This window comes from Ambystoma mexicanum, chromosome 7q (genome assembly GCF_040938575.1).
Source record: "Ambystoma mexicanum isolate Mex_15411 chromosome 7q, UKY_AmexF1_1, whole genome shotgun sequence".
Lineage (NCBI taxonomy): Eukaryota > Metazoa > Chordata > Amphibia > Caudata > Ambystomatidae > Ambystoma > Ambystoma mexicanum.
This window is the reverse complement of record NC_090941.1, coordinates 1,008,476,895-1,008,621,073: the sequence shown is the minus strand read 5'-3', so window position 1 is coordinate 1,008,621,073 and position 144,179 is coordinate 1,008,476,895.

The window sequence follows — 144,179 nt, the reverse complement described above, 5'->3', positions numbered from 1 at the left end:
GTATATGGAACTAGTAACCAGGGGAAGGAAACAGTGGGGATCAGATCAACCAGTCTCAGGTAAGGCGGGAAGTGGACGGTATATGGAACTAGTAAGCAGGGAAGGAAACAGTGGGGATCAGATCTCCCAGTCTCAGGTAAGGCGGGAATTGGACGGTATATGGAACTAGTAACCAGGGGAAGGAAACAGTGGGGATCAGATCAACCAGTCTCAGGTAAGGCGGGAAATGGACGGTATATGGAACTAGTAACCAGGGGAAGGAAACAGTGGGGATCAGATCAACCAGTCTCAGTTAAGGCGGGAATTGGACGGTATATGGAACTAGTAAGCAGGGAAGGAAACAGTGGGTATCAGATCTCACAGTCTCAGGTAAGGCGGGAATTGGACGGTATATGGAACTAGTAAGCAGGGAAGGAAAGAGTGGGGATCAGATCTCCCAGTCTCAGGTAAGGCGGGAATTGTACGGTATATGGAACTAGTAAGCAGGGAAGGAAACAATGGGGATCAGATCACCCAGTCTCAGGTAAGGCGGGAAGTGGACGGTATATGGAACTAGTAATCAGGGGAGGAAACAGTGGGGATCAGATCACCCAGTCTCAGGTAAGGCGGGAAGTGGACGGTGTATGCAACTAGTAACCAGGGGAGTAAACAGTGGGGATCAGATCAACCAGTCTCAGTTAAGGCGGGAATTGGACGGTGTATGGAACTAGTAACCAGGGGAGCAAACAGTGGGGATCAGATCACCCAGTCTCAGGTAAGGTGGGAATTGGACGGTGTATGGAACTAGTAACCAGGGGAGGAAACAGTGGGGATCAGATCAACCAGTCTCAGGTAAGGCGGGAAGTGGACGGTATATGCAACTAGTAACCAGGGGAGGAAACATTGGGGATCAGATCACCCAGTCTCAGGTAAGGCGGGAAGTGGACGGTGTATGGAACTAGTAACCAGGGGAGGAAACAGTGGGGATCAGATCACCCAGTCTCAGGTAAGGCGGGAATTGGACGGTATATGGAACTAGTAACCAGGGGAGGAAACAGTGGGGATCAGATCACCCAGTCTCAGGTAAGGCGGGTATTGGACGGTGTATGGAACTAGTAACTAGGGAAGGAAACAGTGGGGATCAGATCAACCAGTCTCAGGTAAGGCGGGAATTGGACGGTGTATGGAACTAGTAACTAGGGAAGGAAACAGTGGGGATCAGATCAACCAGTCTCATGTAAGGCGAGAATTGGACGGTGTATGGAACTAGTAACGGGAAGGAAACAGTGGGGATCAGATCAACCAGTCTCTGGTAAGGCGGGAAGTGGACGGTATATGGAACTAGTAACCAGGGGAGTAAACAGTAGGGATCAGATCACCCAGTCTCAGGTAAGGCGGGAAGTGGACGGTGTATGCAACTAGTAACCAGGGAAGGAAACAGTGGGGATCAGATCACCCAGTCTCAGGTAAGGCGGGAATTGGACGGTATATGGAACTAGTAACCAGGGGAGGAAACAGTGGGGATCAGATCACCCAGTCTCAGGTAAGGCGGTAATTGGACGGTATATGAACTAGTAACCAGGGGAGGAAACAGTGGGGATCAGATCACCCAGTCTCAGGAAAGGCGGGAATTGGACGGTATATGGAACTAGTAAGCAGGGAAGGAAACAGTGGGGATCAGATCACCCAGTCTCAGGTAAGGCGGGAAGTGGACGGTGTATGGAACTAGTAACCAGGGGAGTAAACAGTGGGGATCAGATCACCCAGTCTCAGGTAAGGCGGGAATTGGACGGTGTATGGAACTAGTAACCAGGAGAGTAAACAGTGGGGATCAGATCACCCAGTCTCAGGTAAAGCGGGAATTGGACAGTGTATGGACCTACTAACCAGGTGAGGAAACAGTGGGGATCAGATCACCCAGTCTCAGGTAAGGCGGGAATTGGACGTTATATGGAACTAGTAAGCAGGGAAGGAAACAGTGGGGATCAGGTCACCCAGTCTCAGGTAAGGCGGGAAGTGGACGGTATATGGAACTAGTAAGCAGGGAAGGAAACAGTGGGGATCAGATCACCCAGTCTCAGGTAAGGCGGGAAGTGGACGGTGTATGGAACTAGTAACCAGGGGAGTAAACAGTGGGGATCAGATCACCCAGTCTCAGGTAAGGCGGGAATTGGACGGTGTATGGAACTAGTAACCAGGAGAGTAAACAGTGGGGATCAGATCACCCAGTCTCAGGTAAGGCGGGAATTGGACGGTATATGGAACTAGTAAGCAGGGAAGGAAACAGTGGGGATCAGATCACCCAGTCTCAGGTAAGGCGGGAAGTGGACGGTGTATGGAACTAGTAACCAGGGGAGTAAACAGTGGGGATCAGATCACCCAGTCTCAGGTAAGGCGGGAATTGGACGGTGTATGGAACTAGTAACCAGGAGAGTAAACAGTGGGGATCAGATCACCCAGTCTCAGGTAAGGCGGGAATTGGACGGTGTATGGACCTACTAACCAGGTCAGGAAACAGTGGGGATCAGATAACCCAGTCTCAGGTAAGGCGGGAATTGGACGGTATATGAACTAGTAACCAGGGGAGGAAACAGATGGGATTAGATCACCCAGTCTCAGGTAAGGCAGGAATCGGACTTTATATGGAACTAGTAACCAGGGGAGGAAACAGTGGGGATCAGATCACCCAGTCTCAGGTAAGGCGGGAAGTGGACGGTGTATGCAACTAGTAACCAGGGGAGGAAACAGTGGGGATCAGATCACCCAGTCTCAGGTAAGGCGGGAAGTGGACGGTATATGGAACTAGTAACCAGGGGAGGAAACAGTGGGGATCAGACCCAGTCTCAGGTAAGGCGGGAATTGGACAGTGTATGGAACTAGTAACCAGGGGAGTAAACAGTGGGGATCAGATCACCCAGTCTCAGGTAAGGCGGGAATTGGACGGTGTATGGAACTAGTAACCAGGGGAGTAAACAGTGGGGATCAGATCACCCAGTCTCAGGTAAGGCGGGAATTGGACGGTATACGAAACTAGTAACCAGGGGAGGAAACAGTGGGGATCAGATCACCCAGTATCAGGTAAGGCGGGAATTGGACGGTATATGGAACTAGTAACCAGGGGAGGAAACAGTGGGGATCAGATCACCCAGTTTCAGGTAAGGCGGGAATTGGACGGTGTATGGAACTAGTAACCAGGGGAGTAAACAGTGGGGATCAGATCACCCAGTCTCAGGTAAGGCGGGAATTGAACGGTGTATGGAACTAGTAACCAGGGGAGGAAACAGTGGGGATCAGATCACCCAGTCTCAGGTAAGGCGGGAATTGGACGGTATATGGAACTAGTAACCAGGGGAGGAAACAGTGGGGATCAGATCACCCAGTCTCAAGTAAGGCGGGAATTGGACGGTATATGGAACTAGTAACCAGGAGAGGAAACAGTGGGGATCAGATCACCCAGTCTCAGGTAAGGCGGGAATTGGACGGTATATGGAACTAGTAACCAGGGGAGGAAACAGTGGGGATCAGATCACCCAGTCTCAGGTAAGGCGGGAATTGGACGGTGTATGGAACTAGTAACCAGGGGATTAAACAGTGGGGATCAGATCACCCAGTCTCAGGTAAGGCGGGAATTGGACAGTGTATGGAACTAGTAACCAGGAGAGGAAACAGTGGGGATCAGATCACCCAGTCTCAGGTAAGGCGGGAATTGGACGGTGTATGGACCTACTAACCAGGTGAGGAAACAGTGGGGATCAGATCACCCAGTCTCAGGTAAGGCGGGAATTGGACGCTTTATGAACTAGTAACCAGGGGAGGAAACAGTGGGGATCAGATCACCCAGTCTCAGGAAAGGCGGGAATTGGACGGTATATGGAACTAGTAACCAGGGGAGGAAACAGTGGGGATCAGATCACCCAGTCTCAGATAAGGCGGGAATTGGACGGTATATGGAACTAGTAACCAGGGGAGGAAACAGTGGGGATCAGATCACCTAGTCTCAGGTAAGGCGGGAATTGGACGGTATATGGAACTAGTAACCAGGGGAGGAAACAGTGGGGATCAGATCACCCAGTCTCAGGTAAAACGGGAATTAAACGGTAGGTGGAACTAGTACCCAGGAGAGAAAACAGTGGGGATCTGATCCTCCAGTTTCAGGTAAGGCGGGAAGTGGACGGTGTATGGAACTAGTAACCAGGGGAGTAAACAGTGGGGATCAGATCACCCAGTCTCAGGTAAGGCGGGAATTGGACGGTGTATGGAACTAGTAACCAGGAGAGTAAACAGTGGGGATCAGATCACCCAGTCTCAGGTAAGGCGGGAATTGGACGGTATATGGAACTAGTAAGCAGGGAAGGAAACAGTGGGGATCAGATCACCCAGTCTCAGGTAAGGCGGGAAGTGGACGGTGTATGGAACTAGTAACCAGGGGAGTAAACAGTGGGGATCAGATCACCCAGTCTCAGGTAAGGCGGGACTTGGACGGTGTATGGAACTAGTAACCAGGAGAGTAAACAGTGGGGATCAGATCACCCAGTCTCAGGTAAGGCGGGAATTGGACGGTGTATCGACCTACTAACCAGGTCAGGAAACAGTGGGGATCAGATAACCCAGTCTCAGGTAAGGCGGGAATTGGACGGTATATGAACTAGTAACCAGGGGAGGAAACAGATGGGATCAGATCACCCAGTCTCAGGTAAGGCGGGAATCGGACGGTATATGGAACTAGTAACCAGGGGAGGAAACAGTGGGGATCAGATCACCCAGTCTCAGGTAAGGCGGGAAGTGGACGGTGTATGCAACTAGTAACCAGGGGAGGAAACAGTGGGGATCAGATCACCCAGTCTCAGGTAAGGCGGGAAGTGGACGGTATATGGAACTAGTAACCAGGGGAGGAAACAGTGGGGATCAGATCACCCAGTCTCAGGTAAGGCGGGAATTGGACGGTGTATGGAACTAGTAACCAGGGGAGTAAACAGTGGGGATCAGATCACCCAGTCTCAGGAAAGGCGGGAATTGGACGGTGTATGGAACTAGTAACCAGGGGAGTAAACAGTGGGGATCAGATCACCCAGTCTCAGGTAAGGCGGGAATTGGACGGTATATGGAACTAGTAACCAGGGGAGGAAACAGTGGGGATCAGATCACCCAGTCTCAGGTAAGGCGGGAATTGGACGGTATATGGAACTAGTAACCAGGGGAGGAAACAGTGGGGATCAGATCACCCAGTTTCAGGTAAGGCGGGAATTGGACGGTGTATGGAACTAGTAACCAGGGGAGTAAACAGTGGGGATCAGATCACCCAGTCTCAGGTAAGGCGGGAATTGAACGGTGTATGGAACTAGTAACCAGGGGAGGAAACAGTGGGGATCAGATCACCCAGTCTCAGGTAAGGCGGGAATTGGACGGTATATGGAACTAGTAACCAGGGGAGGAAACAGTGGGGATCAGATCACCCAGTCTCAAGTAAGGCGGGAATTGGACGGTATATGGAACTAGTAACCAGGGGAGGAAACAGTGGGGATCAGATCACCCAGTCTCAGGTAAGGCGGGAATTGGACGGTATATGGAACTAGTAACCAGGGGAGGAAACAGTGGGGATCAGATCACCCAGTCTCAGGTAAGGCGGGAATTGGACGGTGTATGGACCTACTAACCAGGGGAGTAAACAGTGGGGATCAGATCACCCAGTCTCAGGTAAGGCGGGAATTGGACAGTGTATGGAACTAGTAACCAGGAGAGGAAACAGTGGGGATCAGATCACCCAGTCTCAGGTAAGGCGGGAATTGGACGGTGTATGGACCTACTAACCAGGTGAGGAAACAGTGGGGATCAGATCACCCAGTCTCAGGTAAGGCGGGAATTGGACGGTATATGAACTAGTAACCAGGGGAGGAAACAGTGGGGATCAGATCACCCAGTCTCAGGAAAGGCGGGAATTGGACGGTATATGGAACTAGTAACCAGGGGAGGAAACAGTGGGGATCAGATCACCCAGTCTCAGATAAGGCGGGAATTGGACGGTATATGGAACTAGTAACCAGGGGAGGAAACAGTGGGGATCAGATCACCTAGTCTCAGGTAAGGCGGGAATTGGACGGTATATGGAACTAGTAACCAGGGGAGGAAACAGTGGGGATCAGATCACCCAGTCTCAGGTAAAACGGGAATTAAACGGTAGGTGGAACTAGTACCGAGGAGAGAAAACAGTGGGGATCTGATCCTCCAGTTTCAGGTAAGGCGGGAATTGGACGGTGTATGGACCTACTAACCAGGGGAGGAAGCAGTGGGGATCAGATCACCCAGTCTCATGTAAGGCGGGAATTGGACAGTATATGGAACTAGTAACCAGGGGGGGAAACAGTGGGGATCAGATCACCCAGTCTCAGGTAAGGCGGGAATTGGACAGTATATTGAACTAGTAACCAGGGGAGGAAACAGTGGGGATCAGATCACCCAGTCTCAGGTAAGGCGGGAATTGGACGGTATATGAAACTAGTAACCAGGGGAGGAAACAGTGGGGATCAGATCACCCAGTCTCAGGTAAGGCGGGAATTGGACGGTATATGGAACTAGTAACCAGGGGAGGAAACAGTGGGGATCAGATCACCCAGTCTCAGGTAAGGCGGGAATTGGACTGTATATGGAACTAGTAACCAGGGGAGGAAACAGTGGGGATCAGATCACCCAGTCTCAGGTAAGGCGGGAATTGGACGGTATATGGAACTTGTAACCAGGGGAGGAAACAGTGGGGATCAGATCACCCAGTCTCAGATAAGGCGGGAATTGGACGGTATATGGAACTGGTAACCAGGAGAGGAAACAGTGGGGATCAGATCACCCAGTCTCAGGTAAGGCGGGAAGTGGACGGTATATGGAACTAGTAACCAGCGGAGGAAACAGTGGGGATCAGATCTCCCAGTCTCAGGTAAGGCGGGAAGTGGACGGTATATGGAACTAGTAACCAGGGGAGGAAACAGTGGGGATCAGATCACCCAGTCTCAGGTAAGGCGGGAATTGGACGGTATTTGGAACTAGTAACCAGGGGAGGAAACAGTGGGGATCAGATCACCCAGTCTCAGGTGAGGCGGGAATTGGACGGTATATGGACCTACTAACCAGGGGAGGAAACATTGGGGATCAGATCACCCAGTCTCAGGTAAGGCGGGAATTGGACGGTGTATGGACCTACTAACCAGGGAAGGAAACAGTGGGGATCAGATCACCCAGTCTCAGGTAAGGCGGGAAGTGGACGGTGTATGGAACTAGTAACCAGGGGAGGAAACAGTGGGGATCAGATCACCCAGTCTCAGGTAAGGCGGGAATTGGACGGTATATGGAACTAGTAACCAGGGGAGGAAACAGTGGGGATCAGATCACCCAGTCTCAGGAAAGGCGGGAATTGGACGGTATATGGAACTAGTAACCAGGGGAGGAAACAGTGTGGATCAGATCACCCAGTCTCAGGTAAAACGGGAATTGGACGGTATGTGGAACTAGTACCCAGGAGAGAAAACAGTGGGGATCTGATCCTCCAGTCTCAGGTAAGGCGGGAATTGGACGGTGTATGGACCTACTAACCAGGGGAGGAAGCAGTGGGGATCAGATCACCCAGTCTCAGGTAAGGCGGGAATTGGACAGTATATGGAACTAGTAACCAGGGGACGAAACAGTGGGGATCAGATCACCCAGTCTCAGGTAAGGCGGGAATTGGACGGTATATGGAACTAGTAACCAGGGGAGGAAACAGTGGGGATCAGATCACCCAGTCTCAGGTAAGGCGGGAATTGGACGGTATATGAAACTACTAACCAGGGGAGGAAACAGTGGGGATCAGATCACCCAGTCTCAGGTAAGGCGGGAATCGACGGTATATGGAACTAGTAACCAGGGGAGGAAACAGTGGGGATCAGATCACCCAGTCTCAGGTAAGGCGGGAATTGGACGGTATATGGAACTAGTAACCAGGGGAGGAAACAGTGGGGATCAGATCACCCAGTCTCAGGTAAGGCGGGAATTGGACGGTATATGGAACTAGTAACCAGGGGAGGAAACAGTGGGGATCAGATCACCCAGTCTCAGGTAAGGCGGGAATCGGACGGTATATGGAACTGGTAACCAGGAGAGGAAACAGTGGGGATCAGATCACCCAGTCTCAGGTTAGGCGGGAAGTGGACGGTATATGGAACTAGTAACCAGGGGAGGAAACAGTGGGGATCAGATCACCCAGTCTCAGGTAAGGCGGGAATTGGACGGTATATGGAAGTAGTAACCAGGGGAGGAAACAGTGGGGATCCGATCACCCAGTCTCAGGTAAGGTGGGAATTGGACGGTGTATTAAACTAGTAACCAGGGGAGTAAACAAGGGGGATCATATCACCCAGTCTCAGGTAAGGCGGGAATTGGACGGTGTATGGAACTAGTAACCAGGGGAGGAAACAGTGGGGATCAGATCACCCAGTCTCAGGTAAGGCAGGAATTGGACGGTGTATGGACCTACTAACCAGGGGAGGAAACAGTGGGGATCAGAACACCCAGTCTCAGGTAAGGCGGGAATTGGACGGTGTATGGAACTAGTAACCAGGGGAGGAAACAGTGGGGATCGGATCACCCAGTCTCAGGTAAGGCTGGAATTGGACGGTGTATGGACCTACTAACCAGAGGAAGAAACAGTGGGGATCAGATCACCCAGTCTCAGGTAAAGCGGGAATTGGACGGTATATGGAACTAGTAACCAGGGGAGGAAACAGTGGGGATCAGATCACCCAGTCTAAGGTAAGGCGGGAATTGGACGGTATATGGAACTAGTAACCAGGAGAGGAAACAGTGGGGATCAGATCACCCAGTCTCAGGTAAGGCGGGAATTGGACGGTATATGGAACTAGAAACCAGGGGAGGAAACAGTGGGGATCAGATCACCCAGTCTCAGTTAAGGCGGGAATTGGACAGTATATGGAACTAGTAACCTGGGGAGGAAACAGTGGGGATCAGATCTCCCAGTCTCAGGTTGACAGTGTATTTTAACTAGGTGCTAGGGAGGAGCCAGTCCTTCCCTCAACTATCAACCAGAATAATATCACAATAGGAATTGCCAGGCCTGCCAGACAATCTATTAAATGGGAATCTTTAGAGATGGGGTAATATTGCTCTGTATCTATTGAGAGCCTATCCATCTTGGAGAAAATGTTCACTGATCAACTAAATGCCAACAAAGAAATATTGGGGGTTTAGGAGGAATTTTCTAGTAAATCCTCTTCCTTGAGAACTTAAACAAGCGATGCTGTTAATCCACTACAAAGGGTGGTATACTGAGGATTGTAAGTCAACAAAGCAACACTTCTTGAATTGTGTACAAAATCTGATCAGTTGTGATGGTGGGGAAATTCGCTTGACAAAATAGAATTTGAATTCCAGGCTGTGCAAGTGGCCTTATATGGATTGAAACTCTGAGGATATCCCGCCTGTGAAATGTTGTCTGTGACTGAGAATGCTTTTCTGAAAAACCTGTTATGCTTACCTAAGAGTACTTCATCTTTGCCATTCAATCTAGAAACTTATTTGCAAGTACTGACTGTGTAGTTTTTGATGTAGTCACGTAGCGCGACTGCAACATTCTGCTTTCGCGTGTTGGAAGAAATAAAGGGGGCAGTCCCATAACGTGCCAGTGCGCCCCGGGAGCCCATTGCATGAAGATTTGTGTTCAACTGTTCCTTCCAGGCACGGGGGGGGGCAAGGCCTACATGCAGAAGACCGGGGCAACGCAGATTGTAACATTGGCGACGAGGATGCAGCTGGGCAGGGGAAAGGTGCTCCAATACTAATTAAATCTCCGGCAACCTAATCCAACCCCTGTCAGATGCATCAACCCTCGTGGTAAGGCAATCACTGTCATTTTGTAGTCCAACGGCAGCGGCTCCACACGTGGCGTGCTCGTGTGCCGTGTGGACAATTTTTGGAACCCATAAGGGCCACTAATCAGAAGCAGGGCCACAAGGGCCCTTTCAACAAAAAAAAAGAAAAAAAGAGGGATAGACTTTTTCCTTTTTACACTACATATTCCATTTTGTCTACAAGCAACAATTTTTCAGCTACACTGAAGTGCCATCCAGGAGAGCTGACGTGCCTCGCATCAGGGCGTGGTCTCCTGGAAGGGGGAGAAAGTGAACACGACAGCGATGGAGGTCCAAGAGGAGTGCCAGTAGATGTGAATTGTGGCCTTCTTTCACAAAGAGGGTGCCTCTGCAGTTTGCAACCATACGTTTGTTTGTTTGTTTGTTTATTTATTTGTTATGCGCACCAAACCCGTAGGTAAGAGGGCGCAGCAGAATGAGAATGCAAGGCTTACATAGTTACAAACACAAGTTGCAAAATTAGCATAAATACAGAATTTTACAGAATGTCAAAATGTACACATATATACAGAAGAGAAGCCCTTTACTGATGCAAGAGAGGAGCCAAGCAGTGTGCCAGGGTGCACACATATACACATCACCTAGGTGCAGCATTCAAGGCTCTAGTTTAGGCCCTAGTAGCAGGCATAGCCTTACAGGTCACAGCTAAGGGTCTGTAGCAATCATGTTTTATAAAAAAATTACTGAAATGAAGGTAGGGTTGGGCAGCTCTCAAGTCGTGAGGCAATGAGTTCCAGCATTTGGTGGCCTTTACAGGGAAGCTATTACCACCAATGGTTGTAAGTTTGTATTTGGGTATGGTCAGACAGTTAGCATTGCCCGTTCTAGCAGGTCTATGAGTGATTATTCTCTGGAGCTTGGCAATCAGATAAGTGGTTGCCTTGTTGTTGAGAGCTTTGTGAGTCAGAGATAACAACTTCAGCTGTATTTTGTCATCTGTGGATAACCATTTATTGTGTCGTCTGGGGGGAAATGTGGGTTCATTTATTTATGCCTAGGGCTGCTCTTAAGGCATTATTTTGTAGGGTTTGGAGCTTGTGGATAGTAGTTTTATTAGCACCATTGTAGAGAGCATTGCAATAGTCAATTCTGGAGAGTATTAAGGCTCTGGCCAGGATCAAGCAGCTCGCGTCAGAGAGGAATGGCTTTCCCGCTCTAAGAAGCTTGCACTTGTAGGACGTGGAGGAGGTCAGTGATTTGATCTGTTTATCAAAAGACAGTGTAGAGTCTAAGTAAACGCCGAGGGTTTTTACCTCTTTAGAGACTTTAATGGTATTCCCATCAATGTTGAAAGAGGAGAATTCCTGCCCTAGTTTTTTGATATTGGCTTGTGAACCCAGAATTATCAACTCAGTCTTATCATCGTTCAAGCAAAGGCTGTGGGTGGCCATCCATGCTTGGATGATAAGATATACTTTGTTCACCAACCCCGTGTCTTTGCTGTGATCCCCAGAAAGCGGGAGGAGAATCTGGGTGTCATCTGCGTAGTTAGTGTAGGTGACACCCATATTGTCCAGATCATCAAACAACTGTTTGGTGAAGATGTTGTAGAGAGTTGGTGAGACGCAGGATCCTTGAGGCACCCCGCAGAGAATGGGGGTAGGGTCAGCCACTACGAGGGAGCGAAGACTCTCATTGTTCTCTCGCTAAGGAAGGATCTAATCCATTTAATAGCTTCCGAGGAGAAGTGGCCAGCAGAGTCAAGGTGTTGGCAGAGGACTTTATGGTCGACCAGATCAAACACGGCGGAAAGATCAAGCAGGAGCAGAAGTACTGACTTCCCTTTGTCCCTCAGCTCGTCAATTTGAGTCTTTAAATCAATAAGGGGTGTTTCTGTTCCGTGTAGCGGGCGGAAGCCAGATTGTCTGTTACCAAAGAGTTTAAACTGTTCAAGGTGTTTTTGGATTTGAATGTATGCAGCTTTATCTAGAATTTTAAGTAAGAATGAGACCATGGTGATGGGTCGGAAGTTGGTGGGGATAAGCGGGTCTAAGGTTTGTTTCTTGAAGAGTGGTAGCACCCAGGACTGTTTGAGGTTAGCAGGGATGGTGCCTGTGGCAAAAGAGGCATTGATCAGTTTGGTAATGAACGGGGATAGATCTCTGGCAGCATCTTTTATTAGTTGGGCTGGGCAGATGTCACCTTTGCAATTAGATGGCTTCAGTGACAGGATAGTTTTTCAACTTCCAGGGTAGACATTTTGGAGAAATTGAATGTGTTATTATGGGCCTGCAGTGGGACATTTGTTACCGGACTATTCGATGAGTGCTGTAGGTTCAGCACTTCTTTTTTTTGTTGAATTTTATTTTGCAGAGTGACAATTTTAGTGGCTAGTGCTTGTTGGATGTCTGAGCACCAAGATTTGTCCTTGGTACAAATGTCAGGTTCTACATTGGGGACTCAAGTTCTTTGAGTATGGATAAGAGTTCTTTCATATTGGAATTAGAATTGGCAATACGCTCATCGTACCATTTACCTTTGGCTTGACAGACATCTTGCTTATAGAGTGAGGACAGTGAGGATAATTTAGTCTTATTCTCACTCGAAGGGCAGAGTCTCCATTTAGTTTCAATTTTTCTCTTTAGTGTGCGAAGGTCTTTAAATTGAGGCGTAAACCATTTATGTAAGTGGGCCATAGGTTTACTAGGCCTGAGTTTGAGGGGGGTAATTCTGTCCATGGTGGAGAGCACGATATTGTTAAATTCTTGAACTAAGGTACTAGGGTCAAGATTTTCTGGCAGAGAGTCGAGGGTGGGAAGGATAGCAGGGATAATTTTCTCTATTGTTATACTTTTTTTATTTCTGGTTAGACAGGATGGTGCTGCTGGGAGCACCTGTGGGGTAAGTCTTGTAGTTGATAGGTCGAAGGACACCAGTGAATGGTCTGTCCAGGAGAGCGGAAGGATGGAGGAAACGGTGGCTGTGCAATTGCAGTCCGCTATCCAATCCAGTATTCTTCCTTTTTGATGGGTAGGTTTAATAACTTTTTGGGACAGACCTAGTGCCTTAATTGTTGTGGCTATATCTGTGGCGTGTTTATAGGTTCGATCCATGAAGCCAAGGTTGAGGTCCCCTAGTAAGAGTATTTGTGAGGATGGTTTGAGGTTATTGGTGAGTAAATTGTGCAGGTCCTCCTCAAAGGTCCCAAGTGGACCAGGTGGTCTATATATTAGGTGAATAGTCAGGGGCTAGTCATAGGCATGGAGATGTTCTAGAGATAATGGCAATGCCACCTCCTTGGGTACTGTCGCGGTCCTGTCTGGCTATGGTATAGCCATCGGGAATCACTAACATGAGAGCAGGTCCTGCTGCACTATGGAGCCATGTTTCCGAAATGGCTAGAAAGTCAAGCTTGCCCTCTGTAATTAGGCCGACAATGTCAGTGGCATGTGCGACAAGCGATCTTGCATTAAGAAGGACCCCTTTAAGGGGGGGGGGCTCTCAGTAGGTACCTTGACTGGGGTAGATTTGTCAGCGTTATTAGCACGCGACTTACACTTATGGTTTTTGTTCTGGACATTTGTGTTCCGAGTAGATAGTGGCGGAGACAATTTAATTTTAAGGTTAGTTTTAAGGTTAATATTTGGAAGCAATCTTCTTAGTGGTTTGTATAATTTAGGGAGTCTAGCACGGAGGCGTACATTTCTCTTAGTAGTGTCGCATGGTAGAGAGGCAAAGGGTGCTGTAGAGCAAGCCCTGTTATGTGGAGGTTGGCTCATAGTGACAAGGTTTGTTGGTATAGGTGGGCTAAGATTTGAGAGTGATGCTAGTAGGTAACTGATAGGCATGAAGGTGCATAACAGTAATGCTAAGGTTACCATTTTCCTGTAGCGCTAGCAGAGAGAATGATGACTAACGCCAGGGGCGCTGGGACAGAAGTGTAATTTTTGGCTGGACAATCGCCAAAAGGTAGATTCGGCTTGGCTAGAATACAATACAAAGTAGACACAGGTCGACTAGGTTAGAATGCATAAATAAACATGATCAGTTAGCACAGTATTCCTAAGGTTGGGCGAATTAGAGTTGGCTAAAATACACAGAGTAGGTACAAAATCGGCTGGGCTTAATGAACATTAGTTTGGACTAGTTCAAATGCATAGACAAAGGACACAGCTAGATTCGAATTTTGCAATGGGAGCCAGAAAGGCACTAATTCAAAATGCATAAACAAAGGACACCAAGATTCGAATTTTGCAATGGGAGCCAGTATAAGTGATGAGGACGACCACCAGGGAGCCGGTCAGAATGAGGCAAGGCCCCTTTGGGCGAGAAGTACATCAAGCCAACAAGGGACTCTTGCCCGATGCCAGAATATGACACTTCAGGCAATCCCTCATGATAAAACCTCTTTTGTCCTGGGTGCAAAGTTGGGGTACATCATCTTTAATTAAGTGCAAAGACTCTCTGTGGAATTTATTCTGTCAGGTTGGTGGTGCCTCATTACCTCGGTGTAAACATATCAAAGATGTATCGCATTATATCGGTCATGCAGTGCTGTGGTCTGATCTGTTTTCTATAGATGTATCACATTCTTAGTTAAAGCAGCATAACAGGAATGTTTGCATTGACACTTTAAATCCTACCCTTCTTTTAAAACAGTGGGATTGTAAATTAATAACCATTTACAAGTCCTACCTAGAATATATTAAACCAAAGTATACGCAATTAAAGTGGTATTTTACTACTACATATAGTACATATAGTATTAACTCTTGGAACACGTATTTAATAGACTTGTGTTCTTATTGTCTAAATGAAAAGAAACTAAAGTTCATGTTATGCTAATATGCTCATTATATAGCACCTATAGGAACCTATGTTTATCAAGGGAACTATTTGGAAGTTGAGACTATGGCCCTCATTACAAGTCAGGCGTTAAGGGTTTAACGGCGCCGTCGGCGCCGTTAACCCTTAACGCCTGATTCACACTTTAACGCCTGCTTTTTGCAGGCGTTAAAGTCCAAGGCGCTAAGCGACCTTGGTGCTGATTACGGCACCGTAATTTACGGTGCCGTAATTAGCGCCTTCCCCATCCCCATTATGCCCTATGGGGCAAAAATGGGAATGGGGAAGGGCAAATGGTGAATGGGGAATTACCGCCCCACTCACCTTGGAATGGGGCGGTAATTCCACCATCCACCATGGCGGAATCCGGCATGGACCATGGTGCTAATAGCACCATGGTCCACCGCCTGAGTTGTAATGAGGGCATGAATGTGTAAACTGATTAATAATGATGCAATGATTTATGCAGTAACCAAATATTTATAGAATGCCTGGCTCTGTAGGAAGGTATCTTTCGGAATACTCCATGTTAACTGGATGTCAACATAGGCTCATTATGAGTTTGCCTGTATTCTGGTAGTAAATCTGCCAGAATACTGGCAAATGGAATCACTGATACGATCACTTGGTCTTGTGGTATTACCACTGAAGGTATTACCTCTGGCGGTAATACCACCTGATTACAAGTGTCTTTTTGCCAGTGGTAATATCCATTTAATGGAGTCCATAGGACTCAGATGGGGATTTCTGCTGGTATTACCTCTGCCTGTATTACTCAATTGTAATACCGGTGATTGGGGGTGGTAAAGGGTCTCCTTATAAGGTTGCTGGTATGCTTGCAGTCAATCTTCCCGGATACCAGCAAATGTTATCACCATTTCCGGCACTCGGTCCAGCAGCATTACCGCTGTATTACGAGTACCAGAGGGACAGTGTTAATCCCCATTCATGGAGGCCCATAGGATTCTCTTATTGTGAGTTTGCCGGTCCGGAATTAAGGTGCCGGTAACAAAATTACCGGCACCTTTTCTGGACCGGCAAACTACAAGTCTGCCGGTAGTGGCAGTGAACTACCGAAAGGCCTGACCTGCTGGTAGTTTAAGTCCCTACCGGCAGATAAATCACTGAAGCACCGGCACCGTTAGCAATGGTGCTTTTGCTTCCGTGTTCCAACTTCCATGGAGTCTTATGGACTCCACAGTAATAGGAACTTACTGTTCGTCCACTGCCCATAATATCCCGGCATTACCGGGATATCGGGCGGCAGAATCAGTAAGGTGAGTCTGCCGGAACCAGCCAGTAGCACCAGCGGGTTAACGGCAAACTCGTAATGAGGACCCATGAGGGGCTTTGCTCTCATTACCAGCACCGACAATTCTGTTACATTTAAACAGGGATTTCTGCCGGTAGGGTGCCTGCCTTTCCTCCAGCTCTTAGCAAACCTTTAGTCAGCCGGTCTGGTAAAGTGCCGGTATACGTTCATATCGGCACTTTAATACTGGATCAGCCGACTTATAAAAAGGCCCTTTGGTCTGTAGGTAACTCCTCCACTTTAGCTCCTAAAATCACTGGTTTTACCACGCAGCAATGCCGGCAAACTTGTTTGTTGCCGGTGTAGGAAAAATTGAGGTAAACGTTATTACCTCCAGCACTACCAAACTCGTTATGAACCTCATTTTTAATGAACAGATTATCTGCATTTGTTGGTAACATTTATTAAATATTGTGTTTTTACATTGTTATTGTGACTTTATATTTATTATTCCAGTGGCCGTTTTTTGTCATGTTGTGTATACATTCTTTGATTGTATTTATGTTGATTAACTGTTTTTGTATTGCTTTCCGACATAAAGTTGAATAAAGGTAATGCAATGATTTGTTTCATAATAATGCATTGCTGGTCTCCTCTATTCCGTTTGGCTGCAATTACACTGGGGTTGAAGATGACGTTCGTGTTGCTGGTGAGTTTTTGTGAAACACAGGATTTGGCGTTCTGTTGGCCTCAGAGGAACCTGGGATGTTCACTACATGGGAGTTGCATCTCTTGAGGCGAGTACTCACACAGGTTATTCTGAATCACAACTTTTCTTTTACATTTATTTGACAACGTTCAATGTGCACAAAGCAATCAGATATTTAAAACAAAATCATTCATTATCATAGCCATGCACCAAGTTCAGGTTTCCAGGAAGGAACAGTGGCATATTCTGATCATGACAACTTTCTCACACTTAGGAGGGACAGACTTACAACAGATCCTGGAATTTTTCAACAGATCGACATCATCCCTTCCTACCCTTTTTGTTCTCCAACCACATTCATCCTTAACACAGTCCACACACGGCCGGGATATGACTGCTCCCATACTTGGTAGTGCCAAATTGCTAGAGTTTGTCCTGCGTGCAAATGTGAAGGTAATCCTTAGTGAAAAATCTGTGAAGGCTGACCACATCTCGAGCCCATCATGCAGACAAACACTTAAGCAATAAACCCGAGCTGTGGGGGCATTACCGGGGCAGCAGCGAGAGAAGAGACAAAGGGAAGGGGGTAGAATGCTACTGTGGATGACACACATTGCTCTAGCTGCGCAGGTACGAGAGGGTTATACCAGCTGGTAAAGCCTGTGTTCCGGTGAATGGGATTGGTTTTGGAAGTTCTGTTTATGACGAAACGATACTAATATGTGTTAACTACCTATTTTTTTTATTATTGTTCTTGAAACTGCCTCATCCCTACCAATGTTGTATCTGCCCCACTTGGGTATGATAGAGTAACTTCAGGCGCGTCATTTCACCAAAATGCCAGGGTAGTGGCAGTGACATCACATGACCCTTGACCTCTGATGACATCACGGGAAGCAATGGAACACAACCTTTCACCCCTTGACAAAACAGGAAGTGGCATCACATAGCATTATTCCTAAGTGCACCACGAAAAATATGGTTACGATATAACTATAATGTGACATACATTCCATACAAGAATGGATCACCATATGTATCGTTAACATCAGTGTGCATAGGCCCATATTAACAAATTACTGTGAATGCATGCATACGTCCAAGGCCAAATGATAATGATGTGTTTTTATATAGCACTTACGCTTAAGTGCTTTATATCGAACAAATATACATTCAATATCACCCAACCTGTGTTGGTACTCATTTATCGACCTCAGAAGGATGAAAGGCTGAGTTGAGGTGTTTAAGAACAGACTAACAGGGTAATTCATAGAATTTTGCACAAAAGTGGCGCACGTGGCTGGCGCACAGTGTGCGTGTGCGAATGTCTGCGCCAGCCGTGTGCGCTAAAATCGATTTCCGCGCACAGCGTATTCATGGATTTTAGCCTCCAAAACCAGCCGTGGCGCAGAGTAGCGCAGCGACCCTGCAGCAGCGCCAGTTACGCCCCCAAGAATGCCCTCGCGCAAGGAAAAGCCATCAAAATTCCCAATTCAGCGCAAAGGGCTGCGCTAACCTTGGACCATTTTACAGGGCTGCCAAACAGCAAACGCCAAGCAAGGAACGTGTATTACTTTGGTGCGCGTGAAGTTTCACACGCGAAAGGGCCTGTGCGAGTGGGGTACGTGTATTACTGGGGTTCGCTGGAATTTTCACACGCGATTTCAGCAGGGTACGTGTATTACGGGGTTCGCAGGAACTTTCACACGCGAAAGGGCCTGTGCGAGTGGGGTACGTGTATTACGGGGTGCGCAGGAAGTTTCACAAGCGATTGGGCTGGGTTCGTGTATCTCAGGGCTGAGCGAGAAGTTTCAAACGTGAATGGCCTGGGTACGTGTATTTCAGGGGTGCGCGGGAAGTTTCACACACGATTGGCCTGTGTACATGTATATCAGGGGTGCGCGGGAAGTTTCACATGCGATTGGGCCTGGGTACATGTATTTTAGGGGTGCGCGGGAGTGTCCCACTCATGTCCCCTTGCACCCCCACCCCCCAGCAGTGCAGGGCACCTGCCAGCAGGCCCCCACACATGTCCCCTTGCACCCCCACCCCCCAGCAGTGCAGGGCACCTGCCAGCAGGCCCCCACTCATGTCCCACTCATGTCCCCATGGACACCCACCCCCCAGCAGTGCAGGGCACCTGCCAGCAGGCCCCCACTCATGTCCCCCTGCCCCCAGGTCATGACGATCCTCAATCATGGCCCTTATGGCCAGCCTCCCCAGCCCAAAGACCCAACCAAGTATTGCATCCACCCACATAGAAAAGGCAATTACATGATACAACCCCAATGGCAAGTATGTAAATGAAAAAAAGTCCAAGTAGATCAGGTAAACCAACCTGACCACGTATCCGCTCTCCTTATGTTGTCCCAAATAAAGGGTAATGTAATTCATAAGGATGGTACTGTTTTCAGTATTAAATGTTCCTATTGTAGAAATATATTGTGGTAACGTAGAATGAATCACCAGTTTGAATCAAGGTTTCATTTATTTTTAAAGCAAAAAAGATTAAAGGTGGTGACTAATATAATCTTAGTCGGTATGCGGCTACCATCTCACATAGTTGTAATCAACCAATAGTGCCAATGCATTTCGGAGCATGCCGCTCCTTCATCAGGGCAGGTCTGTGTTGCATCATGTAACATAATTAAACAAAGTATTGATAAAATCACATAATTAACAAAACGGGGAACCATTGAATTTAGTAACATATATTACATTTGTGCATAAATTAATTAATTCAAAATAAGGACATAATCATAAGAATACAATCATAGAAATATAATGTGTCACATACCCGAACAGATTTGATTACAGGATGCAATAACGAGATGGTGGAAAAAGAAATGGAAAAAAGGGCAGAGTAAGTGAAATGAATGGTGGGTTAACCAAAAGATAAATATCAACTGTGAAGAGGAAAGTTTAAAGATACCTAGAGGGATCGGGGTAGCCAGTGGTAAGAAGAAGGACAATTGTCCGGTTCACGAAGGATCGACGGTCAATGAACTCGATTCGATCAGACGAGAATCTGTAAACGTAACAGTGTATCAGAAAGATGACCAAAGCGTTACATAGGAATGTCAGAGGGACGGGTAGAAATGTGCTTACCTGCACACGCGGGGCTGCGAGTGCACAGAGGATAGAAACGGGGGTGGCAGTATTGCGCCGTTTCGCATCGCCAGTTTACAGCGTTACCTAGGGAACTGAAACTTAAATAGACACGTGACAGGGGATCGTGACGTGTCAGTCTAGTGAAAAGCGCGGTGTAAATTGTGTGATGTATTGTGAGACTAAGGGGCCATTAGAAAACAAACAAACTAATGTTGAGTGTTGATGAGTGTGGATGAGCTATTGTGGAACATAGAGAAATGAACATTAGAAGTAATCAATGAACATAGAAAACATACTATGTGCACAGAAGAAAGTAATGTAGAAATAAATGGAACAAAGTTAAATGACACAATTATGTATGTACAAGAAGCTTATAAATATCTGGAGCAATTATAGTGTTGCACAGTTGTATAAAGACTATAATATTTCTATCTATGGACACTGATCCCAGTAGGTAGTGACAACATGTGCTACCTTGGGTCCCAAACCGAAGTTCGGGAGTAGGGAAGAGTATCCAGGAAATAATACATAAAATTAAATTGATAAGTATGTATAGCAAATAATATGGAACAACATGAATACCCTCAAATATATGAGGAAGCAACCCATACCCAACATGGTCAAGGTTGCAATGCACAAGAAGTCAAAAATACTTAATGTGAAGAGATAAATGGTGTTTCGCCACAAAATAATAGACCATAAGACCATAACAACTCAAATGTTACAGTGATAGTTAATCTCTTCATTAAGGCCATGCGGATAAAGGCTACCGAGTCTGTCTATCCAAAAGGTTTCCCTTTGATTGAGTCGCAGGCCCAAATCTTCATGTGGGTTGGTTTTCTTTATTACTTCCAGGATCAGGAACCTGATTTGGTTCAAATTGTGGCTTTTATCTCGCCAATGGCGTGCCACGGATGAATTAAGGTTACTGTTGCGTATACAAGACCGATGTTCATTCCACCGTGTTTTGGCAGTTCTCGTGGATTGACCGACATAATATTTCCCACAGGGGCATTTGATACCATATATAACGTTCACACTATCACAGGTTCCAAATGTTTTTAGGAGAATCTTATTGCCTGTTCTGGGATGATATATCGTGTTGCCCTTGATTACTAGATTACAATTGGTACAGTGTAAACACGGATACGTTCTTGTACGTGGAGTAATCGGTTCCTTCATGGAGGGCCGTGTGCGGACCAGTTCGTCTCGTAAATTCTTACTTCTCTGGTAGGCGAATACTGGTAGCTGTTCAAAAAGATTCTGTACCCTGACGTCATTTTTGAAAATGCTCCAGTGTTTTTTAATGGAGTTCTTTATTTTGTTACTTTGGATGGAGAACTTCGAGACATATATTGGAGTTTTGAGTTCTTTCTTGGGTTTAGACGTACTCATCAGTAGGGTATCACGATCTAGGTAATCTACACTTCGTGTCGCCAAGTCGAGTTCTTCCCTTTTGTATCCACGTGCAATGAATTTCTCTCTCATTCCGTATTGTTGTGCTTGGCAATCGTCAGGGTCACTCACAATTTTCTTGACTCTCAATAGTTGACTGTAAGGTAAATTCTTGAGTAGACTGGGCTGATGAAAGCTCAGGCGATGCAATAAATTATTGCGATCCGTGGGTTTGCGGAACAAAGAGGTGCTGTAGTTACTCTCTCTTTTCTCTATTTGGACGTCAAGAAATGTAATCTTATCTTTGGAGATCTCTCTAGTGAACTGAATGCGATGGTCAACATTGTTAAGATATATAAAAAACTCATTGAATGTGTCTTCAGTGCCAATCCATAGTCCAAAAATGTCATCGATGTAACGTAACCATAGATGTATGTTCTTATTCCATTCAAGATTGTGAAGTACATGATCCATTTCAAATTTATGCATAAAACAGTTTGCATATGATGGTACCATGGTGGCCCCCATAGATGTCCCAGAGGTTTGGAGAAAGAAACTGTTCTGAAATTGAAAATATGAATGTTCCGAGATAAACTGCAGAAGAGCCAATATAAATTCTTTCTGTGCCCTAATTTCTGGTGCTCTTAGCAAAAGCCATTCGACAGATTCAATTCCAAGATCGTGAGGTATGGACATATATAAACTCTTCACATCGATGGTGAACATCAGATGGTTTTGTTCAAAGGTTGCTGAGCTTAAACATTGTAAAAAATGTGTGGTATCTTTAATATATGTAGGAGTTTTTTGTATTAGTGGTTGGAGGAAGAAATCGATGTACACTCCCAACGGTTGATTTATGCTGTTCATACCCGCTACTATTGGTCTATCAGGCGGTTTAACAGGGTCTTTGTGGATTTTGGGTAGTGTATAAAAATTGGGAATCCTTGGGTGTGGATTGTTCAAATATTTGCGGGTGTGTTCGTCTATCCAGTCTAACTCCATAGCTTTATCAAGTAATGTTTCCAAGTTCAATTTGATGGCCATGGTGGGGTCGTGATCTAAGGGTGCATAGACTGTATGATCTTGCAGTTGTCTGATACATTCTTTATCATAATCCATAGTGTTCATGATGACTAAGGCTCCTCCTTTGTCAGCTGGTCGTATGGTAATGTCCTTGTCACAATATAGATTTCGAATAGTTCTGATCTCATGGGGTTTCATGTTTTTATACGGAGGTGGTTTGTAGCTGATCCGTTCGATGTCACGAGTGACAAGTTTTTGGAAAATGTCAATCGATGGTACCGAGATTGGTGGTATGAATCCACTCTTAGTTCTGAATTCCTGTAAGTCAGGGTTGACAATTGTGTTCTCATGTGGTTCAAGCTCTTCAAAAAATACCTTCAATTTAAGTTTTCTTATAAATTTATACAGCTCAATTTTCGTGTTGAATAGTGTTGTACTGTAAGTAGGCACAAAACTCAGCCCTTTCTGTAAGGTATTTTCTTCTGTTTTATTCAGGATTTTAGTGGATATATTAATAACTAGGTTTTCCTCAATTGGAGTCTTGTTTGTGGCTTGTTTTTGAGATTTCCTCCTCCCCCTGCGGGTTCTTTTGGGCGCGCTCCTAAAAAAGACGTAGATGCAGGTGTTCTTGTGGGAGAACTAGCTATTAAGGTGGGATCACTCGATGGTTGTTCAGTCCGAACCTCCGATTCTCTCTGTATTTCTGAATCAGAGCTTGATGTGTTGTCTGATCTCGATGCGTTATCTGATGGATATTTATAGAGTTGTTTTGGTGCTACTGGACCATATTTATCCATCCATGTGTAGACTTCCTCGTTAATGTAATCGTATGTGTCCCTTTTAATTTTTTTCACTTTCTTCAGTTCTAGCTCTGACTTATATTCTTCCAATTTCTTGTTGATGTCAGTTAGAATGATGTCGTACTCTTCTTTACCCAATGATCCAACTAGTTCCTTTTCAATGTCTTGAATTTCGGTGTTAAGGGTAATTACATTTTTGGATAGTTCTTGGATGGTTAGTAATATGAGATCCAATGAGCATTTATTCAAAATGGCTTCCCATTTTTTTACAAATTCTTTACTTTCTTTGCAGAGCGTAGGACGAAGTTGGATGCGAAGTCCTCTGGGTATACGTTGGTTCTTGAAATAGCGACCTAATGTGATCGCATGTAGTTTTCGATTTATCTCTTTGCGTATTAAGTATTCTAGTTGCTTGATGCGTTTTGCTGGGTCTTTAATTGTAGTAGCATGTGTTCCAATTGTTGTTTCACTGATAAGTTCAAGGATGGCCGCCGCCTCCTCGTTTGAAAACCCTAGGGTTTCCGCACATTTATTTGAGAGACCTTCGATATCTTCAAAGGACATTGTGTTATTGAAAAATGGTGATAAATACTGGGTACTATTAAATCAATGTGTGCCTCCACTTGCATGTGTCTCAAAAAGGAAGGGCAAAATCGTGAGGAAGAAATAAGTGGGCACCACTTTGTGTAAATTGGTATTTCTTAGAATATTTCTTCATGAACGATAAAATACGGGAGGGAAATTAGAAAAAGATTCACAGTCTTTATACAACTGTGCAACATTATAATTGCTCCAGATATTTATAAGCTTCTTGTACATACATAATTGTGTCATTTAACTTTGTTCCATTTATTTCTACATTACTTTCTTCTGTGCACATAGTATGTTTTCTATGTTCATTGATTACTTCTAATGTTCATTTCTCTATGTTCCACAATAGCTCATCCACACTCATCAACACTCAAAATTAGTTTGTTTGTTTTCTAATGGCCCCTTAGTCTCACAATACATCACACAATTTACACCGCGCTTTTCACTAGACTGACACGTCACAATCCCATTTAAGTTTCAGTTCCCTAGGTAACGCTGTAAACTGGTGATGCGAAACGGCGCAATACTGCCACCCCCGTTTCTATCCTCTGTGCACTCGCAGCCCCGCGAGCGCAGGTAAGCACATTTCTACCTGTCCCTCTGACATTCCTATGTAACGCTTTGGTCATCTTTCTGATACACTGTTACGTTTACAGATTCTCGTCTGATCGAATCGAGTTCATTGACCGTCGATCCTTCGTGAACCGGACAATTGTCCTTCTTCTTACCACTGGCTACCCCGATCCCTCTAGGTATCTTTAAACTTTCCTCTTCACAGTTGATATTTATCTTTTGGTTAACCCACCATTCATTTCACTTACTCTGCCCTTTTTTCCATTTCTTTTTCCACCATCTCGTTATTGCATCCTGTAATCAAATCTGTTCGGGTATGTGACACATTATATTTCTATGATTGTATTCTTATGATTATGTCCTTATTTTGAATTAATTAATTTATGCACAAATGTAATATATGTTACTAAATTCAATGGTTCCCCGTTTTGTTAATTATGTGATTTTATCAATACTTTGTTTAATTATGTTACATGATGCAACACAGACCTGCCCTGATGAAGGAGCGGCATGCTCCGAAATGCATTGGCACTATTGGTTGATTACAACTATGTGAGATGGTAGCCGCATACCGACTAAGATTATATTAGTCACCACCTTTAATCTTTTTTGCTTTAAAAATAAATGAAACCTTGATTCAAACTGGTGATTCATTCTACGTTACCACAATATATTTCTACAAAAGGAACTTTTAATACTGAAAACAGTACCATCCTTGTGAATTACATTACCCGTTATTTGGGACAACATACGGAGAGCGGCTACGTGGTCAGGTTGGTTTACCTGATCTACTTGGACTTTTTTGCTACACGAGTCAGGGTGTCTCCAGACTCATCGCAGCCAGCTCCTGTGAATCTTTTTCTAATTTCCCTCCCGTATTTTATCGTTCATGAAGAAATATTCTAAGAAATACCAATTTACACAAAGTGGTGCCCACTTATTTCTTCCTCACAAGTATGTAAATGAACACATGTCCGTCACACACACACAATGGTTGCAAGTGAATGTGAAAACCCATATCATGACATGCATGAAACCAATGAGATAATACCACACATCGAAGTATGAAGAAAAAAATGGAATTTAAATCAAACAAACAACCATGGGAATAAAAAAAGAAAAGCTGCATGTCCGTAAAAAATAATGAAAAACAAGAAATCATAATCCAAAGGAAAGGTGTCGAAAGTCACAGTCCAACAAAGGAAAAACAAAAGTGAAAACCATTGGTCCATGGGGAAATCCAAAAAAAAGAGATGGATCCAATAGTGAACTGTATACAGATGAACAATCCAGGGTCCATGATCCCAACTGAAGAAATCGAACCTATCAAAAATACTACCTAATGAAAAACTATATACAGAAACATGGTGCATTGTCCAAGCGCAACCAAAATAAAGAAAAAACCAAAGGAAACCTAACACTATCTAATTATTTACAAGGGCAGCGAGCTAGTCCGACTGCTCACTTTTGGATATCCTGGGCCAGGGCATCATCGAACTCCTGCTCAATGTCCCAGAGGCGGTCCTCTTCCATGGCCCCAAGGGTTCGCAGGGACGATGGCATGTTCTCCTCCAACTCGCTGCGAATTGCTTCGAGGCACTCGGCCAGCCTCAAGGCCCTCCGCATGGAGTTCTCTGCCCTGACCATCGTGAGTCGTGCCTCTTCTGCCCGCTGCCGATCCGCATCTATGGCATGGCCTAACCGCTGTCACATGGAAGACACTTCCCGTCCTGGGTACTCCTGCCCTCTGGCCGATACCTGCCCCTCCGATGACGAAGGCACCGAGCCGTCATGGCTCCCACCTTGTTGCTGCTGCTGCTGTGCCTCTGCCCGTGCCCTGGCACTTGCTGCCTGCACATCCACCTCCGGCTGGGGTGCAGTTGTTGAGGTGGCCACCCCTGCTGGACGTCTGACTCCCGACTGTGGCAGGGATGTGTCCTCCACCAGCCTGGCCGCAGGGTCAGAGGCAGCTCCACAGGGCACCCAGGTGACACATGGGTGGGAAGATGGCACAGAGTATGACTGGTGCATAGGGGGTTCAGTTGAAGAGGGGGTCGGAACAAGGCCCAGCAAACGAATGAATCCGGCCCTGGTGACCTGTCCCAGTAGGTCGACGTGGTCAACGAGCCATTCGAGACGACATGCAGTCTCCCCATGAAAAGACTGCATTTCACCTCGCATGGCCCGTTGACGCAACGCCACACCACCCAGGACAGGCTCAACCCGATCCCGGATAGCCACAGGCAGTGGAAGGCCAGTTGTCGTAAGCTCATCCCCTGCCTGAAAACGGGTCTGGACGTAGGTATCCCTGCTGGTGCAAGATGATGCAGTCACAGGATCGGGGACAGGATTACACACAGGCACCTCCGCGGTTGGCCTGTGCTGCCTCCTGTCCCTGTCCCTGCACTGCACCACTAGCACCAGTGGAATCCCCACCTCCAGACCCCGTCTCTGTCCGTTGCATGGCCTCCTCCTCCACCAAACCCCCCACCAACCTGGATGACTCCGTGCCATCTTCCTCCATCGGGCCCTGTGGGGTCTCAGCTGCCCCTTCGGCTGCCGAGGAGTCCAACTCCGATCTCCGCCTCTTGGACCTCCCCTCGGCAGCTGCGACCTGGGATGCGGCACCGGACTCCTCACTCCCCGACGAGATGACAACCTGGGAGGGGAGCCGGGCCTTGCGTCTCCGGCTGGCGGTGCGATCCCTGTCGCTGTCCTCCACAGCACCCTCTCCGCCCTCTTCATCAGTCGATGCTGCAGACAGGGAGAGATAGGACACAGGCATCAGGGCACTGTACAATGGACTCATACACACATGACAGTTGCACACGAGTGTCATTGTCAAACTTCAGACATGGCATCACAATCCCCAACACACATGTCATTTCAAATCACACACATGAGCTATTCCACAGCCATATTGCAACAGCCAGCACCATCCATACACATACAACAGCATGAGCAGGCAAAGGTGAGCCAGACATCACATAAGACACAGGGAGTGCACTAGACATGCACACACGCCACCACACTTACATGCATGTGTACACCTCCACCATGTGTTGCAGTGATGAGATCGGCATCCATGTCACATCTGGCAATCAGACTTCTACATATCAGTCTCACATGCATCCATGTTGCATGACAGTTGCACACTTGTCAGATACACATACATGCACATGTACACAGTGCAGATACATGCAGCTGGAACCAACATCCATGTGTGACACCACAACCTTGACAACTGACATACACAGTCATTCAAACATGTGTGCTCACACATCTGCATTTGGCCTGCATGCTTACGCACAAATACACCATCCATGTGTCTCACACATGAAAGGACTTGCATGTGTCAGCCTCACGGCCCTGTACATACACATCCTTACATGGCCTTACAAAACCACATGTGCAACCTGCACACTACTGGCACACCACCACACGCACAGCTTCCAATCAGTATGCAAGAGGCGCTGGGCCTTGTTGAGGGTCCTGGACCTGAAGTCCTCCCAGTGCTTCTTGACATGATGGAATTCACAGACTGTCACCCCCTCCGCGTTGATGGCAGTCACGATGTCCATCCAGATCCTGGTCCATCCTTCCTTGTCGGCGCGCGACCTTCCGAAGAGGGCATCATACTGCCCCAGGACTTGCTCCACCAGGACACCAACTTCAGTGGCAGTGAAGCTGGTGGCCCTCTGCCTCTCTGGCTGGGGGTTGCCAGTGCTGCCAGACGGTGTAGTGCTAGACATGGCAACCCCAGAGGCAGGAGTGGGTGGGCAACTGGGTCCTGGGGCTGGGCTGTGGAGCGATGGAATCACAGTTGGGAGTCTTCGGTTCCAGCAGGGGTGGTCACAGTAACAGCACCCCTGGCTGACGTGCAGGCAGTAAATGGCAGGGCACGTGGGCAGCAGGCAATCAGGCAGCAGCAGATGGCAGGTGGGAGCGTGCTCGGGGCTCTGGGGGGCAGTAATTCGGCCTTCTGGGCAGGAGCGTGGTCTTCCGTGTGTGAACGCGTGGCCAGCTTGATACGGAGTGATTTGGCACGTAAAAATCTTGCACGTCAGCATGTAAATCGAGTAAAGGCCCTTAGCGCGTAAGCACGTCAGCGCACGTACGCGATTTCATTGGACCAAAGGCCCTTAGCGTGTAAGCGCGTCTGTGACGTGATGCGCGCTGGTGTTTCCCTCATAGCACGTGATGACAGAGCACACGTGGAAAAGCTGCACGTCCGAGTGTCAGCGCGTGTAATTGGAGTAAAGGGTGCGTACACGCGTAAGTGACGTGTACGTGTGGGCCGGTTTAAAAGGTACATGTAGGACGCCATTTCCTTGTACGTGCTTTTTGTGGAGTGCTTTTTGTGGAGAGCGAGTGGGTGGATTCTGTACTTCTTGTCGGTTCACACGCGATTACTTCACACCGTTTCAAGTTCGTGCTCCCTGTTACCTTTGACAGCTTTAATTTTTCTACTTTTTTTGGGCCTGTTTCCTCAAACAGTGTTCACTTCTCCTTTTGTCCTGTCTCCTCATACAGCATACAATTCTTCTTTTGGCGGGGGTGTTGCCAACGTGCACACGCGCAAATTTTTCACATTCTTTTTCCAGGTAGGCGGTGAGTTCCGCACATAGTTAGCAACTGTGCTTGCCCCGTGTGTCGCGTTCCACTTCAGAGGTCATTGTAGGCTGCGTGTATCACGCGTACGCTTATTTTTGTGTTTCTGGGGGCCACAGCATAGTGCGGGTTCATTTTTCCACGCACGTGGTCTACGAGGGGTTGCGTGCACATTTATTTTTATATTTGGGCTGCCTGTGCGTTGTGTGACCCATCATCTTCCCCCAGGGGTCACAGACAGCCTTGTTAGAGCACTAGGGTACGAATTCCATCTAGTACCCTACCCCTTTGACCCCCAATTGCCCAGGACAATAGTTTACTGCTCCTCCCATACGCACAACAACATCAGTGCCATGGTTGGGAGGCGACCAAGCGGTAAGGGAGGCAAAGGTGGCCAACCTTCAAAAGGTGGACGTCGTGGGCGCGGTAGGGGATGTGGCCAGGATTTGCAGGGTGTCCCTAGACCCCCATGTTTGGAGGACCAATCAGGGACACCCATGCTCCCCTCCCATGGTTGAGGGAAACGTGGCTGAGACTATCCCAGCTCAGCCCTTGTTGGACCAGCCCATTGTGGCACCTGACCTGGCACAGGATGACTCCCTGGCTGACTTCCAGGTCAGCAAGTCTAAGCCACGTGTGGCGGTGCAAGTTGTCACCAAGCCACGTGGATCTGCGGCAGCTATGTCATCTGCTGCCCAAAGTATGCAGGGTGGTGAGGCTGCAGGGGCAGCTGCAGCTTCATCCGCCCCAGCTCTGACTCTCCCAGCCAGGACAGTGTCGGTCCTGGTCCATCATACTGATGTTCCCCCTGCCAACATCACACTTCAGACAATGCCTGCACCAAGTCCTATGGTCAATGTGCATTCGCACACTCCAACAACCCAGTCCACTGATTTGATTTGATTTGTGAGGCGCTCAGCTGATGATTGCTACAAGCGGTGGAACGACCTGAAACGCAGAGCAAAGGACAAGCTGGCCTCAAGTCATGCCGCTACTCTGGTGTTTGGCGGTGGGTCTCCACAAGAGGACAACAAACTCACTGAACATGAGTCTGTTGCTGGGACCTTCATCACAGAGGAACAGATCCGAGGTGTGGGAGAACTACCCGATTATGACACATTGTCCGGTGAGTGCCCATGTGTGTGTGTGTAATGCATGTGTATGTTGTTTGGGTGACGGGTTCTGATTGAGTGCCAGGTGAGGGTGTGTGTGACTGAGTAGTATGGGTCACCCATGTGCTTCATCCAAAACATTCTGCGGCCTTGGAAATGGGTGTGACACTATCCCTTCTGCCCACAGTAGTAATTTGGCGCAACATTGCAGCAGTTGCCCTTGAGGTGGCATCATGCAACAACATTGTTTGTATTTTTCATTGTTCTTTCAGGCTGATTGTTTCAATTCTCCCACTTTTGCAACACATTCCTCAGCCCTATTTTGACATATGTGACATGCTTCTGTCAGTGAAGAACCCCACATAGGCCCACATGTGTCACCTTGGTAGTTGAATGATTTGACCATTCAGGCTGAATGAGTATTGTCCTGATCACATGATGTTTTTGGGCCTGTTTGAATGTGGAACATGCTAGTTGTTTCCTGTCATGTTGAAGTGCACAACCATTCATGTGTACATGGCGCTGCAATCACTGTATTTTTGTACACTGGATGTGTTGCAGTGTGTGGCGCATGGCGTATCTTGTCACACTATGTGGCATTTTTCATCTCCTCATGTCCATCTCACATGGATGGGTGACAGTACTCATTCACTGACATATGGATGTACTTGTGGAATGTACCATGGCTATGGTACATGCCATCTGTGTGATGGCATGTGTCATTTATGTGTATAGGACATGCCACTCACAGGCCAATGTGTGATGGCAGTGCTACCCAGCATGCAGCAAATGTGTTGCTCTTCCATCTTGGTGTCATCAGTGTCAGACTTTTCCCTCCCCTTCCAACTCTGTGACAGTGCATGCATGGGAGGGTTATAGTCATGTGGGACATGTGTAAATCATGTACTGGTTCTGTAGCTTGTCAGGCCTATTTGTGTGCTATGGTGCTAATGCCTGTTTCCATTTTTTGTCTTTCATGTTTTTGCAGGGGATGACGCACTTGATGCTGGTGAGGTTGAGGAGATGGTGCAGACCCAGGAGGAACCTGAGGCACAACCGGCCACCAGTGGGTGAGAACCCACTCTTGCTGCAGACGTTTCTGTCAAGGGGTGTCTCTGGGTGCACCTCCCCAGACCTCTGTTCAGGTGTTGATTCGGATGATGAGACCTATGTGGCGTCGCAGGTAAGTGTTTCTGGAAGGGGTTCTGTTCTGTCCAACCCACCTGCATCAGGGGTAGAACCCTCTATGGGGATGTCAGTGTTGGTTAGTCAGCCTTTGGCGGTTACGGGTGCAGGGTCACACTCCACAACATCTGATCCTGTTCCTGGGCCAGCAGATCAGAGGGGGAATGCAGTCCTGCAGCCTCAGGCAGTGCCGGCACAGCAAGGCGCAGATCGCCTTGCCCCAAACAGGTGTGGTGCCCGCCGACGCGGTGGCTGTACGTCATCAGGCAATACCGCATGGGAACAATCCATTTACGGTATGGCAACCCAACAGGCAGCATCAGTTGAGATGATGGCTCAAGCAATGGAGAGGGTGGCCACTTCCATTGTCCCCCCTGAAAGGCTGATGGAGCTACTACAGCAGACAACAGACTTCATTTGCCAATCACACAGGGAGGACATGTTGGCATCCAACAGGGACAGACGGGCGGCACTGGAGACTCTACGCTAATCGATATCAATAGAGTCCCAGGGCCACAGGGAAGCCCTGAGGGTAGAACTCCATCACCTCAGGGAGACTCTTGTTGACCTTGAGACTTCCACTAACTTGAGGACAGAACAGCAGCTGGAGCGGCTCACACGTTCGCTCTCAGCTGAGATGCAGGCAACTCGGGAGGAGATCCGGGCATCACGTCAGGTGCTGCATGGGGATCTCCGCACTATAATCCTTCAGAACGAGACCTTCCACACCCGCATGCTTGCTGCCATGGAGGACCATACCAGGGCTTTGCGTGGGCTGCCTCCCATAGCACCACCACCTCCTGTGGCAGCAGCAGAGGGTAATTAGAGTGACAGCAGCAGTTCTCCCACATTGGTATAGCCGTGCAGGCCATGAGCCCATGGAGGTTTTTTTTTTCTCCAACATCCACACAGGCGGTTGTTGGTTTGCATCCTGTCCTCTGACCTCCTTGGTGGACTCCCACCCGCCCCGCCCCCCGGGCCCCACATGGCCATTTTTGATTTTTGCTTTTTGCTTTTTTGATTTTTGATTTTTGATTATTTTTTAACAGTGTGTTGCCTTGTGTGGCTCCCGTGGGCATCCACTGTATTCCGGCTGGGCACATGAAGGCTTGTCCTGAGTTTGGGTTTGATGCTTGGGTTCGTGAGACACACACCCCTCCTGCTTCCCGTTTCCATGGGCTTGCAAAGGGTGTGACCAAGTGACAGTGATGTACACAGTGATGTTGGGCTCCCATGAGCTGTGTGGGCAGTCTGTAGTCAATACTGTGTAGACATTCCTTGTGTATATTTTTGTTGTATTGTACACTGCATGAATTATGTATGCTTCTGCTTCCATCTCTCCCTCTGAATTTGCAGGTTCATTCCTCATGTCTTCACAATGCCGTCTACTTTGGAGATGGAGTTCATGTTGTATGCAGTACACAGACAAGTTTTGAAGCCTGCAAGACTACAGTTGGAAGGGGGCGATGTGGTGGCATATTCAGGTTGTAAGACTACGACTTCTTTAACTTAGTACTGTCATGTTTTAGTTATGTTTGAGCTTGTGTAGCTGCATTGTATTGTTGGTAAGTATTTGGTCATGTGTGTTGTTAGTTCAACATTAATGGGAGCATATTGTGTGTGGCCAGTTTCCATTAGGGACACTGTACTTTGTGACACTTGTGTCAGGTTTTCGGGATTGCTTTGTTTGCTCTCACATAGCATGACATGCCATGGTGTGTTGGGTGTTGGTGCTGGGGAGGGGATGGGTGACATGGCACTGTTCTAATGTATTTTGCAAGGGGGTAATGCATTTAGCAGCATATGTGTCTTTTGATGACACAGCATTGGTGGTGTTTCTGTAGGTAGGGATGCACACATTGTGACACTTCCAGGTGACCAATCTCAGGCTGGTATGGTTGTGACAGTTCACTGTCCCTTGTGTCATCATCGATTGTCAGCTGGTATGTGGCAGGGCTGTGTGCACTCCACAGGGGTGTGATTCTAAGTGAAGTAATTAGCCACCAGCTGCATTCGGGCTGCCTCACCCTGTGCCCTTTCCCCTCCCATGCGCAGCGGGCATGCATGTGGTTGGGGATGTGGGGGCACCACCATGTCCACCGGCAGGCCCTGGCGTGTTGCAACGTTGTGCAGGACACATGCTGCCACTATGATCCTGCACACTACTGGGGGAGCTTATAACAGCTGCCCGCCAGAACGGTCAAGAGAGCAAAAGCGTGACTTGAGCACTCCGAATGTGCGCTCCACTATGCCCCGGGTTGCAATATGGGCTGTGTTGTATCTTACCTTGGGTGGCGTGGTGGGGTTCCGAATTGGTGTCATCATATGGGTGCTCAGAGGGTAGGCACTGTCCTCTGGGGAGGTGGTGATGGGTATCATTAGTAGGGTTGTGACACTACTCAGTATCTAGCATGCATGCATGTGCTGTGGCATTTATACTCACCGAGCAGCCATGTATCGCCATGCCGCCCAGCTTCTAGGTCCTGGTTTAGGGTTGACATTCTGTAAATGAAACTGTCGTGGGTGGACCCTGGATAGTTGGCATATACTGAGGTGATGATTCCCTTGGCATCACATACTACCTGGACGGTGATGGAATGCCAGTGCTTGCGGTTTCTATAGATGTGCTCTGATGCCCTGGGGGGACGTAGAGCCACATGGGTGCAATCAATGGCACCTAGGACTTTGGGGAATTGTGCCACCCCGTAGAAATCCTGGACGGCAGCCTGCCTTTCTGCAGGTGTTCTGGACAGGTATATGTGCCTGCGGACTGATGGGCGTGCAGTCATGATGGCCAAGACCTGGTGTAGGCAGCGTGACTGCGTAGCCTGTGACACCCCCCCCCACTATGGCACTTGTCCGCTGAAATGATCCGGTGGCCAAAAAGTGCAGTACATTGAGGACCTTCTCCAGGGGGCTGAGTGCTTGGGAGCAGAGGGTGGGTGATGTGAGGTCATCCTCCCACTCACTGACCAGGTCGAGTATTATGTGAGGTGGAAACCTGTACCTCCCATACACCTGGTCATCAGGCATGCCAAAAAGGCTGGTTCTGGGTGTGAAAATTCTGGGCCTGACTATCCTCCTCCTCCTGCGGTATCCCACGACCACTGCTGCTAGAAACGGTATGTTCATCCTGGCGTCTGAGCTTGCTTGTTGTTTGCGCACACTTTTATGCTGCGGGGGTCCACGTACGCCTGCTTCCTGCTGGCGTACGTGTTTCTGGATTAGCGAGTCTTTTTTGGCGCGTGCGTGTGGGCGTTCCGCGCATTTGCCTCCTGCACTTCCCCGCCCACCCCAGTAATACACGTACCCCACTCGCCCAGGCCCAATCACGTGTAAAACTTCCCGCGAGCCCCTGAAGTACACGTACTCCGCTCGCCCAGGTACAATCGCGTGTGAAACTTCCCGCGCACCCCCGCAATACACGCTATTTTTGACACAGCGGGTGTCTGTGTTTGTCGCATACCCCTCTGCACGTCATTTGTCCTAGAGGGCCAGAGTATGGGACATTCATCAGAGCTGTATATACGGGCTTATTGTTAGCACAGGGATGCTACCGCCTGCCTTCGTGTGGCGGATATGTGTTGATGTACATAGTTGACTTTTGGTTTGTGTCATGAGATTGCCATTTCACTGCTGGGGGGTGAGGGTGCAAGGGGACATGAGTGGGGGCCTGCTGGCAGGTGCCCTGCACTGCTGGGGGGTGGGGGTGCAAGTGGACATGAGTGGGGGCCTGCTGGCAGGTGCCCCTCGGTGCTGGGGGGTGGGGTGCAAGGGGACATGAGTGGGGGCCTGCTGGCAGGTGCCCTGCACTGCTGGGGGGTGGGGGTGCAAGAGGACATGAGTGGGGGCCTGTTGGCAGGTGCCCCTCAGTGCTGGGGGGTGGGTGTGCAAGGGGACATGAGTGGGGGCCTGCTGGCAGGTGCCCCTCACTGCTGGGGGGTGGGGGTGCAAGGGGACATGAGTGGGACATGAGTGGAGGCCTGCTGGCAGGTGCCCTGCACTGCTGGGGGGTGGGGGTGCAAGGGGACATGAGTGGGACATGAGTGGGAGCCTGCTGGCAGGTGCCCTGCACTGGTGGGGGGTGGGGGTGCAAGGGGACATGAGTGGGGCCTGTTGGCAGGTGCCCCTCAGTGCTGGGGGGTGGTTATGCAAGGGAACATGAGTGGGGGCCTGCTGGCCGGTGCCCCTCAGTGCTGGGGGGTGAGGGTGCAAGGGGACATGAGTGGGGGCCTGCTGGCAGGTGCCCTGCACTGCTGGGGGTGGGGGTGCAAGGGGACATGAGTGGGGGCCTGCTGGCAGGTGCCCCTCAGTGCTGGGGGTGTGGGTGCAAGGGGAGATGAGTGGGGGCCTGCTGGCAGGTGCCCTGCACTGCTAGGGGGTGGGGGTGCAAGGGGACATGAGTGGAGGCCTGCGGGCAGGTGCCCCTCAGTGCTGGGGGGTGGGTGTGCAAGGGGACATGAGTGGGGGCCTGCTGGCAGGTGCCCCTCAGTGCTGGGGGGTGGGGGTGCAAGGGGACATGAGTGGGAAATGAGTGGGGGCCTGCTGGCTGGTGCCCTGCACTGGTGGGGGGTGAGGGTGCAAGGGGACATGAGTGGGGGCCTGTTGGCAGGTACCCCTCAGTGCTGGGGGGTGGTTATGCAAGGGGACATGAGTGGGGGCCTGCTGGCAGGTGCCCCTCAGTGCTGGGGGGTGTGGGTGCAAGGGGACATGAGTGGGGGCCTGCTGACAGGTACCCTGCACTGCTGGGGGGTGGGGTGCAAGGGGACATGAGTGGGACATGAGTGGGGGCCTGCTGGCAGGTGCCCCTCAGTGTTGGGGGGTGTGAGTTCAAGGGGAGATGAGTGGGGGCCTGCTGGCAGGTGCCCTGCACTGCTAGGAGGTGGGGGTGCAAGGGGACATGAGTGGGGGCCTGCTGGCAGGTGCCCCTCAGTGCTGGGGGGTGGGTGTGCAAGGGGACATGAGTGGGGGCCTGCTGGCAGGTGCCCCTCAGTGCTGGGGGTGGGGGTGCAAGGGGACATGAGTGGGAAATGAGTGGGGGCCTGCTGGCAGGTGCCCTGCACTGGTGGGGGGTGGGGGTGCAAGGGGACATGAGTGGGGGCCTGTTGGCAGGTGCCCCTCAGTGCTGGGGGTGGGGGTACAAGGGGACATGAGTGGGGGCCTGTTGGCAGGTGCCCCTCAGCGCTGGGGGGTGGGGGTGCAAGGGGACATAAGTGGGCCTGCTGGCAGGTGCCCCTCAGTGCTGGGGGGTGTGGGTGCAAGGGGAGATGAGTGGGGGCCTGCTGGCAGGTGCCCTGCACTGCTAGGGGGTGGGGGTGCAAGGGGACATGAGTGGGGGCCTGTTGGCAGGTGCCCCTCAGTGCTGGGGGGTGGGGGTGCAAGGGGACATGAGTGGGGGCCTGTTGGCAGGTGCCCCTCAGCGCTGGGGGGTGGGGGTGCAAGGGGACATAAGTGGGGGCCTGCTGGCAGGTGCCCTGCACTGCTGGGGGTGGGGGTGCAAGGGGACATGAGTGGGACATGAGTGCGGGCCTGCTGGCAGGTGTAACGCTCACCTGATTCTCGCAGAGGCGCCGGTCTTGACTGGGCGACTACCGTATCTTCAAAGGTGATGTGTAGCACCCGGTTGGCTCTTTGGGCTGGACCTCTGTGCACTGTATGCCTGACGTGTAGAGTAAGATGTCTGCAGATAGAAAATATGGGGTTAATGAACTGGGGTTATTGGGGTGTCCCTATCTCTTTCCTCTTCTCCTCTCCTGTAGACCCCCAAAGGTTAACGCTCTCACCTTAGGCAAGTGAATGCCGAGCTCTCCATCTGCCTCAGGGCAGGGTGCTGTAACCAGTTTCTTCACTGGATAGGTAGCGCAGGCCTCTTGGCTTCAGAGGACTGCTGTCCGTCGTTTACTGCACGAACGGTAAGTTTCGAGTCATTCAAATGTCTTTAAAGTCTTTAGTAATGATGTCTCTTGTTTTGCAGGGTTCCGGCGATGGCGGATGACGGGCTGAAGTGAGTTGAAGATGGAGCCCGTGTGATGAATAGAAGCGCCTGGAAGCACGTAAGTAAGCGCTTGTTGCCTGCTTCACTATGCGCTCTAACTGTCTTTTTATTTTGCAGGTACGAGTTCGGAGCGGCTGCAGGGTGCCGGAATACCCACTGGATTAGATGTGGAAAGGAGTAATGGCACGTGAGTATTAAAGTTCCCCAATGTCTTTAAACGCACCTTGTTTTGTCTTTCAGATGCCGGAATGCAGTGTGAAGACCTCCGGAGCGCACGAAGAGTAGGTAAGCCTTTGCCTTTCAGATGCCGGAATGCTAACCTGTTCTTTCTTGTCTTTATAGGTGTTGCTGAAGACTGGATTCAGGATGGTAAGCCTTTGCCTTTCAGATGCCGGAATGCTAACCTGTTCTTTCTTGTCTTTATAGGTGTTGCTGAAGACTGGATTCAGGATGGTAAGCCTTTTTCCTTAGGCCCAGGACTGGATGCAGAAGACACGATGAGCGTTCTGCTGCAGAGGTTGCAGAATAACGCAAAGCAAGATTCATCCACCGGGTGTGGTTTAAATAGCCTCCTGTAGTGCTTAGGTGTCTCCTTCCACAGCCACGCCCAAGTAAGAAAAGAGTTCCTGGTAAGAAAAGAGTTCCTGCCTTCCAGAAGAGTTCCAGTGTTCTGAATCTAGGGAGTGGCTCCAGCCCCACCCAACAGGAAAAGTAGTTCCAAACAGAAGAGGATCAGAGGCTCAACTGGCAGGCAAGTAAGCAGCATGGTCTGCTGCAGGTAAGTCCACCCAAGCATTATGAGCCCGGCGCTTCCAGCGCTGGGACTGGGCATATTTATGAGCCTGGTGCCACTGGCGCCAGGACTGGGTCCAAAAGGTCCCAATTGGGACTGGTTGGCACTCGGAACCTGGGTTATGGATCTGCTTCCAAGGGAGTTGGGAAAACCCTGACCTTTTGGAAGCAGAGATCATGACAGTACCCCCCCTCAAGGCCCCTCCCAAACCGGGCTTCTCCGGGGGTTTTGGCTTGTCAGGAAATGTTCGGTGAAATCTTTTGATTAGGCGAGGAGCGTGGACATATTCAGCAGGTTCCCAGGATCTCTCTTGGGGGCCGTAGCCTTTCCAGTCAATTAGGTAGAATAGTTTAGATTTGGAGATCTTGGAGTCCAGAATGCTTTTGACTTCAAACTCGAGTTCTCCATCCACTAGGATAGGTTTTGGAGATTTGGTTAGTCGGGTTTGAGGTTGCACGGGTTTTAATAGAGAGACGTGGAAGACCGGATGTATCTTCATGTGCGGGGGCAAGTCCAACTTGACCGCTACTGGGTTTACTATGGTAGTGATGGAATAGGGACCAAGGTATCTTGGGTTAAATGTGTGTGGCCCTTTTAGAGATAGATATTTGGTGGATAACCAGACTTGATCCCCTACTTGATAGTGAGGGGCTTCCTTCCGATGTTGATCTGCTCCTTTCTTGTATTGTTCTTTAGCCCTTTGAAGGTGAGAAACAGCTTCCTTAAAGGCTTGGGTGATTGTAGAATGCAGGTAGTCTACTGCTGGTGTTTCAAGATCTTGGAGGGGATCCAACTCCGAGGTTCGAGGGTGACTGCCGTACAAAAGAAAAAACGGGGTTTTCCCAGTTCCCGAATGGACAGAGTTATTGTAGGCATACTCGGCTATCCAAAGGATATCTTTCCAAGTTTTTTCAGTTTGTTGCAGCATGCAGCGTAAATACTGTTCCAGAGTTTGATTGGTCCTCTCGGTTTGTCCGTCGGTCTGAGGGTGGTGACTGGTCGATAGTCTCACATCAATTTAAGCCGACCGACAGCAACTTCGCCAAAAATGAGAAATAAATTGACTACCTCGATCCGAAATTAGAACCGAAGGAAAACCGTGCAGTCGGACGATGTTTTCGAGAAATTCTCGGGCCAGAGTTGCTGCTGTTGGCAAGCCTTTGAGCGGAATGAAATGCGCCATCTTGGAGAATAAGTCCACGATTACTAGAATCGTATTGTATCCGGAGCATGGAGGTAGATCGGTGATGAAGTCCATAGAAAGCGTATGCCAAGGGCGAGGTGGGATGTCAATAGGGCGTAAGAGGCCTGCTGGTCTTTCCTTTTGACTCTTGTTTTGGGCGCATACTCCACAGGACATTATAAAGTCTCTGATATCTTTTTTCCAAGACGGCCACCAGAAGTAGCGCTTGATCTTTTCTGAGGTCTTGGCTATACCGGGATGACCTTCCATTAAAGAGTCGTGATAACAAGAGATTACTTTTTTCTGTAAATCTGTGCTGGGTAGGTATAATCGTTCTTGGAAATACAATAAGTTGTCCTTTACTGCAAAGTCCTTTCCCTGCAGATGCCAATTCTGTATGTCTGCTGGAGTTACAAGTTGCCTGGCTTTATCCTTAACTTCCTCTATGGATTCTGTGGCGATTACACCCAGAATTCTTTGTTCAAGAATGATTGGTACAGGTTTAGGGTTGATCAAGTGTTCTTCCACTCCCATCCGAGAAAGGGCATCGGCTTTACCGTTCTTTGTACCAGGTCGATAGGTAATTATGAAGTCAAACTCGGCAAAGAATAATGCCCAACGGAGTTGTCTAGAGGATTGGGCTTTTGCGGTCTTCAAATATTGCAGGTTTCGGTGATCCGTAATCACAGTAACGGTGTGTCGGGCCCCCAGCAGATAATGCCGCCAAGCCTTAAAGGCAGACTTGATAGCCAGAAGTTCCTTGTCAGTAATCGTGTAATTGATTTCAGGAGGCGAGAATTTGCGGGACCAAAATGCCACGGGATGCAACTGATTGGTTACCGGGTCCTTTTGTGATAGAACTGCCCCCATGGCAAGGCTTGAAGCATCAGTTTCCACGATGTAGGGGAGTTCGGGGCGAGGGTGTTTTAAGATTGGTGCAGAGATAAATTTAGTCTTCAAATCCTGGAAAGCTTGTTCCGCCTCGGTAGACCATTCAAAACGTTTGTTTTTCTTTAACAAGGCAGTGATGGGCTGGACTATTCGAGAGAATTCGGGGATAAACCTGCGGTAAAAGTTAGCGAAGCCTAACATGCTTTGCACACCTTTTACGGAGGATGGTGATGGCCATTTGAGAACTGCATCGACCTTCTTTGAATCCATACGCACTCCGCCAGGTGATAATATGAATCCCAAGAATTCAACTTCAGTCACGTTGAAAACACATTTTTCCAACTTAGCGAAAAGTTTGTGTTGACGCAATCTTTCGAGGACCATTTTCACGTGTTTCCGATGTTCAGATTCCGATGAAGAATAAACGAGGATGTCGTCAATGTAAACAACAACACATACATCTATGAGCTCTCTGAGGACATCGTTCATAAAATATTGAAAGGCGGCCGGGGCATTGCAAAGTCCGAAGGGCATGACCTGATATTCAAATAGCCCATACTTGGTGCGGAAGGCCGTCTTCCATTCATCGCCCTCTTTTACTCGTACCAAGTGGTAAGCTCCTCTAAGATCCAGCTTTGTATATATGCATGCTTTTCTGACTTGGTCCAGGAGTTCAGGGATCAAAGGTAATGGATATCTATTCTTAACGGTGATCTGGTTCAGGGAGCGATAATCGATACAAGTTCTAAGGTCTCCTTCCTTTTTTGGAACGAAGAACAAAGCTGAAGAAGCAGGGGACTTGGAAGGACGAATAAACCCATTTGTCAGGTATTGATCCAGGTATTGTCGAAGGTGAAGGTTCTCAGGCTCGGTGAGGGCATAAATTCTACTACAAGGAGGAGTAGATCCAGGTATCAGGTCTATCTGGCAGTCATAAGACCTATGAGGAGGTAGAGAGTTAGCCTGATCCTTCCGGAAAACATCTTGGTATTCTAGGTATTCGGGAGGTAACTGGGGAGTCTCTGAAGAAATTGCGGCCAGTGCAACACCAGGTGGAGGTTGACAAGTAGAGACACATTCTGGAAACTGGACCGTTCTTGCTCGCCAATCGATCAGAGGATTGTGTTTCTCTAACCAAGGTATTCCTAGAATAATCTGAAACTGAGGGGCCTTGATCACATCGAACACGATCTTCTCTTGGTGTCCATCTTGACTTACTAGCGTCACCTCTTGAGTGGTATGCGTTACTGGCCCGGAGGCTGTCTCCGTACCATCCACCGTAGTAATGACGTCCTTTACAGCCTTGGGACAAAGAGTTAGATTCATCCTCAAAACCATTTCATGATCCACATAATTGCCGATGGCACCGCTGTCGACGTAAGCTTCAATTGCATGTAATCGATCCGGATTATCAGGGCTAATGAGGACCATAGGTATCACGAAATGCGAGGTCACGGAACTGGTTTTCACGCTCGGCAAGAGGACCTCTATTCTTGTCGGGCAAGGTCGTTTCCCTGCTCAGAGTTTGTAACTTTGGTAACTGCAGCTCCTACTGCCTTCTTGGCAGGTTTCACCGGACAGTCTCGAAGAAAGTGCCCCGAGTTTCCGCAATATAGGCATAATTGCAACTGTTTCCTCCTTTCCCGCTCCCTTTGTATTAGAGGACCTTTCAGACCCCCTATTTGCATGGGTTCCCCGGAGTCTACTCCTTTGGAAGGAGTTGGCGGTTTGGAAAATACTCGAGCATCAAACTTGGAACGATCGGCCTTCCTGTTCTGCAGCCTGTGATCTATTTGAACGACCAAGTCTATATAATCCGAACAGTCTTGTGGGGGATTCACTACTTGGGCTAAAACGTCTTTGAGCTCTCCACGTAGACCTCTATAAAACAGCGTAATCCTTTTGTCCTCAGGCCATTGAGTTTCCACTATTAGTCTATTGAAAGATGCAATATAAGCCAAAAGGTCTTGATTACCCTGTCGCAACGAAAGAAGCTCATTGTCCAAGGCCTGCCCCTGTGAATGTCTTGCGAACAGTTTTTTCATACTAAGCTGAAAGGCTTGAAAATCATGGAGAACCGGATCATCTTGATTAACTAGAGGGATCGACCAGTCTGCCGCATTGCCACTAAGGTACGAAAGTACAAAAGCTACTTTTGCTTGATCAGTTGGAAAGGCTGCTGGCCGGCATAAGAAGTGCAACCGGCACTGATTGATAAATACTGCAAACCTCTTTGGGTCACCAGAAAATCGTTCGGGCGGAGCCAGAGGTACATTCCCAGGTAGGTTGATCTGCACTGGATTCATAGAGGATGTTGAAGGAAGATTTGCCCCTGATGCGGATAACGGGGTCTGTCCGGCTTGTGACTGTAGCACTTGTCTAGCAAGATTGTCTGTTCTCTCCTTGGAAATAATTAGTTCCCTTCTTAGAGCATTCGTTTCCTGACGAGCTGCATGCACTTCTGCCCTTAGTTCCCCAAGTAACCGGGCTAGGGGGTCAGTATCCGAGGTTTCCATAGCGCCTGGGCGAGAGTTTTGCGGTAGGCTTTGCGTTCTGTAACGCTCACCTGATTCTCGCAGAGGCGCCGGTCTTGACTGGGCAACTACCGTATCTTCAAAGGTGATGTGTAGCACCCGGTTGGCTCTTTGGGCTGGACCTCTGTGCACTGTATGCCTGACGTGTAGAGTAAGATGTCTGCAGATAGAAAATATGGGGTTAATGAACTGGGGTTATTGGGGTGTCCCTATCTCTTTCCTCTTCTCCTCTCCTGTAGACCCCCAAAGGTTAACGCTCTCACCTTAGGCAAGTGAATGCCGAGCTCTCCATCTGCCTCAGGGCAGGGTGCTGTAACCAGTTTCTTCACTGGATAGGTAGCGCAGGCCTCTTGACTTCAGAGGACTGCTGTCCGTCGTTTACTGCACGAACGGTAAGTTTCGAGTCATTCAAATGTCTTTAAAGTCTTTAGTAATGATGTCTCTTGTTTTGCAGGGTTCCGGCGATGGCGGATGACGGGCTGAAGTGAGTTGAAGATGGAGCCCGTGTGATGAATAGAAGCGCCTGGAAGCACGTAAGTAAGCGCTTGTTGCCTGCTTCACTATGCGCTCTCGCTCTAACTGTCTTTTTATTTTGCAGGTACGAGTTCGGAGCGGCTGCAGGGTGCCGGAATACCCACTGGATTAGATGTGGAAAGGAGTAATGGCACGTGAGTATTAAAGTTCCCCAATGTCTTTAAACGCACCTTGTTTTGTCTTTCAGATGCCGGAATGCAGTGTGAAGACCTCCGGAGCGCACGAAGAGTAGGTAAGCCTTTGCCTTTCAGATGCCGGAATGCTAACCTGTTCTTTTTTGTCTTTATAGGTGTTGCTGAAGACTGGATTCAGGATGGTAAGCCTTTGCCTTTCAGATGCCGGAATGCTAACCTGTTCTTTCTTGTCTTTATAGGTGTTGCTGAAGACTGGATTCAGGATGGTAAGCCTTTTTCCTTAGGCCCAGGACTGGATGCAGAAGACACGATGAGCGTTCTGCTGCAGAGGTTGCAGAATAACGCAAAGCAAGATTCATCCACCGGGTGTGGTTTAAATAGCCTCCTGTAGTGCTTAGGTGTCTCCTTCCACAGCCACGCCCAAGTAAGAAAAGAGTTCCTGGTAAGAAAAGAGTTCCTGCCTTCCAGAAGAGTTCCAGTGTTCTGAATCTAGGGAGTGGCTCCAGCCCCACCCAACAGGAAAAGTAGTTCCAAACAGAAGAGGATCAGAGGCTCAACTGGCAGGCAAGTAAGCAGCATGGTCTGCTGAAGGTAAGTCCACCCAAGCATTATGAGCCCGGCGCTTCCAGCGCTGGGACTGGGCATATTTATGAGCCTGGTGCCACTGGCGCCAGGACTGGGTCCAAAAGGTCCCAATTGGGACTGGTTGGCACTCGGAACCTGGGTTATGGATCTGCTTCCAAGGGAGTTGGGAAAACCCTGACCTTTTGGAAGCAGAGATCATGACAGCAGGTGCCCTACACTGCTGGGGGTGGGGGTGCAAGGGGACATGAGTGGGGGCCTGCTGGCAGGTGCCCCTCAGTGCTGGGGGGTGGGTGTGCAAGGGGACATGAGGCGGGGCCTGCTGGCAGGTGCCCCTCAGTGCTGGGGGGTGGGTGTGCAAGGGGACATGAGTTGGGGCCTGCTGGCAGGTGCCCCTCAGTGCTGGGGGGTGGGGGTGCAAGGGGACATGAGTGGGGGCCTGCTGGCAGGTGCTCCTTAGTGCTGGGGGGTGGGGGTGCAAGGGGACATGAGTGGGACATGAGTGGGGGCCTGCTGGCAGGTGCCCTGCACTGCTGGGGGTGGGGGTGCAAGGAGACATGAGTGGGACATGAGTGGGGGCCTGCTGGCAGGTGCCCCTCAGTGTTGGGGGGTGGGGGTGCAAGGGGACATGAGTGGGGGCCTGCTGGCAGGTGCCCCTCAGTGCTGGGGGGTGGGGGTGCAAGGGGACATGAGTGGGACATGAGTGGGGGCCTACTGGCAGGTGCCCTGCACTGCTGGAGGGTGGGGGTGCAAGGGGACATGAGTGGGACATGAGTGGGGGCCTGCTGGCAGGTGCCCCTCAGTGCTGGGGGGTGGGGGTCCAAGGGGACATGAGTGGGACATGAGTGGGGGCCTGTTGGCAGGTGCCCTGCACTGCTGGGGGATGGGGGTTGAGGGGGTCATGCGTTGGTAATCAGTAGTGCAAGGTGACATGTGGCTTGGCTGGGGGGCATGCCCATGGCTGATGGGCTGCCTGCAGCACATGACCAGGGGTGCAGGGTAGTCCCCTGTGGTGTGGGCTGCCTGCAGGGGCCGTGGAGGGTGTAGAGGGAATACCTGGGAGGACCCACACTGCCAATTCACGTGTAGGACTCCCCTGCACCCCAGATATACATGTATCCCACTCGCACAGGGCCTGTCACGTGTGAAATTTCCCGTGCACCCCCGAAATACACGCACCCCGCTCGCCCAAGGCCAATCGCGTGTGAAACATTCCGCGCACCCCTGATTTACACGTATGCAGGCCAATCGCATTTGAAACTTCACGCGAACCCCAGGAATACACGCACCCCACTCGCACAGGGCCTATCGCGTGTGATACTTCCCGCAATCCCAGATTTACGCGCACCCCTCTCGCCCAAGGCCAATCGCGTGTGAAACTTCCCGCGCACCCCCGAAATACACGCACATGCTATTTTTGACACAGCGGGTGTTCGTGTTTGTCGCGTACCCCATGCACGTCATTTGTCCTAGAGGGCCACAGTATGGGACAATCATCAGAGCTGTATATACGTGCTTTTTGTTAGTGCACATTTTGGTGCACATTTTTTTCATGCGCAGGGACGCTACCGCCTGCCTTCGTGGGCGTACGTGTTTAGGCCTGTGCGCGTCTTCGCCGGGTCGCTGGTTTGCCCTATTCGATTCCATGAATACGTGTTGTAGGCGAGCGTGTGGGCGTTCCGCGCACTTGCCTCCTGTACTTCCCCCGTGACGCCCACATTTCCACCCGTTGTTCCCCATTCCGCGTGTCATGCCCCGTGTTACGCCTACTTTTGTTATGTGCGCCACGCTATGTGCGCTTTCGCTGTGGCCATAGGGAACGCCGTTAGATGACTAGTGCGCCGGCGTGCGCCACGCAGATTTTCAGCACACATCCCAGATTTTACTCGCGCACGGACTTCCATGAATCGATGTGCACGGGTTTCGCTGTGATTTTCGCACTTGCACTGCGATTCGCACGGTTCTGCACGCTTGCGCGGGAATTTTCAGCGCACATTAATACCATGAATCGGCCTGTAAATCAGTGACTCACCCCCTGAAGTGCGTCTGACATAAACCTTTAATGAGTCTAGCAATTATCATATAGAATTCAAGAAAGACAAATTATTTGTTATTTCTATTCTTTCTTATTTAGGTTCACTGCTCAAAGTGCTACACTTGTGGAACCCCTTTTAAGAGGCCTGAACAAGAATGCCTTCCACGCCACAAACAAATAGCCATATGGTGCTGGCCACAGCCCAGGAGCTTACATTTAGCTTACATCTAAAAAAAAAAAAAGGAAGAAAAAAACAAAAAAAATAAATTTTCATTTCTTTTTTTTTAGGAGTGGCAAGGGAGACTACAGGGGTAATAACGCAGTCCACATGGTTCGCACCTGCGACCCTTGGTGACCCCTAAATGACGACCCTGAGTAACTTACTGGTTGTTCTTGGTGTTAGTATACTGTGTGAATGGCTTTTACTAACATTAGTTTTAATCCTATGGTTCTCCAAAAACACAATGCGTCGATATAGCCATTGAACATTAAAGGGGAAAAATCGAGAAGTTTGTAGGAAATCCATATTTGGACAGCGCAATGTTTCCCAAAGTTCAAAAAAACATTTCAGTCAGACTAGAATATTTTGCTTGCTGAGGTTTCATTTTCAATAGTGTTTGATGACGTTTTCAACTTATTAGTACACAAGATCCTTTTTTATGTAAAAGGGTATATGTTATTTAATTGCCCATTTGAGTAGTGGAGAAGAATACTAGCATTCTGCTGTTAATTCCTAATGTGTTCCTTGTGGTGGGATGATCCTTGCGATGCTGACCTGTTTATCTAAATTGTATGATACAAAACAGAAAGACAACACTTTCCTGCCTAATAAGGTACTTTAGTTTACTTATATTTGATTAATTGGATTATGGCATTAATATGATTAAGTTGGATTGTGACATTTATTTGTTAAAGATGAACTCTATTTGATTAATGTTATTTGTCTAGGTCCCCCTTGGGATTAGAAGTTCCTTTGGTCAATAAGGTGCAGATTTGTTTAACTATCGTTTAACTTTCGTAGAGAGGTTAGTGTCATGGCTACCCTGGTGTCAGCAGGAAGCACTACACACCAGGGATCAGGAAGAGGCACATGGGTAGCGTTAGTCTGGAAATGGAGGACAGGTAAGGGTCAGGCAAGCAGGACTCCCTCTGTGGGGTCATACACAATATCTCTAAGCAAATCTCGCGAGAGCATGGGACTCTCGTGTGATTACGCATGAAAGCCTATTTAAGGCTCCCATGCCCAGCCACGCATGCCAGATGTGCCAAGAAGCCTACCTGGAGCACTCTCACAACACGTCCCATTGTGTTGCCTTGCATGTGATACCAAGGAATACCAAAGCTGATCGCACATCTGAGAGGGCGCTTCTCGCCTTTGCTGCTCCTCAGCCAGTTTGCCAGCTTCAAACAGCAACTGCCATGGGAGTGAGATCAGATCATTTCTTGGTGAGAACTGGGAACCAGCCAAAGGATTCCTGACAGAAGGGAGAGAACCCATCACACAAACAGGTACACGACACAGATAGTTCTCGTTTCAACCACCCATGTTAACTGAAGACTCAATCCTGAAGACAGAGGGGCCCTATCACACACACAAGAGGGGCAATGCCATCCTGGGGCCATAGGGAGAATCACAAGTCATCCTCCCTCCATTGGACACCCTTTGCAGGCTGTTTAACAGCAATCAGCCTAGTGGAGGGTGTGCCGTGTTGGGAGGCAGGAATTGGCATCCGACATCGGTGTCCAGACATCTCTGGAGACTGGCCACCAGGTAGGTCATTGCAGAACATCTGGCCCATGAAAGTGTGGCTTACCTGGCAGTCATGGACACGGATATGGGGGAGGACATAGCCAAATTACTCCAGGAGCTACACACACAATTGAGGACCAATAGAGCAGACATTAACGCCTTTTGCCTAGAATTGTCTACAACCTGGGATGCCACTGATGCAGTAGCCGCAAGAGTTAACATCATACATGCCAGATTAGTCCCATTACCGTCTGCTGCGTTGGTGACTGTGCCTAATCCAGGGGTGTGGGGCAGCTATTGCACCCGTTCCCATAAATGTGCTCACCCCATTCCCAGTGCCACCAGCCCTCCCTGAAAGGTTACCTGTGGGCCCTTTGAAGTATGCACAATTTGAGAACTAATGTGATTTGCACGTTATGTGCCTCCCTAAAAAATGTACAAATGACTCTACAAAAGTGGTCTTTATTTATTTATTTAAATCTGTTTATTCACATTTTAAAATAGTACCATATACATCCAATATAGGTTGTAGCAGTTGTCCAAATACAACGAGTACCGTTATCCTTCATAACAAGCAGAACTGACATACTTGGAACAAAGCCTGGATAACACTCACACAACAAATACATGACCTTTTTCATTTCCCAGGAAGGGCCTCCAGGCGCCCTCCCGACTCTGCTACCAGTGACTTCCCCCCCTTTGATCATGTCTTATCCTCTCTTACCCGGTAGACCTCTTCCTCTCCCAATTTGTTCACAGTTATACAATTCGTCCCCTCTTCTTCTGATTCAGCATCAGGGGGCTTGTCATCCGACGGGGCAAAGATTTATTTTACAAGTGCATCACAGACCATAATATTATCGCTCACCTCCCGCACACGTCTACATATTGGCATATACCACGCCGTTCCTTCTGCCATAGACCATCTTCTCAGTTCATTCCACCACACCTCTATTCCACGGCCAGTCGAGGACTTCCATGCCATCGCCATCCTGTGCTTTGCCAAAATGCAGGCCAAATCAATCATCTTAGTAATGTGCCTAGTGGTGCGTGAGCGAGGGTACACGCCCAACATACACGCCTCCTGCATCCAAACAAACTTGCTGATCCCTTCCCAAATCTATTCTCCAACCAGAATGTTGTATCACTGGGCATTTCCAAAACATGTGCATGATATATGCCCTACTATCTGCGCATCTGGGGTACCCAGGGTGCACCGCCCTCGGGAGCTTCACCATTCTATGTGGCGTCATGTATGCCCTGTGTAGCACATATACCTGAATGAGTTTGAACCGGGCTTTCCTAGAGATCCTTTTGGTATACAGCTACACATTTGCCCATTACATTTCCGTGAATTCTCTACTAAGATCTTCCTCCAATTTCTTTTTCACTTTGAGTTCCCCTATGTTTCATCTCAACAGCATTCCCTCATTCCCTCATATAACCTAGAAATTCCATGTCCCCCTCCATCAGGTCATATAACATTGCTAGTATAGCATTGTCTTCTATCAAATCTGGGAACACCTTCCATCGGGACCGCAGCTTCTTTTTAAGCCTCTTGTACATAAGGTTTTGGCCCACATGAAACCCATAACTCTGCATTAGCACAGAGAACACCAAAAGCTTCCCATCTCGGAAACAGATCTCCCAACACAATGACGCCTTTGACTTCCCAATGCTACCTGACAACTTTGAGGCCTTCCTTTCCCTGCCCATATACCGCTGCCAGAGGTATGTTGGGGGAGTAGGGATCACCAGTACCCAACATCCTTTGGGCTCTGGACCACACCCTCCTGCCTAGCTGTAGTATGTGCCGGCTATTGCGCACTTCCTTCTTATCCTCCCATAGCACTTCTTTTAATAGGTATGGCCTTACCGCTTCTTGCAATAGTGTTGTGTCTAGAATGGCTTCATCAGTCAGCCATCCTGCCACAAAATTCAGCTGCCAGCCAGATAGTACTCTTCAAAGTGAGTTAGTATGGCTTATGACCAAGTGTAGTCTCCTTAGGTTCCACGCAGTGCTACTTCCTGGGACATATCCCATCTGGGATGGGTGTATAAGCTTGCCACTCACCTGCTTCACCCATTTCACCAGCAGCGCCATTAGGATCTTACAATCCTGATTGAGAGTTGTCTATAGGATTCACAATTCTGGGGTGGTTTGTCTGTTTTAGTATTGACACTATTACTGATTCTCTCTTACTCCATGGTAGTATACCTCGCTTAAATACCCCTTCAAACGTTTCCATCGGCCTCAGGTTTATTTCAGTCATAAATTCCCTGTAAAGCTCTGGCGGTTATCGGTTCCCCCAGCGCCTTAACGGACAGCAAAGACCGAATCACTGCATGTACTTCTTCTTTCGTCAATGGGACATCTAATAAAGCTACATGTTCCTGCTGCAAGCACACTCATTTGGTCTGGGACAGCGTATACTTGGGAGTAGGGTGGTTGGGTAAGGGTAGAGAGAGTGGTTGGGTGTGAGTAGGAAGGGTGGGCGAGGCTGAAGCCAGGAGTAGGATGGGTGAGGGTAGAAAGTGGCTGTAGGGTGGAGGATGGGTGAGTGTAGAGAGTGGGTGTACTGTTTTGGAGGGAGTGGCATAGGGTGGGTGAGTGGGGAGAGTGTAGAGGTACAGATGGATATGTCATCCACACTACTCCAATACACTCTCAGGTCTATATGTTTCAAGGGATGCAGAGTGCTACTCTACACATCAAACTGTGCACCAATATATTTGTAAATAATGTATTAATTCACTCCTTAAGGTTTATAATTAACAACTATAATTAACAACAGCAACATTTCTTCTTAGCATAGTAGCAATGAGATACAAAAACATTACAATATCATCACAGTTATTCATAAAGTGCAAACATTAATATAACACGCGGTCGTCAGCTCCTTGCAACTAACTCTATACTAAAGTGCTAGTGCAATCCATATAAAGTGCAGTTCTAAAGGCTTAAATTAGCCTTTCACTCTCTACAAAACTCTATTTCATTACATCCATACTTCATACTACATTCACCCTACATGTTTCATTCCTCTCTAACATAATAAAATACATTTCTTGGAATGTCTTGCGCTTCTATTTAAATGTAATATCTGTTTTTCCTGAATGCTATATATTATTACAGCTTCATCCTTCTGTTTTTCTTATTCTTGATTGTGTGCAATAGTTCAGATATTCGTAGCAACTCTGTATCTCCTTAAACAACATAAAAATGGATTTAATTTACCTTGCTATCTCGTTTATTATTATGATTATAATAGTTTTTTCTAACACGCTTAATACCAAAGAGGTTTCAAAGCGCGGACTTGCGATTCGAACCTGTGTTGCTTTGCATCGTCTTACTTCCAAGTGTGTTGCCAATGAGCTATACTACACATATAAAAACACTGGGGGCTATTATTGCCCATTATTCAAAAAGGGAAGAAAATCTGACCATAGTGTGCACTTACAACATCAATAAAAAGAACGTTGTGGCCCTACTCAGACTCTTCTCAACCATATTACTTTGAGTGGGGTTAGAGAGAGTGGGGTAGGGAGGATGGATGTAGAGAGTGTTGAGGAACAGATGTCAACCATAATAAAAGCCTCTCCCCGGGTCCAATATCGTAAAGGTGAGAAACATTACTCCTTAAGACAGCCCTACCACCCCCCATCCCAGCCAGGTACAACAAGGGATAAACAGGATGTAAACTGAATACGGAGAGAACAACTAAAACCGATGATAGAACCATACATATGCATCCACCAGACATGAAGCGCAGATGCACTCAACATAAAGAGAACACACTAGGTCAAAAATGCATTTATACATGAAGAATATTATCAATGCAACCATAAAGACAGGAAGGATACTAACATAAGTACTATATAAACTTAATGTAACATGAGCGACACATGATGCATCAGTAATGGACAGCCATCGTTTCTAAAAATGGAAGCTGCATTACGCTTCTAAGTAAATCAGAGGCCTTAATGTTTCATGAGAATTCAAAACACTGAAATATCAAAAAGAAGACCTTTGCTGAGCTCAGACAGCAGCTCGTAGCTTGAGCAAAGGTTACTAAGAAATTAGGGATGTCCAAGCACCACAGAGAAGGGAAGAGATAAGTATTCCCAGGACGCAAATGGAATACTCCCAAATTAAAGAAAGTCTGGACAAGTTCAACCTACCACTTTGCTACGACTCTATGAAAAATAAGCTCAATAAAGTCCCTAGTGGTAGGGCAGACCATAACATTATTAATACTAACTAAAATACTCGTAAATTCCAGGGTGAAATATTTCCATATGTGGCCCTCTCATACGTGAACCATAATTGAAGAAAATTGTCTATTCATTAGCAAAGAATACAGATAGTAAAACTCCCTCACTCCTTGCGCATATTCCCAGACACAAGGTGCTGTAAAACGTTCACTACAAAGGCAATGACCCTGGCTCATGGCCGAGGAGAGGAGTGATGGTATTCTCTTGAATTGAAAACAAGCAGCCCTTGTATCTCTCTCCCCAACTCCCATTTTGCTCATGTCTTTACGACCTGTCAGTTGTCCAAGGTTGGTCAGTGGAACTCCAACCAATTAAAAACTCCTGGTGACAAGCCACCCAGTACATATTATGCTAACCGTTGAACTATTGTAAATGTGAAGTATTTTCATTGTTATCAATTTAGAGGTGCTCTCAGGACAAGCCATCAGTTAAAAGTTATACAATTGAAAATTTAACACATATAGATAGTGTACACTAAGTAACTAATCCCTCATCCCGTAGGTTTTGTATTATGATATCATCATTCCACCATTTTCTTGGTATAGAAAATTGTTGTATGAACAGGTCTGAGAGCTGCAATGTACCTGTTTATATGCTGTCCCTACTTTATTTTGGATGCTAATAAAGCTGGTTTTTTCCTTTCACTTTATTCAATTCAGGAATTCCTAGTCTCTCACCCACTGAATAAACTGGAGTTTTCCAGACCATCTTAACATATGGTAGCAGAGCTGATGGTTGGCTAGGGTAGTCAGATTGTCCAGGAATCCCTGCCATGGCCCAAAGACTACAAGGTGCCCTGTGGAGACCCTTATCACACGTAAGCATGGAGTAGTGGACAGGAGCCCCCTTCCAGTTCGGTCCACGCAGGACACTCCGAAGGGCGGACAGCGGCTGGCTGATTGGGGAGACGCGATACGGAAGATCCTCAGCTGATCCATGGATGTAAGTATAGCATGATCGGCCTGGCAAAACAAAAGGGAGGGGATTATTTGCATATCGGGTGAATAGTGATGAAGTAATAAATGAAGATGATGAGATAGCTTCTGACAATGTCAGAAAAGACTGCAGCACACATCATTATGAGGTCAAAATGATGATCGGATATCTCTTGAAAAACGGAGCATAGGTGGGCACCACGGAAGTGTGTACTGTAGATGGGTTCAACTACTGTAAATATGTATAAAACATTGTTTTATCCTGGAGCTACCAGATTGGAAAAGGTCCTTTGGCATCCGGACCTCACGATATAGAAACAAGAAAAAATAAGGTAACTGCACCTTATTTAAAACTGGTGCTCACAGTTGACCCTTGTCAGGGTTGCACAGGTAGTTAAGTTTCTTTATGAACTTATTCTCAATTATTCAAAACAAAAATCATAAAAAATCACTCAAAGTTTCGCGAGAAAAATGTTTAATTCACATTTCAATTCGTTTTTTACTCTTATTTTGTGAGGCAGCCCGTAAATACGTGGGTCTATTTGTGGGTTAGTACATATGCCAATGCATTTCAGTCTCTGACCATCTTCAGGGCTGTACTAATTTCAAATTTCGTAATACTGTACATTTGTAACAAGTAGGACAACACGTCACATTCCAATAAAAAATTTAAAATGTCAAACACATACCCCAAGTATATCCGGGATTATTTTATAGTCAAAAAAGAAAAATACAAGAAAAACAAGAACAATTATTACAATGCAGCTGTTCAAAATAGTGAACTCATGATTCTATCCTATACTCTTGAACACTCTGTACCTTGAATCTATAGGGGAGCGGTATTCTTGTTTTCGCCATGAATCCAGTAGAATCTGCATCCATGGTGATGTACAAATTATCCTCTAAATACACATTGGGGCGCGTTAGTACGATTAGAGGAAGTTACAGAAACTCATGCATGGTTTCTTCTATCTCAACCGATCAATGAGACCGGGATTGTCTCCATGATTGTCCTACGGATGGCAAGGATGTTATAGCATTGTAAAGAAATATCCTATAGTGGGAGGAAGGAGATTCCCATTTCCAAAGTCAAAATTTCAAAAATAAATAAATAAACCAAGATGGTACTGTAACAAACATCACATTAAAAATATCATGACAGAGACAATGCTTCAAGCAAGTTCTCAATGTTCTGGTTAGAGTAACCCATGCATGCTCCTCCCTGTCAAGCTCAGCAGTGGCAAGACACTGGCAAAGCAAACAGCACAACTTGGCACAAATCAAATTTATAATCTTAGAAAAGGTCCAAAGAAGAGAGAAACATGAAGATTTACAAAAGAGACTAGACCAACGTGAGACGTTCTGGATTGACAGACTGAGCGCTTTGGCACCTAATGGCATCAATGAAAAGATCAATTACATGTGCTTCCTCTGACAGGGAGGAGCACGTATGGGTTACTCTAACCAGAACATTCAGAACTTGCTTGAAGCATTGTTTCTGTCATGATATTCCTCCGAGTTTTCTCTTGTTGTATGGTTTGGGTTCCAAACAGATGTCGCTGCTGGATCTGAGTGGCATTGCAGTGTGATGTACCTTTAGTTTTCTTCTGCACCTTGGTCGTGGATTGCACTGTGGGTTATGCAAATTGATTTGAACTTGATCTGCTTTTTGATGGGTAGCCAGTGTAGCGCTTTCAGCACTGGTGTGATGTGTTCTCTTCGGGGTAGTTTAAGGAGAAGTCTGGCTGCCGCATTTTGTATGCGTTGGAGTTTATTTAGGAGTCGTTCAGGCAAGCCTGGATATAGGCTGTTGGCGTAGTCTAGTCTGGACATGATGATGGCGATGACGGCAGTTGTTTTGTTGGTGAATGAGAGGAATGGTAGAACCAATCGCGGAAGAAAGAAGGATTTCTTGATTAGGGTGTTTACTTGTGGCTCTAGAGTGAGCTTGTTGTCCATCAGGACTCCCATGTTTCTTTACCGATGATGGGGCTGGGGTTTCACCAACTTCAGTTGGCCATGGGATGTAGAGGTTGTCTTCTCCGTTTTTTGAGATGATCATTATTTCTGTTTTGCCTGGGTTGAGTTTGAGGTAGTTTAAGTTCATCCAGTTGTATATTTCACGAAGGCAGTTCTCTAGAGTTGCATTGTCTTCTTGTGAGTCTTGTATTTTGTGGATTATTCGTGTGTCGTCAGCGTAGTTGTAGCAGGTGAGGCCATATCTTTAGATGATTTTAATTAGCTGTGACAGGTAGATGTTGAATAGAAGTGGCGAAAAGGATGATCCTTGTGGAACTCTGCATGATGATTCTCAAGGGCTTGATTTGTAAGGCTTCATCTATATTGTTTCTGTTCTATTAGTTAGAAAGGATCTGACCCAAAGTAAGACGTTATCAGTGATTCTGAATTCTTCCAATCTCATGATGAGGATGTCGTGGTTAACTGTGTCGAATGCTGCAGAGAGGTCGAGAAGTATCAGAGCGGTGCTGTTGTTTGAGTCTGCGTTGGCCTTTAGATAATCCCAGATTTAAATAAGTGCTGTTTCTGTTCCTCTCATCGGTCTGAAGCCTACTTGTGCCTGGTTTAATAGGTGATGTTCTTCTATGAAGTCTTGGGTTGTTCTGTATATGTGCTTTTCCAGGAGTTTAGCCGGGTAGGGGATGTTGGAGATGGGTCTGTAATTGGAGAGGTCCTCTACGTTTCCTGTTGTGTCCTTGAGGAGTAGTTTGATGTATGCTGATTTGAAGGCTTGAGGCACTCTTCCTGTTGAGATTGATTGATTGAAGACGTTCCTGTAGTATTCCATTGGTGTTCCTTGTGCAAGGATTGATTTGTAGATGTCAGGGGGGCAGGGATCCGTGGAGGAGCCAGATTTGTTTCTTTGATTTACTAGTTTGATGAAAGTCTCCACTGATATGTGCGGGAAGTTTCGGAGTTTGTTCTGGTGTTCCTTGCATCGGTCAGATAAGAGAAGATTACTTGATCAGGAGTTCGGAAGACAGACGTAGTGTGTTTATTTGTGTAGTAATTGCTGAAGCCAGCTTCAAGTTGTAAGGTAGTTTAGAACTTGTGAAAAGTGGATTTTTGTATAGAGTGGTGTATATTGTTCAGGACATGAAGTTGTGGTTTGCACCAAAGTGTGTGGTGTGGTGCATGAGCAGCAGTTTTGGTGTCGCTTGGGTACTTTTGGTGATGCAGAAGGCATGGTCTCGGGGAGAGACATAAACGTGTGGGGAGTAAAGAAATTATTGTTGTCGGAAAAGTGTGAAGGAGAGGTAAAAGACAGTGACTTAGAATTGAAACAGAGATTTGACAAGTATTAGTTAACTTAACTGTGACGTATCATCATGGGAGACACTCCCATTATTCACCTATGTAAAGCATTACCCGGTACAAGGACACAATCCTTAAGTACCACACCCAATGGGTGGGAGACAATGTGGGAAAGATGTTTATGCCTTGACTGCCGGAGGACACTCACTTGAAATCAGTACTGCAACACATTACAACAAACAGTTGCAGAATACATTAGCCATTCTGGAACTGTGGAAAGTGTATGGAGTGGAGACGGGGGAAACATATATAAAAGAATGGATGCTCAATCAGCATGACAGAGGGGACACACCACCCACGGCTTCTCCCCCTTCTCCCCTGAGTAGCGATCTGCCCCCAAAGCTTAGGTATTAAACCCATTACGTGAATTAAAACCATCTGCAGGACACACTAACTCCACGTATGTGCCCCCCACGTATAGCATTTAAGATGTTATAAATAAGGAGAAAATAAATAAGCAGGGACCTGTGTCCACATGTGATGAGTATGACAAACACTGTGAATTGCAAGCAAAATTGACAAAGCCGGTTGAAGAACTCCAGAGACAGAGAGACAGGCAGGGCAATAGGGAGGATATGTGATTGCCTGAATGAATGGGTCTGAGGACAAATAAAGTTCAAATTAGATGGAAAAGGCATGACCAACTTTAAAGAAAAGGAAATAGAAGGTAGAGAAAGACAAGAGAAAGAATAAGAATAGGAAAGGGAAAGAAGGTATTAAGAAAAGGAGAGAGAAAGAAAATGAGAGGCAAACAAAGAAAATGAGAGAAACGAGAAGAAAAAAGGAAAAAAAAGACAGAGAGATGCAGAAAGGGAAAGAGAGAGGGAAAAGGAGGAAGAAAGGAAGAGAGAGACAATTAGAGATGGAAAGAATCAATGACAAATGAAGAAAGGAAATAGGTGAGATTATCAGGGGACGTATGGCCCCGGACATAGAAAGAGAGGAGAGACAAGAGCTGAGAGAAAGAGAAAATAGTTTAGAAAGAGACTGCAAGGAAGTGAATGAGATACTTAAAATGGATGCACTTCCAGATGAAGGAGATGGAGCAAGTAGCATAAAAGTTAGGGTCTCCCCACGATGGAAGAAGGTACATATTAGAGGAGGTGATGAGGGGAATGTATATCACAATCCCCTTTAGGAGACTAGATTTTGAGTACAGTGAGAATAATGAAGGAGATGAAAGTGATGATACAATGTTTAAAGATGAGGAGAAAGAGGAAGATGAAGAGGATGCCTGAACAAGCCCCTTCTATAAGCATGGTTATATTTGGAGGAATCAAAACTGAGAACGCCAGAAACCATTAAATATCCCAGACACCCAAGAATGGAATCAAGCAGCTTAGAAGAGAGAACCCTGTATGGGGTTCAAAAGTGTACTGGGGTGAAAGAAAATGAGCATGACAGACATGGTTACAAATACAAAGGGTGCAGCCAGCCAAGGGGCAGTGTTCACACAGTTCTCTTTATAAGAGAAAGGGTGAGGACAGCCGCAATATGTTCAATGGCCAACAATTGACAAGGATAATTTAGTTTGTAAGCTGCGATCATTGATGTCAGGAGCGGGAAAATGGATTCATGAATTAGAAAGGATGACTGTGGGAATTACTTTAACGATGGACAAAATACAAATCTTGATTGCTGCCATATTGGAAGAGTGAGCAGATGACATTTGGAAATGGGCAGGCTATCCAGGAGTGCCAGCCCAGAACACGATTCATGATGGTGCACCTTTTAACAATTGCCAAGCTGACTTTTGGGGAGCACTTAGGGTTCAGTACCCTGACTCGTCAGACATGAGTGCAATAATGACATGTAAGATGCGTGATGAGGAGGATGCGGCTGCCTACATTCAAGAGATTCAGAAAAAGAGGAGGCTAGAAACAAGAGCTCCATGGGACAAAACTAAATATTTCTTATCATATATTATGCCAGGGCTGCCGATGCAGTGCAGAGACAATTGACAAAAAGATTGTAAGATTGTGGGACGGGAAGTGAAGCCATGGGCAGAGATTTAACTGACAATTTTTCACCACTGTCGAGTAAAATAAGAGAAAGACAGAAAGAGAATTGAGGATAGGAAGGTGGAGGAAGCACAATTTGTGTAGAAAACATTTTAAAACTTCTCAGTGGAAGGGGCAGTATTGACAGGTGGAGGAGAAGGGTTTGTTACTCAAGGAGCATTGCAGGTGCAACAAGTAGCTAACAGAAATATTGCAGAAAGGAGAGAATATAACTATTTTTTGTGAGGATGAGGAGGTGTTCCCAGAGGCAGGGGTAGTTCGGATTTCAGGTTCCACAGGCAGGGGGAATTAATGAAGGGCAGCCTAGGTTAGGCGGATTGACACATCGGACATGTGGTAAGATGGGGCATATTTCACGTGTATGTCAAAATAGGGGAGAAATGCAACAGAATTGGAAAACAGCAGCTAATCCAAGAGTGGGGAACACATTGTTTCTTTATCCTTAATGGTTTTGCTAGAGCCCAGATTCCTTTTTGGCTGTGGTGTTTCGTGCTTTATAAATGATATTACATTAGATTATATTACATTGCATATCCCCCACCATATAGTGCAGAACCACCTGAGTATTAAGCCCAAGATCACACGCAGTATCAGACAAAAGCACCACAAATGCAACCTTCACAGCAAAGAAGGCCAATGCAAATGCAACAAGCATCAATCCAAACACAACATGTCCCAATACAGTCACATCAGGTACTGATGCAGATGCAAACACCTACACACCAGAATGCAATGGCACCATGAAACACAAACATATTACCACAGGCACCCACACCTAGAATAGGGGGTGTGGCAGTAGTGGGAGGGAATCCTTTCACTGGCACAGAGCTCGATTTGTACCTGCAACAGGACAGACAACAGAAGGACCTGATGTGTTCCATCCTATCAGTTACACCAGACCCACAAGAAGAACCGAGAGTCGGGGTAACCATAGGTGACAAAACATTTTCCCTCCTTGTAGATACAGAGGTGACTCGATCTTGTTTAGAGAAGGGAATTTTCTAATTTCAGGCATTGCTATGAAAGCACAAGGTTTTTATGGGGCAACAATGACAGTTCCTTTTACTGAAGAATTACCCATCACCATTGGGAAACCTGAAATGTCTATGCCATTATTGTATTCCCACAAGACACCAGTCAACATAATTGGGAGAGATTTGATGAGTAAGCTGAACATGACAATATAATTTACTGTATTATGTTCCAACCCAGAGATTCAGTATGTAAATGCACAAAAATGCATAACCGCATTCTATGGCCAGAAAGCACAGAGGGTTGTGCCATTAGACCCAGAAGTATTTCTTTATGGGGTGCACATATTATTAACAAGGCTTCCAGGAGTACAGGACACTATGTTACAATTACCTATGGAATTTGTATTCAGACCAGCAGTACCCATGGAGGAGGAGTAACGGCAAACGATTGCAATAGAGCTAGGGGCAGAAATAGTGAGAGAGGTGTGAATGATTTTGCATCAAGTCAATGAGGAATGAACAAACTGCAGGACAGTGATAGCTCTTGATGAAGCACATAGACTGACTGATTTCACAGATGAGGACTTGTTTCAGAGGATGATTTGAATGACAAAGTAATGTTTAACCCTCAAGTACCAGCAAAAGATTGGAAACAGAGAAATATTCCACAGAATGTCATTAGTAAAAAAGGATGCCCACCTTCCTCCAGGAAGATTTGGCTCAGGTACTAAGCATATTGTGGACTAGCAGTCCATACGATGTTGGCCTATTGAAAAGATTAGGAGCGGTCAACGCCAAATTAAAACAAGGAGCTATTTGACTGTTGCCGTGACAGTCCCAAATGTCAAAAGAAGCAGAAAAATGCATTTATGACACCATTGCTGCCCTAATGTGATAAGGGATATTGGTGCCATCAGAATCCCCATGCAACACAGCTGTTTACCCAGTGATAAAAAAAAGCGACAGAGGGGTCATGGAGACTTATTCAGGATTTTACACCGCCTGAACAATATTGTTGAGGCTGAGTTCCCATTGGTTCCAAACCGAGCCACAATATTGTGTAGTATCCCATCCTCAAGCTAAACATTTTACAGAAATTGATTTAAAGAATGCCTTCTTTTCGATCCCACTCCATGAGGAGTGCCAAGATTTGACATTGTTTAGCTATCGCAAGACAAAATTAAAACATACTCGTTTACCACAGGGGTACTGAAAGTCAACTTTGGTTTTTAACTGAGTGTTACAAATTGACCTAGGAAACATACATCTTGACAGTACAATGATACAATATGTAGATGACATTTTAGTATGCAGCGAGACAGAATAAGGGTGCAGGAGAGACTGAATACAGTTCATGAAAGTATTGGCAGAGAAGGGATATAAGGTTGAGAAAATGCAATATTGCGAGGAAGGAACTTTATAACCAGCTAAAATCAAAGAAAGGAAGGAAAGTTACATCTGAAAGGGCAGAATCAATCATGAAGACACCCAGACCAGACACAGTGAAAGGGTTACCACCATTTTTAGGACTATGGCCCTCATTACGACCCTGGCGGATTTTTTCCGCCATCGGCGGACTTTTCCGCCATGGCGTAAAGTCCGTTTACGCCATGGCGGATGGCGGACTTACCGCCCCATTCCGAGGTCGGCGGGGCGGTAAGTCCCCATTGACCCATTTACCCTTCCCCATTCCCATTTCGGCCCCATAGGGCTCAATGGGAGTGGGGAAGGCGTTAATTACGCCACCGTACATTACGGTGGCGTAATTAACACCAAGGTCCCATAGCGCCATGGATTTTTACGCCCGCAAAAAGCGGGCGGAAAAGTGACCATGGCGCTATGGGAACTCGTAGTTGGCGGTAAGGGGTCGGCGCAGCTAACGCTGGCGCAAACCCCTTACCGCCAGGGTCGTAATGAGGGCCTATGTAATTATTGTAGGGCATCAGCCTTTGATTACAGCACACATGTGAGGCCACTTTTAAAAGCACTCAAAGAGGCACAGAAATAAAACAATGACATTGCTGGACAGGCGAGATGATAGATGCTTTTGAAAAACTGAAATTAGCAATCAGCAAAATCTTCCCAAAAAAGTTACAAACCTACCCACAACAAAGGGCGAACTCTGGATTGGGTGGCTGACTACAATTGTACGACCAACATCACTTCTATCTCCCCGAAAATGTGGACGGACCACTTCCTCATGTCTTTCACACTGTCCACCATTAGACCACTCCAGTTGGTCCCTCCAGTTGCCCCACCTTGGGACAAAAAGGAACAAAAAGAATATCACAGTGGACAATGTGATCCCAGCCATTCTGCCAACCCTTAACTCACTGGCAGACTACTTGGATCCAAGCACATTGGTCAATGAGTATAATAAAGTTATGCTTACTACACTTGACAAAATTGCTCCACTCAAACTTAGACCTAGTAAGCCCAAACTTCACTTAAAAAAGTGGTTTACCCCCCATTTAAGGGACCTACGAATGCTAAAGAGGAACAGTGAAACCACCTGGAGACTACTCCCGTCAGAGAACAACAAGTCCAAACTAACCAAAATATCAACCCAATACAAAAAGGAAATATGCCTGGCTAAATACAATTCTTACAACTAACGTATATCTAATGCCAATTCCAGTATGAAGGAATTGTTCACCATATTAAAGGAATTAGAGTCATCTATTCCCACACCTGATATCTGCATCAAAAACAAAATATGGTGCTCAGAAATCCAACAGGCACTTTCCAATAAAGTAACCACTCTACAGAACAAAATAGCCAAAAACAAAAGCTTCCCTTAACTTATTACCAGAGCTGAATAACTCAGCCCCCTGCTCCATTGAGACACTATCTGACCAACTGTCTAGATTCTACTTTATTAAAAACAAATACACTTGTGGTAGAACAAGTTATTATGTCACTGAAGCCCTCCAATTGCCAGGGTGACCTTTGCCCAGCACAGATTATAAAAGACGCTGCAAGAGATCTTGCTCCTTTTATTTCCAAACTTGTCAATACCTCCTTCTCCTTGGGCATCATTCCCACCAACTTAAAATAGTCTTGGGTGCTCCCATTGCTAAAGAAGCAAACATTATAACCTTTAATTCCTACTAACTACTGTCCCATCACGACGATACTCTTCTTGCTCAAAATACTGGATAAGATTGCTTACACTCAGATCCAAAAATATTTGGAACTTCACAATCTCCTGGGAGAAAGATAATCAAGTTTCTGCTCCCTGCATGGAACGGAAACCGCCCTCATCGATTTGAAATACCAGATTGATGAGTACTTGTGGGTGCTGCTCTGCCCGCCGGGTCCAACCTGGCAGGCAGAAAGGCACCAGCGAGCACAACTCGTAGTTTACCGGTCGGAGAACTAGGGTACTGGCAAGCTTACCGGTAACGTCATTCCTGGACCGGCAAACTTATAATGAGGCCCAATGTGCATGATAGCACAAAGTTCACTGAATTCTATGATGAGATGCCCCATGAAAAAGATGATGCCTTAGGAGGGGTACAATTCTCTTCATTTATGTGTCATTGTCAATAGACCAGGGCACAGGGGAAAAGCATATTGGGACAGCAGTAGTGAAAGCACAACTGAATGACAACTTTGAGAGAGTGATATGTGCGAGATTGACATTTCATTCCTCAGCACAAGCAGCAGAATTGGTAGCACTTATTTTGGCACTTAAAGCACACAAAGATGAGGCAGTAACAGCGTACTCTGACTCCACCTATGTGATGTCAACAGTCTATGCTGGATTGTCATGGTAGAAAAGGCATAGCTTCTTATGAGAAGATGGCACATCAGTGCAGCATTCACCACTATTGGACAGGCTCATAGACGCACTCCAACTTCCCTCCACCATCGCCATAGTGAAGTGCACAGTTCACATTGATTTCTCGTGGCAATGAGGCTGCTGATTTAGAAGCAAAATGAGCAGTATATTTTCCAGAAATACCTGAATTTGAGACTAGACTGAATAAAAACACACACCCACGCAATATTGAAGAGAAGAAGGACTTTAACACATTGCCCACACATCAAATAACAGAACTGCAGGGAAGGGCACCAATAGAAGAACACGAATTATGGAAACAAAGCAGGTGCTCATTGTCCTCCACAGATGCAATGTGGCAGCAGGACAGTAGCGGGAAAGCAGTCATGCCACTAGGATTACTCAAAGTAGCATTAGATCAATTACACCGCCCAGTACATACATCGAGAGAGTGTCTTGCAGCAATGATTTTGGAGGATTCCTATGTCCCTAACTCGGTCAAACACGTCACCAAATTTATTATAAGCTGGGAGTGGGTATGGAATCGCCTATTGCCAATCTGGAAGATGCCCTCCGTATTGCAGCAATGAGATTTGTGAACCAAATTTTACATCATTAACGTAGGCCGGTATGAGTGAGTGAAGCATTCGTTTCAGTTGTTTCTCTCTATGTATTATTATTTTATTGAAATCAAATGTGACATAATGAGCTGCATTGGAATGTATGGTAATGAAATGAAAGATTTTACTCTGAATTTTATCATAGGCTCATGTCATGTGTCTTTAATGTAGGTTTTACATTTGTGTGAAAAGTTTGTATGAAAATGAAGCACACCATTAATAAATACATAAATAATATAAACTGTCTAATGTCCCAGCAGTTCACTCCTGGACATACCTTATGAACAGTGAGAGGGGCAATATTCTGTTTCATATCTATTAGGTAGATATGACCAGAATTTGTACTGGGTACAGATACATGTTATAGTCATATTCCTCTATTCCTGATGGATTGAAGCAGGACCACACACACATCCAGATGCCACGTGTGCAGCACATTTTCCTGTGTGTGAGGTATTTTCAAGTCGGGGAGTGTGTGAAGTGCTCTGATCTGACAATGGAGCACATTTTGGAAATGAAGTATTTGAGCACATTGCTCGCTTGTTGGGTATTAGAGATAAATTCTCCTCAACAGCATTTCCGAACGCCTCAAAAGCCTTCTATAGGAGCGCATTGTGAGCTAAAAGTGACCCTGAAAAAAGGCTGTATCCATTGCCTGCCTCTAGTCCTGTTTGCATCATGAAACCAGCCTGGCTCTGACCATCACCTGACTCCACATGAGCTGGTGATGGGATGCCGTATGCACATACCACTTGCTCCTCTCACTTGAGATCGAACTGATGCACATATTGTTGCTAATCTATTGGGAACCGAAATGCATGATTATTTGGTTGCTATGATGGAGTCTGTTAAATGTATGTCTCGACAGCTCAGAGCGAAGACTGATGAAGAAAACAAACAAGTTGATCCAGCAACAGTACCTAAACCCTTTGTTTTGTTCACTGGGGAAAAGTCCTGTGTCGAAACTTTACCTGCCGCTGGCACAGGTCACGGCTTGACAGCCCCCATATTGTAGAAGCAGTCACCCTTCAGCAGTAAAGCTACAAGGAAGGCGGGCCTGGTTGCACCTCAGAGACATCTAACTTTACAAAGAATAGACCCGCTGCCAGATCACCCTGTACCTCCAGGTGAACGGGAAGCAAGGAGAGGCCAGGCGAGGTCGATGACTAGAAATAATCCACAACAAGAAGAATGAAAAGACCTTGTTCCCACAATATATATACAAATAATTTTTGCAATTATAGTTACATGAAACAGAAGATGACATTTAAATTAATAACAAAAAGAGAATACTAACAAATGCTTCCTATAAAAATTATATATTGTATGATCTTATCGTATTTGATGAATACTTATCCTCTTTTAGGAGTTTGGAATATTAGCTTTGCTGTGCTCCGCTGTGCTGCTTTTAAACATGAAAGCCTATTTTCTTTTTGAAATAATTTTTTGGGTGATAAGAACATACTTTTTCCTGTGAACATTTATTCATTGAAGAAACTGGCATGACCAGTATACAGGAATGTAATCATAACAGAAGACATGGCAACACTATAAATGCCTGAAGTAGTGACACAATTGAAGAGATTGAAAAGGAGCGTGCCAGATGACTTTGGGCATTTAAATACATATTTTACTAACTCTGCTCAAGTAACTAATAATGTGTGGCATCAGCACATGAGCAGAGCAGACAGCTGGACAGAGCTGCTATGTGTGTTCCCTTATCCTCTATGCCATGAACAATTCCATGACATTCCTAGCTACAGAAATAACAACAAATAGAGCACACTGCCCACACATCTCAGAATTTGCACAGCTAGGGGGCAATTCCAGGGGAAATGGGCTACCCTGAGATGGAGGTAAATAAAAGACGTTCCTTTATGAAGCTAGCTATTTAAAAACTAATGCCATGATGGATGATTATTGGAGGAAAAAATAAGGTGATACAATCCATATTAGAAGGCCTGAATAAAGGAGAAGTAAGATAAGTAGACCATAAGTTATTGCAGTGTACACATGCTGTGGAAATAGAGAGGCCTGGGACACCCGGTACTGGGAAAGACCCCAACTATTCATATATAGACATGAATTTACCTCAGAATGTTGGGTTGGAGGAATGATGTGATGCAAAGCACAAGCACTCTTTACAGTACCAGTAGAGGTGGTTCAAACAACACATGAGGTATGCCTTAAAGAATGGGCTAAATATTCCAGCTTATTTGGGTGGAGGATGAAGCAGGCCCGTTACCCATAATACTCCTATAAAATGCCACACTGTGTTTCAAGAATACTGGAAGAAGAAAAGTGTCCACGGGCTGTGGAACACTCGCGTCCCCTGCACACTCAGGTTATTGCCAATGACAATCAGTAATTTAAAAAGTCTAGATCATGTTCTCTGGGATCTGTTTCAGTGTTCTATTTTTCACATAAATTGCTTAGAACGCAATGGGAAGATAAGATAAATACATACATAGCTGGCTGGTTCATCTTTATAAAGTGGTATATTCAAAAAGTCATAGTCACTTAGATGCTTAGTTAATGTGCTCGGTTAATAATCATCAAGTCGCTTAGTTGTTAATTTCAGAAAACCAAAAATGTTTTAATGCATGCCAGTCTATATTCAGCAATATTTTCTATTGTTGGTCATCATATAGTGTCATGTCTTTTAATCAACAAGTGTATACATTTAGAATACAGTAGAGGCCTAACTAATGTCTGGCTAGTGTAAAAAATGATGTCAAGACGCGCACTCTGGTTCCCAGTCAAGTTTTCCTGCTGTAGCAACAAATTGTTTTCTCCTCCAAACGTTTTCTTGACTCCATCAATCATCAGGGAGGCTGTGTTTCTTTTCTTTTTCAGGCATGCACGTAGAGTGAATGGGGATAGGGCGGGTGGGTGTAGTTGCATTTCCTTTTCAGGTGTTTCAGGTTAATTCACATTGATGTCTCTAAGGATTCTCGTACTTGTATTCTCACACTTTTTTCAATTGCAGGTGACTGGGCAACAACTCCCTCCAAAGCACAAATCTTACCCTTGATAGGGGGAGGGGGTAAACCATTTTTATGGCTCTCCATAGTAAGGCTTGATGGCCCTGGTGCTGCAGCCTCTTGATCCCGGGACTCCTGGAACATAGTGTAAAAAATGATGTCAAGACGCGCACTCTGGTTCCCAGTCAAGTTTTCCTGCTGTAGCAACAAATTGTTTTCTCCTCCAAACGTTTTCTTGACTCCATCAATCATCAGGGAGGCTGTGTTTCTTTTCTTTTTCAGGCGTGTCTAGTTGCATTTCCTTTTCAGGTGTTTCAGGTTAATTCACATTGATGTCTCTAAGGATTCTCGTACTTGTATTCTCACACTTTTTTCAATTGCAGGTGACTGGGCAACAACTCCCTCCAAAGCACAAATCTTACCCTAGATAGGGGGAGGGGGTAAACCATGTTTATGGCTCTCCATAGTAAGGCTTGATGGCCCTGGTGCTGCAGCCTCTTGAGCCCGGGACTCCTGGAACATAGTGTAAAAAATGATGTCAAGACGCGCACTCTGGTTCCCAGTCAAGTTTTCCTTCTGCAGCAACACATTGTTTTCTCCTCCAAACGTTTTCTTGACTCCATCAATCATCAGGGAGGCTGTGTTTCTTTTCTTTTTCAGGCATGTCTAGTTGCATTTCCTTTTCAGGTGTTTCAGGTTAATTCACATTGATGTCTCTAAGGATTCTCGTACTTGTATTCTCACACTTTTTTCAATTGCAGGTGACTGGGCAACAACTCCCTCCAAAGCACAAATCTTACTTACCCTTGATAGGGGGTTGGGGTAAACCATGTTTATGGCTCTCCATAGTAAGGCTTGATGGCCCTGGTGCTGCAGCCTCTTGAGCCCGGGACTCCTGGAACATAGTGTAAAAAATGATGTCAAGACGCGCACTCTGGTTCCCAGTCAAGTTTTCCTGCTGCAGCAACAAATTGTTTTCTCCTCCAAACATTTTCTTGACTCCATCAATCATCAGGGAGGCTGTGTTTCTTTTCTTTTTCAGGCATGTCTAGTTGCATTTCCTTTTCAGGTGTTTCAGGTTAATTCACATTGATGTCTCTAAGGATTCTCGTACTTGTATTCTCACACTTTTTTCAATTGCAGATGACTGGGCAACAACTCCCTCCAAAGCACAAATCTTACTTACCCTTGATAGGGGGTTGGGGTAAACCATGTTTATGGCTCTCCATAGTAAGGCTTGATGGCCCTGGTGCTGCAGCCTCTTGAGCCCGGGACTCCTGGAACATAGTGTAAAAAATGATGTCAAGACGCGCACTCTGGTTCCCAGTCAAGTTTTCCTGCTGCAGCAGTATACAGGAATGTAATCATAACAGAAGACATGGCAACACTATAAATGCCTGAAGTAGTGACACAATGAAGAGATTGAAAAGGAGCGTGCCAGATGACTTTGGGCATTTAAATACATATTTTACTAACTCTGCTCAAGTAACTAATAATGTGTGGCATCAGCACATGAGCAGAGCAGACAGCTGGACAGAGCTGCTATGTGTGTTCCCTTATCCTCTATGCCATGAACAATTCCATGACATTCATAGCTACAGAAATAACAACAAATAGAGCACACTGCCCACACATCTCAGAATTTGCACAGCTAGGGGGCAATTCCAGGGGAAATGGGCTACCCTGAGATGGAGGTAAATAAAAGACGTTCCTTTATGAAGCTAGCTATTTAAAAACTAATGCCATGATGGATGATTATTGGAGGAAAAAATAAGGTGATACAATCCATATTAGAAGGCCTGAATAAAGGAGAAGTAAGAGAAGTAGACCATAAGTTATTGCAGTGTACACATGCTGTGGAAATAGAGAGGCCTGGGACACCCGGTACTGGGAAAGACCCCAACTATTCATATATAGACATGAATTTACCTCAGAATGTTGGGTTGGAGGAATGATGTGATGCAAAGCACAAGCACTCTTTACAGTACCAGTAGAGGTGGTCCAAACAACACATGCGGTATGCCTTAAAGAATGGGCTAAATATTCCAGTTTATTTGGGTGGAGGATGAAGCAGGCCCGTTACCCATAATACTCCTATAAAATGCCACACTGTGTTTCAAGAATACTGGAAGAAGAAAAGTGTCCACGGGCTGTGGAACACTCGCGTCCCCTGCACACTCAGGTTATTGCCAATGACAATCAGTAATTTAAAAAGTCTAGATCATGTTCTCTGGGATCTGTTTCAGTGTTCTATTTTTCACATAAATTGCTTAGAACGCAATGGGAAGATAAGATAAATACATACATAGCTGGCTGGTTCATCTTTATAAAGTGGTATATTCAAAAAGTCATAGGCCCTCATTACGACCCTGGCGGATTTTTTCCGCCATCGGCGGACTTTTCCGCCATGGCGTAAAGTCCGTTTACGCCATGGCGGATGGCGGACTTACCGCCCCATTCCGAGGTCGGCGGGGCGGTAAGTCCCCATTGACCCATTTACCCTTCCCCATTCCCATTTCGGCCCCATAGGGCTCAGTGGGAGTGGGGAAGGCGTTAATTACGCCACCGTACATTACGGTGGCGTAATTAACACCAAGGTCCCATAGCGCCATGGATTTTTACGCCCGCAAAAAGCGGGCGGAAAAGTGACCATGGCGCTATGGGAACTCGTAGTTGGCGGTAAGGGGTCGGCGCAGCTAACGCTGGCGCAAACCCCTTACCGCCAGGGTCGTAATGAGGGCCATAGTCACTTAGATGCTTAGTTAATGTGCTCGGTTAATAATCATCAAGTCGCTTAGTTGTTCATTTCAGAAAACCAAAAATGTTTTAATGCATGCCAGTCTATATTCAGCAATATTATCTATTGTTGGTCATCATATAGTGTCATGTCTTTTAATCAACAAGTGTATACATTTAGAATACAGTAGAGGCCTAACTAATGTCTGGCTAGTGTAAAAAATGATGTCAAGACGCGCACTCTGGTTCCCAGTCAAGTTTTCCTGCTGTAGCAACAAATTGTTTTCTCCTCCAAACGTTTTCTTGACTCCATCAATCATCAGGGAGGCTGTGTTTCTTTTCTTTTTCAGGCGTGTCTAGTTGCATTTCCTTTTCAGGTGTTTCAGGTTAATTCACATTGATGTCTCTAAGGATTCTCGTACTTGTATTCTCACACTTTTTTCAATTGCAGATGACTGGGCAACAACTCCCTCCAAAGCACAAATCTTACCCTAGATAGGGGGAGGGGGTAAACCATGTTTATGGCTCTCCATAGTAAGGCTTGATGGCCCTGGTGCTGCAGCCTCTTGAGCCCGGGACTCCTAGAACATAGTGTAAAAAATGATGTCAAGACGCGCACTCTGGTTCCCACTCGCGTCCCCTGCACACTCAGGTTATTGCCAATGACAATCAGTAATTTAAAAAGTCTTGATCATGCTCTCTGGGATCTGTTTCAGTGTTCTATTTTTCATATAAATTGCTTACAACGCAATGGGAAGATAAGAGTACAACTAAATAAATACATACATAGCTGGCTGGTTCATCTTTATAAAGTGGTATATTCAAAAAGTCATAGTCACTTAGATGCTTAGTTAATGTGCTCGGTTAATAATCATCAAGTCGCTTAGTTGTTAATTTCAGAAAACCAAAAATGTTTTAATGCATGCCAGTCTATATTCAGCAATATTATCTATTGTTGGTCATCATATAGTGTCATGTCTTTTAATCAACAAGTGTATACATTTAGAATACAGTAGAGGCCGTAAATGACGTAAAAACTATGCCATAGTGATCCAGATTACCACTAAAACACTACACTATCTAAAAGAAATATGGAAAGATTGTGAGCAGAGGTGCCCCTTTGGTAAAACTTGCATTATGCACCATTTGGAATTTTCATCACTACGACCTTTTTACCACGTCCAGCTCAGTCTACATAATTGACACTCCCTATTCTCCATGGTGTCATGCCACTCAGCACTATGAAAGTGTGTACCCCATTTAGAGAACCTAATTCACAAACATTGCAAATAGGGTACGCCTGTACTCTTACCTGCAAGCACTTTGTGGGATTAGTGACGCGGTGCGGGATGCGCACCGCGTGAGGACGTCAGATGTTTACATCTGACGTCATCGCACTGACACACGTTGGTGCCATTTCCACACACTTAATATGAGTCTCCGACGTCCCGCATCATCTGCGGATGCCGGCCAGCATAACCTGCGAGTAACAGAGAGGTTAGAAGACCTGCTGGACCGTCTTCATTCATGATACTTCTTTTGTCCTGCGGGACTTGAGCATCAGATAGTTCTGACACAACCCCCCTCTGTCTTCACAGGGGATGATCCGAGCCTTGTAGGCTCTGCACTTACCTGTTAAAAACGGACTTTACAGGGGATGACCCCAAGCCTTGTTGGCTCTGCACTTACCTGTTAAGAACGGACTTCTCCCCATCACGGGATTTATTTACTTCAGATTGGACTCTCATACCATCCAAATTGGTAAGTGGAGAGTAGATTACCACTGCCACATTGTGATATTTACAGCTCCTGTATTTGTGAGCCTAAATTACTGAGAAAAGCAATTGAGCATTTCCTGTCTCTAAAGATCCATTTACCGGATCCCGGTGGTTCCACATTTTTGAAAACTCTAAGTACTTCTTCCAGAAATACACAAAAGGGGCACCAATGAGAGGTAGAGTCATTATTATTTTTTGTTTAAATATGCTATTAGTGCTATGAAATTTGATACACATTGTTCTAAAAAATATCCCTATCTTTTCTGCTTTAAGGGAAACTGTTTGCCCGGAAGTACTTCAATTAAGAAACTATGAAATTATGAAAAAGGAACCGTGTCTTATGATAATATAGAATACCCAGCTCCTGAAGAAGGGATATTTCCCGAAACGCGTTGAGCTAGCCAGACAGTAGTTAGGCCTCTACTGTATTCTAAATGTATACACTTGTTGATTAAAAGACATGACACTATATGATGACCAACAATAAATAACATTGCTGAATATAGACTGGCATGCATTAAAACATTTTTGGTTTTCTGAAATTAACAACTAAGCGACTTGATGATTATTAACCGAGCACATTAACTAAGCATCTAAGTGACTATGACTTTTTGAATATACCACTTTATAAAGATGAACCAGCCAGTTATGTATGTATTTATTTAGTTGTACTCTTATCTTCCCATTGCGTTGTAAGCAATTTATGTGAAAAATAGAACACTGAAACAGATCCCAGAGAACATGATCAAGACTTTTTAAATTACTGATTGTCATTGGCAATAACCTGAGTGTGCAGGGGACGCGAGTGTTCCACAGCCCGTGGACACTTTTCTTCTTCTTGTTATATACCACTACCTAGTGTCAAGGCAGTGTTTTTCTCCTCTGCACCTCACCAAATCCTGACTAACATCATAAGAATCTCTTTGTTACACTTGGGTGTGCATACTGTGTTCATTTTCCTTTGTTTCAAGAATACTGGCCCAGTGACAGATGGTGATAACAAGGGATATGAACATATAACACATCTGCCTGGTTGAAAATGGTACAGCAGTACTCATGGACCACTATTGGACTTGTGGTTCCAAAGCTTACATACAATTGTCCCTGAATTGGGGAGGTATATGTTCCATAGTGCTAATACATACACCGGCTCTGGTAATACCCCAGAGTGATGTACAAATTGGTGATTTCCCCCAAATTGATGCACACCTAAGGATCAAATGGTCCCTTGCCCTAAAATGCAGGAAAAGGGAACAATATTTTTCAGCAAAATCAATAGAGTCCTATGATGACATATCAGATGAGCATGAACTGTTCGATAGGACGCCCATTTTCTTTTTTGTCCTTCTTTACTCCTGGTTTGCAGGCATTGACAAATGCAAAATGTTTACAAATAGCCAGATGGAAGTTGTTGCAAGCAATAAATGCAACTCTGAAAGGATGTAATGCCATAAAGGCATAGGTATGTCCTTGATTTAATAACTGCCATGGAGGGTGGTGTGTTTGCAGAAATTGGCCCTTCTTTCTACATGTGCACACCTTCCCACGATGGAGAGAATGGAACACCTACAGAGGCTATAAATACCTTTAAAGAGTTACACACAAAGATGGTGGAGGTGGTGGATGAGCCTCAAAATGATGACTGGTTGAACTACCTGTTCTCCTGGATACCCACCTAGCTGGCTAATGCATTTAAGATATAATAGTCAAAGTAGTATTCATACTACGGGCCTTCTGTGTTCTAAGAATAGCAATAAATGGTTGCAAAATGGCTGCAAAGGGAGCAGTTGGAATGGAAATAGTAATAAATGTGGAAACTCATGTACATGAGCATGCCCAAACAGACAACCTACCTCATAGCTATGTAAGGGAAAGCCCTATTGCCCCTCCAGGAACAAAATGTACTTACCCCCAAGGTCCTTGTAATTACATTGGACGATGGGTGTAGTGTGATTCCAATGGGGAGTGCTGCTATATGGCCTGGAGCTTGGATGAACATAAGACGTGCAGGTACCTTGAGGCGTGTGGCTAGGCTATGGATCCCCAAAATACCTTAAGTGCGGGAGGGAAAAAAGGAGGATGTAGTCAGGGACTCGACCAGAGGGGGGAATGTTAAGGGACGGATGAATATTTCATCTATAACAATGGCCCCTCCCTCAGCCCAATATCATAAAGGTGAGAAGCGTTACTCCTTAATACAACGCTACCACCCCAATCCCAGACAGGTACAAGGGATATGATATATGATATGATATGATTTGGTATTTATAACTCACCTTTACACAAGTGTTTCTAGGTGTCACATGACAAGAAGGGGAGACAGAGGGATGACACAACAACGATCTTGCTAGGCCTTGTGGCATTCAGATCGTGCAAGTCCCCATGAACACGATGTAAATTGAAGACAGAGAGAAAAACTAAAACTGATGATAGAACCATACATATGCATCCACTAAACATGAAGCACAGATGCACTCAACACAAAGAGAACACACTAGGTCAAAAATGCATTTATACATGAAGAATGTTAACATTGCAACCATAAAGACATGAAGAATACTAACATAAGTACTATATAAGTCGAATGTAACACAAACGACAAGTGACTATAGCTTACTAACATAGAAATGCAGCAGTAATAGCCAGCCATCTTTTAAAAAATGGAAGCTCTTCTAAGTAAATAAAAGGCCTCAAGGTTTCATGAGAATTCAAAATTCTGAAATAACAAAAATGAAGATCATTGCAGAGCTCAGACAGTAGCTAGCAGCTTCAGCCAAGGTTACTAAGAAATTATGGAAATCCGAAAGACACAAGGCAAGAGATAAGTACTCCCAGGATGCAAATGGAATACTGCCAAATTAATTAAATTCTGGAAATGTACAACTGACAATTGTGGGCCAGGTTCAGGGTAATTATAAGTCCGAGGACTATATAAAGAATAAGCTGAAAAAAGTCCCTATTGATAGAGGAGACCAGAACATCTGTATTAATATTAGCTAAAATACTTGTAAATGCAGGGTGAAATATTTCCAAAGGTGGTCCTCTCTGACATGACCCATAATTGAAGAACATTGTCTATTCATTAGCAATGAACACAGGACACCTGCCTCACTCCTTGTACATTGTCTCAGACATGAGCCGCCACACACGGTTAACTACAAAGGCAATTACCATGGTTCATGGCCTTGGTGAGGAAGGATGATATTTTCTTGAATTGAAAACAAGCAGCCCATGGATCTCTCTCCTCTGCTCCCATTTGGCTCATGTCTTGATGACCTTTCCATTGCCCAAGCTTGGTCTGTGCAAAGCAAACAAATTAAAACTCCTGGTGACAAGCCACCCATTATGTATTATACTAACCAATGAACTATTGTAAAAGTTTTGTATTTTCATTGTTTTCAATTTAGAGGTGGTCTCAGGAGGAGCCATCATTTAAAGGTTATGCAAATGAAAACTTAACACATATAGAAAGTGTGTACAGATGCCTTTATTAATCAATCCCCCATACCGTAGGTTTTGTATTATGATCTCATCATTCTGACGTATTCTTGATATATAATTTGTTGTTTTGGATAAAGAGATCCCTCAAGCTGTGACGTATCTGCTTGTTTGCTGTTGATGCTTTATTATGGATGTTAATGAAGCTGTGTTTTGCCTTTCACTTTACTATTTCCGTAATTGAGTTTGGGATTTCCTGGCATCACATCCTCTGCGTAAACTGGGGTTTTCCAGACCCTCTTAACAAGAGACTGTGGGTAGAGTGGGTTGGGGTAGAGAGAGTGAGGGCAGGGTGGTTGGCGGTAGAGAGATTGAGGGTAGGGTGGGTGGGGTTAGAGAGAATGGGGTAGTGTGGGTGGAGATAGAGAGTGGAATTAGGGTGGGTTGGTGTAGAGAGATTGGGGAGAGGGTAGTTGGGTGCACGTAGAGTGAATGGGGATAGGGCGGGTGGGTGTAGAGAGTGGGGGTAGTATGAGTGTCTCGGGTTAGAGAGAGTGTGTGTATGTAGAGAGCATGTGTGTAGGGCGGGTGTGGGTTGAGAGAGTGGGTATAGGGTATGTGGTGGGGGTAGAGAGAGTGGTAGTGGCGTCCAGTAATAGGTAGAGAGAGTGGGGGTAGCATAGGTGGGTGAGAGATTGGGAGGAGGGTGGGTGGCGGTAGAGAGCAGAGTATTGTGAGTGGGCGGGCCAGAGAGAGTGAGGTTTCAGAGGGTAGGGGTAGAGATAGTGAGGGTTGGGTGGGCGGGTTAAGAGAGAATTGGGGGTTGGGTGAGTTGTGATAGCAAGAGTGAGTGTAGGGTGCATGGGGCCAGGGGTGGGGGCATAGAGAGTAGCCATAGGATGGGTATGGGGTTGGGGGTTGAGAGAATGGGGCTAGGGTTGGTGGGGGTAGAGAAGGTGGGGTGTGGGATGGCTGTGCGCATGGGGTAGAGAGAGTGGGGGGTGGGGTGGTTGAGTAGTGGTAGAGGGTTGGGGCAGGACACATGAACAACAAATCCTCAGGAGGACTTGTTAAATGTAGCCCAGACATAACCCAATGCACATGTAATGGGGGTGGGATTGGTGTGGGTGGAGAGAGTGGAAGTGGGGTGGGTGATGGTAGAGAGAGAGGGGTGGGGCAAAGAGAGTGGGCATAGGGTGGGTGTTTTTTTCAGTAGAGAGGCTGCCCCGGGAGGAATAAAAAAAGATTGCTGCTGAAAGGGACCCAAAAATAGCAAATTGTACTCAAAGTAGCACAAAATAGCCCAATAAAGCAGACCACTATGCAGCTGGGAAATGGGAATACCATCTGAATTGCTTGTTACAAAGCTTCTGATTGGAGCAAATCTTCTTGTTGGGGAGCTCCTCATTTGGGGTATCTGGTCTTTCAATCACCCCAACTTTTTGGGGTAGGTTTTTGAAGGAAAAAAATGCAGGGTTTGGGGGGTAACCCCTCCCCCCCCAAAAGAATACTAAAAATGCATGTATCCCACACACACACATACATTTGATGGAAACACATTTGTTGCAAATCTTTCGATGGAAAGGGTTTAGTTGGAAACTCTTTTGATGGAAAGACCATAAACCCTCATTGGGTAGCACTGAAGAAGAGTTTGGAAAAAAAAATGTTAGTGAGTTGGTGATTTCATGCTGTGGTGTTGTTGCTGGTTTCTATGCCAACCAGATATCCTCAGTTTAGCACACCATTTCCCTCTCTCTCTCTTTTGTAACAATGTTTTTGGCATTTGTGTGGCTTATGCAACACAAATTTGTCAAAACCAATCAGAGAACATCATCATCACAAGCAATGGACAGATGTCACACTCAAAGACAATAAATCATAAAAAGTAATTGCAAAGTTCATTGAGAACTTTCTGAATTGAACGGGTGTGGAGGAGACAGAGGAGAGGTGAGAAAATGTGGGTGGTGGGGATGTGTCTCTCCATATAGCCACAATTGCATCAGGAAGACATTGGCAATGCATGGGAATTCATGGGTGATATAATTATTTTGTGGGAGTCCTGCGTTTGTGTCAGAGATGTGATCAATATCTGTAGGACTGTCAGTTCTGATTCTGGTAGATAGTAAACAAAACACTCAAAACAGGCTATCTCGTTTATCTCATCTAGCCACACCACCACTGTTTGTGTTGATTTGCCATTCCAGCATTCAAAACTGCACAACCTGGCTATCGAAAGAAGAGTCACCATCCATCTTCTCCAATGATTCATAAGTTTTATTTTAAATTCTGAATGTAAAGTAAAAGAAAATACTCAAGGATTGTCAGTGAGTGGTCCAAACAAAGTATGCTGTATTTCAGTAAGAAATACTTTTGAGTATGTACTGTATTTAAACAGGTATATGACTGCTATAAGTGAGTGTTCACGCCTTGTGCTCTGCACCTCCAGCACCATTCACCTGAGGATTTCCGGATTTTCAAAGCTTATCATGCGTCCCACACTAGTGGTGCAGGAACTTGTATTGGGTGAGTTGAAGGTGTATTTCGTTTTGGACCCTCCTTTGGCTAGCATATGCCCTGCGCCACTGCCCTTCCATGAAGGCACACTGCAGTTCCTTTTGTCATGTGACCTTCAAACATTTATATACCATGTCATGATATAGACAGGTTTGTCCAACTCCAGGCCTCAAGGGATGGTTTCCTGACTGGTTTTCAGGATATCTCTCAGAGGTATGTGCCATGTCTATATTCTAATTGGTTGGAATGTGTGATTAGACAATGTTTCAAAAGCGATGTCACACTAAACCAACCCCTCTGTCTTCATTGGGCTTTTTAATAACACGAGATGATGGCTGGAAGGTTTAAAATTAATCAGAACATCTTGCATTGCTCTGGGCAACCCTCCAGGCCATCATTCTTCACCCCCCCTTTTTGGTAATGTTAATGTGTCTGTCTTCCACCATCACCTTCTGTTTTGGGAACAGTAGATCTTGTATGGATATTCTCTCCTTTCCATGTTCTCTCCAATTAGTTCACTATGGAGAGGTGTAGAAACGCTGGTTTAGTAACACATAGATAAACAGATTTAAAGAAAAGCGTACGTCCCTTTGTTCAGTTGCAGGTGCACCACCAGCACCATGAGTGAAAGTATTGACTGAAGAAGGTCTTCTAGCAGGTTATCAGGACCCCGGCAATTACGTAATGGCCATGTGCCACAGGGCATTAGCAGCGCTGATAATTTTTAGTTAATAACTAAGATGTGGCACAATAAAGCACATAGTAGTACATTTTGTATTTACATAACATAGGCAGGTGTTGCATTATAGCTTTGTTTTTTGCCAGCATTGCACCTCACAGACAGGACATAGTATATTATTTGTTCATGTACGCATTGCCTCATATCTGTGAACGACACCTAGAACACTGCAGGCCATCATACTTCCTACACTTTACATGCACAAAATCATTGCAGGGAATACATGGTGCATGACACCACATTCTCGCATGCATCACACTTCACAGAAAACACACAGCACATTGTATAGCATACCTGCCCACAATCAAGCTCAAGGCTCTACATTTTTGGGTCACATGGTAGCTGGATAGAAGGTGCATAGCACATACAGTTACACACTCACCATCTGCCACAAATACACTTACATTTAACAAAGGTATACAAATTTGACTTCTGCTATTTATTTTTAGAGTACATAGGGCCTCATTACATGGAAGGCGGTAGGGGTTTACCGGTAAGGGCATCGGTACCGGTAAACCCCTACCGCCTTACTACGAGTTCCCTTTACGGGACCCGACTTTAACGGCTAGTTTTACCAGCCGTTAAAGTTGGGTGCCGCAAAGGGACCTCGGAGCTAATTACAGTACCGCAATTTGCGGTACCGTAATTAGCACCTTCCCCATTCCCATTATGCCCTATGGGGGCAAAAATGGGAATGGGGAAGAGCCTTGGTGAATGAGGAATTACCGCCCCCGCTCACCTTGGAGTAGGGCGGTAATTCCGCCATCCACCAAGGCGGACACGGTAAAATACCGGCAGCAACCATGGCGCTAAAAGCGCCATGTTACCGCCTACCGTGTAATGAGGCCCATAGTGTGTAACAGATAGCACTGCATTTCTGTGCAGTGTGCCTGTAGGGATATTAGTTATAATGAGCTTTGCTGACATTTTTCAGTAGGCCTCAGGCGGAGGGGCAGAGCTGCCATTAAAGGTTATTAGGCCATAGTTGTTAGTTGGGAACACTTGATTGAATGTTGTCCTGTCCTGCATACAGGTCAAGTTCAGGGGGGGAGGAGTATGAGGCAGTTGCCAGCTTATTATTGCAAACGAAGCATTTCTTAAGGGATGAATGCTAAATCCTAGGCAGCAAATACTGCCTTATGTTAAATGTTAAATGTTAAATGTTAAATATATTTATATCGCGCACCGTCACCAACGAAGTTGGTCCCCAGGCGCTCTGGCGGATCTGTAAACAAGAAGGGTTGGGATTGGGTTAGTCGGGAGAAGAAGGAGTAGATGAGTGAGAGAGGTGGTGTGCTGTTGGCGGCTTCAGTTAGGTATACACTGTGCGCTGTGCTTTGGTGTAAGTATTGGACCGGGGAAAGACCACATGTTCAGTTGGTGCTGTTTATGTGTTGTTAGGTTGTTGTTTATGTGGTGTGGTGAAGTGTGCGTGGTTTGCGTGGTGAGAGTAGGTTGTGTGAATTTTTGGGTGAGTTAGGTATGCAGAGATTTGAAGGTGGGGTTAGTAGGGTGAGAATCCTGGTTGTGGCACATCTTCTTCGGTTTAAATATTACTAATGGCTGGATTTGTTGCTACTATCCTTTCTTGACCGTCTGACTGTTGCGGGTTTTAGCACAGCGCAGTCTCTATTGTATTCTAATGAACTAAGTATAATGTGGTAGGTGTGTCTATGCTCCTCCTTAGTTATTGGAGGAGGGGTTGGGTGGCCCCTTAACCTACTATGTATGTGAATTGGTCTGCTGGAACTACCGGTGTGGTACAGGGCCAGGATGCTATGGGTGAGTCGTCCAAGTGCTTCCGTCTTGGTCTGTTTATGTATTCAGTCTTCAGTGTCCTCCTCTTGTAGTCATTCTGTTGTATGGTATGTCATGGAGTGCATTCCTTAGATTCTGTTTGTAATCGATTGCTTGTTGGGAACCGGGATCTCTATCTTCATTGATCATTGTTTTTGCGGTGTGTGTGTTCTTGTGGGTGGTCTTCTAGTTACGTAGTGAAGAGCCAACATTTGAGTAGTTTCCTGAACAGTAGTTATCCTATGGAGAAAGAATGCATAACATTTGTGAAGGCCACAGTGAGGGGTGGGATTCGTTTTCAGGCAGACACAGTGTGAAATGGGCTGAATAATATGGAGAAAATAGCAGAAATGATGGTCCAGGAGCAGTGTTCAGCAGTGGACCTGTCACGTTTTTCTAGAAGGCCATTCATTGCAGGGAGGTTACTAGAAGATGGTGTACCCGGATTAGCAACATGTATTGAGATAGGGAGCTACGTTGTAAGCAGGTACAGACAGTGGGAATGGGAAAATAGTAGAGGAGGTGTGCGCCATGTTGGTTTGTAGCTCATTGGTCCATCTCGGTGGTACATTGTGGCACCAGTTCTCTGAGGTGGCATGCTCTAAATAGAATTAAGCCCTTTATCCCTGAGATGGGATTGGTGGATTTTTGATGACCATGGGTGGTGAGATCATGTTGGGTGGTGGTAATCTTTTTTGTGATGAGAAGGCACCTGCAAGTAGTTTTCAAACAATGTATAGGGTTGTTTAGGGGACTGTTGACGATCAGCCAATGATAATGTTACAATGACATGTTTGTTACATTCCTTTTTGCAGATGCTAATGTTCTGTTTGTGGCTTTAAAGGTTTATGCCGCGGGGGGCGTGTTCACGTTGGCAATGTTCAGTTCATCCTCTTGGCTGTGGTGTATGAATATTACTATATTGGGCACATGAAATATGCATGCTGTAAATTCTTCTTCAAATTCTCTGTGTATTCGTGACTGTTTGTGAGTTTGATAAAGCCGATGATAGGTAATACCATATTTCATCCAGTCATTAACTGAAATAGAGGCATCTTGGGGGCAGAAGAAGGTGTAGATCTAAGGTCCATAAGGTCTTTTGCAGATGTTGTGCGCAGGAAGCAGCTCACATTTTGATTTTTAAATGTCAGGTTTTGCTCTCTGTTCTGCTCTTTTCTTTTGCATAGATTTCCCTACATTTATGTAAGTTTAAAATTGACTGTGATGACTGTGAGTTCAGGGAGGTAGTTCCTGACTATGCACTTGCACGTTGACCTACTAGATGTGAGATAGTTTAAAATTATATTTTACATTAGGAACACTATTTTCATGCTAGACTATATTGAATAGGATATCCCATGGAAAACAATTGCACTTTACAGTGTTTGCACTACTTCTGAAGAAAGGCCTCTGTGGGCTATGCACTGGCACTTCACTAGGAATATTTTGTATAGTTGTTCTGATTACATCTCTTTATTAGTTTAAAAGGGAACGGGATGATTGGTTGGGATAACGTGGTTGCTCCTTATATTGTCAATACTGCAATTTGTTGTACACTTGGAGGCCTCGAACATAACTCTCAAAGGGCCTCATTACGACCCAGGCGGTAAGGGGTTTACGGCAGCGTAAACAGCGCCGACCCTTACCGCCTGAGTACGAGGTCCCTTAGCGCCATGGCGGATTTAACACCTGCTTTTAGCAGGTGTTAAAATCCATGGCGCTAAGGGACCATGGAGTTAATTACGCCACCGTAATTTACGGTGGCGTAATTAACGCCTTCCCCACTCCCGTTATGCCCTATGGGGCAAAAATGGGAATGGGGAAGGGTAAATGGGGATTGGGGACTTACCGCCCCGCCAAGGTCGGAATGGGGCGGTAAGTCCGCCAACCACCATGGCGTAAACGTAGTTTACGCCATGGTGGTAAAGTTACGGCCCAGGCGGTAACTTACCGCCTGGGTCGTAATGAGGCCCAAAGTATCCATGATTTACTGCAGGTGCGGAAACCAGGCAATGGAGAGTAGTTTACAATAACATTTACTGTAATTTATCCTTGCTCGTTGTAAAGTTTGTGGTGTAATAGAGAATCTGAGGCTGGCTGTATGTTCTCAAGTTATTTTATTCATTAAGAACAAGAACAATTATTAAGTTAAGTGCAAGAGATAACACATCCACCAGCCCTGTGGAAAGCTGGCCCCAACTGTCACCCTTCAAATCCCCAGCTGTAGAATGTAAACACCGCATTCCAAAAGATGACATCACACGAGACTGGCTCACACACTCACTCATCCAAACCAGATCACTACACTCGGCTTTTAGCCTTTGGGTCCCTGTTGCCCTATCTCTACTATTTTAACTATGGAGAGTGATTTCATTCTATAAAAGATCTTAAGGTAACTCTTTATTAAGAAATGCAATTATTTTGCCAAGGATCTCTTTGTTAATGCTTTGTACAAGGTCTATGTGTATGTATATGTACATGTTTTATGGACCAGATAGTGGAAAATAAACATTATAACAAGAAATAGCTTATGTTGTTTGATAACATGTATCTGAAGACAGTTTTGCGTTTTGAAGTACTTGCTAACGTCCTTTTCCCTTGTTAAACTCCAGCAGAGCACAGTGTACACAATAAACAGCTACCACACATAGTTGCTTATCAATTAATGTCTGCAAACTGGCACAGAAAGCTGTTTTAGAAGAAAGGAATCTTAACACTAGTCAAATGAAGTGCTCCTGTGAAAGCTGGAATTCTGCTCTCTGCTCGCTCACGCATCACTGTGACGTCACACACACTGCAGTAACTGATTACAGCGGCTAATGATGTAAATATTGATTAGCAATGCCACAACTAGCCTGCAATAAAAACATGATTTACAAGCTTTCATTCTGGTACTGCAGTCTGGCGTGTAGTATAGGGAAATAATGGAAAGGGGTTTATGCATTTGCTGGCATGTGAGGGGTTAATGCAATATTCCTCACTGGATATATTGTATCCAATATCAGGAAATAAAAACGTTTAAGTCTTTTTTTTTGGTCGCTTGCTTCGCATGCCTCGTGTAGCTAAGCTTTGCCCAGACCCATAAATACCGCAGATTGCTGGGATGTTTGATTATTTTGGCATGGGTGCAAAAGATGCATTATTTTACAAGCTGATAAAACTATTACATCCTTGGATTACAAAGCTCGTGTTCAACCGAGCAGAAGGGCTATGACTCTCCTGCCAAGAACACATTCAAATTAGAGAGTCCGAGTAATCAGTCACTTTGGAAAATAAACACAGATTAGCTCATTCTGTTGGAAATGACACTGCGCTAAATCATTAAGGATCGCCATGGAAAACGACAGAGGAATGCTAAACTAAGCAGACGCCCCCGACCACATAAAACTTTATATGCAATGCTAGCACACTAGCACATCATTTCAAATCAAATTCACACTCCTATGCGTCTGCTATTTCCTTATTACTGCTGGCCCAGACAAGAATGACCTAAGCAGTTCAGACAGAGTTTGGGTTCAGAAAGAAAGAGTGTCCTATTCTAAATACACATATTATTTCAATGCATATTTAGGCCAGGGAAATGTTTGCCCAAGTGTGTTTGTTTGTTTATTTGTTTATTTATTTATTTAATTTATTTATTTATACGTGTGTATAGCGCACTTACCCTTTGGGCATCTAGGTGCTGGTTACAGCTTAGTATGTTACAGACAATTAGCAGGATAAGTGCTGCTAATGAAATAGGAAGGTTTTAAGTTTCTTATGGAACACAGTGTTTTAAGTTTCTTTGTAGGGGGGATCCATTCTCAAGGCAGGGGGAGGGCGTTCCACAGTGTTGTCACAGAGACGGGGGAGCTAGAGCCTCCGGCTTTGGTCCACTTGAATCTTGGAGTACATCGGTGGTTTGCATAATCAGACCGCTTGGCCTGGCAGCGGCTGGTTTGTACATTCTGTCGGCGGTGTTGTCAAGGCAGCGGTGTGTGATGGTGAGGATCTTACATTTTATCAGTTCTCGGACTGGGGACCAGTGTGCTGCTCTCTTGGCTTCAGTGATGTGGTTGTGTTTAGCCACAGTGCCGCACTCACAGCGTTATTCTGGATTGTTTGTAATTTGTTCAGGTTACGTTGTGAGGTGCCTACCAGGAGGACGTTGCAATAATCCAGTTGTGCACCAATAATGGCCCTAGCAACTGCCTAGCAGGCAGTTGTCAGTTGACGGAAAGGGACGGCTCATATTAATAAGTTTGGTCTATTGCCTGGTGCAAAAAATTCACTGAAAGAATATGCTTTCTGCACTAGAGGAATGTTTGTACAAATACAACGTTTCTGTAACATCACCCAATGGTGACAAAAAGTTTATACAAATAAACTAGAAATCTAAAATATAAGTAAAAAACAAAGAGTGGTGTGTGGGCACATGCCAAGTTTCACAATGATGGGGAGGGAAATTAATTAGGCCAGGGGAGAAGTGCTCAGTTTGCAAAAAACCTGCACATATTGTAACTGTTTATTGAGAGGCCACCCTCAACCAGTGATGTATTTACATTAAGGCCAACTAGCCCAAGGCCTAGAGTGGCAGATTGTCTCTGGAAACATTTATATAGCAGCTTATTTCATTTCACTTGCCATTTAATTAAATGAAAGTACTTTTTTCGCTTAGAATCTAGCAGATCCACAACAAAGAAAAAAAAAAGAATTGTGCACCAAACCCAGCATGCATTAATCATATAACTCTCACATACATCTCTGACAGATATACACCTCTTTGGTCATTCTTATGTTCCCAGAATGCTCCTTTATATGAAAGACAGCCAGAACCTCATTGGTTTTATTGGTGCCACTCCCCTTTCTCATTGGCCTTCATGCTAATCAACACATGCATACACTGTGTTAAGCAATCACTTTCATATTCAAATGCACATGACATGCACTTTTTATACCAGTCCAAAAACGAGGGTTATCCCTCCAGAAAAGTGAAGATTAAAAATGATACATAATTTTACAATATTGAACGCATGCCTATGTTTAAGTCAAGCACAGAGATCCCACAGGTGGGCACTAAAATGAAGATCAGAAGCAAGCACTACTTTCTTCCGCTGCCCCACATTTCTGAGGATATAATGTGCAAACATGAATAGATTGTACAGAGGTTAAAATGGCAAAGGGTACATTTAAAAGTGCATGTACATCCAGAAGCCTGTCAAATGATATCAAAGCCATAGAAGAAAGAGAGAGAAAAAACAGTGTGCTAAAGGTACACGCGGTTTCACAGCTGTAAAGAAGAAAGGTCAGAGGTTTCCCGTCAAGATATTCATTCAACCATCTTTATAGAAGCTACCCAGAACTAAGCAGACAAATGCCATCCGGTTTATCATGTGTCTTTGATGACATTCAGCTGCACTCTCAGTACCACCAGTAGAACTGAAAAGTATGTCACATAATACATCACAGTTCTATTTATAAGTAACCTTTACATTGACTAGAATTTAAACAGAAGGTATGACTTCTCCTGTAAAACAGCTCCTCAAACAGTAAGTACAGTAATTACACAAAGATACAATTGTGCTTCAAAGTCTGACCCATTACTCAGTTCCTCCTGTGGGGGTGTTGGGTATTTTGGACAATGGCACAAATAGCAAAGATGTCAAAACTATCTACCACTTCATTTGTTATAAAAAGTGACTGCACCACACAGCTACGAGGAATGCTGTTTCTTCCCGCTCATGAATTTTCAGGGTCGCCTCTATCCATTACTCACACCATGAGAATGTACAGCCAAAGGTTCCAAGAAACATCTGCAACTGTCTTTACCCCACTTAGGAGTGTATGCCCACGCAGAGGTTACAAATTTCACTTGTGAATTTGCCATCTATTAATGACACTCCAGCCCAAGGGATTGTAGGTAGATGGGCTGCAGCAGGTGGTGACTTGCCTTGTCTCATGTATGCCCCTTGCTAGCACCAGAGCTGTATCCGTGAGGAGGAGGTTTAGTTATGTTTTAAAAAACATTTTAAATAAAATGTATTTTAAGATACGCTTGAACCATTTGCATATATTTCATATATAAAATGTAAAACATTTAACAAGACTGCATGTAGAAATGTAGTTGTGTTGCAAGACGTATGCACATTGCAGACGAGGAGGTACTCTACACAGGTTTACAAGAGGCAAATTGGAGAAACCACATATTAGTGTTAAAACCAAAATATCTTGTTCCAATCCTCACTCCCTTGTGTCCAGTAGGCAGACAGCTTATGTTCTGTTCTTTTTTTCTAAAAGATTGTTCTCGGATCTAATAGAAAGTAGCCAGTTGACCTCTGTAAATTCCTCTAATGCACTCAACTGACTGTAGAACACACTGCCATCTCCGGGCAGTGGAGCCATCAAAACGCTAAACTACCATAGGATGGACGATAACAGTCTCGATTTAGGATTAGAAATCCCATCAGCCTTAAAAATGTCCTTATGTGGTTATGGAGCAATATTGGAACAAGATAGTGGTGAAAGGGTGTAGATTGGCAATGGCAGACAAGGTTTGGTGAAGGGATGGAATCTGGTGAAGGTGCAGAATCTGGCAGAGGTGGAGTAAAGTTCGGGAAAGAGGGGTGCATGCGGTTAGTTGGGCCTAGGGAAGCAGAAATCCTAAATATGCCACTGCCCTCAACACAGGGAGTTCCTTCCCTCGCCAATCAAGGTGTCATACAACCAACTGTTTAATGGATTGTTTGTTCAGCCTTATTTCAGACTCATATCATCCCACTTGGATCCCTCCTCCTGTGCCACCAATGAGCAGAGCGACTTTGTATGATACGTGAAATGAGTCCACTACTTTTCACATAGGAAGCCGCCAACAGCATACTGTTCTCCTAACTATAGAAAGCCCCCAGCGCACTGTGCCAGCAAACACGAAATACCTCACAGCAGCCTCTGCACCTTTGAATTGTACGTTCATACAGCCTACAGTGTCCTCTAACATCAACGCCTGCCGCCACTAGTGTGCCCTACACTGCGCTGCACCCTCTCAAGACCCAATGCATGCTACCACAAATCTCCAGCCACCCCACTATGTCTTCGAATCAGGACATCCCTCTCTCATCACCCACACCACTCACACTCACTGTATTAGCACTAATAATAGTTATACTCCCTCACACAAGCACATCGACCACATCACATACACACCTTTCCCCTCACAACCCACACAAGCACACAAGACCAACTAACCTCACCGCCATGTGTATCTTCTCCACCCACTCTGGCCTCACAATACCAGATAAAATCAGGAACTCAAGACTCAGAGCCTGTACTGAGCCCCTGCCCCACCTTAGCCTTCCCAACTCAATGGCTAACAGAAATCTAGGAGTTGGCTCCCACACCAAAGCCTCTCACACACCCTGCCACCATTCCACTAACATCTGCCTACCACACGGCTACCAGCATCTGCACGCTATGTCACGTCTAAGCGCTCACAACCCCTCAACACACCAGGACCTCCTTGCACTAACAGTACTCACCACAATTCCCCCCCAGCATCCCACCAACCCCCCTCACTCTTCGAACCCCACAAAAACCACAGCCACACACGCCCTCAAATGACATCACACTCGCCCTCCAACAGGGCTACTCCATCCTTTGCCAGGACAGACTACTTTCCAAAGGTGGAGGTGTTGCTCTCATAACAAGGGACTCGCTCCCTGTTAGACTATGTAACCACACATGGGAAAGTAACTCTGACATCCTCTCAGCAAAACTTACCCTATCAGCAAACTGCTCTATAAATATACACGTCCTATAAAGGCCCCCCAGCACACCCCTTGACTTTCAAGGGCAGCTCCTCCATGTCCTTAGCAACAACCTAAAAAACTCAACCAAATCCATCCTACTGGGTGACCTTAATCTTGGCTTCTCTGACAACAAGGACGAAGGGCCTCAGCCCTTCACAAGGAACTCAAAGACCTCGGCTATACACAAAAAGTCACACTCCCCACCCACGCCAAAGGCCACAACCTTGACTGGGTCGCAGACCACTACTGCTCCTCTACCATAACCTCCAACATGGCATGCCCATGGACAGATCATAATTGCATCCAATTCTCTATCCCCACTAAGCCTACCACCAAACCTCTCCTCCATGCCCTTCCAGCTATGGTTAGAAGCTCTAAAAAACGTACTGCGAACAACCTCCGCCCACTCCTAGACATCAAGGAATTGAAGCCCCCCTTTGTCAATGACCCTAACACCCTCGCAGATATCTACACCCAGATTCTTACCAGTGCCATCAACAGCATAGCCCCCAAGAAACCAAAAAAGAGAAGAAATCTATGAACACCAACTCCTGGTTCGCAGATGACCTATTGATTCTCCGTTCTAACAAACGCGCAGCGCTAATGAAATGGCAGTCCAACCCCTGTGACTCTAACAGTGAAGAATTTAAAAAGATCGCAAAACAATACAAAAAAGCTATCTTCCATGCCAAATCCAACGCCATCTACACCCGTTTCTCTAAAGTCTAGGGAACTGTTCTCTATCATCTCACCTCTCCACCCACCAGCCCTGACGAAATCATTAAAGACGAAGCCTGGTGCACCAGTATACAGGCAGCACTCCTAAACAAAACCTCTCTTCTCCAAGACAGAATACAAGCACAACGTAATGCTTTACAGAAATCCAACACCGGCCCACCCAACACACCCACCACATTTACGCCCAAGCCTCCCCACCCTCCTTTACTTTCAGAGACGTCTCAGTTACCGAAGTCACAGATCTCCTCCAATCCCTCAAACCATCCACATCTAAGGGGGACATCTGCCCACCCAGCATCATCAAAGAATGTGCTGACTGCCTGGCCCCTCTCATCACCGCATTCATCAGCCCCTCATTCATATCAGGAACCATCCCACTCAGTCTAAAAGAAGCATGGGTCTGCCCCCTTCTTAAGAAACACTCCCTTGATACTTCCTCCCCTAACAACTACCGACCCATCACCACCGTCCCTTTCCTGCTAAAAATCCTTGATAAAGTCGCCCACAATCAAATCCAACACTTCCTTGAGTCCAACTCCATCTTAGGCAAGAAACAATCCGGATTCCGAAACTGCCCTCCTGGACCTAAAAAAACAAATTACTAAAATAATAGACAAAGGTAAACCAGCCCTCCTACTGCTATTAGACCTCTCAGCTGCGTTCAACCTCGTTGATCACAAAACACTCACTTCCCACTTGACCAACCCAGCCCACTTCTCTAAACAGGCCACCTGCTGGATAACCTCATTCCTAGAAGGCAGAGCCATGAAAGTCTTTTCAGACTCCGCCAACGGTGCCCCCACCTCTATCCACTGTGGCGTTCCTCAGGGATCATGCACAGCACCCACCCACTACAACCTGTTAACCAAGCCCCTTTTTGACAAACTTGATTCCCTCAGCATAGCCTAAACAAACTTTGCCAATGACACACATGTTCTCCTCCCCCTCTCCGGCGCATATGACCAGGACTCGACAGCCCTTCTGCCTTAACGGAGAAAAAAACAGAGATCATCATCCTAGGCCCAAAAGAAACACTAAACAAACTTGACCCAAAATACAGCATCTTCCTCATTGACAACACCACCATCACGGCCTCCCCATCAGTAAAGACCCTTGGGGTCTATCTTGACTCAAACTTATCCATGGATAGACAGGTCAGCGCCATCGCCTCTGACTCCACACACACCACCAAACTCATAAATGCCGTCAGACCATTCCTCTCTAGCCAAAACTGCCTCTCTATTGCTTGAGCTACCATCGGCGCCAAGTTAGACTATTGTAATGCTCTCCTTGTAGACAACGCAGCAAAAACATAAACTGGCTCCAAACAGTCCAGAACAACACACTCATATCAGCACTCAACATCCCCAAAAGAGATCACATCACACAAGCTAGAAGAGACGCCCACTGGCTCCCAGTTAAGGAAAGAATTACATTCACAACCCTCAACTTAACGCACAAATGCCTCAGTCTCTCTGCACCCCCCTACTTATCCGAAACCATCAGCAGGGACATCTCCACTCAGCCCAGAAGAACACACCACGCTAACCAATGGCACATCCCGCCCATCAAAAGAACCAAAGCAGGAGGAATAGGCTTCCCACACCTAGCTCCCAAATTGTGGAATGTCCTGCCCGACGCTCTTCGAGCGGAAACTTCCCTCACCATTTTCTGCAAAAGCCTCAAAACCACACTGTTCAACTGACACTCCTCCCACATCACTTGCACCTTTCACCGCTGCTCCTCTGGAATTAAGCATGTATAACACGCCAGACTGTATGCACCAAAGAATGCCATTGCACACATCTGTAACTGTTATGCCCCATGTAACCAGATATGTTTACTGTAACAGCGCCATGATGCCTAAGGGCTGATGTGCGCTATATAAGTGTGAATAAATAAATAAATAAAATAAATGAGCTAAGAATCAGGCCGGTGTACAGAAAATATATTTATATTTATTTGAATTATAGGTAATCGAGATCAGACTAAAACTGCACATGCCGCCTTCTCTGTGGCTCACAATGAAACTTCTTTTTACATAAATAAATCACAAAAGTTGGTTTGGAAAACACAAATCACAATACTTATGTGGATTTCAATGTAAAGAATAATTGGCACTAGTCAATGAACAAAATCAATTTACATATGCAGTGCTGTGCTATTTTGATTTTCCTGTGTGCTTCAAAAGGCTAGCAGTTTGATTTACAGATTTGTACAAATGCAAATGGCAATTATTATTTCACCCAAAGGTTTGCTTCAAAACAGACACAGGCATAGTTCACATGTTCAGTGTTGGATACATGAGACCTCACTTTTGCAAAGCACTTCTCCCTCGAGCCCCAAAAAACCAAGAATCAATTACTTGCAGCACCCTTCTATTCAAAGGCCAGGTCTAGGGTGTGGGGACCATTTAGAAGTTTGTTGTTCAGAACTCCCTCACTTACAGTGTTGGGGAAGTTGGACAGAAAAGTGGGGATGATTAGGAATTTTGTTTTTTCAGACCCCCCCCTTCACTTGAAAGCCTTAGTTGGAGGATGTAGACAGTTTCGGGATTTTAGTTTAGGGACAACCCCAACTTCCTTAAAGAAGTTGGGGTTAAAAGGAAAAATAGGATCACCCAATAAAATTACAGGCTACAGTTTTTAACGTACAGCGTACAGTGGCAATAGCCTTTGTTAATTTCGAATGTTAACAAAAATCACCCTGGGATGTTAATATTAAGTCAAATATGCTAAGGATCTACACAGTCCCCCCAAGGCACTAATGGGAAAGAACCCACAACTGATTATAGGGAAAGGGTTAATTAAACAGTTCCCCACGCTGATCTTTTGTTGGACAATCTATTTACTTTTGGAAATCTCTGGGCTTGGCAGGAAAAAAAACAGTAATCTGGCCAGCGCTTCAGTCAACTGGATCCCACAGCTGTCTCTGGCTCCAGTGAAGAATCTCAGCCTGTGCTTTCTAGTCTCCAGACCAATAGAAATCTCCAGCACTCTTCTATTATTTCCCCCAGATGAAATCTCAGATCTCTTTTGGTGATTTCTGGCAGCTCTCTCCCTCTCTCATAGTGCATCCACTTTATATACCAGCCATTACACCCACAAACAAAATAATCTGAGGCGGTGCCAATTTATTATTTCACAACCAGGATTGGACAGTTACCCTTCTCTCTCCACCCCCTGACTGCTGATCGGTTCTGAGGGCATTGGCATTTAAATTATGGAAATAAGGAAGGGAGGAGAAAACTCCACTTTCTACAGTGACATTTATTTTATATGGTAACTATCTTTATTTTACAAATAATCATTGTAATGTATATTTATTTTGCTTCTCTCATCATGACAAATCTTTATAGAAGTCTCATGCTCGCACCATGTTGCTTGAGCAATTGGTATTTTTTTCTCAAATACAAGCAAATGATAGCAGTGATTATGATCAAACTTTATCACCAGTTATGTGATACTTTTGGTCACTACTGCCCCACGTTTCAGCTTCTTCCCACTTTCTTGGGAGCTGTGGCTACCTTTTAGCTAAGTTCCAGAGTTCTAAAATTCCAACTTTTATGTGATTTACTCCAACAGGACTGCCTTGAAATTAGCTTCCGCGTGACACCTCAATGGCTTTTCTCGCCCTTAAGATGGAGAAATTCACAAAATGTTGGTCATATGTGTAATTCAAAGGCAAAAATACATGATATATGTTCTTATAATTAAATCCACTGCGAGTTTCAATTTAGCTCTGAGTTCCGATTTCCCTGATATCATGTGACTCAAAGTCTATTGGGCAGCAATGGTGGCACTATCTGCAATCAATCCATTCATCTTTCCTTGTGAAGACACAGGCAGGGCTAAAGGAGGCTGAAAAGATGTTATCTCTCCATCCAGATGGTCTTCACACCATTAAGGGCAGGCCATCACCCATTAACCAAGGCTCAGTCCACAAAGTTCCTTCAATTTGGGGTATTTTTTAGAGTTCAGCTTCCCTTGATTGCAGCCCCTATTTACACAGCCCCTCCATACATTCCAGTCAGGCACTGGCTAGGCCATTTGCTCTGCAGAGAAATTAGCCTTCAGAGAGTACAGTTCTGGCAATGGGGAAAGTATGTTGTGAACACCCATGTAGAAGTTACCCACACTGACAAGAATCCTGTACTTGTAACAATATATTTCTTTAAGCATGAAGCCTTCCTTATAAAATGTTAATTTGGTAGCTGAACACTTTTCTCCACATGTTCATTTACTGTTGCAAAATACACACACTTCAGAACATTTAAGTTTCAGCCCCTTGATTTTCACACAGCAATGTTGATTAATGTTGCAAACTTTAACGAAGGGCTTCTGTATTGGAAGGTGGGCCTTATGTTGCTTCAAATGAAAATGTTACTTGGCGGTAACTGTCACATGCAAGGCACAATTTCCCTTATTTTCCAGTGTAGAGAGCATTTCAATGTGTGGCAGTTTCAGTGAAAATGCTGCATTTAACTCTCAGCCAGCAATGTGATGTGCCTTTTCCAATCTGCACTCTGATTCAATTTATTCAGCTTTCCATAGATTTCAACTGCAGAGAGACACACATTTTCCTTAAGCCACTGTTCCTTGTCTCATCTTCAGCAAGACACCTAGGTTCATGCAGCAGGCCGTTTCATTGCAGTGCATTTCTCTTTTTTTTCTTTAGTGTGACTGGCCATTAGATGCAATGGCTCTCACAGCAGAGACCTACTTGGCCTTTCAGTTCATGTCAGGTGAGGCTGTCATTTCACCCCATAATATACCTTGACTCCTTAAGCCATTTTGGGGTCACTAGGCAGTTCGGTGCATAGTACCCACATACACAATAAAAGGTAGTGCTGCTCTAACTACATGTAAGTAATATGATATGGCATTTAAAATGCGCCTGTACACAAGTGTTTCTAGGCGCAACAAGACAAGGAGGTGGAAACAAGGGAGGACAAAAACAATCTTACTAGGCCTTGTGTCATTTAATTGTGCAAGTGCAGGGAAGAGGGAACGGGAGAAGTACCCGGGGGTAGGGGAAGAGGGAAGTGCAGTTAACTCACAAGTACAGCCAGCAGGTGTCTCATAAGTGCAGAGAGAAGGGACTGTGGGGTTGCAGATACAGATCGTTAAGTGCTGGGGATCCTGGAGGCAGTGCAAGGGCAACAGGACATGCAGGCATCTGGGTCCGATTTCAGAGGGTCACCAGAGTGCAGAGCAGTCAGTTGCATCAGCAGGGGAGAGGTTGAGAGAAAGCGGAAGCAAAAAGGAAGGACTTGTGTTGCTTCCGGAACTGGAGGTGGTTCTGCTCTATTTTGAGAGAGGCAGGGAGGCTGTTCCAAACAGAGGCCCCAGCCGAAGAGACAGATCTGCCCTCAAGTGTGCTTGGAGAAGCCCTCAAGAGAGTTGGAGGTGGATAATAATAATAATTATTATTTAGCATTTATATAGCACTACGAACCCTCAGGTATCGGAGCGCTGCTTATTATTATCATCCACGGTGTGTTGTGCTCATTTATTGACCTTGGAAGGTTGAAAGGCTCAGTTTGGCCCTTCGAACCTGCGCCAGCAGGCTCTGCACGGATGTCAAAGCGAGTGCTCTACTCGCTGTGCTATCGGACCGGCTTAGATGAGCGGAGAGCTCGAGAAGGAAGATGATTGGGAAGAGAAAGTTGGAGGTAGAGAAGTCCCATGACCCTGAAAGCCTTGTGGATGATGCAGAGGGCCTTGAACTTGATCCTTGCAGCCATCGGGAGCCAGTGAAGGGATTTCAGAGCTGGAGAAATACGATCAATGGGCTTGAGGTCATGGACAAGTCTTGCAGTACTCTTCTGGATAAGTTGTAAAGATCGAACAGTAGAGGCAGGAAGATGTAGAATGAGGCTGTTGCAATAGTCCAGCCTAGAGAGGACTAGAGCTCTGGAGACAGTGAGCTTCTGGGGGAAAGTGACGAAAGGAAGAATACCTCTGTGTAGGTGCAGCTGATAGTTTGACTTCTTAGAGAAGTCATAGATTCATAGATGTCAGGAGACAAGGAGAGGGTGGAGCCGAAGATGACACCAAGATTCTTAGCCTGACACGCAGGAGCAGGAAGAGGGCCTTGAGGGGGCGGCCAGAGAGAGAGAGAGAGAGAGAGAGCAAAGGAAGGAGCAGGTGTGCCAATGAGGAGGATCTCAGTCTTACTGGCATTAAGGCATAGATCATTGGCAGCACACCATTCCAGAACACCACAAGTAGAGCGAGAGATAGAAGAGAGGAAAGACCTCAGTTGGATCTGAGTGTGTCGGTCGGTGAGAAAGGAGGATCAATCACTCATTATTAAACATCACTGAATATCCCAAAAAAAGAGAGCATCCTTTAATTAAATTCCACAAATGTGTATCATGTAAGAAAAAAGTCTAAAAAACTGTTGAACTGTATCAGTTCAAATTGTTTTAGTCAGCAATAAACTCAACATCGCTTTGTAGGAACACCAGGACTACCACATCACCTTACTACGGATTGCGTTGCAATATTAATATTTTTGATCAAATGGCATATTGTACACTTGTAAACACACACACACACACACAAACACACACACTCACGTTAATATTTAAGGATTGCAAAAGGTTATGACTTTGTGGATAACAACACTAAGTGCAGGTTCTATAATCCATTGCTTTTCTCTCTTACTCAAACACATCTTGCTAATGCATATTATGAAAGGGCTAGGTGCATTATTGCATCGCTATCAGACTGGAAAGAATACATCAGACTTTATTTGAATGACTTCCTAAAACATCTAGGTATATGTGGGGTTCACTCTATTGCGACTTTGGAGTGTGATGAGTTGTGTGTGATGGTTTGGGGCCAGGCCAAACGGCCATCTTTTTAGTCGCTATTTATTTGGTTAACAGGTTTCTACTACGTGTGCCAAAAGAAAGAATGCCAAAGCAGACTGTGCAAGTTTGGACAAAAGTAGAGGAACGCTCGACCGACCAACTGTTCTATATTGTTGACAGCTGAGAAGGATAGAAAGGGGCAAAGTCGGGGAGTGATGGGCTTGACAGGAAACTAGCGAAGATATGTTTGCTTGTAATTTATAAATGCAGAGCAGGAAATGATTGCGGCGAGGCGAGGAGGAGGAAGAGGCAATCAGAAAGCTGGAATGCAAGTGTGCACTGTTTAAAAGAGCCGGTGTTTCAAGCTTACTGATTGGCAAAGAGGTTACATTTTGGTACTAATGCACAGAAATACAATTTATATGCATCTGCTACATGCAACATGCTATTGTGAACTGTAAAGCACAAGGTGAAGTAACATGGCCTGTGCGCTTTGGTTAAATACTAATTAAACCCAAGTGCCCTTAAAACGAAGAAGAAAAAAGCCAGTATCTAAAATACAAAGCCTGTATGTAAAATAAAAAGCCTCCATGCAACCTAATGTATTGTACAGATCAGTCAATGCGTGGTGTTGTGTATTTATTGGGTTTTATGCAGTGCAGAGCAACCTGGAAAGCAACTGAGAGCTGCAGAACAAGTGATTTTCATAATATTGTACAATGAGATGAATATAGGTAAAAGAAATCATATTTAGGGCACAGTTAGAAGGATATGGGGAAAGGAAATGTAGAGTATTAGAGGCGTGGGATACAGGTTTGGGGGGAAAAGGCAGACTTTGCGAATTAACTTACTATTTGTGGCACCATATGAATGTGAATGTTAACCCTTACATAGTCCCTTAACAAGCAAGGCAGAGCCCTGCATTTGTCCAGGGAACACTATGCCTGAATAATTCGAAAGGTCGCGCCTCTTCCCGACCTACCCTGACTTGCCGACCGCTACTATCACCTATCGGCACTGAAACTACTGTACATATGTATATAATATCCTCTTGCAAATGTATATAATGATTCTTTGCTAGACTTGCATATCGGAACCCATGTGTAATGATTCTCTGTTATACCTGCATATCTGTAACCTTGTACAAATTGCGCCCTGATGCCTCCGGGCCTGTTGGTTCGCGCGTTATAAATAAATAAAATACAAATACAAATATATATACACTCAGGACTACTAAGAGGTGGCCCATGTATTCTACATGTCCACAGGTAGGCTCTCAGGCCAGATTCTCAAAAAGCAGCACAAATAAAAGGGGCGCAGAAAATGCACTAATTTCATTTGCGCTTGTCACAAATTGGACTCTGCCTCGCAGGAGTACAAGGATGAACAGAGACAAAATGGCCGACTCAGCCCTCACGCTTCTACAAACCAAAAACACAACTCAATCATAAAGGGGAAATGGGGACAATCAAGAGATATACCTCCTTTGCCTTTTTGTGGTAACGTGGGCCGAGGGAAGTGTATACTCTCAAGAGGGGTGTGAAGGTGAACCAGAACTGACCCAAACAAAACAGTATCAAAGTCCAAAATAAAGTGGATGTCCAATCAAGGTTCTCTAAAAATAGAAACACTTTTATAAAACACAGCATCTGCAAATAGAATGAAAAGAGATTACTGTTCAAAATCTCACCCAAAGGAAAGACCAGGCAAAATGTGACAGACTGGAGAAAGTAGCATCCTCAGTATAGTTCCAGAGATGGTAGGCGAGGTACTACCATAAAAAGGATAATGGGTTGAAGAGAGGAGCGATCATGACATAACCAGTTTCTAGGGCCCAAGTTCATTGTCACAGTACCTGGATTCATTTTGTGGTGGGCTGATGCATCAGACACGGGTTCAAACGTTGATGCGAGTAGATCGGACTCAGTTGAGCACGTAGGATTGTGGAGGCCCTGCCAGCAAGCGGGCATCAAGTAGGGTTAAATGCAGGTGCTCTATGCAGTCGAATAGCAGCAGTTCAATGAGGCAGGTTGGGGTGGTCCCATGAATGCTTCACAGTTGGCCAGGCCAAGTCGGGCTTTAGCCACTGGGAGAGGACGGTAAGTGTTAAGACGGATTTCTGAACTCTGTCCTGGTGGCGCAGAAGTTCAGAAGGCCAACCTAATTACTTGGAACAGGGTAACCTCTGGACGAGCCAGACCAATCAAGGTAGCGATCGCGGCGGTCAAGACTAGGTCTCAAGAGGGGTGAGGGTGACTGAAAGCCCGCAATGAGCACACAAAGCAAGATCACTTACAAACTACTCCAAACAGTTGTTATATTAAAAATATATACACATTTATTTCAAGGCCTTTAAAACAATGACCGTAGCGAGAAAATCACAATATAACGATAGTAAACCAACACATACCATATCAACACAATATATATACAAATACAACAAATCTCAAGCGTTATATGCACGAAATGTGTAGTCCACCTAAAAGGGAGGGAAAACAGGCAGTGCGCAATAATGCTTAGACCCAGTTCGCCTTCAGAGGCACCTAACTAGATGTAAGTCCGAGCCCTGCGAAGAGTGGAGCCTTGTGCTCAAAAGTACCTGCACGCGCTGGTGCCAACGGGCAAAAGGAGAAGCTCTTCGAGGGGAATCAGGCAGTTCAGTTTAGTGCACAAAAGAAGAAGAACAAGTTCCGCGACTCAAGCGCAGCCTCCACAGTGGGCAGAAGCAGAGCGCGAGTACGGAAAAGGGTGCTGTTTGACACAGCGGGGAAAAGCAATGGGCTCCTGCAGGAGGGCGACCAGATCCTAGCTATGCTACTCACCGGTCCCCGATGCAAGCAGACCCAGGCTTCTCCGCGTCCGTTTCAGTAGCTGGCAGGTTCCGAAGAGCAGGGAACGCCTCGTCGTCGTGTTGAGTAAAAAGACGTCCCAATCGAAGAAACCCGCACAGTTTGTTACCACAGCAGGGCAACGGAGCGGCCGTGTGTTTCTGAGCCAAATGTACACTACTCACTTCAGACCTGGGAACGCCAAGTGTACGAAGCGTGTGAGAGTGACAAGGATTCGAAATACTACACAACCTGGCGGCGGTTACAGAGCAAGACTCCCGTGTAAGCTGGTCAGTCAGCTGGATGGCCCAGAGACACTTCCGAAGGCTTACTGGCAGGAGATGGTGAAGATGCCGAGAATAGCTGTTCCCGCTATTCCAAGGGTCGAAGTACCAGTACAGGCCTTCTGGTTCGATCAAAGGTGAAAAGGGTTTCACAAGGCGACAGCAGTGCAGAGGAGAAGTCCTTCAGCGGGTCACCAGCGATTCCTCGGTCCAGCCTCTTGGATGCAGGATACTTGGCTCCTGTATTCCTTCGTTCGTGAGAACTCAGGAGATCGACATGGTAGTGGTGTTTCCAGCCCCCTCTTATCCACGGTTCCCTTCGCGCCAAAACGGAGGGGACCCAATCGGAGATCCGCTCATCAACACTCACACCATTCGTGGACCAATCACGGACCATGGTGGTCCCAGGCATTCACACCACCCTAGACTCTCTGGCACCCAGGATGTGTATTGGGACCAGACATCCCAGCCCACATCCTGGAGGCACACATAAGACATGTAGAAGCCCGTGAAAGCATCCGTGTTTCGCGGGAAAGTACATGCCCAAATAAGGAAGGCCCTGGGTCGGCTCGACCTGGGGAAGGTGAAGGGAGCAAGACGGTCAGCGGACAGGACAAAGGAGCCTCGTGGTCTGGCCATTTTGGGAGCCAGGCCACCATTTTGTGTTAAGCGCGAGAAACGCGCTTAGAACGCCAAAAGGAGCTCAAAACACAAGAAACGATCGCTGCCACCATTCCCGTCCCTGAATCTCTTGCACCGATCAGATACAATCCTAAACGAGTATCTAGGGCCTGTAGAAGGCTAGAGACCCAAGAGAGCTGTAACTTAGCTTACAGTGCCCTCTTGTGTCATGTTGCACGAAAGCCGCAACATGATAAAAGAAACTACGGGAAACAGCGTTCCCCGGTACTGACTGTCTTAAGGGCATGTCAGTTTCCCCGTAAGAAAGGAGCGAAAGCCCAGAGGAGTGCGGCAGAAGGCTGCACTTCTCTGGCAAAGTCAAAAACAAGGTGAAAAACAACAGCAAAAAGTTTAGGGGTTGCCACATGGAAGGAAAATTACCTACAATTACGAAATCTTTCCTAACACTCGCCCCTCCCAGACTATGGACAGGGGGAACTAATCCACCCCTGGATGAGTCTCTTGTTCAGGTCGGTTAAACATTCTGGACAACCCATCAGCATTGCTATGTTGGACACCTGGCCTATGCTCAATAGTGAAGTCGAAGCCTTGTAGACTTATGGACCACCTAAGCAACTTTGGATTCTCCCCCTTCATGTTCATTAGCCACTTTAAGGGCTTATGGTCAGTTTGCACAGTGAAGTGGGTCCCATAGAGGTAGGGCCTCAGCTTCCTTAGGGCCCACACAACAGAGAAACATTCTTTCTCTACCGTGGACCATCTGAGCTCTCTGTCCTTAAGCTGGCGGCTAATAAAACCAATAGGGTGTTCCTTACCCTTCTCATCTACTTGTGATAGTACAGCTCCTATCCCAGTGTCAGAGGCGTCCGTCTGCACGATAAAAGGTCTTTGATAATCAGGGGCCCTGAGGACAGGGGCCTGACACAAGGAGTCTTTTAAGCCATTGAAGGCCTTCTCACACTCGTCGGTCCAAGTTACCTTCTTGGGTTTCTTCGGAGTTGTGAGGGCAGTCAGAGGGGCAGCTATGGTGCCATAGTCTGCCACAAAATTGCGGTAATACCCCGTGCTCTCACTTGGGTTTGCGTAGTGAGGGTAGGCCAGTCTTGTACTGCTTGAACTTTACTGGGAAGAGGCTGTATCCTCCCTCCACCTACTTCATGTCCAAGGTAAACCACTGAGCCTTGTCCAATCTGGCATTAACTAGCCTTTATGGTCAGGTGTGCTTTCTGAAGAGCCTGGAGCACAATCCCAAGGTGTTTCACATGGTCTTCCCAGGTGGCACTGAAAACTGCGATATCGTCCAGATATGCAAGACAGAATTCGTCCAACCCATTCAACACATGATTCACAAGCCTCTGGAAAGTGGCAGGTGCATTCTTCAACCCGAACGGCATTACCCGGAATTGGTAAAGGCCGTCTGGAGTAGAAAATGCTGTCTTCTCCTTGGCATGTTCTGCTAAAGCTATTTGCCAATAGCCAGCAGTGAGGTCAAACGTGCTGAGGTACTTGGAGGCACTCAAAGTATCCACCAGCTCATCTGTTCGAGGCAAGGGGTGTGCATCTGTCTTGGTGACAGCATTCACAGCCCTGTAATCCACGCAGAACCTCAATTCAGAAGTGCCTGCCTTTGGAACCAAAACCACAGGGCTGGACTAAGGACTACTAGAGGGTTCAATCACCCCAAGGTCTAACATCTTGTTGACCTCGGTCTTAATATAAAACCATACTTTGTCTGACATCCTGTATCCCCTACTTTTGGTAGGTACACTGTCTCCTGTGTCAATGTTATGTTTGCACCAAGGTGTCAAACCAGGCGACTGTGAAAACAGGGGGGAAAACTGCCTAAGCAAACTTTTTACCTCAGCCTGCTGATCAGAAGTCAGGCGAGGGGCCACTCGGACAACCTCAAAGGAGCTATCTGAAGGACCGCTTTGGAACAGGTCAGGGAGAGGTTCAGACTCCTCTTCCTCAACATCTGAAGCCAGTAGCAGTGCTGCGATTTTGACTCTTGGGACGAAAGCCTTCAGCCTATTCACGTGAAACACTTTTGGAGCCTGTCCAGGCCTTCCAAGGTCCACTAAATAGTTAACCTCACCCAGGGGCTCCACCACTGTGTAAGGGCCTGACCATTTGTCCTGTAAAACTCGAGGCCTTATGGAATTCATGATCAGGACTTGCTGACCAGGTGTAAAGTTGATGAGGGAAGCTTTCTGGTCATACCAATGTTTCACCAGCGCTTGTCCTGCCTACAATTTATCACTAGCCAAGCCCATCAGAAGTACCATCCGTTTTCTGAGCCCTAGCACATAATCAACTACGTTGGTAGTAACAGGGGGAGTGGGCATCTCCCATCCCTCTTTGACGATGGCTAAGGGTCCCCGTACGGGATGACCGAACAGAAGTTCGAAGGCGCTGAAGCCAACACCCTCCTGTGGTACCTCTCGGTAGGCAAACAGTAAGCATGGTAAAAGAAGATCCCATTTTCTTCTCTGAGGTTCCTCCAGAGCCCCAATCATGCTCTTTAACGTTCTGTTGAAACGTTCCACCAGACCATTGGTCTGGGGGTGGTATGCAGAAGAGGACTTGTAGGTGACCCCACATTCTTTCCACATAGCCTGCATATACTTCGACATAAAGTTGCTGCCACGATCCGACACAACTTCTTTAGGGAAGCCAACCCTAGTAAATATGCCAAGTAAAGCTTTTGCAATTGACTTGGCAGTTACAGTTTTCAATGGGATGGCCTCAGGATATCTGGTTGCATGGTTGACCAGCACCAGGATAAACCTATTGCCCGAGGATGTTTGCGGGTCAAGGGGACCAACGATGTCGATCCCTACCCTTTCAAATGGTACCCCCACAACTGGGAGCGGTACCAACGGAGCTTGGATTGTCGCGCCAACCTTACCAGACAACTGGCAGGAGGCACAACTCCTGCAGTGACTTTCTACTTGCACCCCCATCTTGGGCCAGTAGAAGTGCATGGATAACCTTTGCTTGGTCCTCTTCATACCAAGGTGACCAGCAAGGGGAACTTCATGCGCCAACTGCAGGAGGAAGGGCCTAACAGCAAGGGGAACCACCAACCTCCTATGGTCTCCTTCTGTAGACTCTGTGGGCTCACTATACAGGAGTCCACCTTCCCAATAAATCCTATGCGTCCCAGGATGTTCACCCTCAAGCTGGGAGCAGGCCTGTCTCCTTAGGCCTTCCAGAGATGGGCACTCACGTTGGCCTTTACTGAATTCGTCCCTATCAGGACCTCCTTCAACTAACAGGTCTTTTAGTTCAAGATGATCGTTGGGGTCAAATACTTCAGGCATCACCACCTCCTCGTCAGGCCCGGGCGATTGACCAACTTCCTCCACCGCAGTGGTAGGCGAGCTCGGGGGAATATTCTCTTTCCCTCGTCTTGACTTGTCGACTCCTTTCGCCTTGGGTTTCCCCTTCGGCTGGGGCAGCGTATTGGTCTTGGCCAATGCTGCCTGTGCTTGAGACCGTGTGTAGGGTCTTTCGGCAGTGTCTCCTATGAGCCCTAAAGCTCTGAGATCATTACCTAATAAGACCTTTCCTGGGACGTTTCTCTGAATGCTCACTGGAATCCTGACTGCTGTACCATTTAAAGTAAGATTTACAGGTATTACTGGGAACATACGGAGTGGGCCGTCAGCCAATTTAGTGGGCATCAGAGTAGCTCTGGCAACTTCCTCTGAGTCTACCAAGGTAGAATCCACTACAGTGCGACTGCACCCACTATCCCTAAGAGCTGGAGTATCTACTCTATTGATCAGCACACTGTCTTTAAAGTAGTGCTTGGTATTATCCGGAATCCTAGCATAAGCCTCTGCGACTTTAGGCTCCCAGGAACCCAGGGACACTAAAACTACCTCAGCCTCTATCCCGCTGGGAAATGAGTCTGAGGAGAAGGATGCTCCTGTAATCTCTTCTTCCTCGTAGGAGGAGAAGGCCAGATTAGCGGAGTGGACCCCCAAAGTTCTAACCTTACACCGGGGATCCCCCTTCACGTGGTCAGTTGCTCCACAAGCAAAACAAGATCCATTGGGTCTGTTTACATAGGGAGACTTATTGTAACCAGAGTTCTGTTTCGGAGGCTGACCTCCACTACCCTGTGAGTTCTCTTGTGTCTTACCCTTATTTTTTTTTTGTGGCCCTTATGAGAAGAAGATTTATCAGATTCTCCACCCTCCTTATCTTTGGACTTTTTCCCTTCCTCCTGCTTACCAGGATGAGTTTTGTCCTTATGGGACACTCGATGTGACACCCATAAGTCGGCTGCAATGGCCAGCTTCTTAGGATCTATCTCCTTCGAATCGGCCAAATGCTGCTTAAGCTCCGGGGAAGAAGATGCAAAAATGTGTTCCAGCATGACAAGATTTATCATGCCTTCGAAGGTAGAAACCTTATAACCTTCATCCCAGCCAGTTAAGTTTTTCAAGGATTCAGTGACATAAGATACCCAAGTACCACCTTCCTTTTTCTTATACTTTCTGAAACGTTTCAAATATTGGGCCGGAGTCTTCCCAAACTTTAAAATGAGAGTTTGCTTTAACATTGCGAAATCAGCTCGCTCAGCCTTCGACATTTCCATAATGGCACTAGAGCCAGAATGGGGCAGTCTGCTGAGTAACCAGGCAATCTTATCAGCATTGTCAACTTGTTGAACTTCGCATGCATACTCAAACGCACTAACCGGCCTCTGTCCCCCACTTCCTCTTCCTCCACTCTAGGAGTTCATCCATAATGGTCAGATCCCTTACACAGCTAGCCGTACCACCTACCTGCACTTAAAAATGATGAATGTTGATTGTCCTTAATCTATGTCAGTCCACCCATGTACTGTCCCTGGTGACTGTTCCATTTAATCCCATCCACATCCTTGTCAGAATGTCACTTGACCTCACCCTATTGTTAGAAGCTTGCTGCTTCATGTCAAATCCGATTTTGTATCTAGTGTACGTTCATTTGGTATCAAAAGAGCATTGTTGCCTCGTGTACACAAAACAAAAAAATAACATGAGTATGAGGGTCTCCTTCAGGCTCCAAAGAAGAAACTATTGGTCAAGAAGATCGCTTAACTGCAAATCTCACATTTGGCTGGTGTTCCAGTTTTCCCTATGGCCTTCCAGGAATACATTGCTGAGTGCTTAAAAAATAATTCACTCATTTAGAAAAACCACAAGAGTGTTAGATTAATAGATTTGATTAGATAATTGCTGCAGGGCATCAGGAATGAACTGCTGGGGTCTCAAATCTGTAGAGGAATTGGATGTTGGTGATTTGCAGGGATTCCGGGATTGCCCAAATCGTATGTCACCTTGACCAGTTCATGTCATAACATCTATTAGCACCTGGCATGGGAGTTGGGGGATGGTGGAGGGGCGGCCTCTCATCTAATCAGAAGGCTCAAAACGGGGACTAAAACACCCACTCTGAGTGTCCTCAGCAGCAGGGCGATACCATCTTCTCCTCCCGGAATCAGGTAAGTGCGCCCCTGTGCTCACTTTCCCCTCCTTCGCCCACCCCCAGCCCCAATTACCACATCCCCAACCGACTCTCACACCCTCCCCAATTACTTTGCGCTCCTTTTTTCCCTCACTGGCACCAGCAACACTGAGTGTTCCCAGCGCATCTCCATCGTGGAATGGCTGTCATGGGAAGGTAGAAGGGACTACATGTAGTACCCATCCCGTCTCCCCAATCCATGGTGGCCATCTTTCATTGTAGTTTTTTTTTCAAGTTGAGAAAAGGCAATCACGCTGTTTCTCAACTTGGAAAGAAAAATGTAAGCCCCTGTTACAACGTGCCTGAATGCTAACAGCAATATATCGCTCCGAGCAGGGTCTGTTCTGGGGTAGGTGATTCCCCAGGGGTGAATGTTAAAGCCCTCACTTTTAATTCAGCCCTGGGGCATTACCTGGCCCGGTAATGCCCCCATCTGTCTGGATTCATTGTTCAATTATTCCATCTCTATTCTTTTCAAAAGTGCACCTCTCTTGCCTCAGGAAAGGAAAGGAAATATCAGCAATGCCAGGGTCTGACCACTTCTGTACGTTGGCAGGGTGCAGAGGGGTAGGAAAAGTATCTGGCATGCATGGATATGCTTCCTCCCCATCTCTGACAGATAGCTTCCATTGCTCTCCAGTCCCATATCGGTAAAGGAGCCATCCCAGCCCATTTAGATCCCCAAAACGATTCTCTTTGAATGTGGCTGGTGCAGACTCCAAGTGGGAGTGCAAGAAGTGGCTGTCCTTCTTAGGAAAATCTGATATCTGTATCCTCCAGAAGAATGAGCCCATTATCTCTAGTGAAAAATGAACTGTACCTGCTTTGTTAGTCACTTGATTAAGGGCTCCATAAGTCACACGAGATAGGGTTTCAGCCCATTGTTTTATAACCCATTATCTTGGGTAAGACGTCCTTTCATCGTGGGATGTTTTTTCGCAGGGCTTTTTACCACAAAATATTTTGACGAAAAAAAAACACCTACTTTTTTAGGGGGGGTTACAAAGTTATATATATGGGGGATGGGTGTTCGAGAATACATAAATGCAGGGCTTGGGGGAGAACCCCCCCAAAAATAATTAACAAAAATAGTCGGTTACTCTGGCCTGCTCTGCTATTGGCTGGATAGTCACGTGTGTTGAACCATACCGGAGGGCTCTGCATATGAGAGCAAGTGGTTGTGCTCAATGATGGACTTTTTCTCTCTCTCCTGTCAAATTAGTCCTCACAAAGAGTTGATGATCCCATCTGGAGGAAGAGTACATTTGGGGCTGTAGGGCAACCCTTTATCTGCCATTCATCCTTAAGAGTTTTGAATTGGCACAGTATTCCCTGCCTCTTTACAAGTTTGGCGGCAATTGGCTGAATCCACTCATTTTCTGCCACACTCGTTTACTGTCACCATCACTCAGCCCCATGAGCATACCACAGTATTACGAGAGGTGGTAGGGTGGTGCAACTCCCCTTTCTGGAGTCCGTAGGGCTCCATGGGAATTTTGCCAGATTGACTTCTATCGGCAGTTCTGCTGCGGTAAATACACCGTTTTCTGGAGGACAGGTGGAGGTCGCAATTGCAGCTCTTTGCTGGAGTGTCATAATGCAATTACTGCCACTTTGTTTTGCACCCCCAAACTCATAATGAGGCTCTAAATTCTCTGGAATCTAGAATCATCTACTCCCCTCTGGTGTCACACCGAGGTAATGGCAGAAAGAAAGAGTTTAAGTATTTAGCCCTGACAGCAGAGTTCCTATTCATGCATCATCTTCATGGATGAACTATTATTGACATCTTCATTTGTTCTAGCTCATAAAATATTACTGCCTTTTTTAAGTGAATGTTTTAGACTGACACTGCTGTAACTGGTGGTGGATCACACTGTAGAATATAATCATGTATTAGTGCTTAGGATCCTCCGATGTTCTACCAACTAAATCACTGTTTCCCTATGAAATTAACTCACCAGCATTTTGTCAAACATTATTTATAGGAATGATGTCATTTCAAAATTACTTAATTTTGCATTTGAAAAAACATTTTGTATATGGAATAGAATCTGTGGCTGCAAACTCTTTCAATGTAGTGCTTTTTCTTCTAACAACACTACATATTTCTCTTAGCTTGCATAGTGTAAAGGTTTGTACTCGGAGCACACAGGATATTTACCCCTGTAAAGCGCTCCGTTACCCATGTGTACGTTTCTATATCTCTGTAAAGTGTTCCACTAAGCATTGTTGTATACCTCTTTAAAGCGCTCAGTTATGTATCTGTATTGTTGTATACCGCTGTAAAGCGCTCCGTTGCTTCTCGAAACTAGGACAAGTTCAATAAATACAATGACAATAAAAATAATAATAATTTAGCAAGCAAACTAAGAATGATTGTGCTTTACTAAAAATGTATACGCTTGCTTCTTGTATAAAATGTTTGTGGGCCTTGTACAATTGTAGTGTGATTAAGTATGCATAACCCATTTATGTATTCTATAACCATAGTCCTATCAATGTATCATCGAAAACCCACAACAGTTTTACATAATGGTCTATACCAAGAAGTGTCTAATTATATCAATCAAGCACTCAACCTTAGATTAGCATATAGTCACTTTAATTATCAGGCATGTACACTATGCAAATTAGCATGGCATTTAATCTAACCTACTCATGGAGATGCTTGATAGGTCAGTGAGCTATTCAATCAATCGCTGTGCGCCCATTGAGAACCACTCACGAACAAGATGCTTGGTTTAACAAGGATGGCAAAGCCGATTGTTTTGGTTTTATGTAGGCACGGGAAAGACATTTTCCAGGCACTGCTGTAATTGTGCTGTCAGGCAGTAAAATTACAACAGATGACAAATGGTGTTAAAACTTCGGTATATTATGACAGTGTTCGCCAATGGCTATACAAGGGCCCAGAATATTGATTTTGCCAATGCTTGTTATTAACAGGAATTCATGGCAAGGAAGAGATGCAAGAAAGCAAATATTGATCATAAATCAGGTGCTAGAAGACACATTTGGCTGAGAAATGTGTATTACACCATCAGCTGGTTTTTAGTTATAAATATGCTGTTAATTTACAAAAGCCTGCTTAGAAATAACACAGGCTTCCCCTAAAATGCACAGAACTAGCTCAAAGTGATCCTGGGTGAATGGGGTTTTAGATGGGGGAAGGCCAAGTAGTGGGTGAGAATGGCCATAGGAACTAGCATACATATCCCAACTATACCCACAGCATGCATCCCCTCCTAAAATCCCATCTCTCTCCCAGATTCACTTCCAGTTCAGCAGTTGTTGGTTATCAGCAGTACTTAATGCACCACCTAATTTGCCACAACATAAAATCCTTTGGAGAATCATACCCTTAGCCCTTTATCTCATTATTATGCTCTCACGTTTTAAGTGGCCATGCTTGAGATGACCATGCAGCACAGTGTTTTTCCTTTGGTTTGTGGGACTTGTAGCTTTTGCTTTCCCATTTGAAATGTAAGAAAACTACAGATCCCAGAATTCCAAGCAAACACACCACTGGATGGCCTTCTCACGCATGACCATGTGAATATTGGGAGCTATTTGATTCTAGACATTTGAGCTAGTACTGCAATGTTATCAGTGAGCTCAAACTTACTTCAAGAAAGCCTTTTGATTTGCTCTCGTCTTGTTATTAGCCCCTAGCCACACCTCCTCTCAATCCCATACTCATGTCTCTAAAACAGGGCAAACTGAAAATGAGAGGAGTCTCTATAAATATTTCAGGAAAGGTTATGGGAAATGCAACAATATTGCATGTGGCCTATGGATCCCCTGGGCATATCTGTGCTCAGGGGAGCCAGGGCAGGTTGGTCCGTCTGCAGGACTCTGGCTAGATTGCTGCTCTTGTTTGTGTGGTGGACTGGAGATGGAGCATCATGGCTGACCCACCACAGAAACAGATAAGAACGTGTTTTTTTGTGTGTTTCTGCAATGTGTGTATGTTTGTATGTGTATGGTGTCTGCATGTATGTCAGATGTGTGTACATGTATTTATGGCTGTGCAGCTTACATGTGAAGGGTGTGTATGTATGAGTGTGATATGTGTAATGTTTGTTTTTTAATGGACAAATGTTATTAAGTGGCTAGACGGGCATTTTGGTGCATCCAACCTAGCTATTTCTGACTGTGTCATGACATTTTCTATTGAGCATCTATGCTAAAGCAAGCATTATATGTCTTATTTATTTTATTTATTTTATTTATTGAGCATATAATTCGTTTCTAGACTGGTCTACATTGGTGCCAGTTTGGGCATGATTTCTTATTGTGGCATATTATTTTTAATGGAAAAGCCAACAGAGGTATATTCTTACATGGTGATGCTGGCATACATTGGCAGAGCCAGCTTGGACTATTTTGTATACTATCATTACTAACATTATGAGCAAACCAAAAATGAGTATGTTCTTTTATGCGAATACTGGCATACCTTAGTGCAGTCTGAAATGAAGCGGGTCCCATCCTCCTTAGGTTGATTCGCTAGGTTTATTACCAGCTTCATAGGTTATGTATAAGTTAAATTTAGGACATAAGTAAAACACTAGCAGCCCATCACCCAAGCCTCTGGCCGGCCAACTGACCAAGTTAGAACATTCACTCATGTGTTCCAACACTCAGGCATAAACACTCCACATGACATGACAACATTCCTTCTGCAAAGCCAAGCCATACACAACACAGCATGGCTTTCCATGCTTTCAGGCTCCCCTATTCCGCCTCTTCTCCTTCTCCCATCCCGGATTGTCTGTCTGCAATCCAGGAGTGGTGTGCTGCCAATAATCTCTGTCTGAATGCCAGTAGGACGGAGATTCTCCTCATCGGCACACCTGCACTGCACCTCTTTTTCCTGCCACTCTCTAGCCAGCCTCTCTTGGCCCTCTTCCTGCTCCCACCTGTGAGGCTAAGAACCTCAGGGTCAACTTCGACTCCACCATCTCCTTCTCTCCTCACATCTCCGACGTCTCTAAGAAGTCAGTCTATCAGCTGCACCTCCTCAGAGGTATTCTTCCATTCCTCTCCTTCTCCTAGAAGCTCTCTGCCTCCAGAGCTCTAGTTCTCTCTAGGCTTGACTACTGCAACAGCTTCTTTTTAGATCTGCCTGCCTCTAGTATCCGTCCTCTGCAACTCATCTAGAACAGGACTGCGAGACTTGTCCTTGCCTCAAGTCCAGGGATCGTATCTCTCCAGCCCTGATATCTCTCCATTGGCTCCCAGTGGCTGCAAGGATCAAGTTCAAGACCCTTTGCATTGTCCACAAGGCCTTTTGGGGCCTGGGACCGCAATACCCCAGCTCTCTCTTCAGAAATATCTTCCTACTCGAGCTCTTCGCTCCTCCACCTCTAACTCCTTGAGGGTCAATAGCTTCTCCAAGCAACGAGTTGGGGTCAGATCTCTCTCTCCGGCTGGTGCCTCCCGCTGGAACAGCCTCCTTGCCTCTCTGAAACTTGAGCAGAACCATCTCTGGTTCCGGAAGCATCTCAAGACTTTCCTCTTTGCTTCTACCTTCTCTCTTCCTCTTCCCTGCTGATATCCTGTCTGATACTGCACTGGTCACCTGGCTACCCCCTGAACTTTGGGCCCAGGTCCCTGCCTGCCCAGTTGCACACCTGCACTGGCTCCTGGCAATCCTGCACTATGGTCTGTATCTGCAACCCTGCAGTCCCCTAACCTACACTTATCAGACACTTGTTCTCTGCACTTAACCCTTGTACTACCACCTGCTGGCCACACTACTTGTTTTTGATGTTTTTGATCCTGTGTCCTGCACTTGCTTGTCCGCCCCTGGCACTTTTCCCCTTCCGTCTCCCCTGCACTTGCACAATCTCAATGTCACTAAGCCTAGTAAGATCGTCGTCTTGTCCTCCCTTTGTTTCCCCTCCCTTGCCTCTTTGTGCCTTAAAACACTTATGTATAGGCGGTTTACAAATGTCATATCATGTCATATTATATCATATCATGGAAATGTATGGGCACAGCCAGCATGGGCATGTGTTTATACTGGCATATACGGTGAGGAAGGGTATGAACATGTATTTCAACCCATTATTCAAAAACATTTCATTGTGCGGGGAGACCCCACCAAACCCCCTTTCATTGGTTCAGTGTTCCTCTCTAGGCTTGGTTGCTCTTGAATAGATGTGGTAAATGTTTAAGCCATTCCAATTAAAGAATTTACCAGACGCCACTGGTGGCTGATACATTGGGGTGCAGGGGCCAGGCACCATATTTAGTTTCTGCAATAGGTCAAAGATTTACGCTCTGATTAAAAAACATGATCATTATAATATAATCATTATTGCCATTGCGCATGTATGATGGTCCAGGCCGTCCCCGAGTGTGGTGCATCCTGTGCTTTACTGAGGAGGTTGGGGAGGAGCCCTCCTCGTGGCTCACATGGGGTCTGCAAATGTTGTGTTTCACCACTGTTTCCAAAGGCTTTTGCAAACTTGGCAAGGAGCACACAATATGCAGAAAACCCACTTGCATTAAAGTATGAAATATTGAAGTACGTGTAGGTGTTTACCTTTTGTAGTCGCCTACTGTGAAAATCTACCAGTTATTCAAATGAATATTTCTCCTTTGAAAATCAATTGTGTGGCTTTTCTTTTCCATCATGCAAACATATTTTTCAACCAAAAATGACTAAAGATATTCATGTATGGAAGATGATGTGTGAAAAATAAAATGTTGATATTCAATTGGAGACAGATTATTCATTGAGAAACAAAATGATGGGCACTTAATAAATGGTTAGATGTAAAGAATATGTTAATATAATGTAATGATGGTCTGCAATGGCCTGGGCACAGCCAGTTTAAAGCTGCAAATCAGCATCACAAATCAGATCATGTTCGTGTACCAGAAAGACAAGTCTGGATCGGTACACTTTAAGGTGGATGATATGCCTTATATAAATGGAATCACAATACTTTACAATTCTCATATTGTCCCATGCCAGTACTTTGAGAAAGTCAGATACAACTGTTGGCTTTATCAATGCTTGTTTTTAACAGGAATATAGTGCAAGGAACACATATAAATCAAGGAGCTCAAGACACACTTAGTTAAGACATTTTTATTGCACCAGCAGCAAATTTTACAGCAACTATTATGATATGATAGGTTATTTATAACTCGCTTAAAACCCAGAGGTTTCTATGAGGACCTGTGCTGCTCCGTATTGTCTTGTTTCCAAGGCGAGCACGTTGCCCCTGAGCTATCCTCCCAGGATAATTAAGCCATTACCTCTAAGCATACAATTTAGAGATAAAACTGGCAATTCAAAATTTGATGTTACTGATTGATACAGGTAGTAGGCGAAATGGCCAATGAATTCAAATTTGCTATGTGCAGTCAATGGGTTGGTAATTAACCAAACACCACCTACAAGGTGTGCGTCCCTCCTCACCTGCCATCTCCTGCCTAGCTGTACTCCGAAGCAATAGTTTCATCCTATGGGTCGAGCTGAAGCACCACCTAATACCAAAACTAACAGGGCAAACTGTAAGTCGAAATGGAGGGCCTGGTTTATAGGCAGTGCTGCAGATGTCCAGGGGTTCATGCAGCCTATTTTTCCACCAGTTTTGGCCTGAGCTGCAGTCTCTCACTGCCGAGTAAGCTCCATCTGTCAGAAGCCACTCTCTGCTCCGCTCCTAATGTCTCATGTGCATCTGTCTCCCTTCTATAATGTCGATAACATTTTCAGTGTTTATACAAGTCTGGCCTCATCAGATGGCAGCATTTTAATGAATTACACTTTTTGGAATTATACACATAACAGAAAGTCCAACAATGACTAATGGCTGTGGTAATAACAGTTGCCTCCCTTTGATATTTATACTGCAACTTTATATGTGTACTCAAACAGAGAGATAGGTTTAATCAAGAAGTGGAGCACTTGCAGTTTCCATTAGGGCTGGGCTATGAAATGTAATGTTGTCATTCAGTGTGTGACTGGGCACTGTCTCATCTGGGTCTTTCTAGCATTCAATGCATCTTTGATACTAGCTCGCGTTGTGCTGTTCTACTAGAGCACAGATGGCGTTCAACCATGTTCTGTCCTTCGCTCAAACGTTGGCCCTTGCTAAATTATAAAATCCTGACGCGGCTGGGATGAAATGGGCTGCTCCAATTGGAATGCGTCTCATAGTTTAACAGTAAAGTGGGAACATTTCCGGGTGTTGTGTATTTCTGTGACCATGCAGTATTGTATATATATTGTTTTTATTAAGGTGCTATATAACTATACAAACAACAGTTTTTGTATTTTTAAAAACAGTGGTGTTATTGACACCATCTTGTTATATGACCACACCGGGCTTTCTGAAGCTTTTTCAAGAGTACAGTATTATTTTAGTTCTTCGATCACAGATGGTCAGATCTTTAACTAGGCACTATATTTATTCAACATTAGTACCCGGCGTGGGTGTGTCCACGGGATACACATAACGTGATTGGCTCGTTTCCGAGCCATACCACGGTGTAATCCTGAGGACGCACCTACGTGCCTGATATTGTTCCCGGCTGGGGGGGGGGCCCCTTAGCCAATGTAGAGGCTCGAAACGGGGCAGTCCCCGCTCCGAGCCTCCTCAAGGCTGGAGGCTGCCTTCGTCCCCTACCGGGGACTCAGATACGTTTTTTTTTTTCCACCCCCCCCTCCCCTCCAAACTATCCCCTCTCCACCGTCCCCACCCTCCTAAACCTCCCAACCCCACTTACCTTCTTTCTTCTTCTTTTATGGGCCCGAACGCGCTGGGAACACTTCTGTTCCCATGCGCGACCGCACCCGATGGCCGCCATGAAAAGGGAAAATGGACTACGTTTTCCCTTTCCGGCCAGCATTTTATTTGACTTTTTTTTTATTTTTATTTTTATTTTTTATTTAAACGCGTTTCGGAACAGAATGAAATGCTATTAGTACCCCAGTCTAACGGGCCGGGGTACTAATAGCCATAAGCCCATCGACGGCTGCCCAGTACCGCCCACGGTAATGCCACTGGGGCTTCGTTAACTACGGCCCCGGGGGCATTACCTGGGGCGGTACTGGCCCGCCGTCTCGGGGCTTACTGCCACAATATGTGTCACCCAAGCTCCTGGTAGTGGGTTGTTGTTATGCGAATAGTCAGATGCACTGCTGCAGGCCACGCCCCTCTGATTCGGATATGTCTGCCAGTTTATTGTCCCAGTTGGTTACAGTAGTGCATCCTGCTGTAACCCGTGGTGCAAGGAAACTAGATGAACCAGAGCCTGCTCGCCCAATCAATGCACTCTCCCAAGTATTCTTGAGCTAGAGCATCTAGTCAGCAGGTGATTTTGTGGATTTAAAATTGAGTATGTTTGCTTCAGTTCATATGAGGGCTATTGTCGGAAAGCCATTGGCATGTGCAGTGACGTAAACAAAGACAAGGACCAATGTACATTATTTTTTAGGATCTGAGGGAGTACTCCAGATGAATTCAGTCTTGGGAGGATAGCTCAGGGGCAACATGCTCGCCTTGGAAGCAAGACGACACAGAGCACCACAGGTTCGATGGATCCCCGGGACCGCGCTTAGAAACCTTTGGGTATTAAGCGCGTTATAAATAACCTATCATATCCTACTTACAAGGCAACGTAATACACATTGGTCTTGATCACGAGGACAAACTGGCAAGGGAGGCAATGGGGAAGTTTGAAAAAGCGCTGCAGAGAATATTCTGGAAATGTGTCAGGGCAGGAGATGCTATGGTGCAGCTCACCGATGAGACGGATATCAGTGAAAAAAGTAGGGACCTTTCGTTTTAATTTGTACTCATGTGATGTTGATGACCTTTGCACTGCTTCCCAAAACAGTAGAGACATTTCGTACCATTAATTCCTTGCTGTATAAAGCCACTTTTAAATTGGGTCCACATGCAGAATTATATTGCTCAGACGAATATGATAGCCTCGGTGCAGGAGAGCTGCAGAGGAGCAGACCTCAGTGTTTGGGGCTTCTAAGTTGATAGCTGGAGTTGTGACAATATATACCAAGAACGGTGCTTAATATGTGCCATCTAGACCCAGTGGACACATAATATTATGTGTATGGCCGCTTGAATCAATATATGCAAAGTGGCTGTTGTAGGAGGGACACTTGGAAAGGTGGGTGGCTATTATAATGTGTTTACCATTACTACATTTTTAGATGGAATTGTTTCTCTACATATCTGGGGTGGTTTTAAATAATTATCTAATATAGAGAGGCTGGGATGAGGACCCGGAAGAGGAACACTGATGATCAATTAGGATGAGGAAGACGGACAAAGATGAGGTTCTAAAACAAAGAAGAGGAAGAGAAACTGGAATGAGGAAGAGGGACCATGCAGAGTGAAAGGAATTTAGGAGAGGAAGAGAAACTATGAGGAGGAATATGGACACGGAAAAGGAAAAGTAGAGGGAGTACCACAAAGAAGAGAGATCAGGATGGGAAACTATAAAGAGTAAGAGGGACTAGGATGACAATAATGGAAGAGGTAGGGGCCTAGGTCAAGAAAGGGGCAGAGGAAGGGGCAAGAGGTACTTGCATAAGGAAGAGGAAGAGAGACCAATACTAGGACAAGGAAAAAGGACGAGGAAGGGGATGAGTAGCAGGAAGAGGGACACAGATGATTAAGAGGGATACAACGGGGAACAATGAAGAGTGACAAGGACCAGAAAGAGGAAGCATGACTAGAATGAGGCGGACAGATGAGAAAGATAGAGCAGGATGAGAGGCTAGGATGAACAGGAGGTAAGAACAACAGGATGAGGAGGTTGAAAGAGGAAGCAAGAGTGGGATGACAAAGATGCATATGATCTAGAACATGAAGATGGACTAAGACAAAAGAGAAAAGGAAGGAGGGTCAATGGTCAATAAAAAGGAAGGGGGCTCAGATGAGGAACAGTGATAGTGACGAGGTGGAGGAACTAGGAATGGGGACAAAGATGATTAAGGGATTAATAGGTGGAAGAAGGCTTGGGCCAAGGAAGAGCAACACAGAAGTGGGACTGGAATGAGGAAGAAGAAGAGGGGTTATGGCAAGGAAGTAGGATGCGGAAAGGAATAAACTCAAGAAGAGGGATGATGATCAGTAAAGGGGATGATAAAGAGAACAGGGACTAAGAAGAGGAAGAAGGGCTAGGAGGAGGGATGAAGAAGAAACACTTCAGCAACAAGGAGGCAAGAGGTACAGGGTTTTTGATGAGGACAACAGTCAGTTGAAATGCAAAATCACAAGCTTTTTGGAGGCACCAAAAAACAATTAGGCCACTATATAGCCACACAAATGCCCAACATAAACACACATATTCAGCCATGGTCAGTAGAGTCAGAGAGACAAAACGGGTGCAGCACAGCACAAAATGGATGCAGTTCAAGGTCTATGCACGCCACTCATCTTCCCTGGAGACGCCGTGTTGGTACAAAACAGCACGAGGAAAAGGTAGGACAAGCCAAGATTCAATGGTCCTTTTATCGTAGAGGATTGCACTCCATCAGTGGTCAAACTACAAGGCAGGCAAGCATGGATCTTTCTAAATGACATTAAACCCTATATCGGAGAGATCCCTCTAGCTGCACCCCACCGCGAAGAAATCACAGACAATGGGGAAGAACCTCAGCACGTGCAGACAAGATCCATGACGAGGAAGAAGGACACATGAGCAGCAAAAGCCAAGACAAAATAACTCTTTTGCAAGTTTTGGCATAAACTGGACATTTCCTCTAAACAAAAAAGGGGATAAGAACACAACGGATACTCTGTGCATCATAGTTGCAGGGTGAAAAAGAGAATTGCGCATCTAAGCCACAACACGCTGATAATACGAACTTTTGAACCAAGCCACGCCTAAGCATTGTTGGAAAACAAGACTCTGATAGACTGTAAGCAAAGACTTTCCTTTTAAGAGCTTAACACAGTGTCCTGAAGCAACCAACACCAATGGCCTCATTACGACCCTGGCGCTAAGGGATTACCGGTACCGGTAAGGGTACCCGTACAGGTAATCCCTTAGTGCCTGATTACGAGGTCCCTTTGCGGGTTCCGACCTTAACGGCTGGTCTTACCAGCCGTTAAGGTATGGACCCGCAAAGGGACCTTGGAGCTAATTACGGTACCACAATTTGCGGTACCGTAATTACTGCCTTCCCCATTCCCATTATGCCCTATGGGGCAAAAATGGGAATGGGGAAGGGCCATGGAGGAAGGGGGAATTACCGCCCTGCCAACCTTGTAATGGGGTGGTAATTCCCCCTTTCTCCATGGCAGAGTTGGTAAGTTAGCACCATGGTTTTCCACCTGGGTCGTAATGAGGCCCCAAGACTTTGTTTCACAGAACTTATGGTATCTCCCAGCAGAAATCTCACAAGGGATGTACTCACCTACTTCCAATTAGTAGTAGTATCATATCTGTCACTTGTAGGGAGAGTAACCTGTGTCACAGACTTTGTTCAAGACCCTGCCAACAAGAAAGTAATCCGGCAACTGCTGACTGTCATTGCGGAAGCCTTCGCTGTGTTACCCGAATAGTGATAAGGACACAAATGCTTCCACCGCAGGTGATCATAGATGAACTCACTTACACGCTTTTCTTCCGTATCATAGAGGAATGCCCAGCACTCATCAGGAGAACCACGGACACAATTACATATATTAGAAATCCAAGAAACACTGAACATTTGAACCAGCTGTGGGTCAAGCTCGACTACCTGGTCGCAATCCATACATCAGGAAAGTGTTCACGTCAGAAGAAAGGCCTGTAATCCTGATCCCAGCAAAGCAGGACAAATGTCCCTGTCATCCGAGGACAGCCGACTGGCGCACAATGTCCTGTTCCATCTAGTCACTGACTTTCCAGAAATGGTGGGGAGACCTGCCGAGGTTGACGTCATCACCTTCATCAGAGATCCAGCTAATGTCGCCCATATGGGAACGCTCCTACATGGCATTATGCTCCAAGTGGAACTGTCCAACTTCCAAAGAGAGTATCTGAGGAGATTCCATTGAAACCTTCCGCCGAGGGACAGATCGAGGGAGAGGAGACAAGAACTTTGTCTGTTATTTTTGAGTTTGATTTTGACTTTGATATTGATTTTCCATTTTTCTATTTTTGCCTCACATTGAACAGATTCCAGCATGTCCTCAGGACTGAAGCATATTCGGGGGGTGGACTGGACATTGACCTATTTTGAATATGCACAATGAATCTGACTTACCAAAGGTGTCAGTCTAATCTCTCTCCATAGTCTAGCAAAGGGAAATGTTTCGCACAACCAGAGACAATCGTCACTCGAAAGGCGGGGACACTTACAAAGCATAAGACACTTTATGTTACAAACTTTCTGAGGGACAATAATGGACTAAGTGAAAATAATAGAACTTTAACTGTTGATATGATTGAAATGGGGGCCAAGAACAGTAACCTGGTCCTCCCACAAACAGAGGGGCTCCCCCGCTTCCCTTGAAGGAAATGCTGCCAACTTTCATACCGCTCGATTATGTGTATATGCATAGTGATTATCATTGTTTTTCTGTCATTAACAATCAGAACTGAATTCTTTATTTGTGCACGAAGCGTTCCAATTTCAGTGCACCCACCAGATAATGTACGCATGGGTCCCACGAAAGCACCCAGACCTTATATAGTTATTCCGGTTCCAAGAAAACCTGATGGTAAGGTAAACAAACTAAATTTGAATGTAATTAATAGTGATTCATACACACTTGAGGTAACGAATGAAGAGAAAAGCTGGAGACAAGGTCAGCACGGAATGAATGAAAACGTAGCACTGACTACTACGTGCACCCACAATCTAAATGCACACGAACTAGGGCAAATGCCAATGGCTGCAGAACCTCAAGCAAAGGCAGCAGAGAGCACAAGACTGCCTGCCGCCGAACAATTAGCCTCAGAAAACAAGGAGAGAAACTGAGAAGAACCAAGAGAACTGCCAACTAAAGAAGATATAACAAAAGCCCTCAAGAAGACAGAAGCGGCTACGAGAGAATTCACTGCAAGAACACAAATGTTGATAGATCTTTTATTTCCGTTCATAGCTAGAGCAAAGAAGCTACATGAGGAACTGAAAAATAGACCTGCAGAGACTTTACTGACAATTACACAAGTTCCAACACAAATAACAGGCACCGGGCCCATGATGCAGCCATACACGGGGCCGGTGACAGGCTGGTGGCTAACAAAGCCACTTATAGAGGGCAGGAAAAGGATGCAAGAAGAGAAGGAGTTGCAAAACCTCCACCTACCACATCGATGCAGATAATCAAAATGGCTTCACCAACCAGAATGTCTGAGAGTCCACCAGCAAGGAAAAGTCACACAGATGCGTTTAGAGATGTAGTTATAGCTAACCACAGAAAGACACTAAGAATCAAGAGAAGCCCACATGAAGATAACAATGAACTAAACGATTAACTGGACAGCACAGCACATCTAGGAAACAACATTTGGTACCAACACATGAAAGAGGTCGGAAGAAGAAAATCAGAAGTAGAATGCTTTGTTCGTGCCCTTCTACCGTACAGCATGGGGAAATCCAAGATCTTTGTGGCTGTAGAACTTGACGGCCCGACAGCATACTGTCTTTCACACGTAGCAATGTGCAACACCAGAGGACAGTTCATGGAAAGGGATGCCTCATTGATATTGGAAACTGAGACAAATTACCCCGATGAAGATGATTATATACAGGACATTAAGATGAGAAACAGAGCCCATACAAGGAATCATGTGATCAGGTACAAGAAGCCTGGAGTAAAAGGAACAGCAATCAGAAGGGAAGTGAACCCAAAGCTAAATGTCAATGGAAAAAGCCCAGAAGAGACGAAAATATTGGAAGAACAGAGGCCAAATGCAGATTTGGGGAACAGTACTCTCCCCAAACGGATAGGAAGAAGGAGTGGTGATCTGCCGAGCATGGATGGTCTATGGAGCATATTAGGAAGCAATAGAGTACTCACAGAGGTTGTGCAAACCTTTTTGGCCAAAACTCACAAGATTACTGACATGGGTCAAAGACAGAGGAGGACCCTTGCAAATAGTGCCACTGGAAAGCCCGAAATTGTGCTTCAGGAACAATGGTACGAGGAAGATGGGAGAAAATCAAAACTGTGGACGAATCTTTGAGGGACCGCAGTAATTATGGATCATTACTGGGCTTGTGGATCCAAGGCATATATAAGACTACCGAAAAACTGGGGAGGCATATGCACAATAGTGAACGTCCACATTCCTGCACTAGTGATCCCGAAAAGTGACCTGAATATTGACAGTTTCCCGAAAACAGATGCTCACCTGAGGAAAAGGAGATCTGTGGAACTGGTATCCCAAAGGAAGAGAGATAATTACTTTTCTGCCAAATCAGAAGAAGCATTTCATGCAATCCCATACAAACACAGGCTGTTTAGTCTCACCTCATCAGTGTTCGCAACAATCCTCATGCCAAGATTCCAGGTTGGAGCAAATACGAAATGGTTGCAGATAACCAGATGGGAGTTATTGCAGACCATTAACACTACCATAAAAGGATTCAATGCTATTAAGGAAGAACTAAGAGCAATCCGATTGATGACCCTCCTGAACAGATATGTACTTGACATGATCACTGCGATGGATGGAGGTGTTTGCACAAAAATTGGAGAATCGTGTTGCACATTTATACCTTCACATGACGAAGAAAATGAAACTTTAATAGAAGCCATAAGTATGCTGACAAACCTACACAACCAGATGATCGATGAAACTGATGAAGTTGATGATGACAGCTAGTTCGGAACTCTATTCTCATGGGTCCCACAATGGATGGCGGACATATTCAAGTTTCTGGGAGCCCTACTATTAATGATACTACTAGGATTTTGTGTTATCAAGATAATCATCACACAATGCCAGAAAACTGCAAAGAAAGCAATAGGGATGAAGATCATGATCGATGTCAAACCAGGATGGAAGCCGAGAGATCTGACTGATGAAGAAAGAAGAGAATTTGTGAAGGCCAGCGAATTTGCGCCAGAAGGAACAAAATGTGAGTATCCCAGAAGACGTAGACATTATGAAGGAAAATGGATCTATTGCAGCCCAAATGGTCAGTATCAGCCTGTGACCTGGAACAAAGACGAACATGTAAAAACAGCAGGAAGCCTGAAAGGAGTGATAAAAATATGGACTCCAAAGAAACACACGTTCACACCATCATGTACAAACCCAGAAGACGAAGAATTGGATATAGAAGAACCAAGTAAGAGTAATCTAAAGGAAGAAGAAAAGGTGGTCGATAAACCGACCAGAGGGGTGTGTGTAGAGGAGGTCCCAAATATGGACTGCACTCCAGCCACCCATGTTGAGATGCCAGAAGCATACTCGCCAAGATATGTGACGAATAAGGAGCAAATGAACCAACAGAGAGCCACGGTGGAGCTCTGTCCAGTACCCATCAGAAGGACATGTATACCTATTGAAGCACCAATAACCAGAGAACCGTGGGCTGCAAGGTACCCAGTGAGACAACCATACCACCAGTTAACACGAAATGACGACTACTTGCAGACTGTCCCCGAAGAGACCAATAGAGCCTAAATGGGAGGCGACTGGTGACGACACACGGTCCTGGACAGACTCACAGATGAACGAAACAATGGCTAAAGGATGACACACACGACGAAAAGTTATGAATAATGGTGCGGCAGACTTAAAAGAAGAAACAACATTGAAGCACGAAGAACGTAACCATGAAGGAAGGATAAAAATACGTAACTGACTAAATGCCTGTAACTTGGCTTGGAACACAAGTAGCCAAGGAAACGGTACTGCTTGCAACGCTTAGTAGAAGAATAGAGTGGCAAGCGCCAATTTTATATCTACCTCAATGAAGCACATTATACAAGTGCGACTCCATTTTGTAAAAGCAGAATTAAGCCCAGGCTGCAAGGGGTAAAACAGGCCGAGATTCTTATTCCAGCTAAAGCCAGAAGGGAAGAGCAGAATCGAAACTCAGTAAGAAGTAGCTCTTGCCTGGGAATTCGAGGTCAACTCCAAGAAGGGAGGAGAGCGGAAACTTCGAAGAACTGAAGCTTCAGAGCATAGCCGCCAGCCTGTGAAAGTCGAGCTAAGGAGGCCCCAAGCAGGTGGCGAGGCTAAGAAAGAATCAAATACACGAAAAGAGGGAAAATGAAGCAGATTCACGGTGTACAGACACGTGATCAGCCAAGGGCAAAGAGGTACCAACATCTGATGTCACACAGAACCCGAGGATGCCATAACTTTTCCTGATAAGAAGCTACAGTTTTGAGGCCATCCTCAGACAACTAATTGACACATAGTCCTAACGTACTGGTTGATGGAAGGGAGGCAGGGTGAAACTTGGAGCACTCTGCATCTGGGTGTCCATTCTGCATGCTGCTAATTAAAGTGGAGATTTATGCCTAGGGGTGTAACCGACCCAATAAAAATGGACCAAATAATCTAGCGTACTATAGCTAGTAGAACCAATGAGACGACATACTTGTAGTGACATTTAGAACGAGTGATGTAGAGGAATGGGCATAGACACCCACCCAATAAGAGTTATCCAATCCTCACACCCCATTACTATATACAGATATAGTACCTATACTTAAGTTACCTTTTCCAACCAATAGAATTGCATGACAAACATTCGAGTGTTGCACGTCAATGATGATGAATTTTGCCTATAAGAATTGCTGTCTGAATGAAGAATTTGGGAGTTGAAGCGAGACAGGCGATTGCATCACTGCTGATTTCCAGTTGTTTCCCCGTTTTTTGTACTTGTCATTAAATGGACTTCCCTTTGCCAAACCATTGACTTGTCCTTATTGATTTGTGTTGGAGTAAGATAATCCTGCACCCCATCCTCCTCATGGTGCAGCTATCTCGTTTTAAAAGTACTTGAGGGTGAGTTCTGATCCCATGGGCCCGTCAGAGGTCACTCTGCCCTCATGTACATTCTCACCAGGGTCTTCCTGGCTGCTGGATCACGCCTCTGCTGACCCAAGCCCTCCAGGCCCACCATGGGGAGGATGCTTATCACCCTCTCCTACCACGGTGTGAGCTGCAGTGGGGTCAAAGTTCCTCCACCTGTGGCTGCTGTGTCCTTATAGTGGTTGGAGACGAGTATCCGCACACTGCCTCTTAGGTCACTCCACCACTTTTTTATTTCCTTACAGTCAAGTGGGACATTTCACACGGCTGCCACCTTGTCCCTTATCTAAGTCCATATGGGATTATTGTGCTGGGTGGACGTCATGCTGTGGTGTGGCCCATATAGCTCCTCTGCATGGGCCATCAACTCCTCTGCCAGCAGAGTGAGCTACTGTTCAGGGAATTTGGGTTTTTCTCAGGTGCATTTCTAGCACCTTCCTTTTGTCTTTGCCTGAGGACCTGTGTGGGGTGTGTTTTGGGCTAGGGTGGCAATCCCTTAATCGTGATTTTGAGTGGATTGAGTTTTTCAAAATGGCAGTCGCTGTGCTTTCCTTTCCGGCAATGACGCTATTTCAGCTGGCGGTAATTCCACTGGCAGAATTAGTGCTAAATGTACAGAGTTAATGGTAATTCCACCAAATACAGATGGAAATACTTTTGTGGACTCAATTTGCAAAAAAGTATCATGGGTTGCACTATTTAACACAGTAGTTGTCCCAAACGCCGATATTTAGGTCAAGATGGCATGGGGCACTTGCCAAATGCGATTTCTTCGTAGCTATAATAATAAAGGATCAATATATGTTTTCGAAGAAGGATGGTTGCAGTTTACTGATGCTGTTGTTACTGTGAAATGACTATAGATTTTATTCGGTCATTAGATGTTAACAATTTCATTTTGCAGAATATTTTGCAGGTGCTCTCTGCTGAGAGAATTATAACAAGGACCACCGATATGTCTTTGTAATTCCACCACTGACCCATTGGATTTCTCTGCAAGTGATTAAGGGAACACATTAAAGCAACACATATTGATCTATAAAGCAGTAAATGCCTCGCTGCATCTTCATTGGAGATGGGTCATTACAGTGCTGTCCAGGCGCATACCTCTAAACTGTTGCAAAATAAATAAAAATCAGTAGCAATTCACAGACTACAGCAAGACTTAATTTAAAGAAATAGTAAACCGTTTTTAAATATTTCATGCTGGATAAATCCACAGGATTTATAAAATATTAACTTTAGGTAATATGTTGAAATTGGAACCTGATCTAGAAAAATACAAGACATATGTGACAGAAATCTTAAATAGACTCTCCTATACAAACACTACGGACAAGCAGAAAGGCAGTGACTCTTCAAAATTAGTTCAGTATCAAACATTATATAGTGAGTATCTAACCCCATATGGCCTTTATAAAATGTATCCAAGCAGATTTGACGTGTTCTATACATCATCAGGGACTAGGCAATTTCATACATACTGTATTATGGGGTCATTATCAAGGCTGTTGCCACACTAATAAGGTGTTATCAAAAATGGATGCCTGGGCTCTGGCATAATTGGCACCCGCGTGGCAAGATGAGTGACTGGCTTGCACGGCTGACAGGGAGTCTGTGTTTAGGCAGACCTCACGCTTGCATAGTGGCCCATTTGTGTAGCAGCAGTGGACTCCACATTGGAAACAAGTCAAGGATTCAAGTTATCAAGCTTCATTCAGGACTATTTACAACGTTGGGAACCACAAATTGGGTCAGAATGGCAAGAGATATCCCCAATCCAAAAGGGTTCCCAATACTCTCTTCTGGGCATCTTCCTAGTCACACTCACAGTCTCTTCTACAGATGATGTTTTGTTAGGCGAGTGAACATCACTGAGTAACCACTACGTGCATTGTGTTACTAAGAACTCCCTGGTACTCTTGTTGCAACTCTAAGTTCTTCTTGAAAAGGGTTTGCATCGTCTCACAGAGGCCTGGAGCATGTCTAGATGCCTAAGTGGAATCTAATTCATCTCTCTGCCTATGTATCTTGAGCCTATGATCTCCCAACCTCACCTTACTCCCCACCTCCCTGAGCTAATATTCACTGTTGACATAGGGCCTGGAATTAAACTTCTTTTCTAGCTCTCAAGCAGGCTATCATCTAACATCTTCAATGTCCTACAAGTGCTTGTTCTTCATCCATGAAAACAAATAGGCTTGTGCTGCCCCCCTCTCTGTCTGGTGTGTTGTCCCCCTTGGTCTGGTACTCTCTCCCTCTCGATCTCCAAGAAACCTCTCACTTCCCTCCTCTCTCTCTCTTTCACTTTCACATTCGTCCCTCCTCTTCTCCACCTTTCTCTCTTATGGTGGTTTTCTACTGTGCCCCTTCTTCACGTACTCCAACATTCTCTTCATCCTTCCCTCCTCTCAGCTCTTTAACTTCTTCTACCTCCCTTGTTGTCCCTGTTCCTTCTTCTCCTTGAATTCCTCTTCAACCTGTTACGTTATGTTATGTTATTTGGCATTTATATAGCACTCTATATATCATTGTATGACCTCAATGCACTTGTGGGTTGAACGCCCTTGGGGACCGAAGTCCAGGTCAGTTGAGAGAGAGAGTAGGGTATCATAGGGTGCTTGTGCGCACTCATTATGTGCACAGCTGATGCGATTGCTTGATGTTAGCTGCATCTTAGCATTAAGTGTGGTGGTATCAAGATCAGTTGAATGTGTGTAGTCTGGAGGTTGGACTCTGAAACTGGGTGCTGGCTGCGTTAGGCCTGTCTCGGATGCTTATGTGTGCAGCCAGGCAGATTTTTCGTGGGGTAAAGCTGTGTTCTACCAGGGTGTTGAGGTGTTCATGGAGTATTGTTCGTATGTGAGCTCCTAGGCCAAAATTGATCGAGAGGTGTAGCTGTGCTTAATTGTGTGTTGAAGTAGAATAGAGAGTGAGTATAGTGATAGGAGAGGTGAGTGTCTGGGTTGAGGTTTTATTCTTATGAGCCCACTGTTCCGGATTTCATTTACACCTTTTGCGATTGCTGCGGTCAAAGTGAACTTATTAGTGACTTAATAGTCGCTTTCAGTGGTGTCACTGCTCGGTTTCTCCTTGGCGTTTGTCTGACGGTTGCAGGGTCTTAGTGGCCTTAGAAGGGCTTATCAGCATTATGGAAAGAGCCAGGTTTTTAGTGCTTTGTGGAAGGCCATGTAGTCATGGGTGTGTCGAATGTGTGAGGGCAGGGAGTTACACAGAATTGGAGCCAAAGTTGAGAAGGCAGATGGTCCAATCCTGGCAGAATTGGTGGATGGAATCACTTGTAAGAGGGCAGTGCTTGATCTTAGGGAGTGTGAAGAGAGGTAGGGTTTTATCTTCTCTTGTAGGTACATTGGGCCGGTCTTGTGCACTGCTCACTGAGTAATTATAAGGTTTTGAATGTGGCCCTTCGTCCGACAGGGAGCCAGTGGAGGGTGCATAGAGCAGGGGAGAAGTGGCCTCTGTGTCCCAGGGTAAGAAGGAGTTTGGCGGCAGCGTTATAGGCTTTTTGGAGTTTGTTGAGTTGGTATGACAGTGCTCCCAGGTTTAGCGAGTTGGTATAGTCCAGTCTCAAAATAACAATTAACATAACAGCAGCGAGTCTGTTGAAATAGGTGAGGAAAGGAAAAATGTGTTGAAGGAGTTTGAGGTGGTAGTGGCAGGATTATAATACATTATTAATCTGACGGGAGAGGTTTAGGTCTGAGTCCATAGTGCAGCCAAGGTTTTTGGCTATTTGGCAAGGATGGGGAGGGGGGCCAAGGGAAGGGGGCTATGGGAGTGGTTGAGGGAGAAGGGCAGTATTTCCACACACCATGATTTCAGTTTTATCAGGGTTCAAAAGGAGGTGGTTACTTGTCATCCATCGGTCAATATCACTAAGACATGCTTCAAGGTCGGTGCAAGCGTTGGTGCTTGTTTTTGTAATTCTTAGGATAATTTGGGTATCGTCCACATAGTTGTAACACGAGAGGTTGCGTGCATGGATGATTCCTGGTAGAGTGCTCAGATAGAGGTTGAAAAAAAGCAGAGAGGCAGGAGCACTGCAGTACTCCAGGGTTTATAGCGCGAGCAGTTGAGACAAAAGGGGAGAGGAAGGCGATGTGTTTCCTGTTGCTGAGGAAGGAGGCAGTCCATTTGAGTGCCGAGCCATGGATTACCAGGGAGTGGAGGTGGTCAAGGAGGATTGAATGGTTAACAGTGTCAAAGGCTGCTGACAGATCAAGGAGAATCAGTGCTGTGCAACCCTCAGAATCTGCTGCAACCTTGAGATCATCCCAGATCGCGGTCAGAGTGGTTTCTGTTCCATGGCGCAGTCTGAAGCCTGATTGTGGTGGGTCGAGGAGATTGTTGGATTGTAACAAAGCAGTTGAGCTGGCTGTATGCAGTCCGGTCAATGAGTTTCGCAAGACAAGAAATCTGGTGTTGGAGATCGGTCTGTAATTCTTGAGGTCAAGGGGGTCGAGGGATGCCTCTTTTAGAAGCGGTTTGATGTGCAGTATTTTAAAGGCTTCTGAAAAGTTGCCAGTGGTGAGGGAGTCATTTAGTATGGATCTTGAATGTTCTCCTGCACAAGTAGAGGAGAATATTTCTTTCAAAAGAGCGGCGGGTCAGGGGTCGAAGGGGGATCCAAAGGGTCTGCTACATGAAAGTAGGTCTAGGAACTGATCTCTCGAGGCATAGTGGGCGTCGGGGCAACGGGAAGAGGTGGGCTAGATGTAAGACAGGGGGTGAGGTTGGATAATTTGGTGTTTAGGGTTGCGATCCTGTCGAGTGTGGTGTTCTAGAAATGTAGTGAAAGAGAGTTGCAGAGTGTTTGCGTGGGAGTGATTTGAGCAGATGTGCAGGAAGGTTTCACAAATTCGGAGATGATCTTTTGGAGTTCTTTGCTGCTGCTGCCACAGTTCCAAATGTGTTTATTGTAATAGGCTTTTGGGCTTTTCGGATCTTAGATTTGAAGTTACGGTGGCGGCCGAATAAAGGATCTGCTGAGATCGGTTTTAGATGCTCTCCATTTGCGTTCAAGAGAGTTATTTTGGTTTTTGAATATCTTTCAGTGGGGCGTGAACCATTTGGGGATGGTCCTTTGATTGAGACTGCAGGGCGGGAGGGGGTGAGAGGAATTAGTGATTATTTCAGCCAGGAGTCAAAGGATTCAATGGTTAAGGGTCTACAACAGGAAAGCGTTGCCTGGTGGCGGAGCAATAGGGCTTTGGCTATGTCAGGGAGTATCTTGACTTTGTTCCATTATTTGTGATCAAAAGTGGGGGCAAGGGGAGCAGTAGGCAGAGGGGCAGGTGTGTGGATAGAGAAAGGGATGGCAAAGGGCCTCATTACGACCCAGGCGGTAAGTTACCGCCTGGGCCGTGACTTTACCACCATGGCGTAAACTATGTTTACGCCATGGTGGTTGGCGGACTTACCGCCCCATTCCGACCTTGGCGGGGCGGTAAGTCCCCAATCCCCATTTACCCTTCCCCATTCCCATTTTTGCCCCATAGGGCATAATGGGAGTGGGGAAGGCGTTAATTACGCCACCGTAAATTACGGTGGCGTAATTAACTCCATGGTCCCTTAGCGCCATGGATTTTAACACCCGCCAAAAGCGGGTGTTAAAACCTCCATGGCGCTAAGGGACCTCGTAATTGGCGGTAAGGGGTCGGCGCAGCTAACGCTGGCGTAAACCCCTTACCGCCAGGGTCGTAATGAGGCCCAAAGTGTTCTGTCCAGATAAGCGGTTTGGGGCTGGATATAGAGACGAGGTCATAGGAGCTGAAAATCGCATCAAGGATGTGGCCACCTGAGTGAGTTGGACCAGTGGTATGGCGGCAGAGGTTGAGTGCATCAAGACTGTTGACCAGAGGTTGGGTTGTGGGGTTGTTGGGCATATCGAACCAGGTATAGTTTAAGAGTTGGGTGATTTACTGGAATGGTAGCTATGGAGTCTCAGAAATTGTTAGCAAAATGTCTGTCATATCTGGGGGGTCTGTAGATGAGTAGGAAGCTGTGGGTGAGTGTTGATGGGAGCAAGAGTTTTACTAGAAGGGATTCACAGGAAGCGTTGCATATCTGGGGTGGACAAGTGAGACGTAGAAACAAGGTTTGTAGAGGATTGCCACTCAGCCACCTCTGGACGGTCTGTTGTGGGCAATAAGCAAGACGGGGAAGGACTTATGCGCAACTGGTGCAATATCGTCTGTGAACCAGGTTTCGGTAATAAAAATGAGGTTGGAATTGTCAAAGGATAGTAGGTCAAAGATGCTGTGCCTGATTCTTGCTACGGAGCGGGCATTGAAAAGGATGCATGTGACCTCACCGCTGGGAGTGCCTGGTGGATATGGGTGCCTGGTGAGATGGGGGTGTCGTCGGATCAGTCTGGGTGGTTGAGGCTGACTGATGGGGGTAGCGTGGAGTCTGGATGCATGTGCACTATGAGGGTTCAGTGAGAGGGTTAAGTCGATGGGGAGCGGGAAGAGTAGGTGGGCGGTGGTGGGTATGAGAGAGATGCAGTGTGGAGGATTGAGGTGAGGGAGGTGAGTGGAGTACTTGTGGTGTGGGGGTTTGGGCAAGTTGTTTGAGATTTGCGTCTGGAAGGGGTTGGGGGTTTGGGTGTACAGGGTGAGAAGTCCAGAACAAGCGGGGAGAGGTCTGGTGAGGGGAAGGGGAGGGTCTGAAGTAAGGGGTGGGGCAGGAAGGGACGTTTGATCGATGGAGAAGTGGTGAGCTATGGAGCATCGAGGGAGATGGCCAGTCACTCATTCTGCACTTTGTGTGTTTTGGTGCCAGAGGATTGTGAGATAGGGTAGGAGGGTCAGAGGGAGAGGAGGGTGAAGTGACTGTTCTGGAAAGGGCGAGACTTGCCTCTTTCAGAGAAGGGGAAGGGTATGAAGGGGGAGGTCTGGGGGCGGGGTTCGAGTAGGGGCAGAGGATGGGGGAGGGCGTCATATGAGCTAGGGTGAGAGGCAGAGGAGTTCCTCAGTGGGCACAAGGATGGTGTGGTAGTGGCAGGGGATTTGTGAGGTGTGGAACGCCCGAGAGCTCCTCTGGCTTGTGAGTTTGATATTGCGCGGGGTGGGTGGACAGGGAGTGTGGGGTTGTGTTCAATAGATGCTAGGGGGAGGATGGGTGATTCTGTGTTCGGGTGGGTTGAGGTGTGAGGGATGAACTTTTGAGGACGGAGGTGTTTTGCACACCAGAGTGCTCCTCTGATCTTAGCGTTAGAGGTGGAATGATGGTTGGGGGCGGGAAGGGGGGCTCAGAATGTATCATTGTTTGGGGGCAAGGGTCATGGGTGGTGACTTGATGTGGGATATTGGGGGTTTGTGAAGTTAGGTGCTAGAGCAGAGGTTAGGCCCTGGGAAGGTGAGTTATAGGACTGGAAATGGTGGAGAAAGGCTGTGAATGAGGAGGGGTCGGAGAGGTGGTCTTTGTTGATGTTGTACCTCCATCTCGGAGGGGAGGTCAAGAGCAGGACCTATAGTCTAATGCACCTGGATAGAGGGGAATCCCTTGATATAATAGACGACAGCGGTAAATGCAGAGACTCTAGAATAAATCGCAGCGCCTGGATTTGGGCACCTGGATGGAAGGTGGAAGGGCTTAACATGGGGACAACAGTAAATGCAGTAACCTTAGGTGTAATAGTGGTGCCTGCATTGTGGGACACCTGGGTAGAGGGAGAAGGCCAAAGCGGGACAATAGGAGTGCCTAGATTTGGGACACCTGGCTAGAGGGAGAAAGGCCAAATATGGGGACAACAGTAAATGTAGCAACAGAAATTGGAATAGCCCAGGATGTAGTAGCAGGACCTAGGTTTGGGATTCCTGGAAAGTGGGAGAATTGGACTAACACAGGGGGGGGTCAGCAGTATGTGCAGTAACCCTAGATGTATTAGCAGCACTTAAATGTGGGACACCAGGACAGAGGAAGTAAGGTCTAACAGGGGGCAATGGTAGATGTAGTAGCACAAAATACAATAACTCTAGATGTAACAGCAGTGTCTAGGTTTGTAACACCTGGATAGATGGAGAAAGGCCTAACATGGGACAACAGTTAATGTAGTAACAGAAATGCATAGGGCCGAACACGGGGGGAAACAGTCAATACAGTAACCATAGATGTAATCGCAGTGCCTGAATTTGGGACACTTGGATATAGGGAGAAACAGGCCTAACACAGGGAAAACAGTCAATACAGTAGCCCTAGATGTAATAGCAGCACCTAGACTTGGGACATCTGGACAGAGGGAGGCAGGAGTAGGGTAGGTCATGCATAGTGGGAGAAAGGCCTAGGTTTCACAACAGAGTATGTCTACAAGGGAAAACACACCATTGTGACTAAATGTAATATTAACAATTCTCTAAGAGTGTGACGGAGGCTTGTCTATGCAGAACTATCTTAAAGTGGCTCGGGTAATAGGGACAATCCTGACTAGTTCTGAAGCCGGATAGTATTAGTAGCCTGGTCTTCTATGGTCTGAGGGTAGGTAGAGTGGTAGGGTTTTCCGGAGCACAGTGATTGCTCTACTCCCCACCCAGGCCACACCTACCTTGATAGTTGCTGCTGGTTGACGGCTGGCCACTGGCTTCGCCTCCTGACACCTGCAGACACAATCCTGAGCCGTCTCTGTTGGAGCTGCTCTTTGCCTCTGGGCCCTTAGCCACAGGTGCTGCCCTGGGAAGGTGAGTTAAGATTGGCGATTGAGCCAAACAGGGTCGGGGAGCGGGATGGGAGGCGGGAGGAGGGACGTGAGATGGGTAATGAGGCAGGAGAGAGAGGGTTGGGGCTTCAAGGGCATGATCGGTGTTTAGGGGCACAAGTCTGAAAACAAATGCAAGGAAGCAAGGCCCAGGAGAGTCTTGGAAGGCAATCACTCACCTGCTACGCTCGAGCAAAAGTGGCGTGCAGGTTATAATTGCTGGTTTTAGGGCCAAGCACACACATGGTCCCAATGACCAATCAGGGTAGGGGGGTGGGATTAGAGGTGGGAGGAGGGCGCTGAGGAAGGAAAAGAAGCAGGTAATAGGGTCGGGGCATTAGGACATGGTCTGGTCCTTGGGGCACTAGTCTGAAAACTAATGCAAGGAAGCAAGGCCCAGGAGGGTCTTGGAAGGCACTTACTCACCTGGTATGCTCCAGCAAAAGTGGCCATGCAAAATACATGTTGCCTCATCATAATAGTTTAAATAACCATTGGCCTCTAAGTCAACAGCCAATGCTTCCCGGTTAGGGCTGCTTAACAAATTAACCCCCAAAGTATTGTCACGGGCAGGAATGGTAGGCCCAATGGAGTTACGTTTGAGAGTCCTGCATAAGTTTAAAAATGAACCGCTGTTATCCAATGACTGCAATGAACAAGACAATTGCTTGTCAGATTCAACGGTCATACAAGCATTGTGGTTATTTACAGTAGTAGAGAGACTCTTCGGCTCACGGTTCTTGATTTGTTCATCCAGTTGAGCAGTAATAACTGGGGCACTTTTGCGAGGCAATTGCATAATTGATTGGCCCAATGTAGGAAAGAACCCCGAAATCGTAGGCTGCGCCTAAGACAAGGTGCAGACAATAGCCCCACGGTCTTTCTTCCCCTTCTTGGTTTTGGCTGCATCCTTCTGGGTTTTGCGAATATTGGCTGGAGTCTGAGCACGTTTCCCCATCCCAAAGTTTTGCTACCTAGCCCCACTTTCCGTATAGGCTTAATCTCCAAATTGTTGGTTTTACGAGAAAGAGGCTTCACAAATATGTCTCTGTGGTGGATGGAGAAAGTGGCAGGCAGTGAAAATGTCAGGATTATTCATTGCTGACCCGTGGCAGTGTTGGGAAGGGACTTTGTCTTCGAGGAAAGGTGTTTCCTATTTAGATTCTGTTTAGATGTATTCAGATGGGGTGCCCTGGTCAGCCAAAATCTCTTTAAGAAACCAATTTGGGAGATATCTAACACTACATGTTTCAGAATGTCTTGGAAAGAATTGGGGTATCCGGTGGCATAATCTACAACGACTAAGATGCTAGATGTACTTATTCCTACTTTTGGAGGGGCTGTTGGACCCCACAATATCCAATCTGTCCCTTGAAAAAGGGGCACCATTGATAGGGAAGTGTTGCAGGGGCCCTTGTGGAGCTGTTTATAATATGCATTTGAAATGATATTCTCTCATTGGAGTGACATGACTAATCTCAGGTCCCCTGCATACAGGCCCACCCCACAACTCTTGGAAATCAACAGGCAGTGGTGTGAAAACTCACATTTATTTAAAAGAATTAAAGTCAAATTCAAACAAAGGTGGTCTCCGGCAGGAATTCAACACCATATTACTCAACCACAGACAATTTATGAACAAAATAAAATGGTCCCTGCTTGAATGAATCTCACTATTATCAGTAAACACATGCATTTCCACCCCTTCTATGGTTGTTTCTATATATTTTCATACTAAATATTTATGATGAGGGTGGGGAGGGATGATGCTTTATACAGAACACACACCAGAGCAGAGTTTAAGTAAAAAACGTTGTACGGTCAGTTAAGGCCCAACTCACTCTTTGACAGAAATTGAAGATAAAAAGAAGAATTTTTGGTGTAGATCTTTGAAAATAAAGTCTGTGAACTTTTAGAAACCTTTTACTGAAAGCTTTCAATAACCATGTTATTTCTGTAGTGATGTGCAAAAAAGAACTGTGACAAAGTCCCCTGGCTAAAATTGCTGGTGGATGGGCCACGAAGGGAGGAGGGTGCTGCCACAAGTCACGTGATGCTAGTCCCGTGGGCAGTATGGGGACTATACCTTGGCCAGCCTCACCATGCCACACATGGCAGGCAGGGGCTTGTCACACTGCTACCGTAAATGCTCCTTCACATTAAAGGGAATGAAGGAGCGGTGATCCCACAGAGCTAGTATTGCCTGCTCGCTCAGGACCACTCCTGCAGATACAGAAATTCTTCTTATTATTATTTATTTATTTTTATTTATTGTGAATTGGTTAATTAAAGTTAACCTTGCACAAAACACAGAATATACGGCAGAGGAGCAGAGTACCTGAAGAAGAAATTAACCATCTAGCATCCAGCAAGACCACTCAGATCAAGCTACGAGATTCACCTAGAACCAAAACCATCCAATAAAAGAAAATTTGAAGGAGCATCTTTCTCACACCCGGCTCCTAAAACATGGATTTTGCTACCAAAAAACATACACAATACAAGGGATCATCTGGTATTCAGAAAACGACAATAAACTTGGCTCTTCACCCCAGAATCAGAAGGAAACGAGTAGGAATCATACATTCCGACAGAAACAGGAAGCCCAGGGAGGGACCTACAATCCATTGCATAACCATCCCCAACTGGTGGGTGTAGGGAGGACATTTTGGACCTCTCATGCACACACACCACCAAGTTTACGAGGAATACCACAGATGGCAGGGACCCCCCACTAGAAGTCAAGGGAGAGACGCATAACCTTTCTAACCTAACCATCTCTAACCCTAGGGTGGGGGGAACACACCTCCACGAGCCATGACCACATACCCCTAGACTTCTACAGAATATATTCACCACACCACAACATACCTGACGACTAGTATGTCAAACAATATCAAAGCACACAGGAAGGTCATAGATGCCGACCACCGAAACCAAAGCAAAGAGGTAAGAGAAAAAACCCTGCTAAGCCAATACTAAAACGTCATTTTCTACAAACTCTTCTCCTACATAAGCTCAGATGACCACATCGCTGCACAGCGAACCAGACGCACTTCACCAAACTGCAGCAACATACAAACAACGCATTACCATGCACAACACCACATGGGAACGGCTCGGACTTGAAAATCGCACCTAAACTCAGCGAACGGTGCAAACCGAACTGAAGCTGCAACATAACATCATATCTCACTTTCCTATTTCCACTGCATGCTACAAACTGCTCCCACAGCCTCCCTGTTTCACACTGTCCTTTTTCAGATCTGCCAGAGAGCCAGGGGACCACTCGGTGATAGTGCTCGGTACAAGTAACCTTTAACATTAACATTAACATTAACATAAGCAACACAATATACTTCAATGATAACATTGCAGCTTATCAGCGTTCACATGTATTCATACAGCATTTTTATCAACCGATTGAGAATTCTTCACAAATGTTTAATTTTCTCCAATATCAAAACAAGTATGGTATGAGAAAAAATTTACTTAGACAAATGGCTGTTACTTAGACATATTCACTTCACTTGGTTCCCCTATATGAGTGTGGCGCTGTGAATGAATAAGCTATATGTTGGAGATTTAAATATAGACAAGAACACATTTCATCTGACTCCTACAGGTTTGGACTAGGAACCTTGCATAGTCCGCCCTTCTTGCAAGGGAGGACTATGCAAGTTTTCTCGGACCTTGCCTCAGCCTCGCCATCCATCATCATATGCGGCGTCCCCCAAGAATCATGCATTTCAACAACCCTCGACAATATTTTCACACGACCTCTATTCCTCATCCTTGACTCCATGGGTATCTCGTATACTAACTACGCTGACAATACCCAGATCCTCATCACCCTCACTAGAGACTATGACACGGACTCAAAGACACTTAACCACATGTACAACATGATTCAAGCATGGATGGCAGCCAATGGCCTATGCCTTAACTCAGACAAAATCGAGCTACTCATAGTGGGCTCCAAGGAAACACTTAAGAACATTGATTCCCAATTCAGCCATTTTACGATTGATAATATTAAATTCCCAGTGGCAAATTCAGTAAAAGCATTAGGCGTCTATCTAGACTCTAATCTAATGATGTCTAGGCAAGTGAACGCCATCGCCTCCACAGCAGCATACCATGCCAAACCGCTGACAGCAGCCAGACCCTTTCCTATCTAAGGATAACTGCATCACAATTGCCAGAGCCATCACAGGATCAAGACTTGACTACTGTAATGCACTGTTCCTGGGCACCTCGACCAAAAACATGACCAGACTCCAGACAATACAAAACAGCACTCTAAGAGTAGCCACGGGAATACCCAAGAAAGAGCATATCATGTCAGCTAGGAAAGAGGTACACTGGCTCCCAGTAAAAGAAAGAGTCCTCTTTAAAGCACTTGCCCTCACCCATAAGCGCATCCACCTCACTGCTCCACCATACCTCTCTGAGAGAATCCACCCCACCACATCCTCCAGACCGACCAGAACTCCATACACAAATATGCTCATGATCCCCAGAGTCAAAAGAGCCAGAGAAGGAGGGATCAGCTTCCCGTACCTAGCAGCGTTGCAATGGAATGCCCTACCACCACCCCTGAGAGCAGAAGTCTCTCAGCTAGCATTTCGTAAGTCGCTGAAAACCATGCTCTTCAACTAAAACTCATCCAAGACAGAAACTCTACTCATTCTCATGTCTTAGCTAATATCTGTATCTGAATGCGTATAAAATGTAAAGAGAATGTACCACAAACCCTGAAAGTAACTGTACTCCGGCTTTGTTTTCATTACATGGATGTAACTTTTTGTAACTAAGACTACCACAAGTAACAGTGCTGCGATGCCTTTGGGCTGCATGTCTGCTATATAAATGTAATAAATAAATAAATAAATAGGAAAACAATACAGTCTGGAAGTGTGCACTCTTTTCTGGACACGTGTGTGTGCATTATTTTCTGAACATGTGTATACAACTTTCAATCTCTGCATGTGTGCAACTGTCAATTTACAGATGTAGGCCCAGCTTTGAATGTACGTGTGTGTGTGTGTGTGTGCAGATTTCAATTTATTTCTATTCATTTGCTTCCAGAATTTGGACTGGAGATATAATATTATCCAGTAAAAGGTACAATATTAAATCACCCTGGCCCTTTCAAATCGTATGTAGGTCTACTGGTGAATTTGAAGATGATTTTCAGTAAATAGAATGAATTCTGTTGCACGAGTATGTATTTATTGACTAGGCAAACGCTGGGAAGCATGGTGGAATACACATACAGCATCCCATCCACACCTATCAGTAAGTGCCACAGTGGCAGCAGTTTGAGATTTTCCCAGCAGAAGGCACACATATCACTTGAAGTTAGTGTTGACACATAATAGATACATCATATAGCAACACAGAATGAAAAACACATGTATTAATGTTGTTCCAGCGGCTATAGAAAGAGCAGAGTGTTATAGGCTGTGTATTTTGAAATAGTACTCAAAGTTACATATGGAATGAGGTACGAGAAGGGAGCTGAAGTATTTGTATTTATTTATTGGTTATTTGTACGGCACTTGTACAACAAGACAGTTTTTCAAAGCGCAACAAGGAAAAGGGAAGGGAACAAGGGAGTGAATAAACAATGGAAAAGCCCATTAATAAATAATAAAGCAAACAACGGTTCTACTATGCCTTGCGACATTTAGAACTTGCAAGTGTAGTGAGAGGCAAAAGGGGTGGGTGTTAGTGCTATTATGGTACCTTAGGGTGGAAGTGAAAGAGGTGCCTTTTGAGGGGGGGCAGCAGTTAAGTACATGGATGGAGATGTCCCAAATGAAGAGGGAAGTCAACCGTCCAACAGGGAAGTGCAGGTTGGAGACAATCCACCCAAAGGCGGGTGTGGGTCCAGAGGGAAGTGTGGGGGGCTGCTTCTGGTGAGTGGGAAGAACCACTCGGCAGGTGGGTGTGGGCCCAGAGGGCAGTGTAGGGGGGGGGCTTGTGGCCAAATGGGCAGGAGCCCAGGACCCAATTGGACTCATGAGGCACCAGGCCGCCAATCTCAGCAACAAAGTGGAAGGTTAGCATGGGAGGGGAAGAGGGAAAGAGGAGGAGAAGAGAAAGGTCTTGAGTTGTTTGTGGAACTTGAGGTGGTTCGGTTTAAGATGGAGAGAGAGAGGGAGACTGTTCTGCAGGAGACAGCCAGCTGAAGAGAGGGATCTGCCCCCACCGATATGCTTGGAGAAGTGCTTCACCAGCAGAGAGTTGGATCCAGAGAATCGAATGGATCTGGAAGGAGAGTACTTAGTAAGAAAGAGCTGCAGGTAGCATGGTCCCAGGCTCCAGACAGCCTTGTGGATGATGCAAAGGGTCTTGAATTTGATCCTTGCAGAAAACGGGAGCCAGTAGAGAGATTTTAGAGATGGTGAGATATGGTCCCAAGGGTTGAGGCCAAGGATAAGACTTGCAGCCCTATTCTGGATGAGTTGAAGAGGACATAGTTCAGAAAGAGGCAGGTTGAGTAAGAGGCTGTTACAGTAATCCACCCTGGAGAGCACCATAGATCTAGTGACGTTGAACTTCTGGAGAAAGGTGAGGAAAGGGAGAATGCCTCTAAGAAGGTTAAGTTGAAAGTGTGCCTTCTTGGCAAGGCCCAAGATGTGTGGAGAAAAGGAGAGAGAGAAGTCGAAGATGACCCCAAGATTTCTATCCTCAGTGGAAGGAGGGGGAGGTGAGCCTATAGAGGGTGGCCAGTGTCCAGGAGGAAGATGGAGAGCAGGTGTCCCGATAGGAAGAATCTCGGTCTTACTGGCATTAATACAGAGATCATTGGAGGTGCACTAAGACTGAATAGCAGACAGGCAGTCAGGGATGATAGAGGAGGAAGGGAAAGAGGAAGAGGGGAGCTTGAGGAACAGCTGTGGGTCATCTGCATAACCCTGGAAATGAGGAGAGAAGGCAGATTTCAGGTGAGCAAGAGGTGCAAGGTAGACGTTGAAAAGCCAAGGCGAGAGGATAGAGCCCTGGGGAACACCACATGTAGAGAGAGTGGTGGTGGGGGAGATGGAGCCCAAAAGTACCTGGAAAGGGTAGTCACTGAGGAAGGAGGTCAACCAATCCAGTGCCCGGTTTGGGATATCAAGAGTGGTTTATAGAGATTTTTTTGACAGTCAAAGTTTCTACATACAAAAGTTTCGACACAAAAGCGTCGAAAAAAAGGTTTCAAATGCATTTTTTTTTAATGGGTGGGTTCCCTCCCCAACCCCCCGTTTTCTTTTTAAAACAAACTTTTTTTCTATACGAAACTAAAATAAAACCTGTAAAATGAAAAAAAATGCATTCAATTTTTTTTTCTTTTGAAACTTTTTATTCGAAACTTTTGTGTGTAGAAACTATTTTTTCGAAAATATAACTGGATAACACCAAGAGTATCTTGGAGATGCTTTATGAGGGTAGAATGGTTAACCATGTCAAAGGCGGAAGAGAGGTGAAGGAGAATGAGAGCAGCAGATTTAGAGTCAAGATTTGCGAGCAATTCTTCACGGGTGTCCAGGAGAGCAGTTTCCATGCTTCTGGATGCTCACAATTCAGGTTGATGGTTGTGTAAACAACCAACAAGCTGAGTGTGTTGGGTCAGTTGGGGGAAGACCAGCTTCTCCAGGTATTTCCCAAGGAGGGGTGTAGTAGAGAACGGGCGGTAGTTGGCCAGACATGTGGGGCGGCAGAAGGCTTTTATGGAAGAGGGTGCACAAATGAGTGCTTGAGGGAAGAAGGTAAAGAGCCAGATGCTAAGGAGTAGTTGCAGAGGTCAGCAAGAGACAGAGCGAAGGAGGAGATGTTATGCTTAATGGCTCTGCAAGAACAGGGTGAAACCTGTTTGGATGAAACTTTCATAGACCAGACTTCTCTTGAGATTTCATATGTTGCGATAGCTGAGAAGGAAGAGATAGTCCGTAGAAGAGAGGCCAACGGAGCGAGAGGGACACGGAGGAGTGGAAGAAGGGGAAGAAGAGAGAGAGGTCAGAATGTCCTGGGATTTATGGTGAAATGGGTGGCCCGTGCAGTACAGAGGGCCTGAGAAGGAAGAGGTGAGGTGGAGACTGCAGATGGATTGGCTTGTTCCTTGCAGATTTCAGATTTCAGAGTTCAGCCGTGTTGTTAGATGCTCCAGAGATACAGGCCTGAATGTGGGCACTCTTTTTGGAATGGATAGAGAGACAGTATGGCCATTGGACTAGGTAACAGGCCAGTTTGTCAGAGGATGAGCCTGAGGTCTCCACTTCCATTCAGCAATTATGCACTTGTGTTTCAGAGCCGCTAGATAGGAGTCGTACCAGCTGTTACTCTAGGAGGCAGGTTTTAGGCGGATCCTCATGACAGGGGCAATAGTGTCAAGAGTGTTATTTATGAAGATGAAGATTGGCAAGGAGAGAGTCAGTGAGAGAGTCAATAGGATGGGAAGCATGAGGGACGAAGGTGGAGGAAAACACTCCAGCTGACACACGTTTCATCAGTTGGATGACCGCAAAAGAGTCTGGCAGTTCTGGTGGAGGTTCGGTCAGGGGGCTGAGGTATCTCAAGTGAGAAGAGAGGAGAGAGTGGTCAAACCAGGAGAGATGGGTATTCAGAGGTTTGAAGTGTGGGAGATAAGCAGGGATTAAGGCATCAAGAGTATGTCTGGCAGAGTGGGTATGGCAGGAAGGGAAAATAGTGAGTGAGAGAGAGGTACAGAGATTATGGAAGAGTGAAGAAACAGGAACAGTGGAAGAGTGAAGAGGCAGGAATAGTGGAGTCAAGGTGGATGTTGAAGTCACCAAGGAGGGGAGGTTTAGAGCTAGAAGTCAGAAGAGAAGATGTAAAGTCAGCCCATTCCAAAAAGAAGACAGACACAGGGCCAGGGTGGCTGTATATCGTGGCAATGGTGAGAGAGAGAGTCAGAGAGACACCAAGCTTGCAGACAAGACTTTCAAAGGAGGAGTAGTGCTGGGTGGGTATGAGAGAGGCAGGGACCCACTCAGGGAAGATCAGGGCTACTCCACAACCAGGTCATTTGGGCCAAGGCTTGGAGAGTATATTGTAGCCGTCAGGGAGGAGGGAGTCAAAAGCAGTGACAGAGCTGGTATTGAAATTTGTCTCGATGCGAGCGAGGTCATCGAGATCAAAGTCTTCAAGAAGGAGGCAGATGTCAGAAGAATGTTTGACAGCAAATCAATCATTTAAATGTAGCCGTTCAACACCTTTGAAGGTTTTCCGAGAAGGGGCAAAGGGGGTGGTACACCCATCGGAGGTGGTGACGGAGGTGCAGACAGAGAGGAAGGAGGAGTAGCAGGAGAAGGTAGTAAGTTGATGAGGGCCGGCTGGTGCCAGTCAAAGAGAAAAATGAAGGTCCAAGAGGATGAGAAGTGTGCCAAGAGTACTTCCCATCTAGCGTCTCCATTAATCGGTGAAGGTAGAGATCAGATGGGAGGTCCATAGGTCTGGAGAGGGGACAGAGAAGAGGAAATCAGTGATAGTCTGTCTGGAAGTAGCACTAACATGTGTGTCAGTGATAGGTAGGCCAGAGTTAGAGGCCAAGAGATCGTTTTTAGACTTTATTTTTCAGATTTTGTGAGAGAAGAGGGATAGGTAATAGAGTAACGGTTATAATAGATGGGAAAGATAGAGAGTGAAATTGAGGTGGAGGAAAAAGAGATAGTTGGAGAGGCTGCACAATGCATGGGAAAACTCACCAGGTGTCCTAAGAGCTGAGGGAGGCAGGAGGATGCACAGATGTAAGGCACACCTAAATTCGAATTTCCCAAAAAACACTATAAACCAGCACAACATGGATGCTGCAAAATTGTAAGGCACACCTAAATTCGAATGTCCCAAAAAGCACTACAAAGCAGCACAGAATGGAGGATGCACAGTTGTAAGGCGCACCTAAAGTAGGTGGAAGATGGGTCAGAAAGGTATTGTGGTAATAGCGAGGTCAGCGGGTCAACATGACAAGAGTGCCGCCATATTGGAGACTAAGGCCTAGTACACAATGATCAGCATGAAGGCCCTGGTGTGGAGCTGTGGCTCTGTTTAGCTCAATCCCAAAACAAATCCCATTTCCATCCCACAAGACAGAAGCCGAGGCCAGAGGCACCAGCTCTGCGCATAAACGCTAATTGTATCCAGCTGCAGCGCTTGCAGGCGGCGGGAATGGAATGATGGATGTGGAGAGGGGATGTAGGGATGCACCCTTTTTAAGGACAAATTCATGAGAAAAGGGCACAAGATTTTGTGATGCCAACAAGCCAGGCAAAGATTTAGAGCACTACTGCCCTCACCCAAGGAGCGGTCATCCCATTTGAACTACAAGTAGAGCCATAACTAAAGCAAATACATTCCCTGAAATTGAAGCCTAAGAGTGGTGCCCTGGTCACTTCATTACTGGGCACCTGGGGTCTGAAGGAGATAAGGGGGGGCGCCATGTCTCCAACATAGAGGAAGATACTTGTAAATTTGGTTAAAGGTCGGAGGTGCAGCTTGTGTGTATCGCGCCGTCTGCTATATTGAGGAGCTACATTGTTTTTATCAAAGCAAAGTGAGTCAGAGGTGTGCACATCACATGACAGTTGAGATTTATTAGTGTATGAATATAACTGTTAGACAATCATGTACTAGGATTGAATATTGACAATGTAGTGGGCCATTTGCATAGGGGAATGGGCACACATAAGGTCTGGCTAATTGGTCAAGGGACTACAGGGGGGTATTAGCATGCCAGATAGGTGGTAGCCAATGAGGGCGGTGGGATGATTTTGTAACCTATATATGATAATTTGCGGTTCTCTGCTATATAACCTATAACTTCTTGGGCCGTGTCAGTTCGGTTCTACGGGACCATCAGAGACTTTTGCATATAATAAACCTTGTTTTCCCTTGCAAAGAGCTGCAGTGGCTATTTGGCCTTCTTGGATTATTTATATCATATGGGATTTGGGTCTCTACACTCCCAATGGTGACAATATTACATGATATCCCAGGCAATAATATTGCATGATGATATTATGGCACACATCAATCTGTCTTGCCAACAGGAAGTCAAGGATGCTACATTAAAGCATACTTAATTGTACAAAAACACAACTGCATTTAAATTTCACAAAATGCACTAAGTTTAATATTGTGCTTATCAGTACAAAATTCATGAGGCTTTTTGGAAATGAAATGTCACTCTCTGTATTTAAATGGAGCTCATTACTTACATTTTAAATGTTGCTTCTCATTTTAGGAAATCAGCTAGGACCCTCCCAGTCTAGAGTTGCTGCTTCAACAAGGTATCCTTCAGTTGCCTGCCCGGAAACCAGTCTCAAATATATACTGTTCATCTCTTTCTGAATGGTATACTTTCTCTAGTCGTCCTGGAAACCAGTTCTTTAGTGTTGTCACTTTTGCTCCCCAGCCAGACATCTCCTTCAAATAATCTACAGAAATAATACTTATCATTTTCCCCTCTATCTGTGTGGAAGTTACTATGTAACGCAACACTCCCCCAAATCTTGAGACTAAGGTATGACTGTCTGCCAGTTTCACAAGATCCACCCCTAGCCTTGTGACTGACAAAAGGGAGGGGGAAATCACTCCTAATCTTGTAGATATGCATTTCATTTTAGGAACTTAACTATTTAAGTAAATGTGCTAGTTTAATCAGATAAAGATCAATACATTCAACACATTTTGGTGAACAATTCAAGATGCAACATGCCCCTGTGAAATATATATTGACAGAGGTAATCTTTTTTTTGTATCATTATACACCAGGTGGATTGTGTTGGTAGTACAGAATGTATTATCTACAACTTGCAATTTGTTTTAAGTTTCTAGGATCTTTCATTATAAAAATATATTGTTATCTGATCATATTTTGGGGTTAGCATACTACACATGTAACTTTCTTTAGCCCAACAAGAACTGTAAATGCCAATATCGGATACAATATGTCACTGGCGGTGTTTGGGAAATTACTCTTTTCCATTATCCTGTCATATAAAGTTCAAAATATGGGTTTGATTTGAAATAAATATGGTATTTTCAGCAGGGCCTGGAAAAACGAGTTGGAGCAAACCTTGCTCGGAATGTGTTTCTCCTTTGAAGTTAACAATGGGCCTCATTACGAGCATGGTGGTAGCCGTGCCTGTATGGCAGGCACGGCTACTGCCATACTCGCTACCGGCACCGCCTCCTGCGATTGGGCAATAACCGGCGCATTATGAGATGAGTGGGCCGGAAATTGCCCATTCACTGGTGGCAGTAAAGCCGGGCTCCCAATCCCCATTCTGCCCCATAGGACAGAATGGGGGTGGGGAGCATGGTTTCACCGGCACCGTTTATAACGGTGCTGGTGCAATCATGAGTTCTGCTCATGGGTGCCGCACAGCTCGCAAGGTAAAACCTGGTGGGCTGTCAGGAACCCTTGAGCAGAACTCGTAATGCGGCGGCCCAGTATGAACGGTGCCGGTGCCTTACTGGCACCGTTCCTACCGTGGCCACCACCTTTATAATGAGGCCCAATGTCTTTTAAATTTGATGTGGGTCTTACGACCAATTACTGTGGTTGGATGCAGCACTGCTCCGAGCTGAATACAATATACAGTGTCAGGCATTTTCCATTTCAAATGAAAAAGAATGCAGTGTTATTGAAAATAACAGAACTTCAAATGTTGCTTCTTTTCTTCATTAAACTTCGCATTATTTTAGTTAAATGAAATATATTGAAAATTGACTTATTGAAAACACATAAAAGGTTATTTACATGTTGGTGTTACAAGTGCATCTTCTGTAAAACAATATTAGGGATATGGTATTATGGTGAAATCTTGGAATTGTCTGGCACATATCTAATTACCTATGTCAAGGTTCCAACTTTCATAGGGATAGTTTTCTTCATGTCCTAAGCAAAGAAAGAAAACAGGAACAAAAGCTTCCAATCAGTCCTTAGAAATTGATACAGTTTGTGGAATTCTCCTTTTCTTTGTTTAAACATGTCTCATGGTATGGAGTTAAAGCCAGAAATGTCCTCCACCAAACAACTCTTTTGAACAATGGCTCTCTCACTCTAGACGGAAGTAGCCCCCATGTTCTCAATTTACTATAGAAAATTGACCCTCTGACCCATATTTCTTAACACACTCTACCATCAACAGTTAGAGAGGTCTGTTGACTGATTGGAAATTATTTACTTTACATCTTTAATCTGTACATTCCAGACAATCTAATCAACTTAAAAAAGGGCTTGTGTCTTAGCTATTTCCTAGTGTCTGGTGGGCAAGTGGGAATGGAGAAAGGCAATAATGTTTCTCTAAAAGGCAGTGAAACAGCATCTAGAAATAACATTGTCTATTTTCAGTAGGGTTCATTTTTAACCTATGTATTAGCACCATTTGCTCCACATATAAAGACCAAGTCTTCTGGATTCACTCCTCACAGATAACTTCCTCGAAGGTGGACTG